Source organism: Panthera pardus, unplaced genomic scaffold, assembly GCF_024362965.1.
Source record: "Panthera pardus isolate Hobbes unplaced genomic scaffold, ASM2436296v1 HiC_scaffold_16, whole genome shotgun sequence".
Lineage (NCBI taxonomy): Eukaryota > Metazoa > Chordata > Mammalia > Carnivora > Felidae > Panthera > Panthera pardus.
Window position 1 is genome coordinate 55212429 of NW_026526721.1, and position 144179 is coordinate 55356607.

The following is a 144179-nucleotide window of genomic DNA, read 5'->3' on the forward strand; positions in this document are numbered from 1 at the left end:
CAAAATATCTCAAAATTTTAAAATATATATTTCTTTTGACATAGCAATTCTACTTTATGGACTTAACCTTAAAGAAATAAATAGAGGCACCTGGGTGGCTCAGTCGGTTAAGGGTCCGACTTTGGCTCAGGTCATGAACTCGCGGTTTGTGAGTTTGAGCCCCACATCAGGCTCTGTGCTGACAGCTCAGAGCCTGGAATCTGCTTTGGATTCTGTGTCTCCCTCTCTCTCTGCCCCTTCCCTGCTCATGCTCTGTCTTTGTCTCTCAAAAGTAAATAAATGTTAAAAAAAAAAAAAGAAATAATCAGAGATGTGCACAAAGATTTATATGAAAAAGTTCACTACATGATTATTTATAGTAGTAAAAATATATATAATACATAAATAAATTATGGCCCATTAAATATGATATATTAGGCACATTATGAGGAAATGCTTAGGACATACTGTTTGGTTATAAAAATCAGGGAACAAAACAGTATGTATTTTTTGACCTAATGTAAAGATGTATACAAAAATGTTAGGCATACATGCACTTATATTAATAGTCATTCTCCTGGGATGGAGGGATTAAGAGTGATTTTATTTCTTTACTTGTAATTATTGATACATTCTGCTTTTTCCATGATTGTACTGTTTTACTATTTAAAATCACTTTATTTTTTATGATTTTATTATTATTCTTTTAATGTTTTATTCTCACATTAGATAACATACAGTGTAGTCTTGTTTTCAGGAGTAGAATCCAGTGATTCACAACTTACATAAAACACCCAGCGCTCATCCCAGCAAGTGCCCTCCTCAATTCCCATCACCCATTTTCCCCACCTCCATCAACCCTCAGTTCTCTGTATTTAAGAGTCTCTTATGGTTTGCCTCATTTTAAAAGTTGTCTGTGGCAGATGGAGGTGAAAAAAGCAGCAATTCCTACATACATGTCTCTTTGACTTCGCTGTGCCTCCTAGCAAGAGATGGTTTATTTCCCCACCTCCTAACTCTGATCTGGACTTGTGACTTGCTTTGACCAATGGATGCACCAGAAATAATGTACAACTTCTGAGGTTAGGCCATAAGAAGCCTGTGGCTTCCACTTTGTTCCCTTGAAGTGCTGCCCCCAAACCACCATGTAAGGAAACCAGTCTAGCCTACTAGAAGATAAGAAACCTCACCGAGGAGAACCAAGGTCCCCCAGTCAATAGCCAGGACCAACTGCCAGACATCAGTGAAGAAGTCAGAGACTCTCTCCAGCTGAATGCAGCAAAATAGGTGGGCCCAGGTGAGTCTAGCAGAAAAACCTCAGCCCACAGAAGCATGAGAAATAATAAATTGTTGCTTCAAGCACTGAGTTTTGGGGTGAATTGCTATTCAGAAATAGATGTGAAACAGCATTATAACCTTTAATTTTAAAAAATGAAGTCATAGGCTGGCTATGGTTGTCAATCTAGCTTTCAAGGATCTTAAAAATATTGCCTCAGAAATGTAAATAGAAGCATTATGGCTGTCACAGTATAGTTTATGTTTTGGAAGAAAGACTGATGAGAAGAGACTGTGGTGGTTTGCAATGGGTCAGGAAATAGGTAGTGAGTATGGCTTTTTATATGTGTGGCTTTTCCTCATTGAAAGAGCACAATGTCTCTAGAGTATCTGTAGATGGCTCCAAATGGACCCCTAGCTGGATGTCAGCAAATCCTTGGATCCTCCTTCCTGTGAGTGCTGCAGAAGGGAGTGCTTGGCCAAATTCCCACGTGTCTTTCAGAACTTTCTTACCCAGTGGAACCTCCAGGGGTAGAGGAGAAGGACAGTGCCATAATATTTTTGAAGATATTCTCAAAACCTTTATTTCTTATCCAGAGAAATAAGGATTTTAAACAGAAATGGTACAAAAATCTGTTGACCATTTTTTCTGATGTCTATATGAGAAAGTTTCCATGATATCTTCCCAATATTTCAGCCCCTAGTCATCCACATATCATTATAGGAATGAAAACTTGAAGATAAGTCTCATGAGTCTGTCTCGGATGTCAGCCTGAGTTCAGCAGTAGAGTGTTAGAGCTACCAGGGCCCTTGGAGATGATCTAATTCTATGGCATCATTCAAAGAACAACACAGTCTAAGACTAAGACAACTATTGTGGCTTAATTCAGGTCACCAATGAGTGACTTTGCGGCACAGAGCTGGGAGCAAACCTAGGTCTCTCTGCTCCCGTGCTTTGTACTCTGTGTGATGTTGGACTACTTCTTCAAGCCTAAATGAAATCAGAGATGTGGGATGAGACACTATCTTTGTTAATTTTAGGTACATTTCACATTTCAGCGGGATTATTGGTTGTAAAACAGGGAAGTCCAGAAAGTTATACAGCCAAAATGTTTTATGCAATAATAAAATTAAACCATAAAAAATAGCAAAGTGATTCCTTTCTCTGGATGCAAGGATGCTCGCGACCACCAAGAATGAATGCTGTTTGGATTCAGTGGCACAGGTTGTATTCTCTTCAGCAAAACTGCTTCCAAAGCCAGATGTCTGGTGATGGCTGCTGACTCTCTCCTCTTCCTCCTGGGTAATGGATATTTATTATAATACTAAGCAGGAGCATGTGGGGATTGGTGAAAAGAAACCTGACAACATCTAATTTCAATATTCGATATTTTGCAGTTTGTCTCCCCCAAGCATAACCCTCATGAATGTCATACTCACTGACATATTCCTCTACAATCAGTCCCCAGTATTATTTTGTGTCTTCCATACTGAGCTCTGGCCAAGAGCCCTGAACTGGGAATGAGGCTTCAAAGCTGCATCAGCAAATACAAGAATGATGATCTATTGTCACATGCCCAAACCTGGCAGTTATGCCCATAAATCAGAGTCCAGGAGTTAGTTCTGCTCTGAGGTCTCCTCCTTCTTTCTGCTATACTTCCACCTTGGAATTAAGAATTTCTGGCTCAGAATTAAGGGAAGAATTTAAACCACTGGATCTTTCTGGAGTTTTCTGATGCCAACAGAGGCATCTGGGGTGTAACCCCAGCACTCCCTTTTGGCATCAAGTTTGGGCCAAGGCTCCATGATGTCTGAGCTTGCTTCAGTCCTGACAGGCTTTAGTGTTTTTGGTCCTCTGAGTTCTCATTTATCTCACTCTTCCGCCAGCAAGATGATAAGTTATGCTTACACAAATCTGGCAGGGGCCCAGCGTATTTGGGGGCTGTTATTTTTTGTTGGTGTGGAGCCCTGTCTACTTGCTCTTTGTGGGGTCTGGCCTGGAGGTCTGGTGCTAGGATTAGAGGTCTGGGCAATATGTGGATCAAGAGCTGGAAAACCTGATAAGTGAATGCAACCTTTGTTTTTGGAGAAAATTTTCATTAAGGTCAAAGGCATGCATGGCATTTAGAGCAGGAGTCAGAACCCAGGAAGTCAGGAGTTGAGTAGACCCTGAGACAAAGTGAGGGGTAGAAGCATAATTGGGAGCAAAGGAAGAAGGTCTAATAATGCAAAGGATGCAAATTTTGGCTAAAGGGCTCTGTCTGCCTGATACTTTGTAAAAATGAAGTTAGTCATCCACATTTAACTGTAGGATATTTCACATTCACATCCAGATTTCCATCTCCTCTTGAAGCACCACGTAAGCTCAGGTAAAATAAGACTATCCCATCTAGAGTTTTCCCTCCGACCACTTAATTTACCCCAGAGGAAAATACTCATTTCAGGTTTGCATTTCTTGGTCCTCAACTTCCATTTTCTTCACAAAGCATTTGCTAGAGTACAAAAGACACACTATTCTTTTCTCTGAGTTTTCTTCTTGAGGAATGGTTATTGTTTAAATCAAGGACACTACTTGAGAAAACAGAATTCTATCCAACATTCCTGATGCTGTCTCTTTCTATTTCATATTATGATTTTCTAGTTGCCAAAGTCTTTCACATGAATCCTACACTCGAGCCTGTTTTGGGGGGAGAAATAATATATAAAAGCCCATGCTTGGTCTTGGTGTCATCATTTTAAGGAGCTAACACAGGTTTTCCAAGAAATTTCTTTTTCTTTTTTTTTCTTTTTCTTTTTCTTTCTTTTTCTTTTTCTTTCTTTTTCTTTTCCTTCCTTCCTTCCTTCCTTCCTTCCTTCCTTCCTTCCTTCCTTCCTTCCTTCCTTCTTTCCTTTGTTTCTTTCTTTCTAAGGACTCCTTTTGTGTTCTGGTCCAAGATAGAGGTATAGGAAGTCCCTAAACTCACCTCCTCCACAGACATGCAAAATCTACACCTATTTATAGAGAAATTGCTCCTAAAGAACTGAGGGCTGATTGAACATCTTCTGCACAACAAAAGATAGAGAGACCACACAGAGAAGAGCAAGAGAGATGAAGACAAGGTAATGAAGGGAACCCCCATACTCAATGTTGCCAGCTGCAATGGGGAGAAATAGTACTGAGAGAAAATGAACAAATTTGTCTGCCCAGAGGCACAGAAGAAAAGCTGCAGTTTAAAAGAGCAAATGCTATATACAGTAACCAGCACTCGAGTCCTGCTAAATGGTGGGGGAGCCGCTGGAACTCTCCCCTCACCGCCAGGGTGGGACTTGCACTGCAGGTCACAACTCCCCCAAGTGCCTGGCCCTCCCTATTTCCTTTCCTTGAGGCTTCCCCCTAATAACAATCCCAGGGTTTTGAATCCCACCTTGGCAGCTGCAGCTCAGAGGACTCAAAATAGCACAAAAAGCTTTATTATTTTTCCAGTGTGGAAGGATGCTGGCATAATAAACACAAACCCTTGAGAGTGTTACTGAATTAATAAGCAGTTTTTGGTTTTTATGTATTTATATTTACATCTCACATGTTTGCACTTCTCTTCAACCCTCCTGCTGTCAACCCTCCTCCAGACTTCTGTCATCTTTCTCCAGGGTCCTTGATCCCCCAAGGGTCTCCCTGAAAGTGTCCTTGCTCCCTCTACTTCATTCCCCAGATGGTACCCAGGGAATGCTTCCTAAATGCAAATCTGTAACCAACAAATCCTTTCCTAATTCTTTTAGTGAATGAGCAGGCCTTGGTAGGATAAAATTATTATGAATTTCTGTTCTTTTTCCCCTGGACCTTCAAACCTGCATTTCTGTACCTACTTGTTCTCCATTCCTGGATGAAATCTCGGGCAGATTCTGCAGCTCTTTTGACTACTCTAGGAATAACCAAATAGGCCTTTTGCTTTTGCAGGTAAAAGCTAGTTCCATCAAATTATTTCCCAACCCCGCCCCCCCAACTAGGCCCGCATAAGTTTGGAAGCCTCCCTGTGGGAGGGGCCTTTGCACTTACCTTCCCAGTCAGATTCTGTTCTACTCACCTTCAAGTCACATAAATGTCACTTCCACAGGGGAGATTTTTCTGTTTTCATCTTAACCTTCAACAAATGGTAAATATACAGTTATTTCTATGAATCGTTGTTTAATGTTTTCCTCCTCCACTAGACTATAATCCCCATGAGAGCAGAGAATATGTTTATTTTATTGGTGGCCCAGATCCTGGGCCCTTAATAATATTCACTCAATAAATATTTATTTTGATAAATAAATATGAAAAGTGTTTCTTAATGGGTACTGGAAAATATGACAACTATCTTGGAAGTGTAAAGGATGTTTAAAAGGGGCCCTTTGGGGTGCCTGGGTGGCTCAGTCGGTTAAGCGTCCGACTTCAGCTCAGGTCACGATCTCACAGTCCGTGAGTTCGAGCCCCGCGTCGGCTCTGGGCTGATGGCTCAGAGCTTGGAACCTGCTTCTGATTCTGTGTCTCCCTCTCTCTCTGCCCCTCCCCCGTTCATGCTCTGTCTCTCTCTGTCTCAAAAATAAATGAACGTTACAAAAAAAATTTAAAAAAAAAAGGGGGGGGCCCTTTTTGGGACACCTGGGTGGCTCAGTTAAACATCCAACTTTGGCTCATGTCATGATCTCAGTCTGAGTTTAAGCCCCGGGTCCGGCTCTGTGCTGACAGCTCAGAGCCTGGGGCCTGCTTTGGATTCTGCGTCTCCCTCTCTCTCTGCCTCTTCACAGCTTGCTCTCTGTCTCTCTCTCAAAGATAAACATAAATTTTTTTAAAAAAGGGGTCCTTTTTTTACTGAAGTAGAGTTGACACACAATGTTACATTAGTTTCAAGTGTATAACATAGTGATTCAACAGCTCTATATGTTATGTTCACCACAAGTGTAGTTACAACCTGTCACCATATAACACTATTACTATATCATTGACTATATTCCCTGTGCTGTACCTTTCATCCTGTGACTTATTCATTTCATCACTGGAAGTCTGTACCTTCCACGCCCCTTAACCCATATGCCCATCCCCAACCCCCTCCCCCATAACAACAACCAGTTTGTTCTCTGTATCTGTGGGTCTGATTCTGCTTTTTTGGCTTATTCATTTGTTTTGTTTCTTAGATTCCATATATAAGTGAAATCCTATGGTATTTGTCTTTCTCTTATTTCACTTAGCATAATACCCTCCAGACCCATCCACGTTCTGACAAGTGGTAATATCTCATCCTTTTTATGACTAATATTCCATTACACACACACACACACACACACACACACACACCCCACACACACACACACACAGCTGTGTCTTCTTTATCCATTCTTCTAACCATGGACTCCATTATCTTAGCTATTATACATGATAATGCAATAAACATAGGGGTACATATATCTTTTCAAATTAGCGTTTTTGTTTTCTTGGGTAAATACCCAGAATTCAATTTTTAAACAAACTACATACTGCTTTTCACAGTGGCCGCACCATTTTACATTCCCACCAACAGTACACAGTTTGCTTTTTTCTATATATCTTTGCCAATACCTGTTATTTCTTATGATTTTTTAAAGTTTATTTATTTTGAGAGAGAAAGAGAGAGTAAGTGGGGAGGGACAGAGACAGAGGAGGAGAGAGAATCCCAAGCAGGCTCCACACTGTCAGTGCAGAGTCCAATGTGGGGCTTGAACTCATGACAGTGAGATCATGACCTGAGCTGAAATCAAGAGCTGGACGCTTGATTGAGCCACTCAGGCACCCCTCTTTCTTACCTTTTTGATACTATCCATTCTCACCAGTGTGAGGAAGTATGTCATTGTGGTTTTGATTTGTATTTCCTTGATGATGAGTGATGTTAAACATCTTTGCTTGTGTCTTTTGGCCACTTGTATGTCTTCTTTGGAAAAATGTCTGTTTAGGTTCTTATATGACTGTTTCTTTTGGTATTGAGTTGTATAAGTTCTTTATTTTGGATAAGAATTCCAATATCAATATATTGATATATATTTGATCTATTTCTATCTTTATGTCTGTTAATATTTGCTGCATATATTTAGGTGCTGTTATGTTGCATAGGTATTTACAATTGTTATATCCTCTTTTTGGATTGATCTCTTTATCATTATATAGTGCCCTTTGTCTCTTGTTATAGTCTTTGTTTTAAAATCTATTTTGTCTGATATAATTATTGCTACTGTAGCTTTTTTTTTTTTTGCTTCCATTTGCATGGAATATCTTTTTCCATTATTTTACTTTTTGTCTGTGTGTGTATTTAGGTCTGAAGCAAGTCTCTTGTAGGCAGTGTATAGATAACTCTTCTTTTTTTAACCAGTCATCCTATTTCTTTTGACTAGAACATGTAGTCCATTTACATTTAAAATCATCATTGATAGGTATATACTTATTGCCATTTTATTTATTGTTTTCTGGTTGTTTTTTCTAGGGCTTCTCTCTTCCTTTCTTCTTCACTTGCTCTCTTCACTTGTGGTTTGATGGCTTTCTTTAGTGTTATACTTGAATTTCTTTCTCTATTTTTGTGTATCTATTACAGGTTTTTGATTTGTGCTCACCACTGGTTTCATACATAATATCCTATGTGTATAGCAGTCTATATTAAGCTCATGGTCACTTAAATTTGAATACATACTAAAAGCACTAAATTTTTACTCCCTTCTCCATGTTTTATGTATATGATGTAATATTTTACATATTTTCATTTTGTGTATCTCTTGACTAATTTTGTAGATATAATTGATTTTATTACTTTTACATTCTAAATACACTGGCTTTATCAGTGATTAATCTACTACCTTTACTACATGTTTAATTTGATTTGTGAATTTTTTCCTTTTATAATTTTCTTACTTTTAGTTTGGCCCTTTCTTTGCACTTAAATAATTCACTTTAACTTTTTTTTTTTTGTAAGGCTCGTTTCATGGTAATAAAATCCTTTAACTTCTGTTTGTTTGGAAAACTCTTTATCTCTCCTTCAGTTTTGAATGACAACCTTGCTGGATAGAATATCCTGGACTGTAGGGTTTTTTTTTTCTTTTCAGTACTTTGAATATACCCTGCCACTCTCTTCTGGCCTGTGAAGTTTTTCCTGAAAAATTAGCTGACAACCTTATGGGATTCCCCTTGCATTTAACTGTTTCCTTTTGATGATTTTAAAACTCTATTATTATTTTTTGCCATTTTGATTATTATGTGTGTTGGTACTGACCTCCTTGGGTTAATCTTGTTAGGAGCTCTCTGTGATTCCTGGGATCTGTGTGTCTGTTTCCTTCTTCAGATTAGGGAAATTTTCAGTATTATTTCTTCAAGTAAGTTTCTTCCCCCTTCTCTCTTTTCTCCTTCTGGGATCCCTATAATGTGAATGTTTTGTGCTTGATGATGTTACAGAGTTCCCTTAACCTATTCTCATTTTTTATTATTCTTTTTTTTTCTTTTTGCTGTTCAGCTTGGTTGCTTTCGATTACCCTGTCTTCCAATTGCTGATCCATTCTTTCACATTTTCTAATCTGTTGATTTGCTCTCAGTATAGTTTTTTCATTTCAGCTATTGAATTCTTCAGCTCTGGCTGCTCTTTTTTATGTTTTCTATGTCTTTGCTGAGGTACTCATTGAGTCTATCTATTCTTTCCTCAAGTTTAGTGAGTATTTTTATGACCGTTACTTTGAACCCTTTATCAGGAATATTGCTTATCTCTGTTTCATTTAGCTTTTTTACTGTGATTTTGTTTTATTCTTTCATTTGGAACATATTCCTCTGTCTCCTCATTTTTTCTAACTCTCTGTGTTTGTTTCTATGTATTAGGCAAGTCAGCTATGTCTCCTGATCTTGAAAATAAATAATGGTCTTATGTAGAAGAAGTCATGTGGTACCCTGTAGTGCAATCCCCCTGGTCACCAGGACCAGGTACTACAGGGTGTTCCCTCTGTGAACTGTGTGTGTCTTCCTGTTGTGGCTGAGCTGTGACTGCTTTGCCTGCTGTGGGCACACTGGGCAGGGTTTTCTCTCTGCATTGTTGAGAAGAGTGGCTGCAGCTGGTTGCAGGTTGGTGGGCAGGGCTAGCAGTCAGCCTTGCTGTCTGAATTAGCCTCTGTGCTACAGTTTTATGTGCATTGAAGGGCAGGCCTTGCTCCCTGCACAGCCAGTTAAGAGGCCCAGCTGTGGGAACTATAGATGCATTGGTGTGTGTGTTATCTCCCTTTCACTTGGGGCAGGAGTTACTTTGGAGTGGTGCTGGTCCCAGTCAGGGATGTCTGCCAGGTGTGGTGGAACAGGAGCTGCTTTGGTGGGATGCTTGAAGAGGTGGGTGGGTTGGGTGGTGTGGGTACATCATGTGGGGGCAGGGCACATGATGCTAGCAAGATAGGTGGAGATTGTTAGTGCTGGCTCCTGCTAGTGTTTGGCTATCTGGGCTGGGGGAGGGGGAAATGGCACCTGCCAGCACTTTTGCTCCTGGAGAAATCTCCTGCAGATCCCTGTCCCTCCAGCACACGTTCTAAGATTACTCAATAGCTCACTATATACATATATGCCAGGTGCTTTTCAAACTGCTACTTATGTGCTGTGTCGTGGGCTTAGCTATTTGGTATGCTGGCTCTTTAAAGGGCGGGAACTGGGTTTTCTTATCATCCTCCTGCTCTCCCAGAGTTAAGTCCTGCTGAAAGCTCCTGGAGTTAAGCTCTACTGGTTTTCAGAGCCAGGTTTATGGGGACTTGTCTTCCCAGTGCAGGTCCCTAGGTTGGGTGGTATCCAGTGTGGGGTATGATCCCCTCACTCCTCTATGCTTTCAATGTCCCTTCTGTTTGTGATTAGTCACACCCAGGGTTTGGTTCCCAACAACATCTCCACACCTCCTACCCTTTTCGATGTGGCATTCTCTCTATGACTAGCTGTAGAAGGTGTTTTCTGCTAGTCTTCAGGTCATTTTCAGAGTAAGTTGTACAGGTGTAGCTGTTGCCTTGGTGTGTGCATGGGATGAGGTGAACTCAGGATCCTCCTACTCCACAATGTTTCTGGTTCCCTCCTTTAATGAAATTATATAAAAGTTTATTTTGAATGCAGAAGTAGAACAGTGAAAATAGCAGACAAACTGCATATCAAAAGGGGAACAACATTGCTTGAGGTGGGAACTAATTAGAAGAATGTTTTATTTGCTGATATACATATTCTTTCTTTGCTATTTCAAGTCTTAGAAAATAATGAACTATTTATGCTCAATAACTATTGTCTTCCAAATTTCAACCAGGGCAGGTCTTGTGTTGAGATATAGGTACTGAAAAAGAGATGGGGGTTAGAGAATCTACTCTGGAAGCAATAGCCTCAGAAACTACAAGAGATTCCAGATTAGTTTCAAGTGATCTCATATGCTTTCATCTGTGTGAAAGCCTTTTCTGATTGCTTCAAAGGAATTACCATTAGCACAACATTTGAATATAAAGTTCAGTGTCGTCTCTTCCCCCCCCCCAAAAAATATTTTGGAATCTCTTTCCATAACTGGGACATCACCATTTCTGCATCTCTCACTTAGCTGAATATCACACAGTCCCCTTGAGGATTGTTATTAAAACAATTAACAATTTACGAAATCACAGAATTTTGAAAAAAAAGGATATAGGCCAATTTTCCTCTTGATTTAAAATTATTCACAAATAGAGTTTTTGGATCAGCTGGAGCTTCCTCAGCACTTGGTCACATTTACCACTATGTTTGTACCACAAGTCAACTTATTCTAGAAGATCTTGGTTTGGTCACATCACTCTTTATAAACATAGAAAGCCTCTCTAACTCTCACCACAAAGATGATTTACTATTACTTATGATAAACACGTAATATTTGCATACTGTGAAGTATTTAAGTAAATCACATTAAGATAGGTGGACAGCATTCTCAGATGATAATTGTAACATATTTAAACAAATAGAACATGTAATTCTTGCACTGTTCCTGTAAAAAAAATCATTTCTTCATCCAAAACTAGGTTTGGTTACTAACTGTCTGTGATGATGGAAATATTCTGTAATACCTGTACTGTTTAATACACAATACATAAATTCAGAGAAAAGTGAGCCAGCCTTGAATGCTTCATTCATTCATTCATTCATTCATTAGCTGAGAGTCTTGTTTGGCTCAGGCACTGGACACACAATGTCAGGCAAGACACTGCCCCTACCCATAAGTTACATGAGTTGATAACTCATCAGACAAGTGGGATACTATACAATGAGTTGGTTGCAGGGTACTGAAAAAGGGCACAGAGAGACAGACATCTAACCCAGATGAGTAAAGGGGGTTGGTGATTTACAACTTGGAGCATGTTATGCACTTCAATTAATTTTTCATAGTAGATAGGCCTCATTCTCATTTTTTAAATGAGGGAACTTAGTTTCAAAAAGCTCTGTGATTTACACCCCCCCATGAAATCTATCCAACCAGATTTTGTTGCAAAATTCATATGCTTTCTATTATCCAAAAATGCTAATCAGCAGCTCTTCAAAGAAGATTTTCAAAACCACCTAATTTCTATACTTTTTACTACAAAAATAAAGAAGGGATTTTTGAGTAAGATTAAGGGTGAGGCAACTACTACAGTATTCTATATTAAATTAAATCCACAAATGATTAATGGTATATGCAGAAGTATATCATTTATAATTGATTAAATTTTATGTTTGTGGTTATTCTATCAAAAAATAGTGGACATTATACATTATGAATGTGGTTAGGAGGCAGTAATTCAACTTAAGTAATTTCTACTCATAGAATATTTCTTGGGAACTTTAAGGAACCAAGTTTTTTCATATGTCTTCATGAGAACACTTCAGTATAGTCTTTTTGTATTTCCTCATGAAAGCACTTGCTTTGACGTTACACCTTAGTCTCTGGTGTCATTCCCTAAATCAGTTGTTCCTTTTTTTTTTTTTTTTTTTTTCAATTTTTCCATCTGCTGTTTAAACCTCACCCTACATTTGGGAAACTGCACATAACTTGTTCATCACATAACTCACTAAATGAGACTGAACACTTTGCCCAGACGATTTTTGTAAGAAGTGGGTGAAATGTTCAATTTATCAATATATTTCATTTTTGTCAGGGAAGCATCCTTCTCATCAAATTAGGCTTGTGTGTTGCTCATTATAAAATGTCACCAGAAATTGTGTGAATGGACTGAATCTTTACCAAGGATTCAGCCATGATTGATTGTGGATTGACCGGGAGTCTAAGGCAAAATGGAAAATACCCTTTACAATATTTGCTGAATGAAAAATTTTAATCTCCATCCCAATTTTCTCAGTTGTTTTTTTTTTTTTCAGTAAAACCAATGCTGACATGCAACAATTGCTTATATATATTGAAAATTTTGAATTTTACAATTTCTCAATTGTAAGGCTTCTCTAAATTCTTGATATTCAGGACATAAAATATGAGGACAGATTCACTCAGATTTTAGCTAAGTATTCTCCCTTTATACCTATACTACTGAAAAGTGAGTTTGTGGGGCTCAATTCTTGAGTTTTGCAAAGCTACATGATGGAAGAGTTTATTAAAACAAACATCTTTCTTCAATGAATTCTTAGAAACAGGGAAATTAAGCAAGAATCTAAAGGTAAGTAGAAACCACAGATAGTTAAAACAATCTTTGAATGGCAGAAATCAAGTTTCTAAGAAAGGAAGGTGGGAGGAAAGGGATAGATAAAGAACAAACATTTTTATTTTTGGCACCTGTATGCTCAGAAAAGGAAGAAAAAAGCAGATTAAATTTGTGACAGTTTCATTGTCTGTTGGGCCACAAAGTCAGTACTAGGCCTACCAGAGAATACAAGCTACCTTTATTATCATCTTTCATGGCTCAATATGCTGTATGGGTTCAGCTACATGGCTCTCATTTGGGGTTGCTCATGCAATTGCAGCCAGATGTTGGCATCAAAGATTGAACTGGGCTAGGTTCTCAATAGGGCTTGCTTGCATTGCTGGCCATTGACTGGGAGCTTAGATGGAGCTGTTAACTGCAACACTGCATGTTCTTCTTCATGAGCTTGCCCTTTTCTCAGCATGGTAGCTGGATTTAGAAATCGAGTTTTACAGGAGAAAGTATTCTAAGAGGCTCAGGAGGAAGCTGCAAGGCTTCCTATGACTAGTCTTGAACATGCATAAGATCACTTCCACCACTTCCTATTATAATCAAATAAGTCACTGAGGTCAAACCAGATTCAAGAAGGTGGAAACTTATGGTAAATGGCAAGGTCACAACACAGAAGAACATGCTGATTAAACAGAGCAAAGAAGAAGTGGATAGTAGGAAGACAGATTTTATTATATCCATCTTTGGAAAATACAATTTGTCACAGTCTTCTATCTCGACACAATTCACGTCATTCTCACAAGCAAAATATAATTACTCCCATGTCCCATCAGCTCCCAATCCAGATCTTGTCATGATATCAAATTCAAGGGAGGATAAGACTCCTCAGCTCTGGATACAGCTCTTAAGCACAGTTCTTTGGGAATAGTTCTTTTCTAGCTTCTGTATCTTCTCCTCTACTTTGCTTCTGCCTGCTAGCAGCTATATACCTAACCACCCCCCCAGAGTAGTAGTGCAGGTAGAGAGAAAGGAGAAGGGGTACAGAATGTTGACATCTAGAACTGCCCTAAGAAAGCTTTGTCCTCCTTGGGCCTGGCAGATGTTTAACACTGCCTCTTTCTCTGTGTGCGCTTTGTGGAGTCTCCAGTCTCTTATTTTGGGCCCCTTCAAGTACCACTCTTGTGTCTGGGCTGTCCACTCCTCATATACTCAGTCTGTCAGTATCTTATTGTCTTCCTCACCAGTCCTTTTGGGCAGGAGTGAAAATGAGTGGCTTCTGATGTAGTTGAATTAAATAATACTTCTTCTTAGCCCATGTGATTTAACCAAAAATGATAAGGAGGCATATGTATTTAAGAACAAAGATAAAGTGTAACCAACCACCTTCTCTTCCATTTTCCCACCTCTGGTCTCATGGTAGAATGGTTTCACTGAAGGAACATTATTTCCTTTGGGAGAACATGCGGCTCACTGGGCATTCAGGAAGTGTTAATGGTTTATCCTTGCCCACAGCTCAACTCTACAGGGCCTGATATCTCCTAACTTCTGGAGAGGTAGAGAAGTGGGTTTGGGTTTCAAAGAAGCATGAAAGAGAAGTGAATGTCATTAATTGTATTGGCTCTGGTATATATCCAGGACTCAGGACTTTTACAGGTTTCCCCATCTTCTATTTCCCTAGTTCCTAATCAACAAAACCACGTCTTCACTGAACAACACTCTCAAGGATCAGAGCAAAGATTGGGTTCACTTCTCATCACATTATTCCTCAAGGCCCAGGCAGAAGACTAGGATCCAATTATTAAATATTCAGTTACTTCATTTAATGGAAGTAATTTAATAAATTAGACAAAGTGGAATTTTAAGCCGAAAATACTAAACCAAACAAAGATGGCTAATTTAAGTTATATTCATAAAAATGCAATCCATCAAGAAGATAAAATAGTGATGAAAGTTTTACATAGTGATTAACCTAGCATAAAAATATACCATGTTTTTTAAATGTTTATTTGTTTTTGAGAGACAGACAGATTGTGAGCAGGGGGAGGGCCAGAGAGAGAGGGAGACGCAGAATTTGAGGTAGGCTCCAGGCTCTGAGCTTTTAGCACAGAGCCCAATGTGGGGTTCCAACTCATGAACTGTGAGATCATGACCTGAGCCGAAGTTGGAGGCTTAACTGACTGAGCCACCCAGGTGCCCCTCATTTTTTGATTTTTTAGAAGTTTCTTAATTTTTCTTTATTCTGAGAAAGAGAGAGTGCACACAAGTGGGGGAGGGGCAGAGAGAGAGGGAGAGAGACAGAATTCCAAGCAGACACTGCACTCAGACAGTGCAGAGCCCAATAAAGCAGAGCCTCATGTGAGGCTTGAACTCATGAACCATGAGATTGTGCCCAGAGCAAAAATCAAGGGTTGGATGCTTAACCAACTGAGCTACCCAGGTGCCCCTCCATCAACTCATTTTTAAGTCCTTCCTCAAATACTAGTTTCTCAGTGGGATCTTCTTGTCACAAGGATTAAGCACAACATCTTACATATACCTTTGTCCTGGGCTTATTTCATTGTGCTTTCGGGTATAACTGATTATTTCCACATCTGCTTTCTGATAGATTATAAAGGCAGCAGCAATCTCATCTTTGTATTCCCAGTATTTGCCCCAATTCAGGGTGGCTATGGGTGCTCAGAGAACAACTGTTGAAGAATAGTATGGCAATGAAGGTAGAACCCCCTTTATCAGTGTAGAGCAGGGACAGCAATAAGAACATTCTCTCATCTGTGAAGATTCATTAACACAGCTGAGGCACAACTGGGGAGAAGACGGTCTTCTCAGTGGCTAGCCCTTTGATCCCACAGCAGAACCATTTTATGGAGATGATTTAATTGCTCTTAAAATATACTTGGGAGTGCCTGGCTGGCTCAGTCAGTAGAGCATGCAACTCTTGCTCGGGGTTGTAAGTTCAAGCCCCATGTTGGGTATAAAGATTACTTAAAAAAAAAAAGTACACTTACCTGAAGTGCTCTATCACTTCCCATCTGTGAAGGAAATGGTATCAGAGAGCAAAGTTAAAAGCAACTGAGTGGAGAACGTAGGGGGTTCAAGACATTTCAAGAGTGAGGTTGACAAGGAGAGGGTAAATACAGGCCCAGCCACAAAACATAGTGTTATTCCCCTACTGACTAAAATACAGCTTCCAGACAACCACTCAGGTGCGTGGGCGCAGACAGCCTCCACCTCATGTGCCTGTGTGGTTTGAGGTGCTCCCACCCACACTCGCTTTCTGGGAGCTGTCCTGTGCAGCTGAGAGTCAGCTGACCCAACAGCATTGCTGCCCCCTGAGACAATGGAGCAGAGAGTGGTCTGTCTGTCTAGGTGCTAGGCTTAGATCCTTCCTGTCACCCGGTCACTATGAAACTGGAATAGGGTTGGGGGAATGTCTCCAGAAGACTTACTAGCCACATTCAGCACACTGGTTTTGGAAAGGCCTCTGAGAAGCAACTTGTCACTGTGAGCAGGCAATATACTTGTTTACATAATCTGTTCCATGTCTCACTCAGCCCCCAGGTATGAGCACCCCCTTTACCTACACACCTCCCGATTCTATAATGGTGGTGACAGATGGGAATTCTTATGAAAAATTCTACCAAGAAACTCGTATAAAACAAAAAGAAAATGAACAGGGGAGCGTGAGAGCAAAAGGCAAATGTGTATAAATTTAAATTAATTGATTCATCTAAGAAGTATTTGGAGGGCCTACAGGTGATGAATTCTTCCTAACTTGCTCTGGGAAGGCTTTTCAGAAACAAAGTCTAATGGAACCACCTCATGCAATGGTAAGGAGTTGGTAGTTTGATGTAGTCAAAGGGAAACAAGCTGGTGAAGAACCAGCCATAGCCAAATCATATCCTTGGGAGGAGTTTGTTCCTTGTCATTTTCCATTCTCGTATGGAAAAAGCCCTAAGAAATAATAGCATGAAGTGGTCCCTTCTGAGGTGATATTTAAAAATCAATCCAGTATAAATCGATCCAATCCTGAAGCCCACATTGTCTGTCTTTGACAGCTAAAAGGTAATTTAAAAGATTTAATAATTTAATCAGTCTCTCAGTGGACCATGTAAGAGGGAAAGACTATTTTACTTTATTTTTTTAAAGGCCATTTTTTAACTTTATTTATTTATTTTGAGAGACAGAGACAGTGTGAGTTGGTGAGGGGCAGAGAGCATCCCAAGCAGGCTCCACACTTGTCAGTGCAGAGCCCACCTCGGGGTTTGATCTCACAAACCTCAAGATCATAACCAGAGCCAAAATCAAGAGTCAGTCACTCAACTGACTGAACCACCGAGGCACCCTTTAGAAAAGTCTATTTGAAAGCAAAGCAAGCATCTTTAAAAATCTTTCACTGTCACTCTCTCCTCTACATCTTTCACCCAAAGTATCTTCTCCCTTCGGGTCTCTCTCTTTCTGCATTCAATCCTCCCAAACTCCTCCCTTCCCCAACTCTTGATACTTCCCCTAAATGAACACAACTGTAGTCCCATTGTCCCTCTATCAATACCATTAATATAATATCATCCATTTATTTAGAGCCAAGGAGTACTTAGGAGGTAATTCAAAACACAAAATCCTTAGAATCCTTAAGAAAGGATTAATATGTGAAAGCTCATGAATTAATCATTTGTTCATTACTAAAATACCTACATTTTGAAACTAAAAAGAAAACAAGAAACCTTGATGAGGAGTCATACCGTAAAATGCACAAACAAGAGAATAAAATTGCCCGACATTTTCCCTTAACATTAGTTTTGGGATTACTTTGCAAGGTGGACCTTGTATAAGAGTATAAATCTGATAAGGCACTGTGCTATAGATAAGGCTGGATTCGAACAAGTAGCTGAGAGATAAAGTTTAACTTGAGCCTTCACCATTCGGCTGGATGACAATACAGACAGTGATGATATGGTCACTCTATTGTTTTTGTTCACTACATTTATACCAGTACCATCTGAAGTCAGGTTAATTTATAACGTACTTGATAAAATAATGGATGAAAATTTCAGCAGGAGATTCATTGAGCTTGCTGTTGGGTGGAACATACTTGCAGATGTGAGGAAAGTTGGAGTTAAATATATAAGGGGCAAAACTCCCCAAGTGGATGTTCACATGGCTACTGAGAATCCCGAATGTGGAAGCAACATACTTTGCCTCAAAGTCTGCCTTTCTATGTTCTACAGAGGTATAAAAATCATAAATTTAAAAGACTTACATGTGAATTTTTTAAAGTATTTTTTCACAAAGATATATGTTTTCTTGGCCAGGAAAAGTTAATGATTGGAGTTTTTAAACTGAAGGATGAATTGGTATTTTTTTCTTCATTAGTGAACTAAAAAGTCATCATGGCAAAGGGTAAAAGTAGGAAAGGTACATGAATTTATTTCTCACCTTAGGGATAAGTAGTCATTTACAAATTTAGCTTATTCAGCAGATGATTTTTCAAAGCCGAACCTTCAATACATAACTTCAGTGCACTGCAAAGGTATAGGGGCATAAGACAAAACAAATTCAAACCGGAAAACATTGAACAGTTACATAAGAATTTTGACAATAGAGAAAATGGATTATTTGGAACTCTTACTTCATTTACAGGGTTGGATTTAAAAATGGTACTATCATTAGTCATCCTTCTTGGCTGAAAAGTACTTCTTTGAAGGATTAAAAGAGAATGATTGATGGATAAAAAATGAGCAACTCCGTTAGCCCATCATATGACACAGGAAATTGACTTCTCCATAAAAATGTACACATCCAAATTTCTGTTACCAGTTGCCTGAAATCCTTGTTCTTCAGAATCCTGGTCATCACCCCACAGTGATTTTCCTGACCTTGTTTACAAGCACTGAAGTGAACACTGTCATGTACCAGTGTCTAGGGCTTCTGAAACAACGTGTCAGTCTGGGGGGCTTAAACAACAGAAATTTATTTCATCACATTTTTGGAGCTAAAGGTCAAGGTGTTGGCACAGCTGATTTCTTCTGAGCCCCCCCCACCCCTTAGTTTGCAAACGGCTGTCCTCTTCTTGTCTTTACATAGTGTCCCTTCAGTGTATGTCTCTGTCCTAATCTCTTCTCATAAAGACACCAGTCATATTGGATTAGGGGCCATTCATATGACCTCATTTTCCTCAATTCCTCATTTTACTTAATTACCTCTCTAAAAGGCCAATTCATTCTATTTATCAGCATATTAAAAGAAAAAGGCATCATGACCAAGTATGACTTATCTCCAGAATATAAGCATCACTCAATATTAAGGAATTTGTTAATTTACCATATTAATAGATCAGAGGGAAAAATCATTTCACTATCTCCAAACATATTGAAAGATCTTTGGAAAAAAAAAAAGATGGACATCCACTGCTGATAAAAACTCTCAACAAAATAGTAAAAATGATGAAAAGCATATACTTTGGTACTTATAGTAATAATTTTATTTAATGGAGAAACTCTAGAGGCTTTCCCAGTAAAGTCAGGAACAAGGCAACTTATGAACAAGTAATAGAACATTATTTCTATTGCTATTTAGCAATATATTGGAAGCTTTAAACTAGCAATATTATATTTCTTAATGTGGGTCACTACAAGGGTAATGATTTTATAATCATTCTCTAAATTGTACATGTGTGCTTTGTACACTCTTTTGAATATGCATTATACAATAAAAGGTAAAGAATATAACATTAGAAAACCATATATACATACATTTAAAAAAGCTATCTGATATAATTTATGTCCATTTGTACATTTAAGATTTGTGGCTGAAGGACATAAAACCAGGCATTTTCAGCAAATGAAAGGAAGCCCTGTAGATGTAAAACATACAGCATGAGATGTAAAATGGTTCTGTGGCCTTTTTATTGCTGGTGATAAAAATCTAAATCAATGGCTGTTGATGTATTGTCAAGAAAAACAGCACAAATATTTTAAGATTTAAGTATGAAACTTTCATCTGCCAAAGACAGGCAGTGAAAGTTAAATTCAGGTTTCAGCTTCAACATTTAAAGAGCTTGGAGGTCACATTACTCCAAGCTGCCAAGAAAATCAACACCTTTTCTTGGAGCCATCGGTGAACTGAGTTTACAGTACAAAACACTGCCCTGAAATCTGGAGAGGGGTAAATCCAGCGTCACGGTAAAATTTGCTTACCTAGAGTAGAGGCCACTAATGGCATAAAGTGATAGAAATATTTAAATGGTAGTTTTAATGGATTGCTAGAAGTTGACTATGGATTAATATGAGAGCGAGTAACTCCTGATGGTCTAAGTTTTAGTGGGTACTCCTAAACACACTTTTGTGTACTTTACATCCAGGGACCCCAACATGTTCTCATAGTAAAGATCGGAGAAAGATAACCCTTTTGGCTTTGGCAAGGAGAGTAGAAGAATAATTTGCGTGAAATACACCTGTCTAGAATCTTCCTCCTAACAAAAGTCTACTTTTCATGGGGACAAAACCAAAAAACAAAACAAAACAAAAACCTTTAGCAAAACCGGTTCCAGAACTCTGGCAGAAAGACATTCCTCTCACTCCAGTCCCATCTAGCCCGCCTGCCTCACCTAAGGAAGGTGGCAGGGGCTTGGGTGGGGAGAGCTATACAAGAAGAATCACTTGTGAAAGTCACAAGCCAGAGATGCAGCTCACTGAAAGGCTGAGACTTAATTGGAGGGTTATAGAATGCCCCTCACCAACACCTTACCACCACACCAACAGGGCTCCAAAAGAACGGCAGTAGATTACAGCTGAAAGACCTAGGAGACGCAGATTCCATTGGAAGTGGAGTACTTAGGGAAGCTGGAGTCAACATGGGAGACAGAAGTGGGGACACTAAAGAAATCGGATGCTCTGTCAGCTACAGAAAACATTAAATAACGCCCAACTCCTAGTCGAGTTCACATAAATCCTCACATTGAAGGCTTATTTAGCTGAGTTTCTATTTCCCAATACAATACATTTGGCTTTCAAAAAGACATGACAAAAGCCAAGGGAAAAAAAAAACAGCCTAAAAAGACAAATCATCAGAACCAGATTCAAATATGACAAAGATGTTGGAATTATTAGAAAATTATAAAATAATTATGGTGAATACGTTAAAGGTTTTAATGGAAAATGTAGACAACATGCAAGAACAGATGGATGGATAATTTAAGCAGAGGATGAAAATTCTAAGAATCAACAGAAAATGCTAGAAAAACTTGACATAGCTGAATAAACAATCGGTGTGCCTGAAGACAGGTTACTAGAAAATTCCCAAGAGGAAATGTATGTAAAGAGAATATGGAAGAAAATGAAACAGAATGTTAAAGAACTGTAAGACAAGAAGAAAGAGAAGAAGGAATCGAATATTTGAAATAATGTCATGGAGAAGTTTCCAAAATTAATGACAGACACCAAGTCACAAATTCAGGACGCCCAGAGAACACAAAGCATGATAAATATCAAGAACTACACCTAGCTATATGGTAGTCAGACTGCAGAGAACCAAAGACAACTTGAAAATCTTTTTTTTTTTAATTTTTTTTTAATGTTTATTTGAGACAGAGAGAGACAGAGCATGAGTGGAGGAGGGGCAGAGAGAGAGGGAGACACAGAATCCAAAGCAGGCTCCAGGCTCTGAGCTGTCAGCACAGAGCCGGACGTGGGGCTCGAACTCACAAACCGTGAGATCATGACCTGAGCTGAAGTCGGTCACTCAACCGACTGAGCACCCAGGCACCCTCAACTTGAAAATCTTAAAAGGAGTCGGGAGGAAGAAAGCAAACAAAAACCCACCTTACCTATGGAAGAACAAAGATGAGAATGACAGTAGACTTGTCAGAAAACAGGCAAGCCAGAGGAAAATATAATGAAATACTGAAAGTGTTGAAAAAAAAGCCTTCAACCTGGAATTCTATACGTGGTGAAATTATACTTTAAAAGCGAAGGAGAAATGAAGACTTTCTCAGACAAATAAATATGTGGTAAATTCATCACCAGCAGACCTACTGTGCAAGGAATGTGAAGAGACTTTTTTCCAGGCAGAAGGAAAACCATATGGGTCAGAAACTTGGATTTACATAAAGAAAGGAAGACTTTTAGAGAAGGAATAAAAAACATTTCCTGGATGCCCAGTGAGTTGTATGTTCTCCTAAAGGAAACAATGAAACCATTCTACCATGAGAGGAGAGGTGGGAAAATGGGAGGGAAGGTAGTTGGTTATACTTTATCTTTACTCTTAAATAAATATGTCTCCTTATCATTTTTGGTTGAATCATGTGGGCTGAGAAAAAGTGTTATTTAATTCACCTACATCAGAAGCCACTCATTTTCACTCCTGCTCAAAAAGACTGGTGAGGAGGGCAGTAAGTGTATGTGAGTGTGTGAAGAGTGGACAGCCCAGACACAAGAGTGGTAGTCCAAGGTAAAATACAGTATATTTTTATTCTTCTTTTAAATGTTTATTTATTTTGAGAGAGAGAGGGGCAAAGAGAGAAAGAGAGAGAATCCCAAGTAGGCTCCATGTTGCTGTCAGTGCAGAGCCTGATATGGGGCTCTATTCTACAAACTGTGAGACCATGACTTGAGCTGTTAAATCAAGAGTTGGATGCTTGACTTACTGAGCCACCCAGTGCCCAAAATATTTTTTTATTCTTAATTGATCTAAAACATAAGTATTTAGAACAATGATAGTAATAATGTATTGGGTATTTATAACACTATGGGGAAATAAATGGATGACAGTAATGTCACAAGGGGTGAGAAAGGGGAACTGGGAACATTCTTGTTCTAAGTTTCCTGCACTACACATGAAGTGGAATAGTTCTTTTAAAGGCAGATTTAAACTGAGAACAAACTGAGGGTTGATGGGGGGTGGGAGGGAGGAGAGGGTGGCTGATGGTTATTGAGGAGGGCACCTTTTGGGATGAGCACTGGGTGTTGTATGGAAACCAATTTGACAATAAATTTCATATATTGAAAAAAAATAAAGGCAGATTTAGTTAAAAATGTATATTACAAACTCCAGGGTAAACAATACATTTATTTTTAAAAAGTATAACTGGCATGCTAAGAGAGGAGTGAAATTGAAAATACTTACAAAACACTCAATTTGAAGCACTGAAGGCAGAAATAGAAATCTCTGGCAATTAATAGGAAACAGCTCCAAAATTGGCTGATATTAATCCGTGTATCTCAATAATCACTTTAAAAGTGATTGGTTTAAAGGCACTCACAAAAAGACAGAGACTGTCAGGGTAGACTAAGAAGCAATACCCAACTATATGTGGTCTAGGAGAAATCATTTTAAATATAAAGACACCAATAGATCAGGGTAAGAGTTGGAGAAAGATACACCATGAAGGCACTTATAATTGTGACAAAGGTACCAGTGTAATGTAGGACTATAGGGGAATCTGGGTGTGAGGCATGTGAAAAGTCTCTGTGCTATTTTTGTCCTACTTCTATAAATCTAAAAGTCTTCAAAAATTAAGTTTACAAAAAATAGGCATATAATAAATTATTTGAGTGAGAAACAAAGCAAAAGCGTTAAATGTAAAATTAAAGTTAAAAATAAAATACTCTTGAATTTAAAAAAAAAAAGGAGTTGCTCTAAAATGTGCATCTTAAAGATCACAGCATCTCAGGGCACCTAGGTGGCTAAGTTGGTTGACTTCGGCTCAGGTCATGATCTTACAGCTCCGACCATGTCAGGCTCTGTGCTGACAGCTCAGAGCCTGGAGTCAGCTTCCTCTGTCTCTCTCTGCCCCTCTCCCGCTCATGCTCACTCGCTCGTGCTCTCTCTCTCTCTCTCTCTAAAAAATAAATAAACATTAGAGAAAATATTTTTTAAAAAAGATCACAGCATCTCTTTAGCTTGTTGGGCTAAATATATATATAATTCAAAAACCAGTCTTCCATAAAATCTGCTTATTGTTCACCAAGAACTGATACTAATTTACCCATTTCTATACATCTGAATTTCAGGAAAGATAAAATTCAAAAGTATGTAACAAAATGAAGTCCATTATAACATTTAAATGTAAGACAATAAGTCACTGTATAATTTAGGACTGTCTAGGTTTAGTACTTTGATTTAGCACTAAATCCATTCTGTTAGCAAATGAACACTGGGCAGCTCCCATGTTAATGGAACTGTTTCAGGCATTATGGAGAACCACAAAAATTTACAAGAGAAATAGTCTGTGCCCTAAGAAGTTTACACAATACAATTTAAAGGCCTTTATATACAACTTCTATAATATTTATCCTTTCCTACAAATCCAGGTTCTTTTTATACTAATAGAGTCACTAAATAAGTTGGAGACTTTGCCTCACAAGGTTTTGTTAGACAATGAGTTTGTGCGTTCACCTGTAAGGGAGAAACAGTATTGATTTCCTCTAACCACGTGATAGCTCAGCTGACATTGAGCTATTAATACAGCTGTTTAATTTTAAAAAGTTTATCTACATTTGCTTACCTAAAACTATTTTCTCATTTTTCTTTTGGACATAATTAATTCAGTGTTGTTCAAATACGTGGAAAATACGTTCTAAAACAGCTGTGAAATGCCAATATTTACCCTTAGCCACAATTCTCCAAATGATTTGTTAGCCTTTTATATTGTCTGGATGGTTCTAAGTGCTTCAGTCTGGCAACTTTTTGATATCAAATGAGGACATGGATTATGAGCAAAGTGATATCCCTATGCTGTGATCTCTTTCACGCAAATAGTTTTGCTTTTATTAATAATGGGGCAATATTGAGCTTATTGTAGAATTATTGATTGCTAGCAATTTGTTTTGATATTTCTAATAAAAGTCTTCACTGATAGAAGAATGATGACAAACAGGAACAACGTGTGTGAATATTTACTAGAACACTTAGCAAGGGGTGGCTCTCAAGTATTTAAATGAAAATAGGCAAAAGAGCCTTTTTAAAAATTTAAGTCTTTCTATAGTGAGAACAGGCTAAAGTGGAAAGAGTTTGTACCAATGTATGCAAAGCACTTCAATAAGACTAAATGAATAGTAACTGTACACATAACACTTATATGCTCCTTCCTTCTCTCCTCTTTTTGTCTAGAAATGTAGATGCTTAAAAATCATCATCATTAGTGTTGTTGTTTGCTAACTTTGTAGAGCTTTCTTGGAAATGATGCCAGTTAAGACTCAGTGGTGGCAAGAGGAGGGTGAGGGGCAGAGTGGTGGTTTCCCACAGGAAATCCATCTTGCAGCTTGTAGTAAAACTGATTTCAAGGGCAGGTTAATGAGATTACAGCTTGCTAATCATCCTGAAACCCATCCTTTGCCATTTCCAAACAAGATGGCAATTATCAGGCAGCTTTATCTCATAACACCAAAAGATCTGAGGCCTATCTTTCAATACTGCTGTTGCAAATGTACTTACACATACAGTTCACAGAGTTTCAGAAACTGAATGGGTCTGGTAGGATGGAACACCAACCCCACTCGAGTGAAAACCATGCAAGCTCTTTTGGAGTATTCACTGTAGATGAAATCATAGGGAAAATCCCTTCTCTCAAAGTATACTTGCTATTCAATGTAGCAAATACGTAAGAGAATAGTGTGAAATCTTTGAGCTGGGCACTTTGAGGAATACAAAGATAAATAAGTAAGACCTGCAAGCTGTTGGCCATAGCTAAAGAGAAGAGATTAAATGATTGGCAGTGGGAGATGGAACAATTGTTATAATGTAGAAAAATGAAGCTTTTGCTTCCCCCCCCCCCCCCATCCTTAGCTATCAGATGACATTTTGTCTAGCTCCACAAATACCCAGGTGACTACACTGCCCACAGCTCTCTACTACAGAGCCACATCCAAACCCAATATCACCTGTCTCCAGAAAAGCCTTCCATCTCAAACTGCTCCTCCCTCTCCATAGCTAACCAGGCACAAAATCACTAAAGGAAACACCAGTTACTTTATCCCAGCTTACAGAATTATTCAGCCACATCTATGCATCCATGCTGAGTTCTACAGAGCAGTTTCCACTGGGACTTGTAAGACCAAAACTGACGACTCTCATCCTGGGGTTAACAGCAAAATTCTTGCTGAGTCTTTGAGGCAGTGGTTCTGGATGCGCAGGGTAGTGGGTTGGGGAAATCTCCGAATGGTGTTCCTTTGACTTTTGAAATCTCTTAGTCAAATTAAGACAATGAAAATCATACTTGTGCTTAATAGGCAAGCCTGTTAAATCATGTCTTGCCCCACACTTCCCACAGATGGCAATCTATATTTGTTGAATGAATAAATGCATGAATGAATGAATACAAAGAGCAACTGAGCTACCTCTAGGAACAGCAATCATAATATTTGTTGTTATCCTCTCCTGCATTCTAGGCTGTTTTGAAGTAAAAGGAAAAGCATGTATTTCCTGTGGGAAATTTATACCGGATATCCAACTAAATGACGGAATGTCATTCAGGACTGCTGGTTATAATGGTTACTTTTTAAAATCAACAGGTATTTGCAGAGCACTTCCTATGTGCAATCACTCTCTAGATACTGGGGAAGCAGCGCTGAAGAAGACGGACATGGGGCCTGACTTCCTGGAGCCTAGAGACTTGTGGAGGAAAGTAGACCATAAACAAAAACATAAGCAAAATAATTTCCATTCTAATGTGTTGCACAGGAAATAGGATATAATAGAGTAGAGTGTACCTGGGGAGATGAGTGTCCTACTTCAGCTAGAGTTCTAAAGGAAGGCTGTTCTGAATATTTAAATTTGAGCTGAGCCACTGAGGAGGAGATAAAAGAAGCTTTATAAGGAAACATTTTACCCTCTCCAAGCAGTGCAAAGGCTGGAGGTAATAAGGAGCTTATCTTGATCAAGGGGGTAAAAAAAAAAAAAAAAAAGGCTAGTGAGGCTCTAGAGGAGGGTTGGCACATTTTTTTCTCTCATGGGTCTAACAGTGACTATTTTAGGCTTTTCAGACCATATGTTCTCTGTGGAAAGTACTTGACTCTGCTTTGCAACACAAAAGCAGCCATAGATGTCTATAAACAAGGGAGTATGGCTGTGTGCTAACAAAACTTTATTTGGAAAAACAAGTGATGGGGAGATTGCCCTGTGGGTTGTAATTTGCTCTGCTCTATAGAGCAAGAGGCAAAATGTTACGTTGAACTTGGAACTCTGTGCACAGTCCAGACAGTGTGGGGCTTGAGGGCATAGTAAGGATTTGCAATTTTATTCAGAGGGCAATATAAAGCCATTGAGAGCTCCCATGAAGCAGGGAGTGACTTGGTCTAATTCAATTTTTTAAATGTTATTCTGGATGATGTATGGGCAATAGATCATAAGAGTCATCAGTGTAGAAGTGGAGAGGCAGCGGTCTAGGCAAGAGATCATGATGCTCCGTCTATAGGGGGCAGCAGAAAGATGAATTAATAATTAATTAATGAATTAATAATTCTTCTCAAGTCAGGATATGAAAATAGATTGGATGTGAGGGTAAGAGACATGCCAAGGTCTGTCAAGGATGAGTTCTAGGTTTCCGGGTGATGATAGCGCTGTTATCAAAATGTGGCAGATGGAGAAGGAATCAAAAGTTCAGTTTCAGGAACATGTAGTTTGACGTGTCTGTGAGACAGAAGAAGGATTCTTCTGAAGGATGACTGAATCACTACAAGAAAAGATGTACCATTTAGGTCAAAGAGAAGCAAGGCCAGTTCCCAGTCATTCCCACTAGAGTGACTCTAGAGGGAGTGTCCCACAGCCCCTTCTAGAGGGGCCGGGGTGAGAAGCTGCATGAGCAAATGTAACTCAGGACATTTGTTGAAGTGGCCACAACCATTACTTCCTGTGCCAAAATAGACGACGACCTCCTTCTTCAGTAAGTTGAGTGTCTCCGCATCATGTCTGTTTCTGCAATAAGCAAGCCTACTGGGGAGTGAAAGGGGACTGATTGCAGGCAGATAAAAATAGTGTACAGAGACACAGGATGTTAATTGTGACCAGCAAACAAAGTTTGCAGGCTAGTTGTGACCTACAAATGTGCTGCTACACGTGTTTCTCTGCTAAGCTTTGACCACATCCTAAAACACAGTTCAACGTGTCAATATTTCAGAGCTAGTCTGTTTGCTCGATTAATCCAGTCATAGGCATAAGGGGAAAAAAAAAGTAACCATGTTTTACCACTTTTGCTCAGTTCAATTTGAACTGGGTGCTCCTAGGAATACTACTGCAGAAAATAAGCACAGAAATAGGGAACAGGGTAATGAACCATGGGGTCAGAACACATGCTACTTGTCTCCTAATCCAATCCACAGTAGTAGGTGATGTTTTAATGGGTGTTTTTTGGTCAAATATGTCTAAGAAGCATAAACTTTGAAATACACTTATGGCAGAATAACTTTTTTAAAATTAATGTTTTATTTATTTATTTTTGAGAGAAGAGAGTGAGCACAAGCAGGGGAGGGGCAGAGAGAGAGGCACATAGAATCGGAAGCAGGCTCCGGGCCCTGAGCTGTCAGCACAGAGCCCAACACGGGGCTGGAGCTCACGAACCGTGAGATCATGACCTGAGCTGAAGTCTGACGCTGAAGCGACTGAGCCACCCTGGCACCCCTGTGGCAGAACATCTGAAGGCTAATAATTAATATCTTTCATGGTAATATTCAGTATGAAATCCCAGAAGGAAAATACTGTATTTGGTGTCTTCAAACTTGTTGAAAACATACCATGATGTGGTAAACACACACACATACATACTTTAGATATATCAATTATATATTTTCAATAGAGTCATCATCCTATCTTATAACTCAGTTTAGATTACGCTGTGTTACCAATGACAGAATACCATTGTAGCTACTTAAACAATGAGGGGTTATTTTCCTTAAAGAGCAAGAAAGAGCAGAAGTAGGTTTGTGGCTTTATTCAGGGGCTCACAAACGTCAGAACAAACTCATAAAAATTCTCTTGACCTTTTTCTCTCAGGTGCAAGCTAACTTCTGCCGCTACAAGTACCACAGCTGCGTACAAGAAAAGAAAGAGGGAATCGGGAGGTAGTAAGGGGATATCAGCTTCATCCTTGCCTTTTAACAAGGAAAAAAACCAGATTTTTCAGAATTCTTGTAGCAGACCCTGCCTTGAGTCTCATTATCTTATTAACATCAAGCTATTTGACCACACGTAACTGTTGCAGAGCGTGGGAGAGCAGGTGGAAGCTCTACGAAAGCAGCGAACAGGATTCTTAGAATTGGTTTAGACATGCGTGTTATTTCACCTGGCCTTGGCACATCATTGCTTCAAACAAATGAGACCGCAAGGGGGAAGTTGGATCTTGGCTAGGCAACTAATAAGGTCTGCTATATAGACTGTGTTAGAAAACACACTTGGTGTAACTCATTCATCATTTACAAATTGTAATGCACACTCTAATATACTGCCCACATTCCCCTTCAGGAATAAAGCACTGCTCACCCGCTGCTAGGAAGACTGCTAGAAGACAGGCCTCAAGCTATCAACTCCCTTTAGGTATCGCTCCGACTGAAGACAGTCACCTCACCACGGACTCACCCCCTTCCCTGGGGCCATCATCATGAGACTATAGAGGCCCTACTGACTCCTCTGCCCCTTCATGCCCCCCCTACCCCATTCTCTTACCTCTTTCCCTCTCTCCCCTCGGTTCTTCCCAGACTCAGAACACCACTGGAAGGTCTTCTGTTCTTCAGAGCTAGAGGCCAGCTAAAGCTTCAGTGGAGATCACATTGCAACTTGACCTTTCCCTCTTCCCGAGCCAGCTTTCCCCTCTTATCTTCTGCTAGTAAACCTCCTCCATGCTAATGTCCGTCTCAGAGCCTCCTTCCTGGAGAACCCAACGTGCTTCAAAAACAAAAGAGGAAATTAAATGTACTCAAAACATGTACTCTATTTTAGTTTTAAAGTTTATTTGGAATTTTTTAAAGACATAATTTTTTTTAAAAATCAGAGTTACTAAAGTGAAAATGCAATTTTTAAGACTGCCACATGTCAATGAAATTCTTCGTCATTTCAACAATGGCAAATATGAAAATATTTACCATTTGCACCAACTGTTCATGTCCCTAATTGAAAGACATATGGTTTTGTTTATACAAATGTATTTTTTGGAAACAGCTTTACTTTTCTGAATATAAAATGAATTACTCCTCATTGTAAAATCACAAAAACAAAAATACATTAAAAAAGAAAATAATTCACTTATAATCTTATCACGTATCTGTTATTTATCTCTGAGTGATATCCGTCCAGACTTTTCAAAGGAGTAAACAGCTGTTTCTTTGACATTCGTTTCCTTTAGTCTCAAGGAAAGTCTGAAGATCTGACCCATGTGCCATCCTCCTTGCAATATTAACTGAAACAATTTTAAGAATTTAACTAGAGCATATCTGTATTAAAAAATAATCTGGCCAAGGAATAGGTACAGGACCAAATCATACCGCACTGTTTTGACCAAGTAATCAGCAATTGGTATTTATGAGACAGAGCTGACGCAGAGAAATGGAGCTGGTGGTACACACCTGAGAGAGCAGGCTGCCTTACCAGGAATAAAAGCTTAAAGGATCCAGAGCGAATGCTTCCCTGAGCTGTGGTAGTGTGCACACTTTGAGCTGCATTTCTTATGACCATGCGTTTTCTCTAAGCATCATGTGAGGAACGTTGCAAGCCATGCCTGGGAGGTACAAGACCACGGCTTGCTGTTCTGTGTGCTGCACTGCATCCTGTTTGTTTAAAAACTAAATACATTTGGTGCTGGGTCAATGTCCTATGAGTTTGCTTAGGCTGAAATGTACAACGACCTCAGCTAGCAGAAACAGACCTTTTTATTATCACACAAACAATTCAGGACTACCTTCTCACTGTAAAAGATTCAAATAATAGAGAACTTTGTAAACTCTCCACTTCAATTTCCCTCCTCTCTTGTTTTCAGTCACTAATTTCCTTATTTTGCATAGGTCTCTTCAGGTTTTCCACTACTTTTCAAGTCAGTTTTGGTAATTTGTGTCGTTCTAGGAATTTATCCATTTCTTCTAAGTGTTAAATTTGTAGGCATATAAAGTTGTTTATGTTTCCTTATAATCCTTTTAATTCCTGTAAGGTGTGTACTTACACGTACCAATTTTATGGGTCTTAACCAAGAACCAGTTTTGGGTTCCACTGATATTTTCTAATGTTTTTCTGTTTCTGTTCCATTGGTTTCTGCTCTGATCTTTATTATTTCCTTCTATCTACTCTAAGTTTGATTTCTGCCTTCTTGCTTGTCAAGGTAGAAGGTACGTTTTGATTTAGATTTTTCATCTTTAACTATGTAAGCATTTTATGACCTATATTTCCTTCTAAGCATTGCTTTAGCTACAACTCCTTCTTTTTGATATATTGTATTGTTATTTTTACTCAGTTTAAAGTATTGTACAATTTCCCTTGGGAGTTCTTCTTTGACCCTCAGTTATTTGGAAGTCTGTGGTTTATTTTCCAAATCTTTGGGGATTTTCAAATACCTTTCTACTTTATATTTCTAATTTATTTCTGTTATGATAAAAAGCACTTTGTGTTATTTCAAACCTTTTAATGTTTTGAAGACTTGCTTTAGGGAATACCGTATAGTCTATCCTGAATATTGTTTCATGGTGCTTGGAAATAAAGTATTTTGCTGCTGCCATGTGGAGAGTATTCTTTAAATGTCAGATCCCTTCTCTTTTGTACTGCTGGTGGGAATGCAAACTGGTGCAGCCACTCTGGAAAACAGTATGGAGGTTCCTCAAAAAATTAAAAATAGAACTACCCTATGATCCAGCAATTGCACTACTAGGTATTTATCCAAGGGATACAGGTGTGCTGTTTTGAAGGGACACATGCACCCCCATGTTTATAGCAGCACTATCAACAATAGCCAAAGTGTGGAAAGAGCCCAAATGTCCATCAATGGATGAATGGATAAAGAAGATGTGGTATGTATATACAATGGAGTATTACTCGGCAATCAGAAAGAATGAAATCTTGCCATTTGCAACTCCGTGGATGGAACTAGAGGGTATTATGCTAAGTGAAATTAGTCAGTCAGAGAAAGACAAATACCATGTGACTTCACTCAAATGAGGACTTTAAGAGGATGTAAATTAAAAAAAAAATAAATGTCAGATCCTTTTGGTCAATGGTGTTCTTCAAGGTCTATATCCTTATTCATTTTCTCTCTGCTTTTATCAATTGCTGAGACAGGAGTAACTAAATCTCCAACTATGGCTGTTGTATTTTCTATTTCTCCTTAAATTCTGTCAGTTTTTGCTTCATTTTTGGGCTCTGTTGTTATTAGTATGTATTTATAATGATTATATCTTTCAGATGTATTGACCTTTTATCACTATGAAATGTTATGAACAAAACCATCCCTTGTAATAATCTTTGTATTGAGGCCTATTTCATCTCATGTAAGGCTAGCCACTCCAACTCTATTATGATTACCATAGGCAGGCATTTTTTTCCATCCTTTTATATTCACGTAATTCTATCTTTGATTTTTAAGTATTTCTTTTGTAGACAGAAAGATCTTGTTTTTAGGGTTTGTTTGTTTGTTTGTTTGTTTTTATCCATTCCACCTCTGCCTTTTGAGTGGAGTGTTCAGCTCATTCCTGTTTAATGTAATTATTGATACAGTTGATTTATACCTACTATTGTGCTATTTGTTTTCTACCTAGCTCATTTCTTTTTTGTTCCTCTGTTCTTCCACTATCTTTTGTGTTAAACAAAACTTTTTGGATGCTATTTTAATTCCCAAATATTTTAGATGTATTGAGATTTTTTGTTATTGTTAGTTGCTCTAGGGGTTAAAATATTCATCTTTAACTTTCACAATTCACTTAAAGCTAACACAGACTTAATTTCAATGAAATATAGCCTACTGGCACAACTCCATTTCATCTCTCCCCACTCCTTTGTGTTGTTGTCACATACATAAAACCTTCATGCATATTATAAACCTAATAATACTGTGTTAGAATTATGAGCTTAAATAATGTTCTGATGTTAAAGAAATTGAGGAAGGAAAAGAAAAAATTTTACATGCCCATGCAGTCTTCACTTGCTCACATATTTCTGGTGACCTCCATTCCTTCCTGCAGATCAGAGTTACCATCTGGTGTCATTTCCCCTTGGCTTGAAGGACTTCCCTAGTTTTTCCCTCTAAGTCAGGTCTGCTAACAGTTGATTCTATCCATTTTTGTTCATCTGAGGCTGTCTTTATTTTGCTTTTGTTCTTTTAATGATAATTTCACTAGGTTATAGAATTCTTGGTTGACTTTTCTTCTCAGCACATTAAAAATGTCACTCCTTCTTCTTGTGGCCTCCACTTTTTTTTTTTTTATAAGAAGTTAACTATTAATCACATTGTTGTCCCCTTCTATACAATGAGTTGTTTTTCTCTTGCTACTTTCAGGATTTCTCTTTTCTTTGGTTTTCAGGAATTTGAATGTAATGTGTATAGTTGCACTTTCTTTTATGTGTGTATCTACTTGGTGTTCACTGAGCTTCTTGAGTCTGGAAATAAATGTTTTTCATCAAAATGGGAAGTTTTCAGCCATTGTATTTTAAAATAATTTTCTCCTTTCTCTCCTCTCTTTGAATGGGTCCTAATAAATATATGCTGGAATTCTTGAAATTGTCCTACAGATCTCTGAGACTATTCCTTTTTTTTTCAATCTCTTCTATTTTTCTTTGGATTAGATAATTTCTATTGTGATATATCTTTTAATTAAGGCCTCTACTGTTTCAAATCTGCTGTTGAACTCACCTAGTGAAGTTTTAAATTTCAGTTATTATACTTTCCAACTTTAGAATTTCCATTTGGTTCTTTCATCTTGGTTTCCAAAAGCCCATTTCTACTGACTGCTTTTTTTCCCCCTTGAGTATGGCTTGCACTCTTCTGTTTCTTGTAAATCTTGTAATGGTTATGTGAAAATAAAGATTTTAGATAATATATTATAGCCCTTATGCATTCTGTTTCATTTTTCTAAGGCTCACTGCATTGTGGGGTTTTGTTGTTTCCTTCTTTGTTTGTTTTAGTAAATTGCCTGAACTTAAATTGCAGATTCTCTCTTCCTCTGAAGCTGACAATGTGTCTGCTCAGGTTTTTTGTTTTGCTTTGTTTTTATTTCTTAGCATTCCTTCCTTGTACTCCCTCATTCCCCTGTCTGCATAGTTTAGTGGCCCACCATGATTTGAGCAGACATGTTAATTTTCTAAGGCTTCCTTGTTTGAAGTATGTGTGTGTTGAAGAGCACCTTCAAAGTTGTAGGTACCTCTCATATCTACCTTGGCTTTCATTTTTCTCTGGTCCTTCTTAGGTCTCCCCAACACCATGCATCCATGGTTAAGTGACAGGCAGGGATGAGTGGAGAGTTTCTCTCAGCACTATTATGGCTTTCACTGTTAAATTTTGTCTGGAAGATCATTGTCCTAAACCAGGGCTGCAATCTTGGACTTGCAAAGTTGTGGGCTTTCCCCATTCATTCTGAAATGAGGCTCCACTTTTAGACAGCAACGTTGGGGCTTTCACACCCATCCTTCCCCTTCCCCTTGCTCTTCTCTTCCCCTCCCCCTCACCCTAAATCATTCTGCCACCCTGGTTTTAAAGCTGTTGGTTTTTAGGCCAATAAGCTACAAAGCAACAAAAGATGAAGAAGACAGGGAAAGAGAGCAGCTGAGGCCAGAAGACCATGGACTGCTACCATTCTTACCTGAAACTGTAGTAATTTTCTAGGAACAAGCATTTCTTAATTTTCAGATGGTGGTTTTAGGCATTTTCCCCCTTTATACTTGCTTTTATCCTTAGTTTTGTTTTACTTTGGAAGAACCAACTTAATATTATTTAGGATATCTCAAGTATTATTTTAGGGTCAATAAAATTGTCCTAAAGAATATAGTTAAAAATCTTGAAATTAATTGCTCTTATTTACACTTCTGTACTGTGGAGAATAAACCTACTTATAAAATTATAAAGTCCATGTCTGACAGGACAGATAATACCTATCTAAAATTAAGTTCATTCTCAGCACCCCTTATTCACATATTTATCCCTCCAGATCCATGCTCTTGTTCTCCACTCCTCTTTGACCCATGGGAGGTTGACTTCTATGGACTACTTCATGAGGGCTGCTTTTCTCTCTGACATCATTGGGTTTGACTAATGAGGAAAATGGGTGGGAGATTGGAGGTCAGAGAAGAAAAAAATGAGCATGTTTTTCCACAACTCCCTTCTTGCTTGGTCATAACCAGCAATGGATGTGTGTTTTGTTTTGTTTTTAATTTTTAACGTTTATTTTTGAGACAGAGAGAGACAGAACATGAATTGGGGAGGAGCAGAGAGAGAGGGAGACACAGAATCGGAAGCAGGCTCCAGGCTCCGAGCTGTCAGCCCAGAGCCCAATGCGGGGCTCGAACTCACGGACCGCGAGATCATGGCCTGAGCCGAAGTCCGATGCTTAACCGACTGAGCCACCCAGGCGCCCCTGTTTTGTTTTGTTTTGTTTTGTTTTAACCGAAAGCCATACTTTTGTCAGGCAACCCTTTCTTACAGCTATTTACTTCACTAGGTTGCAGTAGTGGGTATTTCTCTAATACCTTCAAGCCTAGGAGTTGTCATGGCTTTCTCTGTTGTTAACCTGGATGTGTTTCACCATCCCTTGTTCTTCTCATTAGGCCAGGTTGCACCTCTGCAAACAATTCCTTCATTAAACTCATTCAATTAACCCTTTTGGTGATTGCATCTGTTTCCAGCCAGGACACGGACCGGTGCACCACTTCTTGGTGTTCTTGCTCCCATTCTGTGTTTCTAGCTCTTAGGGTCCTCCCACTAGAGCTTACCTTCTAGAAGTGTCTTCATCTCAAATCTCTTCTTTTGATCGAAATTTAGTCTACCATATGTCTTATTTGGTAGAAGATCCACTAGAACTAGTCCTACCGGGAAGGTTATTCCGAGGATGCTAACTGTGTTATCTGTCCTGGGACATCTGAATTTTAAAGGCTTAGCCCTTTATAATTTCAGGCAAAACATTTCTAGACATGTAAATTCATATATAGGTGGTAAAGTTGATATTATCTGTGGTGTCCCTCAAGTAAGCCAGGCTCTGAATGTGGGAGGAGGTCAGAAGAGCCAGTTAAACAAGAAGAAAAGTTGCTTGATCCAGTGTTTCCTAAAATACATACCTCAGAGCAATCGTCTTGCAAAAGGCTTTGAAAAAATAATAAAATAAAAGGATGTTTCTCTCATGAAATAATTTTTTGAAATACTGAGTATATCCTCCTCTTGAGAAGAGAAATTGTATATTAGCTCACTAAAGCTATAAAAGTTGTATTGGGTAAATAAACTGGATTTACTTTGAGCCGGTTGTGTTTCAAGTAAGAACAAAATTTTTCAGAATGCTCTGACTTTACTAATAGCCCTCTCTCCAGGGCATTACATAGAAATTTTTGTAATGGGGCACATTGTTTTCTTCTAGAAAATTTGAATACTTAAGCCTTTCACATGTAGGAAGATGGACTGTATCTCCTATTAGCCATTACTGGTTATTCCTGAATTTTATTTACTCTTTTATTTTAGCCTTTGATTTTCCAAGAATTCTGGTCCTATGGGGTTATGATAAGTATAATAAAAAGAGCTGAGAATCTTATGCCAAATCCACACATTGTTCTATTGTTTTTTAACTTGTTTTAACTTTTCACTGGAATAATTGTTTTCTGGAGGATCTTATAGTGTAAAGTCAATGAAAATATGAATCATCAGTATAGTCTAATCAGATGCAATTGTAACACCCTAATTAATTTGGAATAATTTCATAATTTACAACAGCATAATTGGAAGGACAAGGGTCCCTCCCCTTTTTTCATAAAGTGGTTTGCATACCAGCTTCAGTCGTACTAAAGAATGATTTACCAGAATAAGGAAAAATCACACAGAGAGATAAGTTCTATTTGCATAAAACAAAGTTATTCCAAAGAGCCTTCAAAATAAGGAGGCACCTTTTATTCCAACTATTTTATTTAGTGCATGTTACTGTAAACAATTTCAACAGTAGACAAATTTATAAAGTGTAAAGTGTAAGTCCCAGGTAATCCCCTGCTAGTAGCTACTGTTAATGGTTTGAAACCCCTTGAACTTTAAAATACATATTCATGTATGTGTGTGTATATAATATATATTTGTGTGTATATATACAGATATAAATAAATATACTGAAGTGATAAAGATTAAAATAAAATATAGATGATCATCCAAAAAGAGATTTGAAAACTGGGCTTCTTTCTATACTCTATGACCCATTTTTCTGAGTGTGTAAGCTCTGAATGGCAGCTGTCATTCTGACGTACTTTTCATTTTCTTTTGGCAACAAGACCTCAATTTTGTTGGCCTTAAAATTCTCACTTCTTGACAGGTGCCCGTCAGAACTACATACCTTCCCCTCACATTTCCTACATTTTTAACTGCTTCAAGCTTGTCAGGACAGATCTGCTTAGTCCAGCTATCTGCTAAACTTCATTTTGATAGCCCAACTCATTAAAAAGTACTACTGAAGCCTCATATTTATTTATTATTTGAACATGACTCATGAAGGCATCATTCGAATATCTGATTGTACTCACTAATGTATTTCATAACACACATAAATCCATACCTAGGCTTTTTTATGTTCTCATAATGTCTCCATGTGCTCAGCCACCTATATTTAATGAAAACCTATCTTCCCACCCCCCTGGCAAATTTCAAACATATGTGGAGCTATGTAATGCACAGGCACAGACTTTCTGTGTGACCTTGGACAATCTTGCTCTATCTCCTGATTGTATAAATCCATAGAATGGAGAACCTTGTCATGCAGATTGCTTTTCAAAAATATTAGAATAATTAGAAATAGTGCAGTGATTTGGATTTATCAACCTAAGTTGTACTATTTTAGAGATGCCAATCATGCATCATGTTCATGAACTCTGTTAAGCCATTAAGGAATCACTCAGCATGTATCACAGGCTGCCTTATTGACCTGAAGGAGTAGGATATACTCTTTCCTGGTCTCTGCCTGTCTCCTCTGCTCTTGACTTCCCCAGATCTCTGCAGACTGGTATGTGGAAGGTCACAGACTTGGGGCAGGGAAGCCCTTAGCCAGCTTTGGGTACTGTCACAACTGATTCACTTGGTTTGAATCTATCTCCCTGTTGGACTATCCTGAGACATACACCTCCTGGGCTAACCATAGGATTCCTGCATTTGTACCTGAATTATTCTTACTAAAGCTGACCTTCTTCATATCCAAAGCCAATTACTGAATGCCCTTGTTTCTGGATTTGTGCTTTGTGGTCAATCAGGGCATCCTTGCTGCTTTTCTCTCCATCCTCCGCACTGTTTTTGCTCTAACAGGGGGTGCCTGCACATAAATCTCCAGTACTGAGATCCCTTCTCTCTCTCTTTCTCTGGAGGCCCCAGCTAATACAAATGGGCATCTACTTTGCCCATGGTTCCATGTTCCTGCTTAGGTGATCTACACAGTTCCCTTTTGAGCCTGGGGCTTCTATCCTCCTGACCAGTTATCCCATCTTAGGTCCAAAGCTCAACCCCTCAAAACTGCCACACAGCTGGGCTCTCTTCTTTTGAATGAATTTCCAGTCCTGTGTCCCACCTAATTCTTGAATGAATCCTTCTAACTCTTTGTTGTCCTCTCTTCCCTACATGAACCTGAGACTTCTACTCCCTTGAGCTCTCAGTCTGTGGGTATCCACGCCTGCTTCCTACAACCTGTTACCCTGCTAATGGGTAGTGCTGAACAAAAAGTTCTCTGGCCAAATAGCGTTAGAAAAAGCTCTGTTAAAATGGTTACTCAGGCTCACTTTTTGTAGGACTTACCTAAGCCTTTAATATACTAATATGAATCCATGAAGGTGAAAATAATAGTTCTTCTAAATATATCTGTTGAAGGAGCATTTTTTCTACAAATTTTCTTAAAGGCCTGGTGTTTTATGAAACACATTTTGAAATGCTTTTTTAGATTAGACTATGGTCTCTTTCAGTTTTACAGATTCTGATTCAATAATTGTTCACAAGAAATATTTGGGGGGAAAGTGATTGAAGTGGAAAAATCTGTGTTTAGTCAACCCCATTCAAAGAATAAAGAAGCACTGTATTTTGATTACTTGGAGGTTGTTTTCTATAATAGAGCAAGGAGAAAGCAGAAGATTAACATTATTTTATTTATTCCATCCTTGTGAGAATATTTATTGAGACTTAACAGCATGCCAGACATTACTGTCGATGCTGGGGTTTTCATGATGGATTAGATCAGTACTCTCCCTGCCCCCAAGAATCTTAGAGAAATCAGCAAGAGTAAGATATCCTGCATGTCATTTAATATTTTGTGCTGAGTCTGTGTGTCAGAGGTCTCATTTTTAAGTTTTCCTTCAAGTTCTTAAAGTTTGTGTACATCCCCTTTTGTAGTAAACTGGATTCAGGCTCGTCATCCTTCTATAATTAAAGAAAACTGGGGGGATCCATGAGCAAATATGCATAGGCACACAACATGCAGCAAATATATGTACACCAAAACACATACAAACCGTACTCACAGATCCTGCCGAGATCATCTTTATCTGAGTAAAGGTAAAAATAAAACACACCATTGACATATACATGCTATTTTTAGAGCACTGTCCAGAACACCTATATTTTAAAATAACCAGGGGAACTTGTGAAAATTCAGATTCCTGGGCTCTGCTCCAAATATTCCGATTCAGTAGGGCTCAGGAATATGCATGCTAAAGTAGTGCCACTTAACATACTTATACACGCCAACATTTAGGAACTTCAGATTACTGGTTGTGCACTGAGAGCGGGAGCTTGTTGCCAAGCGGCCCTAGATTGGACAGAGGGACTTACCTCACCCTGGTTGCAGTGAGGGTTTGTCAGGATAGAAGGCAGGCACCAGGTCTCCCAGTGCGACCAGGTAAAGAAGGCGCCTGCAACATAGCAATGTTCAAAAAGCACCAATCCCTTTTCCTCCATGGTGCCTCAAAGAAAACACAGCTAACAGCTGTGCACACCTGGGCTTCTCACTGTTTCCTCCCTACTGTCAGATGTTTTACTTTGTTTCCATGTGAACTCACTTATGAGGAGATCCCTGGATTCTCTCCAAAGAGTGGGAGATCCACCCCCAGGCTTTGCTTTCACTATTATTTTTAAATTAGATTCAGGTATTGATAGAAATCCAAATACCAGAATGCAGAGGCTTGTGAGATTGGTCTTGTCACGTAACACAAAAATTCAAGAGCGTACTGGTTTCAGATCAAAACTCTAGAAGCCTCCATCACCACATTTCCTGTTTGTAACTGAACAAAGTACACACGAAAGATTTCAAGACACAGAAGAGAGAGAAAACTGAGGTACAGCTAAAGACAAGTTTTACTGGCACACTACTTCTAAAGCGACAGAGCAACATTACTGAGGAAAAAAAGTTTGTGGGAGCATTTTTAATCCATATATTTGCCTTATGGTTACATAAGGATTTCTCTGAGAAAAGAAGCATGCCAGGTAAGCAGTATTTTTAATTCTTTTGTTCTATTCCTATGCCTATAAATTCACTAAATAATTTCCATGTCCCCATCCAAAAAACACCTAACATTTGGGAAGTAAATCAGTTTACATGTTATTTTTAAAGTGTGAGATAGCCTTTAGTATAATTAGAAAATACTTTGAAATATTTTACTGAATATAAGTTGATTATTTTCTCTTAAAAGAAAAAAATGGGAGGTTTTATAATATAAAGCTAGTTGTAGCTTTCACTGGTGTTCACTGATAACTATGCCATTTAAAGTATCTGTTATTTTTAAAGAAACTTGTTGATCATGCGTATTCCTCTTTAGTTTAGTTATAAAGCTGGTTAGTACTAACCACATTCTAATTCCTTTGAGTTTAGGGATTTTATTACCTTCCCAGACATTAATCCAATTGTCAATATCAGAGAGCTGACCATTCTGCAAAGGCCAGTGAAAATTCGATTGCTTGCAGCATGGATTACAAGGGTTGAATCCCCATCGATTAGCTGGATGTCTGTTCCATGTTGATAGTTCATTCCTCTTTCATTGTTTTACATACTTTTTATTTCTTTAATAAAAATCTTTTTGTTGTAAAAGAAACCACACATATAAAGTGGGAGAACTATGAAGTATACATGAAAAAGAAAAAAATTTCCACAGCTCCCATCACCTTAAAAATCATAAGATATTATGTTGTATTCCCTTCCTACTTTTATTTCTATACATTCTATATGGTTTGCTTTTCCTACATGAAATAATAATGAACATAAAATCATATGTCTAGATTTTTTGCTAACATTAGAATGTAATGATTTCCCTTTTTATGAAAACTTCTGCCTAATCATTTTAGATGAATGTAGACTATGACATTCATTGGGTTAATAACAGCTTCCTTAGTTGTTTTTTTATTGTTTGACATCTGTGTTGTATCCAGTTGTATTATATTTAAAATGACAGAAAGTTGAAAATCTCTATAGCTTTTTCTATATTAAAGGTTATTTTCTTGGAAATTCTAGAGTTGGAATTACTGAGCAAGAGGTTATGAACACTTTAAGTCTCATTATTACCAAAATACTTTTCTAAGACTGCTACCAAGTAACTTTGATCCTAGCGTGTGTCTCCTGAACAGTTTGGTATCATCTAAAAAAAAAAAAAATCTTTACTGAAAAAGTGTAATATGCTAGCCTATTGATAATACTTACTTTGATTATAATAAGGCTGAACACTTTCACATGGGTTTTTAAACTATAATCATACAATTTGTGCATTGTCTGATTACATCTTTTGCTTAATTATTGTGCTTTATCATACTTTTAAGATCAATTTGTATGAGCCACTTATAGGGTAAAGATATTATATATAATCCGTGAATTTGCTTTCCAATGTTTGGTTTGCCAAATTTTAAAAACAATTAATTGGATTAATCACACAGCTGATTAATCGCATGATACCTACGTAGGATACATACGATTTTCGCACCTGTCTTCACTTTTTTCCAGGTTCATAGATTAGCAAAGAACAAAATCAATTGTTGCAGTTTTGCTATGCCCTGGAAAAAATAGACATGGCAGTACTATTTACAGTGGCCATGAGCTGATGGTATTGGGGAACTCAGGAAGTGTGGGCAGGTCAAAGGCAGTGAATATGGCATTCAACTATTTCCAGGATTACTTAATTCTAATTTTACAATAGATGTGATAAAATTTCTTTCATACCATTTCCAAGTTTAGATTTTCCCTTTCGAGGTAACATAGGAGTTCCTCCATTGTTGGTTGAGAGCTTCTGCAATTCCACAGAAGAGATAAAAATACCAAATGTTTGCTGTTAAAGACTCAGATCTTAAAAGGAGAGGGGGAGAACAATGTGAAAGAAGAGAGTCAGATGACAATATGTTTTACATTTAGACAGGCGAGGTTAAACAAGAAAATAAGTGTGAAAGAGTGAAATTATTCCTGGTTAAGTAAAAGGAGGTATGAAAAGAAAAAATGCAAATCTTTCCTTTTCTTCTACCTACATGCTTTATATTCGCTGCATCAATCAATGGGCCAGTATCATAATTCCTACTGTGTTTCTGCATGCTCATAAAATCAATATTAGCTGAATCAAATGGCAAAAACAATTCTTGTGGGCTACCCTTAGTGTAAAGAGTGTGCCACGATTTAGTTACACATTGCTGTTTTTCAAAAAAAGAATTTTCATTGTTTTTATTCGGTTTTCTTTTCCCTTGAGCCTCAATCTCCTTTTTTGAGGACAGTAAGCCTTTCCTTTAGAGACTAGGTAGGACTAAATTATGAATCATCTTTTAAACTGAGATGTTCTTTAAATTAAAGATGGGTCAAAGACAATGTGTTTCATCATTTAATTTAGTTAATGTTTGCAGTGATTTTAAGGAAAGTCAATTCGGGAAAGATTGTCACTTACTAATCATAACTCTGAGAAATAAATGTGCACAAATTGCTAGTTAATAATAAATATCATTACCCTCAACCCAAGGGTTTGTAAAGTTAAAAAACAAAATAATCATCATTGTCATTATCATCAGCATCATTACTGGTCACATTTCTGGGCATTTTAAATTTCATTTAATTTTCTCAGTGTTCCCAAACTAGAAAGAAGATATAAAAAATTAACAGGCCTTCTTAAAACATTAAAGTAACATAGTAGTTAAAATTTTGTTGGATGAAAATTCCCAACAACCAGAGCATCTTCTGAGGATTTCACCAAGGTGCTTCTCCAACAGAAAACAGTAAGTACAGAAATAAAATGAAGGAGTAAATATAGGAAAAGAAAGACTCATCAACAGCAGGGATTTTGGCAACACTTCAATCTTAATAGGATTTTTCAAGTTGACCAATCCTAATTAGAGTTTAATTATAAAAGTGCCAAGTAGCCCAGTATTGGAGGAATTATACGGTCTTAAAATCTGCCCCCACCTCACTCCACATGTATGCTCTCTAACAAATTCAGTAAGTGTTGCTGAAGAGCAACTATGATGTACTAGAAAGAGGGACCTTGATGTCACACAGATGGGGATCGGACCTCCAACTTTACAATTGGTTTAGTGAGGTTCAGTGATATGTAAGAAGTCACACAGCTCATAAATGACTACACTCTTTCTTTCTCTACACTTCAAAGCAGACATTCCAATGCCCTGTATTGCTGTCGTCTGTCTCTCCATCATAGTCCTTCCTCAACATACACCACCCACTTTTCAAATAACCGCCTGGTCACAAAAGACACGTATTTAAGGTCAACAGATTTCAAATTTGGCATTAAAAACAATATTTTATTTACTCAAAAACCTGGGAGTAGATTTGAGAATCCCTTCCAGTGCTTCTATCTATGACTCTAATGCCTTTTATTGATGGGGTGATTGTGATGTAAGTGGTGGGGGAGGGGGGTGGGATTTGTGGATACTGACAACGTGTCACAAAGAGTCATCAAGAATGCATCTAGTTCCACACCAAACTATCATCACGGTAAGAAAGTTGCTGTATAGGTAGAATCCATGGGGATTGTTGTATCAGAACTTTTTCTTTGAACTTTCTGGGGTGTCTAAAGTAGATATACACATTCATGGGATGCAAAAAGGAGAAGGTCACTGCTCTGACAGAGTTTGCAAGCAAGAAAGAGAAACTGTCATGAAAAGCCGTATCTTATATACTATAAACGTATGCACTGGTCTCAGTTACAGACTCCCTGAAGGAGAAACAATTAAGGCATTATATGTATTGCTTTTCTGTTGTTAATTGTTTAAATAAAGGCTTCTGTAGGAGTCATATCTGTCAGCAGAAAGACAATACATTTGCTTTAGCTAGGCTTCCCTCCAGAGTACATGCAAGTGTGAATTCTAAATACAGTGGCTGCCAAGTACTCTTGGCTTTAAGGGAGTCAGAGGTCTTATACTATTAACCCTTGGCAGTTGAATGCTATATAGAAACTTAAATTATGGTTTTCCTAGCTGTCATTGCCTCACTAATAACTTCTTGAGGCCTTTGGCTTTTTAACAGTGTAATAGCTAAATTCAAATTGTGTGGGAGTTCTTTTTAAATTGATAAAAGCTTTTTAAGTGAAAGTAACTATAATTATGGAATAATAATAGTAAAGATTGCGTTTGTTGGGCAAGAATTTTTGAGCACTTTGTGAATCCAGCATTGTAAGAAGCATTATCTGTACCGAATAGATATCCACATGCATATGGAGATATACTGAATATGGATAAAGGGAGGTATGAAAGTGCGTGTGCATGTGTATTCGCATCTATATGGATCTGCCATTCAAGTTGAAAATCTCCACCATGTAGCTACTCAATACCTTCTCATCTGTGTATGTTTTTTTGTTTTTCAAAATGGGGGCATTTGTTGACAATCAAAAAATTATGAAAGCTGGGGTGCCTGGCTGGCTCAGTCATTATAGCATGTGACTCTTGATCTCAGGGTTGTAAGTTTGAGCCCCACATTGGGTATAGAGATTACTTAAAATTAAAATATAAAAAAAACTATTAAAGCTATCAAGAATGTCATGAAATAACAAAGCTTCTAAATGAAAAGCTTCCTGTTTAAAACTCAGATCACATTACACAAGGAAAAAAATCTTGGAAAACAGAAGTCTGGATAGGGAATTGCAGACCCCCAAAATCAATAGGAAAACCAGAAACTATGCTAAGTATACCCTACCCTTCAGAATTTGGCCTGTGTTTTGGCCTTACTGTTCCTGACACATTTTATGAAAATTACCAGGACTTTCCTTAAACCCTTTATGTAAAATGTAGGCACATGACATTGATTTGGTTGTTTCTTTGTAGTTGAAAACAAATTATCTTCTTGTCCCAATTAATGGACTGATAGAACTTTTTCAGTGCTCCTTTTAATTACAAAGAATAAAGGGAAACTTCTAATTGAAATACAATTTTGTGCAAATGATAGGATATTTTATAGCTAGAATCAGTGTAATTATAAAAATAAGATTAAGGGTTTTGCCTTGAAGTATACCTTTTTACACTGTGCTCTACTTTATTTACCCAAACCATAACCATTTATTGAATCTATACTAAATACTAGACGCTATGAGAACTAGAAAGAAAAAAAAACACTAAAGAGAAGGTAAATTGTTAGTTCTCTCAAGGATAAGTTCTAGAAATCTATTATTCTTTTTATTTATTTATTTGCTTTCTCGCCTCTCCCCTAGAAAGAGAGGTAATAGACGTATATAGCACAGTATAAAGGGTAACCAAATAGATCAAGACAAAGGAAAACAAGGAGCAAGGGATACGATTAAGTCATAAAAAATAAGTATATCATATTATCCAAGAGATTTTCTTAAGATAGATTGTGTATCAAACGATACATATAGACAGATGGCCAATAGCAATTTTCACATGAACTAGAAGAGCAAAAATGTGACAGTCCTTGAGGAGATCCTCAGCTTCTTCTACCTGAGATACTGAATGACATATTAAATAATATCTTCCAGTCCATAAAATTGTTATAATTAATTAATTCAGTAGCAAGTTTTATACAGCTGGTTCTTTTTCTTAAAACAAGATTTATTTTGCCCTGATAACATAGACAGAAAATGTACAAAATATAAGAGAACAAACAGAGTGACAGTGTTTAAATTTTTATTTTCTGACTATAACCTGAAGTTCAGTATTCTGTTGCCATTTTAGGGCAGATTGTCAGCTGAGAGGGAAACCACTTTGATATTCTCTTAAAACATTTTGGGAACATAACTGGGACATGTTCCCAGAATAGAAAGCCATCAAAGCCCATTCTGCTTTCATTCAGAGGTAGATCCAGGGACAACCTATAGGCAGGGTCAAAATTTCCTTCCAAAATCAGTTTTGCATCCTTTCAGCATGTGCATGATTGAATGATCAAGGTTCCAAAGTGTATGTCATAGGATTTGATGCAATAATTCTAGACTGGACAATTTCTTCTTCTTCTTCTTTTTTTAATTACAAATTTTCTAAAGTAAATGTTCTTTAAAGTTTTTACTTAAATTCAAGTTAGTTAACATACACTGTAATATTAATCTCAGGTATAGAATTTAGTGAGTCATCACTTACATACAACACCCAGTGCTCATCACAAGTGCTCTGCTTTATACTCATCACCCATTTTGCCCATCCCCCCACCCATCTCCCCTCCAGCAACCCCCAGTTTGTTCTCTGTAGTTAAGAGTCTTTTATGGCTTGCCTCCCTCTTCCCCCCGCCCCATCTTCATCTGTTTATTTCTTAAATTGCACATATACATGAAATAATATGGTATTTGTCTTTCTCTGACTTATTTCGTTTAGCATAATACTTTCTAGCTACATCCACATCACTGCAAATGGCAAGATTTCATTCTTTTTTTGATGGCTGAGTACACGCACACACACACATACACACACCAAATCTTTATATCCATTCATCAGTTGATGGACATTTGGGCTCTTTCCATAATTTGGCTATTGATGCTGCTATAAACATTGGGGTGCATGTGTCCCTTCCAATTAGTATTTTTGTGTCCTTTGGGTAAATACCTCTAAATACCTAGTAGTGCAATTGCTGGGTCATAGGGTAGTTCTATTTTTAACTTTTTGAGGAACCTCCATACTGTTTTCCAGAGTGGCTGCACCAGCTTGCATTCCTACCAACAGTGTAAGAGGGATCCCCTGTCTCTGTATCCTCACCAACATCTGTTGTTTCCTGTGTTGTTCATTTTAGCCACTCTGACAGGTGTGAGGTGGTATCTCATTATGGTTTTGATTTGTATTTCCCTGATGATGAGTGATGTTGAGCATCTTTTCATGTGTCTGCTGGCCATCTGTATTTCTTTTCTGGAAAAATTAGACTGGATGATTTCTTTTTTTTTTTAAGTTTATTTATTTATTTTGAGAGAGAGAGCACACACATGTGAGCAGGGGAGGAGCAGAAAGAGAGGGAGAGAGAGAATCCCAAGTAGGCTCCATGCTGTCAGCACAGAGCCCGATGCATGGCTTGATCTCAAACTGTGAGATCATGACCTGAGCTGAAATCAAGAGTCAGCCACTTACCCAACTCAGCCACTCAGGACCCCCTGGACTATTTCTAACACAAGACTACAAGTCACCCAATTTAGCCAAAGGTAAATTGTTAATACATCTATCAAATGCTTCATTTAAAACAATGCAACTTTCAGGTCAACTCTAAAATAAACTAGCTGTGATATGTGTTCTTAGGTAAACTGTGCTATATTGTGGTATATAACTAGTAGGCTGAAAAAAATAATAACAAATATTTGCCTAAAACAATAATTATAAATAGTTATACTTTGCCCATTCTTTTGCTAACAATAACCAGACAAAACAACTATTTCATGAGGCCATTCTTGATTTATGAAGGTAGAACCATGTTTTCAGCATAAAGAAAACCCTTATTTTTCTCTTCTCATAGTAGGACAGTGTGCATTTTTAATAAGTAAAAGTAAAGATATTGATGGGTCTTCAAGGCAAAAGTTGAGGAATGAAGGCATATCCCACTTCATGCTTCTGAAAGTTATTGTGTGTTCTGTGAGGAGATTATTTCTATTCATCCTGACTCTTAAGTCATTAACATCCCAGTTTTATGCAGGCATATATTTCCTAGGGTTGTAGCTGGCTCATACAGCTTACCTCAACTAGTGGTATTGTTTAAATTCCTTTCCCAGAGAATTCGCTGACACTAACCAAACTCCCCAAAGACTGATTTTTAAACAAGAAAATAAAATTTTATGTTTATAGTGGTGTACACCCCATAAATTTAATTAGATACCTAGCTGTTAGCACCAACTTCCTTGTATCAAGTTCTTAGAAAAAATATAATAATCTGTAGGTTTTTTGGTAAATGTAGGTTCAGGGCAGAGAGAATTAGGATGTTGTTCATGAGTACTTTCACCAAGATTACAGCGGCCTAATGTGTTACTCTTCTTTTCACAAGGATCTATCTCATAGCTGCTGGGAGGTAGGTCTTTTCTCAACAGCACTAGAGACAAATGTACTATGATCTTCAACTTGTCTTTCCTAGATTGTGAGTGTGCCTAGACCTCATATTTGATCAGAACTTTTCTGTTGGCCCTAGTCATTACATTGTCTGTCTTTATTCCACTTGTCTTTTATTTAGTCAGTTGACACGTGTTCAGTGAGAACCTACTTTGTGCTGAATAGGTTACAGAAATAATAACAGGAGTCTCACTAGTAGGGAGATGAGAATAAGAATAACGATAGTTTCCAGTTACGAGTTGACTAAGTCATGGGAATAAAAGGTACAACATAGATAATACGGTCAATGGTATTGCAATAGTGTTGTGTGGGGACAGAAGGTAGATACACTTGTGGTGACCGTATAATGAATAGAAACGTACATCTGAAACTAATGTAACCTTGTGTGTCAACTACACTAAAAATTTTTGAAAACGATGCAATAGCTAACATTTATGGGGCATCTTACTGGCGAGGAACACTCTTCTACAAATCTCCTTACATGTCTTAACTCACTTAATCCCCACAAAAATAGGTAAAATGAGGAAATTGAGGCATGAAGACCAGGATGAATATGGCATTCTTTCTGTCCTTTGGGAAGTTCACAGTCAAGTAGGAAGAGATTTTTACACATAGATGGTCATCTCAATATTTGTTGAAACGTAGGGGGGTGTAAAAGATGTCACTTGGTGGGGGACAGGCAGCATAGAGCAAATGCTTCAAAGAAAAGGTAGTCTTGAAGGATGACTATGAATCTGTCAAACAGCTGAGGAGAAAGGCATTTCAGGCAAAGGAGCAAATATACAGAGACATAAGGACATGAAATGTAAGTATGGTATCTATTGAGCATCATAAGTGCTTCAGAACGATTGGAGCAGGGTATATTATTGGGTAAGTATAGCAGATAAGTCCTAAAATTAGAAAACTTAAAGCAACATTTTGTGGAAACAGTTCATGGTAAGGAAAGAAAAGTGTTGTGATGTTCTCTATGCTTAGGGCAGAGATAAGAGCAGGTGCCTTCTCATGAAGTACCCATGTCACAGGCTCCAGAGAAAAGACAAAGGGACAACTTCCTCCACAAACCACGAAGGAGGAGACTACATGAGACAGTGTGTGGGAAGATAGTAGCTATCAGGATGGGGGTTGATGTAGTGTGGCTGAACCAAAAGAGCCATAAACATAAAGTCAGGGCCAATTAACTAATAGGATCACAGGCCAGACCAGCCTGAGAAGGGTCTTCTTAATATTGTGTTTAAAAAATTTTTTTAATTTTTTTAATGTTTATTTCTTTTTGAGAGAGAGAGAGAGAGAGAGAGAGAGAGAGAGAGGGAGCCCTGCAGGGGAGGGGCAGAGAGAGAGGGAGACAGAGAATCTGAAGCAGGCTTCAGGCTCTGAGCTGTCAGCACAGAGCCCGATGTGGGGCTTGAACTGACAAACCGTGAAATCATGACCTGAGCCCAAGTCTGCTGGTTAACTGAATGAGCCACGCAGATGCCCCTTAAAAATTTTGTTTTAATGTTTATTTTTGAGAGAGAGACACAGAGCAAAAGCAGGGGAGGGGCAAAGAAAGAGGGAGACATAGAATCCGAAGCAGGCTCCAGGCTCTGAGCTGCCAGCACAGAGTCCGACAGGGGCTCAAACCCACTAACAGCAAGATCATGACCTGAGCCCAGCTCAGATGCTTAACTGATTGAGCCACCCAGGCACCCCTTAATATTGTGTTTTAAAACCTGGGCCATCAACGGGGCATCTGGGTGGCTTAGTTGGTTGAATGTCTGACTTCAGCTCAGGTCATGATCTCAGGGTTCATGAGTTTGGGCCCCTTGCTGGGCTCTGTGCTGACAGCTCAGAGCCTGGAGCCTGCTTCAGATTCGGTGTCTCCTTCTCTCTGCTCCTCTCCCACTCACACTCTGTCTCTCTTTCAAAAAATAAGTAATAAAATAAACATTAAAAAAATTAAAACCTGGGCCATCAAGATATCAAAATCCTTTCAGATGTGTATATATTTTGACCTCACAAATCAAGAATTTTTACCTGAGGGGTGCCTGGGTGGCTCAGTTGGTTGAATGTCTGACTCTTAGTTTTGACTCAGGTCATGATCTCATGGTTTGAGAGTTTGAGCCCCACATTGGGCTCCATGCTGACAGCATGGAGCCTGCTTGATATTCTCTCTCTCCCTCTCTATCTGACCCTCCCCCGCTCACCCTCTCTGTCTCTCAAAAATAAACTTTAAAAAAAGAATTTTTACCTGAAATAAAAAATTAAGGTTGGATATATAGTTTTAGCTACAGATATTCATCACAATACTGCTTATATAACTAAAAATCACAAGCAACTTACATGTCTAATGATAAGGGATTGTTTAAATAAATTATAGAAAATTCATTCAGTGGAATATAAGGCCGCTAAAAGAAATGAAAGCATATTTTATTTATAGGAAAGGAAGCACACTATAAATTGTTGGGGTGAAAGGAGATAACAGTATATTCAGTATAATTGAATCTTATGTCTCTGTCCATAATCATTTCTATACAGAGAAAAATAATTCGAAGTATATGAACCAAGGTTTTCACAGTGATTGTCTCTTGATAATAGGATTATGGTTGATTCTTAGCTTTCTTTTTTTGCTTGTCTAAGTTCACTAATAGTTTTTAATATTGAACACGGATGATATATATAAGTCTGGCCTCTGGGTAGCAACTAAAGTTCATTTGTTTGTCACCAAATACAGTGACTGCAAAGGGTGAGTGATTAGAATGTACTAGACTGAATAACCTGAAATGATAATTGTGAGCTATCTTGATAGAAAACATAGTGTGTGCCCTCAAATTACCTTAAAATGTGAAAGAATCTAGAACTAGGACTTTTTCTTTACTAGAAGAAAAGAAGTCTTTAATAACAGAATTCATGTATATAACCATTAATTTGATAACAAAGCAGAAATTAATACCTCTGTGTTGTGATATAGCAAAGAAGGAAACTGAGACCCATCTGGGAACTAAGATGGCTTGTTGGCCTCATTCTTCACAATTCTGGTTACATTAACCACCTGAAAAGGACTATTATCAATGGGAGGTAGAGAACAATCTTTCTTTGAAAGCATGCCTTAAAAATTCCCTTTAACCCAGCAATTGTATTCCCAGGAGCCTCTTTCTACAGATAAGCTCACATATGTGTTAAATGCCTGTCCAATGAAGTTTGTTGCATTATTGTTTGTAAGAGAAAAACGTTTTAAAAAATCAGAATATCCATCTTAGAAAAATGGGTAGATGAATTATATTACAACAGCACTGTGTTATTCCATGCCACCACTACAGATAACATAACATGGTAAAAATCCTCCAGACGCACTGGTAAGTTTTTTTAAAAGGCTAATTAGTATAATATTAGTGACCCATTTATGCTCTAGTGGAGAACCTTATATGTTATTCTATATTTTGCTATTGCTAGAATTTTTAAAATTTAGACTTAGTATGAACTTGTGTTTTTTTCATAAACAGTTAAACATAAAAACCAAATAAACAATTCTAGGAATGTAGGCAGTATCGTGCGATACCTAGAATTAGTAGTACATTTTAAATAGTTAATGATTACTGTGTTGTAGAATTCTCATAAATATTTATGGGATTATATTCATAATGAATAAATAAGGCCTTTCCAAACCTTAGTGTTTTTAACCAAATTAATTTGTAGGTTTATTGGAGGATAAAAGACTATTCAAGTCTTCTCAATTTTCTAAGACTCTATGAAACATAAAAATTCCCTTAAAGAAAATAAACCACCCATTTCACCACCACCATCAGTTAACTTGTCCCATTTACTAATTAATTATTTTAAAATGTTTGTAAATTATGTACATTATATATGATACTACAGAGCAGAAGACAGAAATGGTCCTATTCTCTGTGGAGTTTATGGTATTCTGAACATTTAAATAACATGGTGCAAAAATAGAGACGAGGTAGCAGACATTAGTGAATAGATTTGCTGGTGTTTAAAGAGCCACAGACGGGGCACCTGGGTGGCTCAGTCGGTTAAGCGTCCGACTTCAGCTCAGGTCAGGATCTCGCGGTCCGCGAGTTCCAGCCCCGCATCGGGCTCTGGGCTGATGGCTCAGAGCCTGGAGCCTGCTTCCGATTCTGTGCCTCCCACTCTCTGTGCCCCTCCCCTGTTCATGCTCTGTCTCTGTCTCAAAAATAAATAAACGTTAAAAAAAAAAATTAAAAAAAAAAAGAGCCACAGACTAGTTCAAACAAAAGCAAAGTATATATAAATAAACAATATGCAAATTATATGTATATGTACATCTATATCATAAATGTATATATATTTTATATATTTAATTATATATATGCCTATATTCATTTAAAAATAAATATGGAAAGAAAGAAAGAAAGAAAGAAAGAAAGAAAGAAAGAAAGAAAGAAAGAAAAAGAAAGAGGGGCGCCTGGGTGGCTCAGTCGGTTGGGCGGCGACTTCGGCTCGGGTCATGATCTCGCGGTCCGTGAGTTCGAGCCCCACGTCAGGCTCTGTGCTGACAGCTCAGAGCCTGGAGCCTGTTTGGGATTCTGTGTCTCCCTCTCTCTGACCCTCCCCCATTCATGCTCTGTCTCTCTCTGTCTCAAAAATAAATAAACGTTAAAAAAAATATTTAAAAAAAAAGAGAAAGAAAGAAAGAAAAAAGGAAAGAAAAAAAGAAAAGGAAAGAAAAAAGAAAGCAAGCAAGAAAGGAAGAAAGAAAATGAAAGATCTATTCAAAAACACAGGACCACTGAGGGCAGTTCAACAACCACTACAATGCCAACAAGTACTCAAAGAAAACAATTATAATTCCATTTGGATTGAATCTGGATGTTCTTGATTTTGAACCAAAGTTTTTATAATCAGTCACCAGTTGTCAAATTTTAGCAGCAACACTAAAAATGTCTTTCATCAACACTAAGAATGTGGGAAACTTGCTTCCTTTTGTTCATGCTGAATGCAGGGACTTACCACCAATACCCATTTGAAATCTATAAGAAACCTTTGTCTGTCAATGGTAATTAATTTTGTGGCAGAGGATTTGTTCTTCATTATGAATAAATACTATGGTTTCAATTGTGGGAATACCCAATTCAAAACAAATTGGTAAGCAGCTAATATATTATAGCTATGTTTGTTTGTTTTCCAGAAAACCCTGGATGCCACTATTATGTCTGGGTAATTCTAGCCTTTTTGGGATTAGCTCTGATTGTATCACTGATCTTCAATATTTCCCACTATGTGGAAAAGCAGCGACAAGGTAAGACATTTTGAGAAATAGCCACACATCTACTCCCGCATGAATGGAGACTGAGTCACTGGAAAATCTACAGAAGAAGACAATTTTATGAAATGAGATGCAATAGGATATTTTTATCTGTAGAAAATCTATTTGATACTTTTTTTCCACTCTAAAGTTTTCTTTTTATTTTAAAAATACAATCATATTAGAATATGAACAGACTCCCAATCTTTGCTTTATCTCCGCCCTGAGATACAGAGTAAGAAAGAATTGTCCTGGTAAAATGTAGTTTTTCTTCTCCAATTCAACAGTAGTTGAGAAATTGTAATTTATTCTGTAGCAGCCATAAAGATTCTCACTGATGCATGATAGGAAAAGTGAAGACTAAATTTTGAAGCTTCTACTCATGCCTACTCAAACCCCTCAGCATCAAGTCAGAGCCTCTAATGTGCAGTAGGACTGTATTGGGATCAGGAGAGAACTAGAAAAGCAACAGGCTGACCCACAGGCATTATCTAACACTCCCAGGGTCAGCTTTTCCTTTCAACAGCTGGTGAGCAGTTTTAACCATGTGGTTTTCATCCTCATGGGCATGACTGAAATAGTGTAGTGTGCAGCAATTGGCACAGTATTTGCACACTATTGGCATTCAGCACAAGCATGTCGGGTGGATGGATGGATGGATGGATGGATGGATGGATGGTTATGCAAGTTCACCTATTTCTGGGAAAGGTCTTAATATGCTAGAGCCAAAATTCTATTGGGGGCAGGACATTTCTGTGGTAATAATGAATAGAAAACAAAATGTCAATGCTTTTTAACAGATGAAAATAAATAAAATGAAGTTAATAAAATTACATTAGAAACATGTGACCCAGAAAAACTGCAGGGCGCTAATTTAGAACAATAGTCAGATTCTGGGGAGAGTCCTTGATCCTCTTATGAGTGTCTTCTTCAGTGTTGCTAACACAAATATAAAATATAAAGAAGAAGACATTATTGTCATGCCTCTCAAAAAAGATAAGAAGCACTAGAAAGTGAAGTGGCATAGTTGAGGTCACACATCTACTCAATAGCAAAGCCAAGGATATGGGCCCAGTCTGTCTAATTCTCTGTCCAAATTGGTTTCCACGAGCACATTCTGTTTTTACACTGTTGATCAAATGTCCTTGGCCAGAAAGCCAACACTCTTTTAGGATCTCTATTTATCATTTCTATGCCTGAAACTCCAGGCAGGCAATGCTTTTTCATTAGCAATGATTTCAGCAATTAATTTTTTTTATCAAATATTTTTTCAAATACCTTTTATAAGTCAGATACATCAATGACCCACCATCCAACATCTTCGAAAAAAGTTTTCTTCATAAAAAAATGAGCTAACATTAGAATTCTTCTTTTTATAATAGCTTAACATGACTATACTTTAATTTCTTCACTAAAATGTTTTACGAATGCAGATAATATTGTCATTTGAGTTGGAAAAAGGTGAACGTAGAGCCATAGAGGTGAAATGTTTGCAGGTGGAAGCCAGGGCAAGAATAACCATCATGAACTGGTATTTCACTCTCCCACTGATTTCAGTGACAATCATCCAGAGATCTGTGTGGAACCAGGGAAGAAGTGGGCTTTTTAGTTCTCAGTTTTGATGGTTTGTCCATTGGAATTTATTTATCCATGTTCATACCATTTGCCATCATATGAACTCCTTTTGAGAGTTGTTTTCTTATAATGATTAGTTGACCACTACTAAAAGACTGTAGACTAATTTTTTAGAAAGAAAAGAAAGAAAGAAAGAAAGAAAGAAAGAAAGAAAGAAAGAAAGAAAGAAAGACTTTTTCCTTAAAAAAAAAAACAGACTTATTTTATTTTTTTTTTCTTTTCAATTGTACAAACCCTTACTGCCTCAGGCATGCCATAAATTACTTTGTCTAAAAGCAGTATGGTAGGAAATAACAGTTTTTTAAAAGCAGGAAATAGTAAATTACACTTATTGTTGTATTTTTAAAATCAATTTCAGTTCTCTCAATTTGTTTTTAGCATCATGGCTTTTGAAGTCAATCTGTCATGAATTAGAACCCTGCTTTCAATATTTACCTGGGAGATCTCTTATACAAGAAGCATAACTTCTCATAGTCTCAGTTCCCTTGTCTACAAAATGTGGAGAATATCATCTATACCATAGGGCTCTTGCCAGAATTATACAGATACCTCGGCACAGTGCTGGGGACTGAGGAGGTCATTCCTGCATGGCGTGTAGCCCACATCACCACTATTGGTTGCCCTGGTGCTTCCTTCCCTCCTTCCACAAACATTTGTTAAAGGCCCGCTATGACTATGTATTATCCCATTTAACTTTAGTGTTGGTTATTTCAGGGAATGTTAGTTCCTCTGGCTTCTCACCACTCCCACCAACTCTATATTCTCTAGGTCCTCTCCAGCTCCTGTGTCACTTCCTGCCCCACCTCTATATTATCTAACACGATTATGCAATAACCTCTATTGCTGTGTTCTTTTAAGTAACATACAGGCTCATTTTAGAGAGTTTTCCACAGGCTCTCATGGAATCAGTTCTAACCATTAGCCTACTGCAAATTACTTTATTTGAGCAAAACCTGCCCTTTGTAGGTAAGCACACAACCCTGGGTCATGCATTTTATTAGCGTACAAACCTCAAATTAGCTTTGCACAGTGCTCACTGATGCCAAAATGCCTTTCATTCTCATCCCACCTCCCTTTTTCTGTTTGCAGCCCTCTCCCGAACATCTCCGCTTCTCCTGACGGTTTCCCCCAAGCATCAGTAGTAACTGCCACCCTTGCTAGTCCACGTGAGCAAATAGCGCTTTCTCACACAGGGGTTCCAGCGGGCTCTGGGATTAGTTCTGCCAACTGACTTCCTCCCAGTCCTGCTAAAGACTCCTCCGGCTTTGTTTCTCCTAGCCAGACAGACCAGAGGAGATTCAATTATGTTTGCCAGCTTTTCTGCCACGTGGTCTGGGAATACAGTGCCTCTGTATCCGTGTCCCCATGGAACTTTTTATTTTTGCATCTTTGTGCTACTCTTTGTGGCTAAGAAACTTGCAAGATATGACTCCACCTAAGGCGAAGAGTCAGTGAATGAGTTTTGCTGGTGTATTAAACAGCTTACAAAAGAAAATCTCCACCCCGGCAACAATACAGTATCTACACATTCAATCAGGAGGACATGATAAGCCTCTCCTTGATGTTTTCTGTAGCAGTGCTAGGTAGAGGCTTTGTAATGGAGTTATCCCTTCCTCCCAAAATAAACCCTACATTTTATGTGATTCTTTGTCTGTTCTTTGGGAGGATTATATTTATTTCTTTTTCTGCTAGGAATGTATTAGCTTTGTCTTCCTTTAAAACCAAAAAATATCCTTTATCCAACCTTTCTTCTCTGTTCTGAGAAGAAGGATAAATAAGTTCATAGTTTGCTCATACATCAAAGTCCTATCAGTATATTTCCTATACGCTTGAAAATTATGGCACATTTTTCACATTTTCACATGAAGAATGTATCAAAAAATGCTATTATGGAGTTTAAGTCATGTGCTGTTTTTTCTTGTTATGTATTGCATATGGAAGAGTAAACACTATAAAGGGGAAAACATAAAAGCAAATGTTTGCTTACATCCTCTCAGCCATGAACCTGACCGCAAGTTGTCTATATCTGAATCATAGAAAGGATTATGAAAACTCACCCAGTTCTTCTCACACAGAATCTTGCAAATGCAACTGCTTCATAGCAACATAAAAACTGCTTTTTATTTGACTAAATATCACTGAGATAATTGGGTAGCTTTTAAATCATGTCATTTATTTTTATTAAAAACATTTTTTTAAGTTTATTTTGAGAGAGAGAGAGGCAGAGGGGACAGAAAGAGAGGGAGGGGAGAGAGAGAGGAGAGAGAGAGGAGAGAGAGAGGAGAGAGAGAGGGAGAGGGAGAGAGAGAGAGAGAGAGAGAGAGAGAGAGAGAGAATCCCAAGCAGGCTCCACACTGTCAGCACAGAGCCAGATGTGGGGCTCAGACTCATGAACTGTGAGACCATGACCTGAGCCAAAATCAAGAGTTGGTCACTTAACTGACTGAACCACCCAGGCACCCCTATTTTTAACTAAACTTATAAGCCTTCATGACGGAGCAAACTCTATTCAGGAGCCTGAGCTTGCTGACCTTTCTCCTTAGCTCCAACCTCTAAACTTTTGATTACCACTCCCCTATTTATTTTTTTTAATGTTTATTCATTTTTGAGAGAGAGAGAGAAAGAGAGAGAGAGAGAGAGAGAGAGAGTGAGGAGGGGAGGAGCAGAGAGAGAGGGAGACACAGGATCTGAGGCAGGCCCCAGGTTCTGAGCTGTCAGCACAGACCCCGACTTGGGGCTTGAACTCACACAACGTGAGATCATGACCTGAGCCGAAGTCGGATGCTTAACCAACTGAGCCACCCAGGCACCCCTACCACTCCCCTATTTAAAGAAATCATATACTACCATACTTCTTATATTAAGGATGTAAAACTAAAACCACACAAGTACAGATCTCCAGCTCCGGAATACACATTTAAATTCTAAGAGGAGTGGAGAAGGTGGTGTCCTTGACCTTTTGAAGGACCATTTCTGGGTGCTTCTTCAATATGATTGGTCTTGATGTATCATGTCCTTTACCCAGTACTTACTTTTTTCCCCACATTGTTTTAATTTCCTTTCCTTCCATGTAAGCATCACATTGTTATACTGTATCCTTCATATAGTGGCTTCTGTTTTCTTTTTCCCACAAATCTTTTTGGTCCAAACCTAGTTTTCCTTTTCTCTACTGATAATCCACCCAACATTTTCTTTCCATAGAGCTATCCTTTCACACATCACGTTGGTATAGTTTCCAGGTACCAACATTCATACTCCAAGCACCTCCAACTGGAAAATCCACATTATCTTTTAAAAATATTAGTCTGGGAGCTCCTGGGTGGCTCAGTCAGTTAAGCATCTGACTTCAGCTGGGTCATGACCTCAGGAGTTGTGAGTTTGAGCCCTGCGTTGGGCTCTCTGCTGTCAGCTTGGATCTTCTGTCTCCCTCTCTCTGTCCCTCCTCTCCTCTCTCTCTCTCTCAAAAATAAAAATAAAAAAATAAAAATAAAAAACATTTAAAACTATTAGTCTGTGTGGGGTAACCTTTGACCCCATGCCTATGTTTTCTTATTCTATTTAAGTAATGTCACTATTTTTGCCTTCAAATTCTTTGTTTATTTTTAATCTTTTCTTTCAATTTAACACTTACTTGATGACAATCCTCTTGCCAGAAGTGAGATTCGGTCATTTCACTACAAATCAAGCTTTACTTGCAATTAAAATTGCATTTTAATTATACCAACTTGTTTTCAGCTAATCCATTTAATGAAGAGATTGAATTCAAATCAGCACAGTCAAGTTGTGGCTTATTATATGATTGGATTTAGAATGTACAATATTGAAAATCAACTGTCATTTTCTAAAATGTTTTTAACAAAAATTATTTCATTTATCTTCTACATCTACTCACATGCTGTTGGCATTATTATCTCTATGGATAAAGAGAATCACAGGTATTTTGTTGTTTTTTTTTAATGAAGAGTGGTTTGTTTTTTTTTTTTTTAAGTTTATTTATTTTGAGAGAGAGAATGACAGAGCATGAGTGGGGTAGGGGCAGAGAGACAGGGAGAGAGAATTCCAAACAGGATCTGTGATGACACAACACAAAGCCCGACATGGAGCTTGAACTCATGAACTGTGAGATGATGACCTGAGATGAGATCAAGAGTCGGATGTTCAACCGACTGAGCCACGCAGGTGCCCCGAGAATCAGAGTTTTAAAAGTGATTTGCATGTTGGCACATGGCAAATGCACTGAAGAACTGCTACCCATATCCACTCTTCTGATTTCTCACCTTGAATTTTTCTGTGTTACATCAGGCTACCGTTTGACTAAATTCTTGTATATGCATTTTAATTCCAGGCAAATATGAACAATAATTAACAACCTGAGTATAAACATTTCTGTCATTTAAAAAGAACTCAACACATACTTTGTATTTTCCAGTTTTCAATATTCTCGTCTATACTAGCTAATTTTTCTTATGTTTATTGATATTTTTTATGTTTCTGAAGCTTTCCGATCTTGTGTTTCCATTAACTTGTGGCTCTGTGCAACAGTAGACTTCTCTAGCCTCCCTCAACATCCATCTGTGTTCATGTTCACAAGACTAATCTGAAGGTAGTCGAAATGACTGCATCTTTTATATGCAGGTCATGTTAGGGCATTGCCTGTGGGCTAGAAGAGGAGCCTTTCAGATATATCCTAAGTGGATCACACTAATCATTTTTGGCCCCATAGATGCTACGTATACATGCTCTGCAAAACTTCCTACATTTGGTCCTTCACAGAATTCTTCCAAACACACTGACATGTGACAGGTCCATTTCATCCCCCAACGTGATGATTTTAATAATTTGTCCCAATAATGTTTCTCTAACAGTTAATGACCTCTCTGAAGAATAACTTAGCTTTGTCACACATAAATCTAACTAAAAATAATCTACCTAGTTGTTTGGTGACTTACTCAGTCATTTGAAAATATTTTTGCCAGTTCCCTACCAATATGGTGTTTTTTTTGTGTGTGTTGAAACTGAAAGATCACCCTTTGGTCACTATTTTCTCTGTGATATTGCCAGACACTCAGATAATGATGGGCTTCATTTTTATAGAAATAGCTTTCACAAGATTTTGCTATTTAATGCCAGGTTGAATAACATACAGTCAAAATATACCACATATCACAGTATTTGCTATATCCATTCAATTAAACATCTAAGAAAATTTACTGATGAACAGATAATACAGACTTGTTCATAATATTAATCTTAATTATTAAAACTGTGTCCTAATTTTCCCTTAATTTCTCTCAATAATTCTTTATGAGTCTATTGCTTTTCACCAAAAAAATTCTTAAAACTATTTTTTTTTCCAGTTTAAACATACATATTTAATTTGAAGTAAGAATACTTCCTTTTGTTTGCATTTGAGCCACCATCTTCAAGGTTTTAACAGTGGGTTCCTTTTGGAAACTTGGCACATAATTTTTTCATGGTTTTTATAAGCCTACATCAGATCTCTGGTCAGTATTGTCACTGCAGACCAGTATACTGTTTTTCTTTCTTTCTTTTTTTTTTTTTTAACGTTTATTTATTTTTGAGACAGAGAGAGACAGAGCATGAACAGGGGAGGGGCAGAGAGAGAGGGAGACACAGAATCGGAAGCAGGCTCCAGGCTCTGAACCATCAGCCCAGAGCCCGACGCGGGGCTCGAACTCACGGACCGTGAGATCGTGACCTGAGCTGAAGTCGGACGCTTAACCGACTGCGCCACCCAGGCGCCCCTATACTGTTTTCCCTAAAAACCCACTCTACTGTTTTGGTTACTTTTAGACTGTGTTCCCAACTTTTTACAGTTTTCTTCTCCTTAGAATCTTCATCTGCCCTTACTTGCATTTGCCCATGTGGATGAGATAGAATCACATCCAGAGCAACTTCCTGAACATAATTTTTATGTTCCTGTTCATGTGACAAGAAGTGTTAACAGACACTTCAGAAATAAATACATAAGTCTTCTAGGATTTGTTTTGTTTCATATTTTTTTGTTTGTTTTTGGTAGGGAAGAAAAGCTTATTCAAATCACCAAGGGCAAAGAGGGAAATATGACAGAAGGAGGCAGAGCTGTTTCATGGAATGTGAAGACAGAAGGGACAGTGTGCCCCACCTACCTTGGATTGCCCACCGGAAAGGCAGGGGTAGAGGTCCCCATGTTCATCACTTGATGTTCCCCTGCATAAAATGGCCACACATGAAGGCTCTATATCACTTCCAGACTGTGTTGTGTTTCCACCTCAAATTTCCAAGAGAGAAGAATGGCCCAAATGAGATAAGATCATTATATCTGGTAGTGGTGGCCAACTGTCTTGATTTAAGATATTAACTGATACTGAGGACAATGAGGCTAAGCTCCCCTTACAATATTCTCAAGAAGCTTTAACAAATGTAATGTCAACTTCTTTAATTTATCTATTTTTAATATCTTTCAGGTAAAATGTACAAATGCACTGAAGACTACATTCCCAGGTATGTAGAAAATAAGTTCCATATTATGATTCCCAACTAATAAGGGGAAGTAATAAATGCTATATTGCTTTTAGGTTTGGCTTGGGGTTGTCACATTTGGGTAAAAATAAAATGAAAAGTGAGTTTTAATTATTTTTACTCCTATCTGAAGATCAAGAACTATACTGTTATTATTTTCCCTAGTTACTCATCCTGAGTCAATAACAGAGCTGGTTAAGGGACGAAGTGAGACTCTAACCTGGTATCTACAGAATTCTTGTCAATTTCAAAAGGCTATATCCTAGATTATGATTCAAATCAGATTGTAAGAATTCAGTTTGATTATATATAGAATTGTGTGGCCCTTAAGAAACCAGGGTGGAAAAAGAATCTAGCAATAACTAATAAAATTTAAGATATACAGGGGTGCCTGGGTGGTTCAGTTTAAGCATCCCACTTTGGCTCAGGTCATGATCTCATGGTCTATGAGTTTGAGCCCTGCATCAGACTCTGGGTTGACAGCTCAGATTCTTTGCCTCCCTCTCTCTGCCCCTCACCCGCTCACACTCTGTCTCTCTTTCTCAAAAATGAATAAATGTTTTAAAAAATTAAAAAAAGATATACATACATACACAAATACATGAAGATGCTTCGTGGTGTGCTCCTTTGAAAAGTAATGTCAATCAATAGGGAACTGTGATAAATCAACCCTAAAATTATATATGGTTATAGATATAACTTATTCTCTTTAACACCTGTTGAATTAGTTGCAGGGAAATTTGTATGATTTTTCCTTATAAAAAAAGGTTTATGGTATAAACAATAGTAAAGAATTTTCATTTTCTTGCACAGTATATTCTGGCCCAACTGTGTTATTAGATTGGAAATTTCTCCTTTAGGTTAAAAAAAAACATCTAAATATAGAGAATTTCCTAGAGGACTCTTCAAGACCTTTCTGAAATAGGAGACTGAAAGGCAGAAAGGTCTTTCACAAACACAGAGCTTTCTCACTGGGTAGGATAAGATTATAAGCTTTTTGTTAGCCTTTAAAAAGACCTTTTTAAAATTTTTCTCCATGTGGAAATATCTCTGGCAGATTCAGGATCTAAGCTGCAGGCAGATTCACACAAAGAAGAAAATCTTTATTTTTACAGTTTAACATTGGTCTATAACATGAGATAATTTTCAATTCATTATCTCATATCAAGATTGATTTGCTGATTTGGTTACAGCAAACAACATGACAAAGAAAATCCTATATAACCATGTAGAAGTTAATCTCTTAGACGATTTATATGATAATTATCATTTGAGAGGTAATTAAGATGCAATGTGATAGAACATCTAGTGATTTGATCATTCTGCTAAAGACTGGGTAGGTACTCTTGGATCAGGATGCTAAGAGTCAGAAGGGAAAATTGGTAAAATACCCATCTCAAAGTAAGTAGGCCCTTACCTATAGGGCAAATGCGAAAAAGAGGCTGGTTCTTTTATAACACTTACTCATTCATACATTGAACAAATATTGGTTCAACAAATAGGAATTGTGGTAGACAAGAGATGCAAAGATGGAAAGATGTAGATCCTTCCCTCACAGATTTAATCTGTTATCTATTGTAACACGTCTCAATTTAAGCATAATTTGAATATGTGATGCAGACTTTATCTATGAAAAGTGGGTGGCATGTTAATTCACAAGTTTATGTCTGTACTTCACAGCTTGTCTATTTCTGATTATGTAGTCTGGGAGCCAAAATCACCACTGTAGGAAGGGCATGGAGGCTCCAGGAAAAACAAAATATGTGAAATTATCTCTAGCCATTAAAACTTCAGCATGAAAACAGCAAGTGGAAATAAAAGCTATCTTTCTTAGGTAGAAGTAAAATTAGTGATGCCTCCTCAGTTCTTAGATGGTTTGAGGCTAGGGCTCCCCCACTGCACCCTCTTTCCACCAACAGTGGTTTGGGTTGGAAGCCATGCTTGAAGGGAAAGAACTTTGCTTCTCTGATCTTGTCTTCCTGCTTCCCCAAATCCCTGCCCTTCCTGCACTAGTAGGTCAAAAATGTGATCACTTTAAAGACAGTGTAGCATCTATATTTAACAGAAAGTCATATACACACATCCTGGCATTTACCTCTGGGCCACTTTATTTTTCCTTTAAAATAGAATTCTACACAATTCTGGTCTTTTGATCTGTGTTAGAAGTATTATACAGTGGGTATATCATGGATTTGAGATCTAGACAATTCTGGATTTTAATCAAACTCTTGTAATTACTAGGCTTGTAGTCTTAGGAAAATGAGCATTGGTGAACTTCAGCTGTATCATCTGAAAAATACAGATTATAATATAATGCTTTCCATACAAAGCAGAGTTGATTTAAAAACAAAGGTACTGCTTTATCAGATGAAAATTAAGGTCTAAGAAAATTCCTGCCCGTTTACGGTATATTTACCCTCTAATTTCAGAAATCAGTTCAGGTTTATGACTACTTTAAACACATCATGACTCCTTAGTTTCAGAGTCTGTTGCAAAAAACTTAGGACAGATTCTCAGCAGCTTTTTGCACGGTCTGCTTCTGGGTGACACTGAAACATGATTTTATGACAAAACAGGTCTCATCTCAGCCATTCTTCCATCTTAAGATGACTTCTTGGATTTCTGGGGCTCTGTAGGCTCCATTCACTTCCCCTCTTTACTAAATACACTAACCTAGTGCCCGGGACCAGACTTCTGGTTCTAGCTGTCCTCATCCATTCTCAAGAGGGAGGATCCTTGTGACAAGAGAACTTCTGAGTAGCCTTCCCAGACATCAAAGTGGATAGGGAGTTGAGGCCCTCACCGTGATCACTGCCACACTTGTAACCAAAATAGCTCCACATTTTCCAGCCTTCTGTTTATTAGTTTTAATGTACAAATAACTGTAAGCCATGCTTTAACCCTTCTTAAGAATTTCTTCCTAAGAATTCTTGAGGGGCGCCTGGGTGGCTCAGTCCATTAAGCACCCAACTCTTGGTTTCAGCTCAGTTCCTGATCTCACAATTTCGTGAGTTTGAGCCCCACGTTGGGCTCTGCACTGACAGCAGGAAGCCTGCTTGGGATTCTTTCTCTCCCTCTCTCTTTGCCCCTCCCCTACTCATGCTGTCTCTATCTCTCTTTCCAAAGAAATAAAAAAACTTAATAAAAAAAATCCTTGAGAAGTATAGATAGGTTTCAAAAGTCTTATTCTTTTTTTTATTAATTTTTAAAATATTTTTATTTACTTTTGAGAGAGAGAGACAGAGTGTGACCAGGGGAGGGGCAGAGAGAGAGAGGGAGAGAGGGAGACACAGAATCTGATGCAGGCTCCAGGCTCTGAACTGTCAGCACAGAGCCTGACGTGGGGCTCGAACTCACAAGCCGTGAGATCATGACCTGAGCTGAAGTCGGACGCTCAACCAACTGAGCCACCCAGCTCCCCCCCCCCCCAAAATCAAATCTTATTCTTGATTGTCCTTTTGTCACACTTAGCTCTGTGTCACTGCTCTAGGTGTCTTTCCCCATATCTTTAGAATTCTTCATGCTGGCAGATCTTTCTATTGTCCATTCCCCAAAAACGTGGTGAAAGATCCTTCTTTTCAAGTGCTCCAAAGCACTGGCAATACAAGTGCCTTATCTTTAATAGGCTACAAAGAATGGATATTTTAGAAGAAAATTGGAACACTGAGCAAGAGAATAAAAATTTAGTATTAGATATCACTGCTCTGAGAATCCATTGACCATCCCCTTCACAGGGAATACCACTGGATTCACTTCTTAGTCTCTAACTGTACAAAGCCACTGCTAAGGTTTATACTCTTCCCCAGGACCAGGGGTCTATGCTTGGTCCTCTCACCCCAAGTTCAAGACAGCTACAGCCATGGCACAGTCCCTGGCAAAGAAAGTAAAAATTCAGTAAGCATGTACTCAGGACCCATCCCTTCAGCAACTTTCCCTTTTTCCTCCTGTATCATTGCTTCTTCTTTTTGTATTATTCCTTTCAATATATAAAGAGTATTGTCTCATTCAAAAAAAACAAAAGGAAAGAAAAGAAAACAAGAAAAGCTTCCTTGATACTAGATACTAGATACTTGATACTAGATTGCTACAGCCCCATTGCTCTGCACCTTTTACGGCAAAACATGAAAGTTCCATCTATGTTCTGTCTGCATTTTCTGGCTTCTCCTCCTCTTCTCTTCTTTCCTGAACCTACTCTATTCAATTTTCTGCCCTCATGAGAAAAAATGAAATATGGCCTTTTGTAGCAACGTGGATGGAACTGGAGAGTGTGATGCTAAGTGAAATAAGCCATACAGAGAAAGACAGATACCATATGGTTTCACTCTTATGTGGATCCTGAGAAACGTAACAGAAACCCACGGGGGAGGGGAAGGAAAAAAAAAAAAAAAAAAGAGGTTAGAGTGGGAGAGAGCCAAAGCATAAGAGACTGTTAAAAACTGAGAACAAACTGAGGGTTGATGGGGGGTGGGAGGGAGGGCAGGGTGGGTGATGGGTATTGAGGAGGGCACCTTTTGGGATGAGCACTGAGTGTTGTATGGAAACCAATTTGACAGTAAATTTCATATATTAAAAAATAAAAAAAATAATAAAAAAATAAAATTAAAAAAAAAAATGTTCTACCCTCAGTAATCTACCAACTCAGCTCTTGTCAAGGTCACCATTGAAATCCACATGGCCAAATGTTAGTGTCATTGTATACAGTCCATCTGTAGCATTTGATACATCGATGCTCTCTACTTCTTGAGACACTTACTTCTCTAGGCTCTGGGTGCCCCCCCACCTCCATCTTTGATTTTCCTTCTTACCAGCGGCTCCTTCTCCTCTGCTGATTCGTGAACCTTTGACATCAGAGTGTTCAGGGCTAATCTCATGAAACTCTTCTCTATCTATACTCATTCCATAAAGTAGTTTTATCTCCTCTTATGGCTTTAAAAAACGTTACACACTAATGGAGCCTAACATATATATCTGACAATTTGAAGAAATGCCTACTAAGCAAATCAAGGTAACACTTACCAGAATTCCTGATAGACCCCTAAGCTTGCTCTTTTTGCAACCTCACAACTTTCTGGCCCCTTAAAATAGCTTTATTTAGTTTTATAGAAATATCTTCCATTTTTATTTGGATGTTGGAATCCTACATTCATATCCTAGAATTTCAGAGCTGAAAAGAAAAATAGTGATTAAATAGTTTAATAAACTTGTTTTATAAATAAGGAAATTGAAACTTAGAGAATTTATGTCCAAAGTCACTCGGATGGAAGTACTGATTTTTTTAAAAACTGAATTTACTTATTTAATCTACTTAGATAATAAAGTATTCAACCACTTTTCTAAAAGGACTTCTTCACAATAAAATAATGATGAAATTAAAACTTTAAAAATAGGGAATACAGAAAATATATGCTAAAGTAGAAAACTTGGCCCCCAGTAAAAGATATAATTAACATTATTTTAGATGTTGGAGTGTCAGTAAATGTGCTTTTTGGTCAGAGGACCATTTCAGACATGTTCAGAACAATGGACTAGCCTCTAGGATATGACTTTATTTATTAATCTATTTTTAATAGTAGTTGATCTTCTACATAAAACACTGCCAAATATTTGTGCTTAGAGTTTATTAGATATTTGCAATAGGCTGGAGCTATTTGGCATTGCCAAGTAAAAATATATTTTTTAATTTGTTGGTTAGGCAACTGTTCCTTTGTAATAGTTTATTTCGGATGATTAATCATTTGAGACCTGCCTGTAGACATAGGGCACTGCATTATAAATCACATCTTATTTTCATTCATAGGGAATGAAATGATATTCATTTTTTGGACATGATTTATCATTTGCAGGTTGTATCTGCTATCTATGTAAGCTAGGAAAATGGATGGATTGTCTTATTAAAAATTCTTCACCTTTTGCTATTATATTCTCTGCATAGCCAGAGAAAAACCATGAACAGGGACTACTCCATATCCCAATATTAAGCTGTATTGAATTACTGATGGAAAGAAAGGTTACAGATGAGTTCCTTTGTTATCAGATAAGAGAAAAACATGCCAACATCTGGACTTTTCAAACCATTTCATACAGGTATCATTTGATTTTTTTTTTTTTAGGACACCTACTTACTAATTTACATATACTGTGCCTTCTTTCAGAAGCATAGGGAGTAACACAGGTGTTATGCCTTGAGATCAGTTAAGTGTTCTTTTTTCTTTTCATGCAGTTCCCTCCAGCTCATGATGATATGTAATCTCAAAGTTAAAGCAGTTGCTACTATTTTATGAAATGCCACTCTCACTGCCTGATATGTTCCTCTGTTCCCAGCCTGCCATTGTGAAAGCTGGTCACCAGGACCATTGTCACTGTCTGGTGACAATGGTAAGATGTCTACTCTAATCCTAAAAGGATTACTCAGATGAAGCTGTAAGGAAATTTAATCAAACATCAAGAACAAATAATATTTAGGGCTTTTGGACCAGACTTGCATTACAATCCTAGCACTGCGAGTTACTATCCTTGTCTTTGGCCACTTTAACTCTAGGAGTTGCAAATTCCTTGTATGCACAGTGGGGATTTAAAAAGAAAAAGCATCTCAGAATTGTTCTGAGGGTTGAATGAGCACTGGCATAAAGAAAAGCTTTCCGAACTGGTACTTATTGCTGGCATTACACATAAGGCTAAGGAAAATAATGTTAATCTAGCTGATTCTCAGACTTCCCGTCTGTAAAGTGGGAAATAATATTTCTGCAGAATTTCCCTAGAACTTTGGTATAATGTATATAAAACATTTAGCACAACATCTGGATAGAATAGGTGATCAGTCATTTTGCTACACCTTCCAACCTGACTCTACAATATTTCTTTGGCCTTTTATTTCCTAAGCATCACTGTCAATTAGTATTTAGTAAACACAGTTTCAGCAGATGATTCAGAGTAATAGTCTGGGGATGTAAACAGGCAGTATAATGTATAATTAAGACCATAGATAACCTAGGTTCTAGTCACAGCTCTGACACTGACTAGTCTTCTCACCTTCACATTATAGGACTTCTTTGTGCCTCAAGTTCCTTATCTATTAAATGGGAATGCTATAGTGCCTATCTGGTCAGATTGTTTTGAGAATGGAATAAATGAATAAATGAACTTGCAGTTCCAATAACATCTGACAACCATTAAGTGCTAAATAAGTATTTGCTGTTATTATCTGAACAGTCCAAACAAACCCTATTCAAATGAACACACACACAGGCACGCAGGCACACATGTGCTCTTGCATCATAAATATATCTACCTTGGTTGGCTGCGGTTAAACAAGAACATATAATCGTATATTGAATTTAGCTGAGAAACCAGGTAAGAACTGTGTATAAAGTGGATTCTAATAAGATAAATTATTTTTCATTATTATAGGGAGGATGAGTATTATATTGAAGACACACCAATTTATGGTAACTTAGATGATGTGGTCCCAGGTAAGTTTTATGTTTCCAGAAATTATATTTATCTACAAATTAATATCCCTCCCCTTACTCCCACAGCATTTTGAGGTGGCTTATTTTTGGTTGCAATCACATTTAAACTTCCCAAATGGTAACCATAAATTCAACAATATTTAGCATTTTATTTAGTATATATTTCCAAAGCTACATATTGTAAATTGTGTTGAAATACTCAGTGTAAGTCAACATCCTGTTTTTCTATATTCTCTTTGTTTTACTCTAGAAGAAATGTGAATACAGGAAGACCCTGTTACTATGAATTTTGACACACACAATTCTATGAAATAAAGATATTTCTAGAACAGAAAATAGCTCAGGGAAACAGTGTTTGGCACTGTCTACAAAAGCAAATCTACGCTGAATAATCTGGAACAATGAACACGTACTCTGGTTTCCTGTATTTTATCTGCTCAGGTTAAGTAGAGAATCTAGGGCTACGTTAAGGGCAAATGGGGAAAGAAAAGAGCTACATCGCCACTGAGTGGGTTATATTTTTTTGTTCTTAGGTAACAAGTACTTTTCAATTCCCAGCTTCCCGTATTCCTTGAAACATCCCAACCACTCCAAAACAAAATGCCACTAAACTCCTTAAAACAGATAACAATGATCTGATCCCAGAGCTCTGATTAGAGAAGCCATAAGGGTAAATGCTAGTATTTAACGCCATCCTGGCCCTACAAGTCCTTCACTTAATTCCTGATAGGAAAGTTAGGGGTTAACAGAGATTTCCAGGAATGGACTAAACTCTCTGAATCTCTGTGTATCAAAACACCATGCAATTCTCCTAAAGTTAGGAATGTGAGACCATTAAAGGCTTCAAAATATTATTTAATCTTTGTCTTTCCCTTCTTTGTAAAGTGTCTTCTAGTCTCTATACTCTGAGAAATCAAAACTACTTTTTAGGACTATCCTATAATTTGCCCTCCTGTTTCACCTTGCAGAATCGTGGTACCCACCTATAATATCTGAGGTTTCAATTCTTACGTACTCTGGTGGTGCAAAACCCACCATATCTGCAATTTCTGTATCTAAGGGAACACAGGTGCCACCCCACAGGCTCTGATTTAGTAGGGCCAGAATATGGTTTAGGAATTTGCTAGTTGACAAATCTCCAGGTGATTGTCATGCATGTTTTCCATGGACCATTCTTTGAGAAACATCACTCCTCTGTGTTACTTTTCAGAAATGGTTGAATGATTATAAGATAACTTGCATTATATTAGTAAATGTATGTTTCTTTATGTGGGATCAAAGTGGTGCAATCCACATTTCTGTCAGGTGACAGGCCATCCTACAAGTCACTCTTTCTCTCTTTCTTTTCCCTTTCATATAGGCCTGTCTGGGGGGAAAGAAAGGGATGGATAATTTATTATGCATGTCCCTACAGGATGAAATGAGCACAGGTCTGCTGGCTGTTGCACAAAAGCTCTAAGTACTTAGGACCAGCATTTCATAGTTCCATACCCTCAAAACAGCCTGGCTGAACTGTCACTGATATATGGGACAAAAGTCATAATCTAAACATTCTTTTTCAAAAATAGGACATAGATTTCGAAGGGGCACATGCACCCCAACGTTTATAGCAGCACTATCAACAATAGCCAAAGTAAGGAAAGAGCCCAAATGTCCATCAATGGATGAATGGATAAAGACGTGGTGTATGTATATATACAGTGGAGTATTACTCAGCAATCAAAAAGAATGAAATCTTGCCGTTTGCAACTACGTGGATGGAACTGGAGGGTATTATGCTAAGTGAAACTAGAGAAAGACAAATATCATATGACTGCACTCGTATGAAGACTTTAAGATACAAAACAGATGAGCATAAGGGAAGCAAGAATAATATAAAAACATGGAGAGGGACAAAAACATAAGAGACTCTTAAATATGGAGAACAAACGGGGTTACTAGAGGGGTTGTGGGAGGGGGGATGGGCTAAGGGGCATTAAGGAATCTACTCCTGAAATCATTGTTGCACTAGATGCTAACTAACTTGGATATAAATTAAAAAAATAAATTAAAGGGGTGCCTGGGTGGCTCAGTTGGTTAAGCGTCCAACTCTTGGTTTCGGCTCAGGTCATGATCTCATGGTTCATGGGTTCAAGCCCCACGTCAGGCTCTGTGCTGACAGCATGGAGCCTGCCTGGGATTCTGTCTCCCTCTCTCTCTGCCCCTCCCCTGCTCTCTCTCTCTCTCTCTCACTCTCTTTCTCCCTCTCTCAAAAAATAAATAAATAAACATTTTTTAAAAAGTTGAAAAAATAAATTAAATAAGAATTAAAAAAAAACATAAAAAAATAGGACATAGGTTTTAAAATGATTCTGAGTATGGGGTGCCTGGGTGGCTCAGTCCATTAAGCATCCGACTTTGACTCAGGTCATAATTTCACAGCTCCTGAGTTTGAGCCTCGCGTCATGCTCTGCACTGACAGTGTAGTGCCTGCTTGAGATTCTCTCTCTCTCTCTTCCTCTCTGCCCCACCACTCCAAAATAAATAAACTTAAAAAAATAAAAAATAAATAAAATGTCTTGAAGTGAAACTTCTCACTTATGGAAAGAATTGCCAAATTTCAGTCATCAGTGCATGTGCACTATACTGTGCCACCACCGTGCACCATTTGCAATCATGGCTAAATAGAACACATGGGATCTCTAACATCTAAATGGTAGTTTAAGTTGAGCCTGTCATGTCCTGAAATGGCATAAATTAATATGATCTAGTCCTTATCCTAAGTGACCTTCTTTTGTCTTATTGGTAATGCTGCAGGGCAAAAGACTTCTCCACATTCTGAAGCATAAAATGGTTTGTGCTTCCTTATTTGCATCTCCAAAAAATGACAAATCAAATGACTCTTGGGGGTTTCACATTTACAGCTATATGATGTTTGGGTTGTGTATTTTTATTGGCACCAGCATTTATCATTTTTCCACTGTAAATCATGATCTTTTCAATTCATCAGAACCAGTGGATGAAAATTGTTATGAACAAATGAAAGCACGACCTGAGAGATCTGCAAATGAACTGCAAAAAGCCACTGCACCTGCACAGGTGAGCTTTGTTTTCTGTATTACGGATCAAGCTCAGCCTAGATCACAGCACAGCTACATGTTTCAAGAACACAAAAGCAGCACATGCTGATTCACACCTGAAGCAGCCCGAGATTTTACAGGCTGAATCAACGTCAAATTCTGGGACCTGAGCTCTAAAGGGAACCTCAAAGGCAAAGCAAACAGTGCTCGGAAACACACTTGAAAAGTCAGAACTGTGTACCATTACAAAGGCAATAGATTGAAAGGAAAAGTGGTTCTCGGTCAATGAAGCTTTTTCTTTCAGATTGAAAAAAAATTATGTGCATCACAAAGATAAATACAAAAGTTGGCACATATATAATGCTCAAAAGACCTAGATGTCAGGAATTTATGGGGGCAAGGGGAGAAGAGGAGGGGATAGGGAGAGAGAGGCGGGAGGACGGAGGGAGAGAGAAAGAGAGAGGGCTTTACTTAAAAGATAAATGAGCTGGATATAAAAGACCATACTTCTATTTTATAAGGCAAATGAGTATAAATTTTAGTATATTTTCTATGGGCGTGGGCTGATGGCAAGAGATTTTCACATAGCTTGTATAGGGTTAGGCAGGACAAAGTGTAAGCAGGAACATATGAAAACCCAAGAAGAAATGGATAGTTTTTCCCTTTTGTACCACAATCAGTTCAACCTCCTCAGACATAGCACTGACTTCATCAAAAGCCATTCACAATTCTTAGTCTACATGCTGTTGACATGTCATAAATTTCAGTTAAAAGAGTTCTTTTTCCTCCCAGATTTTCTCTCTTCAATTTTGTGCTCTCTTGCTACTCTCTAGAAATTGTCATAGGCCCAGCACTTCCAATGCAGCTATTATGTGTCAGACCTTATCATATGTGCTTTACATGCATTATCTTCTTGGTCTTATGAGGGAAGCAGCATTATTTCTCCCATTTGACAGAGGCATGAGAAGGATGAAAAACATGTTCTAAAGTGCTCAGATACTACATACAAAGAGGATCTAAACATAGTCCTGTATAACAGAATGTATTCTCCTCCCTAAGATGGGTCATATCTTGTAAACCTCCCATTAATACAGAGTTTTTCTCTTTTTCCTTTTATGAATTAGTTAAGAAATCAGAATTCTTGGAGTTTTTAAGAAACCAAGATGTGGTAAGGTTTAAGCAAAATGTGAAATCATCTTCTGATGCAAAACCTGTTATCTGATGCTAAATTAAGGGTAAATTTTTTTTTAATAAAAGGTAGGAAGAAGTGCATATTGGGGTACCTGGGTGGCTCAATTGGTTAAGCACCTGACTCTTGATTTTGGCTCAGGTCACGATCTCACAGTTGTGAGTTCGAGCCTCAAGTCAGGCGCTACACTGACGGTGCAGAGCCTGCTTGGGATTCTCTCTCTCTCCCTTTCTCTCTGCCCCTCCCCAACTCATGCTTTCTGTCTCACTCAAAATAAATAAACTTAAAAAAAAACTTCATGTTATAATAGGATCTGCTAAATCCGTAATAAAAAGAAAATCTCTCAAAGGTTAAAATATAACCACACCATCATAAATATAGAGATTCAAAGCACCATAACTATAAAAGAACTAAAAATTCTTTTTTAAGTGTATTTATTTTGGGAGAGGGAGAATGTGTGTGTGCATGAGCAGGGGAGGGGCAGAGAGAGGGATAGGGAGAATCCCAAACAGGCTCCCCTCTGTCAGCATGGAGCCTGATGTGAAGCCTGATCCCATTAAATGGGAGATCATGACCTGAGGCAAGATCAAGAGTCAGCTGCTCAACTGACAGAGCCACCCAGGTGCCCCCAAAGAACAGAAAATTCTTAATAAAAGTTGCTATTTAGTACATATGAATTGTGCCACATCTGGCTTTTACTCAAGTGGAAATTGTGGCAAGTTTAAAATGCCTTTAACAGTCTGCTATTTTGTAAATGATATATTTAAAGACAGTTCTAAAGAGGTTAGCCTTTATTATGCCCTTCTCATAAATTTGGTTTCACAAATTAAATATAATTTCTTTATATTTGCTCAATTCTGTTTTATTAGAATGATCATTATCATCAAAACCATTACCCAATTTGCTACTACAATACTTACTTTGTTAACTTTGGTCAATTACAAAAGCATAAGGAGCCTACAACATTATGCAGAAAGCGTTACGGATAAAGTGTCTGTTGGAAAAAGAAACAAGCTCCTCGCCCTTTAAAATGATGGATACAGTTCAGAAGTTGTAATTTTAATACCCAAGTCTACCATTAACTAGGAAGAGATCATCAGGAAACCTAATAGTAAAAAGAGTCCACACAGTTCCCATATCCTAAAACACATTGAGGACCACAGTGTGAGCTTGCTCCTCTTCTCTTCATGTCACAGTTTCCCACTGATGTTGCCTTTCCCTCCCAGAAGTATCTACTTTCCTTTCCAAAGCCAATACCTTATTTATGCTCATGATCATTTCTCCTTTCAAGAGCTTGCATCTTCAATTATTTAATTTGTCTCCATTTTCCATTTTTTCTTTAAAGGATCATTACTATTTACCTACTTATATGCACAAATCACCCCAATATTTAAAAACAAAACAAACAAACCAACAAAATTTGCTATCAACCTGTGTTTCTCTATAATCCCTAAACTGATTCTTACTCTCCTCTGCTGTGTCTATAGATACATATTCTTTTACTCCTGGCTATATAATTCCCACCCATCCGCTCACCTGAAACCACACTCTGGAAGTCAAGTGAATCATTTTTAATTTTTTTAAAGTTTATTTATTTACTTAGAGACAGAGAGAGAGCACAAGTGGGGGAGGAACAGAGAAAGAGGGAGACAGAATCCCAAGAAGGCTCCACCTTGTCAACACAGAGCCCAATGTGGGGCTCAAACTCACAAACTCATGAACCGCGATATTATGACCTGAACCGAAATCAAGAGTCAGACGCTTAACCAACTGAGCCAACCAGGCACCCCCAGAAGTGACTCTTCATGTACAATCTGTGATCCTTTCTTGGGACTCCCATTTTCTGAATTCTGTAGCGCTTGATAAAGTTGACCAACTGTTGACCGGACATACATTATTTGGAATGCTTTCAGTTAAAAGTACAGAAACCAGATTCAAATGACTTTAGCGTAAAAGGGAAATAACTGCCTCATGTAACTGGGACATGTAGGGTGTATTTTGTTTTTGAGATGACTGAATATGAGGACTCTCTCCATTTCTCTTCCCTGCTTCTCTTGGTTAATGACTTCCTTCTCTTCTATTACCAGTGGACTCTTCCATGGACTGGGCAAGCCATGGGGAGATCCAGATTTTCTTCCTCCCAGTCTCAAGGAAAAAAACACATTTTCTGTTCCTACATCTGTACATAAATCCCAAAGATGCCATATAATTAGCTCTGCTTAAATCACATGTCCATTCTTGGACCAACTTCTGTTGCCAACTTCTGTTCCGTGGTATGATTGGTTCCAGCCTGGGTCACATGCTTAGTCTTGCACTAGGAGTGGGGTACAGCACTGTAATTGACAGCCTCTCTCAGACCAGACAGAGGAAAAGAGTTTCCCAAAGGACAATGGGGAATTTATCAAAGAAAAATGATAGAACAAAGGGCTGGACAGACAAAAAAGATATCCATCCCTTTGTATCACTGAGTGCCTTCTAGTTATTTTTGAACATCACTGATGTCTCCTTCTCTGTTTGGGCAAAGGCAAAGGAAGTAGAAGTACAGGGTGTGTGCAGAAAGCAGTAAATTGTTCGCTTTCCCTGGAATACACTTTTGGGGAGGGGGCAGGTAGTGAGAATCAAAATAAAAAGGTGAAGTACAAACATGGAAGACCTTGAATGTCAGAATATGAAATTCAGATTTTATAGGCTAAAATTTTGGAGACAGAATGGGAAAAATACGAAAGTTGCACCTGAAGAAGACAATCTGAAGATAGCACACAGGCTAACTGGCAAAGGGAAGAGACTAGAACCAGGATACCAGTGAGGCAGTCATTTCAATTTCCCAGGTATTACTATTTTAGGAATAAAAAGTCAAAGATACTAGAGAGGTTGCAAAGAGAACCATCTCTTCCGCCTGGTAACAAAGATAAAACATGTAATTCTTAGCATGAAAATGGGTGCAACAGGGACATGCTTACCGATACATTCAAAGGTCTGTTAATCTGAGTGTCGCTTCCTTACTCCATGCCCCACAAATTGATATAATTTTGGCCTACTCTTAAAGGTGAATCCTTAATACAGAAATTTGTGGTTTATTCAATGGCTGTCCTACAGTTTTAGCCTACAACTTCGAATAACTATAATCCCCCAACTTATCTTTGGACAGTGATTATAGCTTCCATATATATTATCTCTATTCCTAACCCTGTGAGATAGGTACTCTCAATTTATAAGCAAGAAAATTGAGGCTCAAATAGTTTTTTAAAATTGCCCAAAGTCTCATGATCAGTATGTTATAGAGCAGGGATTCAAGCCTAGGCTTTCCAACACCAAATTCAAGGTTTCGCCTTCAGCCTGTTTGTTCCCCCAAGTTTCTGCAGTCTTCTGTCCTTCTTATTCTAGTATTGACCCAGGTCTAGGCCAGAGAGGACCTCTTGGATGCAAATGAATACTCCAAGGACAACTTAAAATGAGCTCAAAGGGAATCTGGGGAAAGGCAGGCAAAGAGGAAATAAAAGGGGGAAGTTGGAAAATGTAATTCTTGCCAGATGCCACTCACATAAATGGATACTCTTATCTTTATACTTCTGAATCTTTATACTCCTGAATCTCAAAAGTAGAAAAATTGGGGACTTTTATGGGTACCGTCAAATGACCAGTTATTAAACATGGGTAAAGTACATTTTGAGATTCATTAAATTCCTTCCTATCATGCTTATTCCCGGTTTAATAAATTAGAGTATTGTCACTTGGTAAAAGCAACACAGGGCAAGAGCTACATAAGGTAAAGGCAGGGGGAGATGCACATAAAGGTCCATCTAAAATGTTCATGTCTATTTTGTGTATAAGAAAGAAATAAAAATATACATACAAAAATCTCATCTCAAAAGTCTTGAGGCTTGAGTTGACTATTGTTTTTTGTTTTCATCCTAACTGCCAAATTTGGCAAAACAAGGTAGCCAGAGCCCAGAAAACAAGCTACTTGTTTTTCATAGACCTTAGAAATCCCCAGAAGTCATCAAAGTTAAAGAATGAGCTAACAATAAAAAATTAACATGCCTTTCTTTTTAGACAACCGAAGAGGCACAGGTATTCTATTCCTTCGTGGATCACAACTCTGAGGGGAAGCGCAGAAAGCCCAAGAAACAGAAGACTGATCTGTCACACAAGGACGAAGAAACCCAGTTATGTGCTGCAGATGCCGTCCTTTCTAACACCACTTCAGTAGACAACTTCCCATTTGAGAGCCAGGAAGTAGAGGAAAATGTTCATGATGACCCCATCAGACTATTTGGATTGATTCGTGCAAAGAGAGAACCTATAAACTCGCTGGACTATGATATAGCTCAGTAATCTGGCTCTTACTGGAAATGTTAAAGAAAATAACATGATTTGGGAGGGTGACAATCTAAATCATTTGCTAGTCGGATGGTGGCTTACCTCTTATCCACAGCTTATGTTCATGCCCACCAAATGTAGTGCCATGAAAATTAGTTATTTGAATTGGCTTAACAAATGCCTAAGTAGTAAAATGTAAAACAAAATCAAGTTCGCCAACTGAGCCTAATAACAAAGTCACAATTTCACCAACAATGCTTAATACTCAGTGAAACAAAATTAAAAAAAAAAATTTTAAGCGTAAGTATATTCTAGAACATGTTGAAAGAAAAGTAAAAGTCACTTTTTAAAAGGCATTTTTACTGTCTCATCAATATGAAATACCCCTTAACTGAAAGAAATTTCTGATTGAAAGCCATGGGACATCAAATATATTCCTAATAGAAGTAGAAGAATCTTCTTAAAAAGTATTTTCCCCAGAGGAACTACCTTTATTACTTTTAAAAATTATTATAAATTTAATGCATGTCCCTTATAACAATAAACAACTATAACAAAGAATTTAGATATTTCACTAGCCAGAGATGATCACTATGAGCAACTTTCTATATCCCCTTCTAGAAATTTTTCTGGACATGCCTATGTGCATACATCCATTGTTTTGTTCTTTCTTTTATACCAAAAAAGGGAGTGATTATTTTATACATATTATTTAAACTTTTTTCACTTAATATATTGGGGGTTTATTTTTCTTGTTTTTTTTAAACTATAACTAAATGCAGTTACATATTATAATTTTAATGCCTGCATAGCAATTCACTGATGACATTAGAATTTATTTAAATAATTTGAAAGTGTATTCAGCTATTTTCCGAGTTCTGTTTTTCATTTTTACATATAATTATTGTAATGAGAATGCATCTCCACACGTGTTTAAGTACTTATCTGACTTCGTCTTGAGGCTACATGCCTAGAAAAGGAATTGCTGCTCTAAAAGGTATGCATAGTGAGTCTCCATAGAACATACTTCTAAAAGGTCAAGAGTTTGTTCAAAGTATGTGTCCAATTTAAATTCCTGTAAGGCCCTCCAAAAAGTTATTTAAAAAACTTTCTGTTATCTTTCTCCATTTGGAATAGGAGTTTAACTGGGTTTCAAATCATCACTGACCAAGAAAAGTGTACATATGAGCTGTCAGGCCTGCCCTCTGACCAGAGCTTCATGGATTTTATTCATTCTTTCTTCAATTCTATTGGGCTCCTACTGGTGTATAGGTACCAAGTTAGACATTGGTGTACAATGAGAGAAACAGAGACCCTGCCTCCATGGAACTTACAGATGAGTAGGAAAGATGAGTATCAGCTTAACAAAGTATAGCTACTAGTAAAAAACAAATATTATTAAGAAAATAAAAGAATGAGAAATAATATTAGAGAGAGAGCATCTCTGAAGAGAACATTTTAATTCTGAGAACTGAACAATGAGGAGCCGCCAATGTAAAGAGAGAGGAAGGAAGAGCATGTTGTATGAGAATTCTATCCATATTTGGAAGTAACAGCTTCTGTCAATAACTATTCCTATTATGAACTGGTAAGAAACTAAATGCCAATGCCAAAGTAAAATATTTGAAGTTGTCCATAATGCCATAAAAAATCCAAAAAATATTAGTGTCTAAGGACAAAAGAAAAAAGAATCAGGTTTCTGACTTCAGAGAACCACAGAAACATAGGAAATAATAATTAACAATGATATATTGACTTTAAATTTAATTTTCAAATTAAAATAAAATCTTTGTTATTGTATATGTTTATGTTACATTTCTGTACATAGCATGGTTCAGTAAAAATAAAGTTTGATTGTATTTTGGCAGTTAGTTTTTCCTACATCATTCACCTACATTATTCACTTAACCCCTAAACATATTTGAAATTTTTGCCTCTAGTTTATATCATTTGAATTCCACTCTATTTTGAGTTTTATGCATCAAATATACTTGATGACTGATAATTTGGAAGGTTTTTAGCTATGAATTCAAATTCCCTAATAGATAAAAGATTATTCAAGTTTATCTATTTCCTGTTGAGTGAATGTGGTAATTTGTGTCTTTTGAGGAATGTGTCCCTCTCATCTAAGTTGTTAAATTTACGGCATAAAGTTGATCAAAATATTCCCATATTATCCTTTTAATATCTTAAATCTAGTGATTTAACCTCTCTTTGATACTAGGAATTTGCTTCTTTTTTTTCCTCTTATCTCTCCAGTTAGAGATTTATCAATTTTATTGATTTCCTCAAAGAACCAGTTACTGTTGACATAATTTTTCCATTGTTTTTATATTTTGTGTTTCATTGGTTGGTCCTCTGATCTGTATTATATTATTTCTTCTGTTTATTGGGTTTCATTTGTTCTTTTTTTAGCTTTTCAAGGTGGAAGCTGAGCTCAGTAATGAGACTTTCTTCTTGTCTAGAATAGGCATTTAGTTTCATAAATTTCCCATAAATTTTGATATATTGTGTTTTTATTTTTATTTATTTCAAATATTTCTACTTTCCCTTTGATTTCTTCTGTGATCCATAGGTTATTTAGAAGTGTGTTATTTAGTTTCCAAGTATTTGAAGAGTTTCCAGATCTCTTTCTTATTGATTTCTAATTTAACTCCATCGTAGTAAGAAAACATATGACTTGAATCCTTTTAAGTTTATTGAGCTTTTCTTTAATGCTCAGAATATAGTCTATCTTGGTAAATGATGATATGCACTTGAAAAGAGTGCATAGTCTATTTTTGTTGGATAGAATGTTCTCTAATGCCAATTAGATTAATTTGGTTGGTAGAGCTTTTCAAGCTTTCTATGTCCTCTATATTTAAAATTCATTTTTATAGGCAGCATGTAGTTTGTTTGCTGTTTTAATCCAATCTGAAAATCTCTGCCATTTAATTGGGGTATTTAGACCATTCTCATTTAATGCAGTTATTGGTATGGTTAGGTTCAAAGCAACAGTCTTGATTATCTGTTTTCTATTTGTCTCATCTATTCTTCATTCATCTTTTTCCTCTTTTTGTGACTTCTTCTATATTACAGTTGACATTTAAACAATACAGGGGTTAGGAATACCACCTCCTCAATAGTAAAAAAACCCCACATATAACTTTTGACCCCCTTCCAAAAACTTAACTACTAATAGCCTCCCGTTGACCAAAAGCCTTACCAATAAACATAAACAGTTGATTAACACATTAGTTTGTATGTTATATGTATTATATACTGTATTCTTATGACAAAGTATGTATGAAAAAGAAAATATTATTAAGAAAATCACAAGTAAAAGAAAATACATTTACAGGACTATACTGTATTTATATTTTTTAAAAAATCTGCATATAAACAAACCATGTAGTTCAAACCCATGTTGTTCAAGAGCCAACTATGCATTTGTATATTTTATGACTTTTTTATCTTTATTGTTGGATTAGTAGTTATAAGTGTGCTGTGTTATTTTAGCGGTTGCTTAGAGTTTATAATAAACATCTTTAACCTATCACAGTCTACACTTAAATGATATACTACTACTTTGGTATAGTATAAGAACCTTAAAACAGTGTACTTCCATTTCTGCCCTTCTGGCTTTTGTGCTCTGGGTTTTATTTATTTTACACATTGTTATTAATTTTTCCTTTAATAAGGAATTCTCCTTGCTATGTCCTTTAATAAAGTCAATTCTTATTTTCAGAGATTTAAGTAGCAATAATAAGCATCTTCATGTTTATCTCGGTAGTTAATATTTCCAGAACACTTCAATACTTTTGTAGAGCCAGGCTTCTATCTAATACCATCATTCTTGAGCTAAAAGGACTTTCTTAAACTTTTTTTTTTTTTTTTTTTTTTTTTTTTAGAACAGGTCTGCTGGTGATGAATTCCTCCAGCTTTTATGTATCATAAAAAGTCTCTTTTTGCCTTCATTTTTGAGAGCTATTTTCTCTGGGTAAAAAATTTTAAGGTTTAGTTTGGCTATATATTTCTCTCAGTAATTTAAAGATACTGCTTTACTATTTTCTCAGTTACATTGTTTCCAAAGAAATAATCTAGTGTCATATTTGTCTTGGTCCCTGTGTTATTTGTTAATTTTCTCTGATTGTTTTAAGATTTTCTTTATCACTAGTTTTAAACAATATTCCTTTGAGTAGTTTTTGTTTGTTTTTATGTGTCTTGTAGTAGGAGACTGCTTAGCATCTTGAATCTGTGTAATTATAGTTTTTACCAATGTGGACAAAAATGACTAATATTTCTTTAAATGCTTTTTCTGTGCCCTCTCACCCACCCATTTTCAAGTTCTTCAATCACTTGCAAATTATCCCACATTTCACTGATATGTTTATTTCAGTCTTTTCTCTGAGTTTCATTTTGGATAGTTTCTTTTGCTATGTCTTCAAAGTCATTAATCTTTGCTTCTAAAATGTTTATCTGCCAGTAATCTAAGATAGATATTTTTTAATCTCAGACAATTTAGTTTTTATCTCTGTAAATTCAGTTTGAGTTTTTTTTTTTCTCATTTTTCACATCTCTATCAAACATGATTAACCTTTCTTCTCACTTCTTGGATGTATTGAATGCAGCTATAACAACTGTTTTAATGTTTTTATCTACTAATTCTATCATCTCTGTCATTCTGAGTTTCAACTGACTGATTTTCCTCATTATGGATTGTATTTTCCTACTTTTAAAAATTCCTAGTGATTTTTTACTGGGAGAAGATATTCTGAATTTTATTCTGTTTGGAGATTCATATTTTATAATCCCATATATACTCTTGAGCTTTGTTCTGGAAAGTGGTCATGTTACTTGGATACAATCTGATCCTTTAGAGTCTTGCTTTTGAACTTTGTTAGGCAGGGGGCATCTGGGTGGCTCAGTTGGTTAAGCATCTGACTATTGATTTCTGCTAAGGTCGTGATCTCACAGTTCGTGAGGTAGAGTTCCACGTTGGGCTCTGTGCTGACAGTGGAAAGCCTGCTTGAGATTCTCTCTCCTTCTCGCTCTACCTTTCCCCTGCTTTCTTTCTCTAACTCAAAATAAATAAACAAACTTTAAACTAACTAACTAACTTTGTTAGATAGGACCAGAGCAGGGTCTTGCCTCAGTAGTAGACTAACTTTAACTTAGATTAAAAGCTACTCTGGCCCTCAGGAATTTTGAGGTGTTCAACTCTGGCTATTGGAAATAGGTACTCTGCCCAGTCTCTTGTGAGCCCTGGGCACTGTTTTTTCTAATCTTTTTTAGGTGGGTCTTTCCCCCAGGCTTTTGGTAGCTTCCTTACATGCATGCACTAATCCATATTTAGCTGAATACTCAAAGGGGACTCTGCATATTTTCAGAACCCTGTGTACAGTTCTCTCACCTCCAGTATTGCCACTTCTTGGCTTCTCTTGACATGAAGCTTCATCTTCTAAGTTCTGGCGATCAATGGAATATCTACATGGAATATCTACATGGAATATCAAGATGTAATTTCATCTTGACCAGAAGCAAAACTCCAAGTACCTCATATCACTTTAGTGTAATTCTACAATATATTTTTAGTGGGATTTAGTGTATTCTATAACCTAACCTGTAGTCTTTTAAATGTTAATTAGTAAGTTATGAATTACTGATCATTATGCAATTATTAAGGGAACATATATGTTTTACCTGTGGCAGTTCTCAGGGCTTATATCCCAGGGGAGTCTCATTATAAGCTTCCACATTTCAACTAAAAAAAAAAAAAAGATGTACAGATGGAAATAAAGAGAAAATTTGTGACTAGAAAACAGATGAATTCCAAACTCTTGAGATTTTCACTGAGAATGTTAAAGCTTTTACAAGTTTAATTCGAATCTCAAGAAAAAGAGCAATAACTCATTTCCCTTTGGTATTAAAGGGCTTATTTCTGACAAAGTAAAGGTAAGGTGAATAGTTTTAAAATATGCTCTAAATCTCCTTTGAGGTTTTGTCTTCACTTGATTAACAGAACAGACAATTTATATTAAGACACTAAAACCAGGAAAAATCAAAATTTAGAGAAGGGAACAAGAAAGAATACAAAGCCAAGAGAGGTACTCTCTTCATGCTGCTTGTTGTTCCTTTAACCTGTTCTGTGGGAAAACACCCTAAACTACCTTCCACTACCTACGAAATCATGGCTGCCTGGATCAAAGGCAGATAACTGAATTAAGACAGCTAACTCATCTTCTGAAACAATCAGTATGCAACAGATTGAACAGTGATCACAGAAGGCAGAGCCATAAGGGTGCCATAAGGTAGAAATGGGACATAATTACAGAGGACAGAAACCAAGAGTAAGCACAAGATGATAATTGCTAAAGAGTGAAGTTTAAGACGTCATAACTAATCAGACTAACCAGATAACCTTCATAACAGCAACTAATATTTATTAAAAATTTGCTAAGTGAAATACACTGGGCTAATAAGTGCACTTAATTTAATCACATACAACCCTAAAAGATTGATGTTATTAAAATCTCAATGCTACATATGGGAAAACCGAGATTGATGAAGATTAACTTACTAATACTACACAAATAAATTGTAGATTCAAGATTTGAACAGATAGTCTAAGTCCAAAGCTGGCTCTGTAGAGTAGTGATCTCTTAGTGATCTCTTCAGTTGGTTCTAAGTATTTTGAGCCCTATTTTGGGGTTGGCCTTATGCTCTACCTATTTGGTCATAATAATCTCTACTTCAAATAGACTAGGTGTCCATTATTTAAAATAAAAAGACCGTGAATGGGTTTCTATAACTTAAGATCAAAACTATTACTAAGACAAATTAAAAAAAAATATTTCTTTAAAATGTTGAAAAATAATGACAATTTACAGTAGCTTTCACACACAACAAGCCTCTCTAGTTCAGGATGAATCCAAATATAAGTCAACTTAAATGACAGTCTGTTGCTCTCAATAAACACTAAGACATCTACCACAAAATGTTCATATTAAAGTGTTTTTCCAGGAAAGTATTTTTATTAATGTCACTTGCTTTTAAATGACTTGAAAGATAGAAGTCATTGCTTCGATGATATTGGATACAAAGGTCACGCTCATATCTCATAAAAGACTAAACTTAGAACTTAAAAAAAAATCAGCATTAAGGCTAAAACCTAATTTTGTGCTCAATTTTGTCTAATTTTATCTGTGGGGGGTTAAAGTTATCTCATTTAAAATTAGAGAATTCTTTGTTGTTGAATCCAAAATGAAAAGCAAATGCAGTGTTTCTTATTTATTTATTTAATCTATTATTTTTTTTTTAATTTTATTTAAATCCAAGTTAGTTAACATATAGTATAATAATGATTCAGGAGTAAAATTTAGTGATTCATTACTTACATATAACACCCAGTGGGAGTAAGTGTTTCAATCAGTAATATCCTTGGCCACCTCTCACGCAATGGACAACTTCTCTTAACATGTCAGTATCCATCATAAAACATGACAGTTAGTAGGGCTTTTATTTCGTTCTGTTTTCATACCAATTGATTGAAACAGTAATTAGTAGATTAATTTTTAAAATTGATCCAAGTACTGAATAATGAAAATGTACCATAAACATTTTAACTTCAAATGTAATAAGCTTTTCTTGGTTAGCCTTTTGACATAGGGCCAAAGCTTTTGCTTGAGTATGTCTGTGATGGGAATTTCATGCCATCTTTTTTTGTATAAATCTCACTGACTGTTAAACACTCTCTATAACCCCAGTTTAAGTTTCCTTAAAGCAGAATAAAACTTTAAAACATTTGTGATGAAATCTAGGTGCAGAATGTCTCCAGATTTTTGGTCTTTCTTCCAAGACTTTTATAAGTATTGCTACCATCTAAATTGACTGTGATTTTTAAGCCATCATGTTTACTGATTCTTTACAAAGCCTGACCTTAATTATCATAGAAAATGCTCTATCCACCTCCATATTTCATTAGGATACGTAACAATTAATTATCTCATGTAATTACAATAACAAGCATAGCTAGGACAATCAACTTTAGAGAGGAACACCACTGACTCCTGGAAAGCATACCATGCTGAGGCTGGAAGAAATTCAGCAGGTTATAAGAGAGTGTCTACTGGTCTGAGCATTTTTCATGCTGTGGTCAAAAGTCAGTCTGTCGATAGAAGGAAGAGAGAGTGGCTCATGTAAGAGGAGGTCACTTAACAAATGTTTTACTACAAATCCAAGTCAACTTTACAGAAAGAATTTTTAGAACACTGAAAGGGTCTCCCACACCCACAAAATCTTTGCCATACAAATCATAATAGCACATGAAATTCCACAAATAAGATTAATTTTGAATTAAATATGATTGTGTTTTTGTAGTCTTTCTTCAAATAACTGAAAGAGAAAAAATTATGAAGCCAACTGGTGCAGATTGCGAGTTGTCCTCCAATGTCCATTCTCCCATTCATCCTTAGTACAGAATCTTGAGTTTACTGGGTCACCAGGGCACCTTAAATGTGCTTGGCTTGACAAACTTTAGCCAGATTTCTTCCTCACTATAGGCTCCTGAACCCCCTTTTCTTAGAGTATTTCCTTTAAAACACTTGTAATTGCAGATTATTCCTCTGCCTCCTTTGAAATGTATGCAAGTTCTTTAAAAGCCTCTTGGGCGTTTGATGACCCAATGTCTTTCTTTCTCAAGGACCTGGGAACCATCTCTTTGCAATGTGAACATTAAAGGAAGATAGGGCCACAAATTCCCAGTATCCATGGGAGAGTAGAGGCTTGATTTCAGTGGTTACCTTGCTCCGATTTGTAAAACTACCTCCTGTCATAAAGACAGGAGGTCTACTTTTACCTCTGGGTAAGGTCAATTAGTAAACATAAGTGGCCTAAGATTACCTCCACCCAGCTTTTCAAATCTCTCCACATTTTTAGTTCAGTAAAGTTCAGTTTCCCTTCTCTACTCTTATAGTCTCGAATAAAGTCTTCCTTACCTGTTTAACTTTGTCTAATGCAATTGACACTGAATATATAGCTGCAGGAACAATGTTCCCCCGTAGCTCCATGTGGCCTTCTTTGGCCCTCATTTCCTCTAGCTGGAAGAAAGATATGGAGGCTGAATTTATGCAGCCATATTAGATCACAGGAAAGAAGCCATGGGCTGAGGATGGCAGAGAAACAAGATAAGAAGAACCTAACTCCCTCACACGTGAAACACACTCCAACCCTGGACCAAGGATCTCCTGCTTCTACCACATGAGAGAGAAGTTTCTGTTTGATTTAAGCCATTGTTATTTGTGTTTTCTGTTACTTGTGCATGGACCTAATTTAACTAATTTTCTTACAAATACCTTGGTTTCATTTTTTTAGTTAACCTTTTTCCAAAGGGTAATAAGGAATGTTAAGATGGTGCCATTTGGGGTGAGGTGGGGTTGGCAGAATGAGATCCACAGTATTTTCTTACAGACTAAATCTACTGCCCACCACTCAGAATATTCTTAGAGGTTTTGTAAAAGCTAGTTTTCAAGAAGGTGAATAATGAAATTCCTTATGAATGCATAAACTTATTCCCCTCCATTAAAATTTATAATACTTTATATATGACTTTGGAAACTAAGTTTGCATAGTTATAATTATTATATTCACAAATTCAGAGGAAACACAACCAAAAGAATAAAATGGTGCCTTTAGGAGATCACTTAAAAGAAAATATTCAGCAAGACTTAGAGATATCTTAAGTGAATATTAAACAACCTATTTTTAAGAAACTAACAATGAATCCCTTGGTTATTTATACTTCATTCACTCTCTAAATCTCACTATCAAATTGTTAAGGACAACATCTCTTGCCGTATTTTCAATTAGGCAGTTGATTTTAGTCTGACCTAATTCATTCAACCTAGCAGGCCCTGGAAGATAAGGTTCCAACCGAGATATAAATTAAGTAGCCTGCCAAGTTCACCTCAGCTACAGGTTGGAGGAAAGGAATGGGACAGTTAGATCCTAACCAAGAGACCCGTCTGCAGTCTCTTGTTGTAGGGGACTTTGGTGGGCAGTGAAACTTGCCTTTCTCACCAAGAGTGCTGCAGTGCCCACTGCTCTCTACGTTTTAAACTTTGATTACCTTAAGAAGAAAAAACCATTGTTTGTCCATTCTGCCATTCTTGCATTCACTGCATTCAGTGAAGAATAACACATTCCTCATTTGCAAAATCAGAATGTGGGGGGATAATGCTATATGCACCTTCTTTCACTGTTAATAAATAAAATCCTATTCATCCTTTATTCCACTTCTACAAATAAAAATGAGATCTTGGGCCTGGTTTTTTCTTTCTATGCTGAGTAAGTAATGAAGTTAACAGAGCCTCACCTTAAAAAGAGTAGAAGTCTTTACAATTAACAAAAAAAAGTCTAAAAGAGACAAAGAGATATCCCCTCTCCTGAAGCTACAGAGAGAAAGAGCTTTCTGCATCATAAAACATGTTCAAATAGTCTGATTTGATAAGGTATTAAATTGAGAACATTCACAAGAATATCAATCTTGTTTCCTTTGTAATAAGGAGACTTGTGTGAATATTCATAACTGTTACCAACTTGTACTGTTCTTTCTATTAATATAAATTTGTCCTTGGAAGTATCAGAAAAGGTTCTGTAACACTCTGAAGACTCTAGAGATTGTTGCCAGGCCCCGTAACAATACCAAAAGAAACTTGCAGTTCTGATTGGTTATCTTGCTTGACCTGGTAATATTATTACAACTGATAACTCAGTGTTTCTAAACAACATAAATACTTGGAAGATCATCATGTCATATCAGAAAAGAATCACTGGTATGTTAGAAGTTACAGCACATGACTGCAATTTTTCTTGTTTTAACAAGATACTGAGTCTACTAACTTATCAGGAACAACATTTCACAAATATTATGAAAATGGAGGAATAATCCACCTCCATGCTGCCTACCAGCAATATATCTAAAACATAAGGATACAAAAATTGAAAATAAGAAGATGAAAAAATACAATAAGCAAATAACGTACAAGAAAGTTGGCACAGTTATATCAATGTTAGTCAAATGGACATGAAAACAGAAAGCAATACTAGATTAAAAGGGTCACTGTAATTAATGAAGCTGACATTTACTAGAAATATGTAAGAATTCTGATTTGTATGTACCTAATACCATATATAAAGCAAAAATTTATAGAACTATGAGGAGAAAGTATAAAAATAATAGACTTACACAAAACTTTCTCTGTAATTATAGATTAATAGACAAAAGAATCAGTAAGGATTTGGAAGATTTGGAAAACATAGTTGACATTGACCTAATGCAAAACTTATAAGCTGCTGTGCTGTGGCAAACTGTTATAGTGTGAAAGGGTTGCAAGTCAGACCAAACCTTAATTGCCTCTATTCTTGGGATAGCTGGCAGTGACCTTCACCCTCGCAGATCTGTCTCATCTGTCCTCAACAAATCTCATTCATTTGTCCCAATAAGACATGATCAGAAAAGTTTGAGAAGAACGGGGATAAAGGACTTGTGCAGAAGACTATATTCAGCAACTGGATGTCATTTTCAACAACACTTGGAACATTTATGGAAATTATTGACCACATTCTAAGCCATAAGTAAATCTCAATATACTCCAAAGCATCAGAATTACACAGACATATTCCTTGACAATTAAACAGAGTTAGAAATTAATTGTTAAAAAATAAGTTTAAAAATCCACAAATTTGGAAATTATAAAAACATATTTTTAAATAACCCATGGATACAAGAGGAAATCATTAAAGTCAAAACTGAAAGCTAAAACCATACTATAATTCCGCTTACTCGTGGGTTGTAGGTAAATGAAGAGTCTAGAATGCTTATGTTAGGGGAAAGATAGGATGAAAACTAAAGGGTTCAATACTAATCATAAAAAGTTGGAAAGTAAACATCAATAAGTCTAAACAGAATGAAAACACACAAAGGTAAGTAGAGCAGCCAAAAGGAAAAATAGAATTAACAAAACCAAAGTTCATTCTTCAAAAAGGCTCAATACTGCAAAACTTCTAGATCAGTGGTTTGCATCTAAGAGTTCTGCTCCCCTCTCCCCAATCTTTCTTTCCCAGGGGACATTTGACAAAGTGTGCAGACTTACTGCGATTGGAAATACAACCAGGGGTGGGCAGTGTCACTGGCACATAGTGGGTGGAGGCCAGAGATGTTACCAACCGTCCTACAGTGCACAGGACAAGCCCCAAAGCAAAGAGTCATCTGACCCAAAATGTCAAGGTTGAGAAGCCCTGTCTAGCTGGATAGATTAAGAATAGAGAGAAGCCTTTGATTTCCTTTTGTTGTCTGATTGCTGATGCTAGAACTTCCAACACTATGTTAAACAACAGTGATGAGACTGGACATCCCTGTCGTGCTCCTGATCTCAGGGGGAAAGCTCTCAGTTTTTCCCCATTGAGGATGATATTAGCTGTGGGCTTTTCACAAATGGCTTTTATGATGTTTAAGTATGTTCCTTCTATCCCGACTTTCTCGAGGGTTTTTATTAAGAAAGGATGCTGAATTTTGTCAAATGCTTTTTCTGCATCGATTGACAGGATCATATGGTTTTTATCTTTTCTTTTATTAATGTGATGTATCACATTGATTGATTTGCGAGTGTTGAACCAGCCCTGCAACCCAGGAATGAATCCCACTTGATCGTGGTGAATAATTCTTTTTATAGGCTGTTGAATTCGACTTGAGAATTTTTGCATCCATATTCATCAGGGATATTGGCCTGTAGTCTCTGTCTGGTTTGGGAATCAAAGTAATGCTGGCTTCATAGAATGAGTCTGGAAGATGAAGTCAAGCTTTCACTTTTTGCAGATGACATGATATTACACGTGGAAAACCCGATAGACTCCACCAAAAGTCTGCTAGAACTGATACATGAATTCAGCAAAGTCGCAAGATACAAAATCAATGTACAGAAATCAGTTGCATTCTTATACTCCAATAATGAAGCAACAGAAAGACAAATAAGAAACTGATCCCATTCACAATTGCACCAAGAAGCATAAAATACCTAGGAATAAACCTAACCAAAGATGTGAAAGATCTGTATACTGAAAACTATAGAAAGCTTATGAAGGAAATTGAAAAACATAAAGAAATGGAAAAACATTCCGTGCTCATGGATTGGAAGAATAAATATTGTTAAAATGTCAATACTACCCAAAGCAATCTACACATTCAATGCAATCCCAATCAAAATTGCCCCAGTATTCTTCTCGAAGCTAGAACAAGCAATCCTAAAATTCGTATGGAACCACAAAAGACCCCAAATAGCCAAAGTAATATTGAAGAAGAAGACCAAAGTAGAAGGCACCACAATCACAGACTTTAGCCTCTACTATAAAGATGTAATCATCAAGACAGCATGGTATTGGCACAAAAACAGACACATAGACCAATGGAATAGAATAGACTCCAGAATTGGATCCACAAAAGTAGGGCCAACTAATCTTTGACAAAGCAGGAAAGAATATCCAATGGAAAAAAGACAGCCTCTTTAGCAAATGGTGCTGGGAGAACTAGACAGCAACATGCAGAAGAATGAAACTAGACCACTTTCTTACACCATTCACAAAAATAAACTCAAAATGGATAAAGGACCTGAATGTGAGACAGGAAACCATCAAAACCCTAGAGGAGAAAGCAGGAAAAAAACCTCTCTTAGCCGCAGCAATTTACCTGCCCCTCCCCCACTTGTGCTCTGTCTCTCTCTCTCAAAAATAAATAAACATTTAAAAAAAATTTTTAAAAAAGAAAAAACAGAAAAGTAAAATATTTCATGTAACTGTTAAAGAAATTGACTCAATAGTTTACAATCTTCCTGTTGAAAGCAGGCATTCTTCCACGCTGCTGCTAAAGAGTGTGATTTGGTACACACCAGAGGGAATTTGGCAATGCTTTCAAAAATTACAAAGTCCTTTGCTCTTTGACACAGTACTCTGATATTTTAGGGTTTATTCTGTGGATATGTTGGTACATACAAAATGATATTTCCACACAGCATATATTGATTGCAGCATTATTTGTAATAGCGAAAGTTTGAAAACAATAGGAATCTTGTTAAATGAACTCAGGTACTACCACTAAATGGAACACCATGAAGGTTCCGGAGAGACACAAGGACATGTTCTGTACGTGGAAACATCTCAGGACATATGTTAGAAATATTTAAAAAGCACTGTGTATAAGAATGCATAACGTACACCCCTTTTTGTGTAAGAAAGTCAGGGCGAAGAAATACGAACATACATACATTTGCATTCACTTATATTTGCAGGAATATGAATATGAAAGACTCCCTCTAGGGAGGCGGAGGATCCTCCAAAAACAGAGTCAGAATTCAATTTCACACAGCCTTGACAAGCAAAGGCATAGAGCCAGGATTAATTTGATTTACACGAATAAAGCAATACACCTTTTCTTGTCCCAGAGTGTTGTAGAACACATCCATACCTTCCATACTACAACGGCACATTAACGTCTTCAATAATTGATTGATTTTTACATTATTTTATTTCAAAACCAGCCCTCCTATGGACTATGCCAATAAAAAACTTAAGAGTGAAAGAGGTTCATATTTTATCCAAGATCATGTAGTTATTACCACTGCCTGCAAAGACCCATATTAAGACCATCTGATCTACTCAAAAATATTAACCCAAATGAATAGGGCTTCTCGTAGAAATAAATCACACCATGCACTTTCTTACAACTATTAGCCAGCAGTTCCCTATTTTCCAGCAGTGCGATTTTATACTAGAGAGTTGACATTAAGTAAGCCTTTCTTGATGGAGGAAAGCTGTCAAAAGAGAGAGCTGTGTATTATAATATGGAATGAGAAAGAGAATTTGTTCCTATGTATTCGCTTTAGCCCAAACTGAAGCACTTGCCTACAATGTGACAGGCACAGTTCTAGACACTAGGGTTACTAAGAGTGAATCTCACATTTTCTGCCCTCAAGAAGCTCCAGTTCAATGCAGTACCGTCCATGGGGCGTGGCAGATGCTCTAAGCCTCAGATGCTTCATTAGCAGAAGTGGGAAGAGTTCCATTCTTCTGTCTGTCTTCTGGGCAACTTGGTGTTTCATTTCTCAGGAATTTATAGCCTTGAAGTATTATCAGAGCCAGAAGGAAGGAGGAGAGGCAAAAGTATGGAGCACGAACTCTGTCAAGGCTTTTGTTTAACGATTGCCCCAGATTCACCATCCCTCAGATGGCTCTGACAGCATGCTAAATAGTAACAAAGCAATATAATAAACCTGACTTTCTCAGTGTTGACATTGTTGTGGCCTGATTATTTTATTTGGCTGCTGTTTATCAGTATAAGCTATACTAAAATGATACAAATTTCTGTCTTGAAAATTTTATTGGCCTCATTTTCTATCCAGGATAATTAAAGAAATAAAGATAATTGGGCAAATAAAGATAAAAAAAAGAATGGTAATCACTTGTCATTCTATTCTCATCTGCAGATAATTCATCTAGCTCAGGCATGCTACTATTTAATCTCCCTCCTTTCAATTTGGGTAATGTTGCACTCTAATCAGGGGAATTAAAAGCATACTCAATTATAAAGGAATGTTCCATAAGGTAGAGCAGAAAAGGCTGAGCTATCTGTATGTGCATTTTGCATAACAGCATCTGCTTTCGTGTCACCAACAAAAGGCAAACTCTTCGGCTCTGCTTTTGGTGGTGTTCAGTGAAAAGTGAATAAACGTTTGTTTAATAATCGATACCTTGTGTTCAATAAGGAAAAGGACAAGATTCTGATGAAAAGTGAAAACAAAGGCTTCTGCTGAAATTTGAAATTGGTCCCATTTCTCCAAAAGTAAATGTACTTATACAAAGGCATTCCACTGGTTCTTTGGGTTTTAGTAATTTTATCACAGTTTATCCATAATAGCTTTTTCCTTTCATCTCTAGATATGGGGGGAGAAAAACCCACCAAACAACATAATAACAAATGGCTGTTAGGTGTGATAGGAATTTTCTAGGGAAGAAAATCTGCTTAATATTATTTTTTTCATCTTTTTGTTGTTGTGTTTTGAAAGCTGCTTGTCACGGAACAGTTTCTTTATAACGTATTTATCATGTCATATAAAAAGTGAGAGATTATACAGTAAGCCTAATTATGCCCTGTATGTTAGAAACAGATTTTTCCCGAGTAGGGCCAGAAAAGAATTCTCACAAAAAATCTAAATCCACACCGATTCCAAACTGCTGTTCCTTACCTGTCATGCTGGGCAGGAGTTGGTTCTGATGTTTCTCTTTGTTTTTGTACTTTTCAAAGGGCCATAATATGTGAGCCATAGCACCCATGAACTTGCAAGGATTTCGTGGGTCCTCTCCAGGATATGCTGCAAAGCAAAGGTGTATTTTTTTTGTCTTTTTTTCTGACAATGTATAAACCTAAAAGGAAAGCATCTCAGTCTGTCTGTGTTGAAATTCAATTTCAATTCAAAAATAAAAGTTGACTTAAATCAAACTATTTGATATTTATTGCATAGATTCTTAAGTTCTTCAAGGAGATCAGTCCTCTACTGGACAGAAAGTCAAAAAGGCCAGGGATACCTTTGATAAATGGTGAGTCATGATTTTGTTTCCATTTTTCTAAGGTGTAGGCTGAGTAGCTTGTATACGGATATAACAGTCAAAAAAACAATGGGAGGATTTTATTTTTAAATCTATAAAAATTTTGCAAATCTACAGAGTTGCCTAGCATATTAGAGAAGAATCTACTCTCTGGATCTCTACCTGATCCATTTGCTGCTTTTTTGCTTGTGTTTGTTGTTTTTATTTTTATTGGTTTGAAGAGTAGAACTTAGTGATTCATCACTTACATGTAACACCCAGTGCTGATCACAAGTGCCCTCCTTTAATTCCCATCACCCATTTAGCCCATCCCCCGGCCCACCTCCCCTCCAGCAACCCTCAGATTGTTCTCCATAGTTAAGAGTCTCTTATGGTTAGCCTCCTTCTCTGTTTTTATCTTATTTTATTTTTCCTTCCCTTCCCCTATGTTCACCTGTTTTGTTTCTTAAATTCCACATATGAGTGAAATCATATGGTATTTGTCTTTCTTGAACTGACTTATTTCACTTAGCATAATACACTCTAATTCATCCATGTTGCTGCAAATGGCAAGATTTCATTCTTAATGTCTGGGTAATATTCCATTGTGTGTGTGTGTGTGTGTGTGTGTGTGTGTGTGTGTATATATATATATACACTTCTTCTTTATTCATTCATCAGTCTCTGGACAGTTGGGCTCTTTCCATAATTTGATTATTGTTTATAGTGCCACTATAAACATTAAGATGCATTTGCTCCTTTGAATCAGCACTCCTGTATCCTTTGGATAAATACCTAGAAGTGCAATTGCTGGGTTGTAGGGTAGTTCTGTTTTTAACCTTTTGAGGAAACTCCATACTGTTTTCCAGAGTGGCTGCACCGGTTTGCAGTCCCACCAACAGTGTAAGACGGTTCCCCTTTCTCTGCATCCTCACCAACATCTGTTGTTTCCTGAGTTGTTAATTTTAGCCACTCTGACAGGTGTGAGGTGGTATCTCATTTCCACTTGTTGCTTTTGAGAAAGCTGCCCTGGGTGATTTATCCAGCAGAGGTAATCATACACTGTTCCCTGTGACCCATGGCTGACCTAAATGTACTCCACAACTGTTGGCCTATAATGTGATCCATTATAATGTGATTTTGCCAAGACAGGATAACAATTCAATGGAGCAATCAGATTCGATCTTGTTATTTTTAAAGAAATGTTGAGAAAACCATGTAATTGGTAGTGAGTCTAGAATGAGAAAGGCAGAAAGAAGCAGAAGGGCAAAGAATATTAAAGAAATACAGTGACACGACAGAACAGAGATGGGTGTATAAATGCACCTGAAGGAACATGGGCTAGAATTTATCTTGTATCACCAGAGCTGCTGACAATCAGACCATCCAAGCTATTGCTGTGTCATGAAGCTGTTTCTGTCTCAATAAAGGCCAGATATATATGTCATTTATTCATTCAACAAATATTTATTGAGTACTTAGTGTATGCCAGGCACTGTTCATGATATAGAAAAGAAATAGCAAACAAGACGCCATGTCCCACATGGGGCTTATATTTTAATAAAGACAGGCAAAAAATAAACAAAATAAATGAGTAAATTGTAATGGTATAACAGAAAGAAAATCGCTATAGAGAAAATAAAGCAGGAGACGATGGTATGTGGGGTGAAGGAAGTGACGGATAGTTGCACTTTTATCTTTTTTTGAGTATAGTTGACATGCAATGTTACATTAATTTCAGGTGTAAAACTAAGTGATTCAACAAATTTAAACATTATGCTATGTTCACAAGTATAGCTACTACCTATCCCATTATATCACTATTATAATATCATTGACTGTATTCCTTATGCTGTGCTTTTAATTCCTATGACTTATTCATCTCATAATTGAAAGCCTGTATCCCCCACTCCCCTTCACCTACTTTGCCCAACCCCTCCTCCCCTCTGGCAACCATCAGTTTGTTCTCTGTATTTATAGGTCTGATTCTGCTTTTTGTTTGTTTCTCCATTTGGTGTGGTGTTGTTGTTATTAAGATTCCATTTATGAAAAATCATATGATATTTGCCTTTCTCAGCCTTACTTATTTCACGTAGCATAATACCCTCTAGTTCCATCCATGTTGGAATGATCTCACCCCTTTTATGGCTATATTATATTCCATCATTTATATGCCACATTTCCTTATCTGTTCATCTACTGATGAACACTTAGGTTACTTCCATAACTTGACCATTATAAATAATGCTGCAATATATAGAGAGGTTCTATATCTATTAGAATTAATGTTTTCACTCTCTTTGGGTAAAGACCCAGTAGTGGAATTATTGGATCATGTGGCATTTCTATTTTTAATTTTTTGAGAAACCTCAATACGGTTTTCCACAGTAGCTGTACCAATTTATATTCCCACCAGCAGTGCATGAGGATTCCTTTTCTCCATATCCTCACCAACATGTTATTTCTTGTAATTTTGATTTTAGCTACTCTAACTTGTGTAAGGTGATATCTCATTGTGGTTTTTATTTGCATTTCTCTGTTGATTAGTGATGTTGAGAATCTTGCCATGTGTCCGTTGACCACCTGTATACCTTCATTGGAAAAATGTCTATTCGCGTCCTCTGACCATTTTTTAATTGGATTGGTTTTTGGTATTGAGTTGTGTAGGTTATTTATATATTTTGGATATTAACTATTCATTGGATATGTCATTTTCAAATATCTTCTCCCATTCAGTAGGCTTCTTGTTCTGTTGGTGGTTTCCTTTGCTATGCAAAGCTTTTTATCTTGATGTAGTCCCAACAGTTTACTTTTGCTTTTGTTTCCTTTGCCTCAGGAGACACATCTAAAAAAAAAAAAAGTGTTGCTATGGCTGATGTCCAAGAAATTACTGCCTCTGCTCTCCTCAAGGGTTTTTATGGTTTCAGTCTCACATTTAGGTCTTTTTTTTTTTTTTTTAATTTTTTTTTTAACATTTATTTATTTTTGAGACAGAGAGAGACAGAGCATGAACGGGGAGGGGCAGAGAGAGAGGGAGACACAGAACCGGAAGCAGGCTCCAGGCTCTGAGCCATCAGCCCAGAGCCCGATGCGGGGCTCGAACTCACAGACCGCAAGATCGTGACCTGAGCTGAAGTCGGCGCTTAACCGACTGAGCCACCCAGGCGCCCCTCACATTTAGGTCTTTAATCCATGTTCAGTTTATCTTTGCATATGATGTTACAAAGTGGTCCAATTTCATTCTTTGACATGGAGCTGACCATTTATCAAAGAAACTGTCTTTTCCCCACAGTTGCAGTTTTAAATATGGTAATAAGGGAAGACCTGAGAAGGTAACATTTGAGAAAAGATTTACAGGAGGTGTAAAAGCTATCCATGAGGTTATCTTGGGCAAAAATGTTCCAGATGAAAGAAACAGCAACTGCAATAGTCCCAAGATGGGAATAGTCCTGAGATGAGAATATGCCTAGGTGAGACTAGGTGAGACTAGGTGAGAACAGCACAGAGGCCACCATGGCTCCACCAGAGTGAGTGAGGGGAGAATAGGAGAAAATGAGTCAAAGAGGTAAAGGGGATGTAGAATGTATAAGGTTTCGTAGGCCACTGTATGGATTTTGGTTCTAGTGATACAGAGCCCTTGAAAGATTTTGAGCACAGTAATTAACCTATAGCTTTAATAGAGCTTCTCTGGATACTGTAATTAATATAAATCGTGGGAGACCAAGGGGAGAAGCAATTATAATATTATTGCAATAATTCATATGGGAGATGGTGATAGTTTGAGCCATAATGGTAGCAGTGATGAAGATGAGAAGTGTTTGGATTCTGGGTATATATTTTGAGTGTGCCCATGTTCCTTTCTGAGTTAGACTCTTATTTATGGAAATCAATAAGAGAGAATTTGTTAAATAAAAATGTACTAATCAAAACAATTTATTGACTTATGCTTCCAGGAAGATGGAATAGACATACTTTTCCCTATTCCTCCACTAAGTACAGTTAACCTCTGGGCCTTATACATAAAACAAACATAAGAATATTTGAAAGGTGAAGAGAAGAAGCAGGCCTGCTAGGGACTGAGAGTCCCAAGAAACAACCAAGTAGTGAGTCTTCTGGGTTTTCTTTTTACCTCATATATCCCATACTGGGAACTGAAGAAGCCAGCAGCCTGTAAATATCAGCAAACACACACACACACACACACACACACACACACACACACACACACACACATCTGCTTTCTTTAGCCAAAAGAGCAGGAAAGGGGCACCCTTGGGGCAGAGAAAATTTTTAGACACTAACTGCTCAACTCCAGTGTAACCATAGAGAAAACTGTGGCCCATCTCCACTCATGCAATCAAACGCTGAGTGAGAGGTCTATAGTTGTATACTCATGAGGCTATAAGAGATATCCTCAAATCCCCATCAAAGTGGTATCCAAAAAAAGCCAAGTAGGGTGCTTTTGTCTCCCTACCATCCCAGATGATAATGATGTACACCCCCCCAACCCATTGTGTCAGTGAAGATTACATGGGGAACCTGGACTTCCATTTCTCACCCAGCCATCATGGGGCATTACTTCCCCTCACCACCTGGAGGTGGCTGGGTTTCTGAAGAGGCCTGTCAGAGACTCAAGACATTCAACATCACCCTGCAATAATGAGACTAATCTCACCCTACTTTCAGTGGAGACCCCAAGGGGAGCCAAAATCTCACCTAACCCAGCAGCAAGAAGGGCTCTTCACCCACTCTCAGGTGTTAATGAAGGCCAAGTTAGAACCTAGACTTCTACCTCCAGCTAGTGGTAACCAGACAATGCCCCCAATCCACCAGCGCATGGAGAGAGAAAAACAGCTAATCTTCAGAAGGTTGAAATGAGATCCAGAGTCTCACAACATAATACAAAAATATCCAGGTTTCATTAAAAAATCACCATCACACCAAGAGCCAGGATGATTTCAACTGAATAAAGTAAGACAAACAATAGATGCCAACACTGAGAAGACAGAGATGTTACAATGATCTGAAAAAGATTTTAAAGCAATCATGATTAAAAAAAGCTTCAGTGAGCAATTATGAACATGCTTAAGGCAAATGAAAAAACAGAAAGCCTCAGCAAAGAAATAAAAGATATGAAGAATCAAAGGGAAATTTTATGACTGAAAAAATACAAACCTCAAAATGAAATCCCAGTGGGTGGGCTCAACAGCAGAATAGAGAGGACAGGAAAAATAATCAACAAATTGGAAGGCTGAACAATAGAAATTACCCAGATTGAAAATAAGAGAAGAATAGACTGAAAAAAAAAATACTGAACAGATCCTCAGAGATCTATGGTATCATAACAGAAGATACAACATTAATGTCATTGGCGTCTCCAAAGGAGAGGAAAAGGCTGGGAATGAAAAAATACTCGGAAAAAATAATGCCCAGAAACTTCCCAAATTTGGTAAAAGACAGAAACCTACACATTTAAGGAGCTGGTTGAACTCCCAAACAGGATAAACCCAAAGACATACGTACCATGAATGTATACTGAATTTTGTCAAATGCCTTCTCTGAATTGATTGATATGATCATATGACTTTTCTTTTGTCTGTTAATATGGTGGATTACATTGGACATTAATTTTTTTTAATATTGGACGAACTTTGTATATCCTTGGAATAAACCACACTTGGTCATGACTTCTAATTCCTTTAATATATTGCTGAATTCTATTTGCTAATTTTTTACTGAGGTTTTGCATGCATAGTCATGAGGGAAATCCAGATCCCTGAAACATCTTTTTTAGATATAAACACAATTATTCTAAAATTTATGTGGAAACACATAACTAAAATAATTTTGAAAAGAGATGAATAAAATGTAATCAGGCTGCCAACTTTGTAACTTACATAGCTAAAGTAATTAAAGTTTTGTGGTTATTGTTGTGTGATGGGCACATAGCAGTGGAGCAGAATGGGGCGCCTGGAAATAGATTCACGCAAATATGCCTGGCTGATTTTTGACAAAGTTGTAAAAGCAACTAAAAGGAAAGTTAGTCTTTTCAACTAAAGGTGCTGGAGGAAATAAACATGCATAGGCAAATAAACAAACAAACCTTGACCTAAGTCTTATATCCACTATAAAAAACTAACTCCAAATAGATCACAGACTTAAATGTAACATATAAAATTATAAAACATTTAGGAAAGCAGAAAATCTTTGGGATCTAAGGTTAGTCAAAGAGTTCTTAGATGACACCAAAAGCACCATTAATAAAAGAAAAATTGATAACTTAGATTTCAGCAAATTAAAAATGTAGGTTTTTGAAAGCTCCTGATAAGATGGTGAAAAATAAACTACAGGCAGGGAGAAAATATTTACAAAACACACACCTGACAAAAAAAAAGAATTCTCAGAAGTCAACTGTTAAAATTCAGTTGGAAAATGGACTAAAGACATTTCACAAACAAGATCTACAACTAGCAAGTAAACACATGAAAAGATATCCAATCATTAGTCATTAGGGAAATGCAAATTAAAACCATAATGAGATATCGCTACATACCTATCAGAATGGCTAAAATTAAAAAAAAAAAAATAGCATCAACACCAAATGCTGATGAGGATGTGGAAAAACTGGATTGCTTACACATGGCTGTTGGCAATGTAAACTGGTACAGCTACTCTGGAAAATAGTTTTTTAAGTTCTTTAAAAACTAAACGTGTAGTTACCATATAACCCATCAATCGCTCCTGGGCATTTATCCCAGACTTATACAGGAATGTTTATAGCTAGCATCTTTATTAATAAACACCCCAGACTGGGAATAACCCAGATGCCCTTCAATGAGTGAATAAGCAAACAAACCGGGGTGTATCCATACTACTATGGAATACTACTCTGCAATAAAAAGGAACCAACTACTGATACACACAGCAACCTAAATGAATCTCCAGAGAATTCTGCTGAGTTTAAAAAGCCAGTTCCCAAAGGTTACATATTGAATGATTCCATTTACATAACATTCTTGCAATGGCAAAATTATAGGAATGAAAAACAGGTTAGTGGTTGCCAAGGGTTAAGGAATAGGTAGAAACAGGTGAAAAGTGGGTGGGTCTTAAATGCGCATGATGAGAGAGCCTATGGTGGCATAAATATGCTGTAGCATAACTGTATCAATGTCAGTGTCCTGGCTATAACATTGTATTATAGGTTTGTAAGATGTTACCATTAGGGAAACTGGCTAAAGGGTACCCAAGACCTCTATTTTTCGTCCAGTTGCATGTGAATCTATCATGATCTTAAAATAAAACTGTTTAATAAAAAAAGCAAATACTATGTGAATATCAATATGGAAAGAGAAATGAAGTGGTGGTGGGTGGTATTCAATTTGATTGCAAGGTTTGAAAAGTTGTACTGTGGCCAACATAAGTACTCGTAATCAAGTAAAAATAAAATGTAAATATTTTCTAAAACATTTTATTTTGTTCCAGTGTCAAACTTACAGAATTCCACTTCCTTTTGCACCAATCCAACCACACGGCCTTTAGATAAACAAGAAAGACAATGACATATTCCTTTTCCAAGGTCTCAAAATTATATTCTGAAAATGGCCAATGTTCTTCATGTCCACCAAACAAGTAACTAAATTACCATTGTTAATAAAACCCTGAGCTGAACTGGCCTTCCTCTCTTTCATATTCTTTGTTAAGAGTTATAGTTATATACTTGTAATTTGTTTGCTTAATAACTCCCACTGGCTTGTAAACCCCAAGAGGGCATGGTCCCTGTCTGTCTTACTAACTTTGACACCTTACTGTATGTCTCTGAGTCTGACAGATAATAGGTCAACAATAGATACTTAATGAATTAAAAAACAAATTAATGGGTGACTCTTTCTGTCTCTGCCCACTTTATTAGTTCCACTTTTCCAACGACACAGAGCCTCATCGACTCATCTTTCTGTCTAGAGAATTCTCTGGACAGTAGGGAATGGGTATGGGGGGACTGTGGTTAGAGAAAGGTGGATTCATCTTTCTCATTTTGTTTCATTTCATAAGTGTAAAGGGTATCCAGCTCTCCGTGGGGTAATGGCTGATGCCCATTCCTGCTAGAACTGGTTTTAAAAAAATGAAACGAAGGAAAAAAAATCGTATCTACTCAGTTGGAAATAATGCAACCGTGCAAAATAATTTTGTGCCCATGTAATTTAGATTTGGTTAGAGATTTCCTTTTCTTTGAGGCTACGAGGCCATTAGTCTGGTTTTCCTTAGGACTTCTTCAGTCAAAAGGTCAGCCTAACCAATCACAGAGAAAATAATTGATCTTCTACAATAGTACTTGCATTTTAATGTTTCATGATCCCAAATAAGTCACACATTCTGTTTTTCTCACTTGATATGACCTTAGCATTTTAAATTGCTATTCATTCAGTCAGTTTATAAGATACTCTAGCTGTGACCAGGCCAGCTTTGTGGAAATGTATTTCTTCCTTAAAAATTATAGTCGAAAATACTAAATAATTTTCAAAAATAGAAATCAAGCAGAGAGTACGTGTTTTAATGGGCAGTCTTGACCTATACAGAAAAATTGATACATTTCCTAACTTTATTCAGGACAGAGGGCAGTGCAGAGAGTTACTTATTTTCATTTGTGTGAACACCAATTATTTTACAAAGAGGTCATTGAACTGTGATATGTTAATTATGTTAGATATTCACTGCTAATGTAAAACTTCACTTTTTTTTTTTTCAAAACAGGAAAGGTGGGAGCAAACAACAGGAAGAAACAATAGCAATTTAGTTTTTAATGTAGGAATTGCATTTCTTTTATTACTTTTTTAATGTTTTTTTTTTAATTTTGAGAGAGAGAAACAGAGCAGGGGTGTGGAAGTGGCAGGAGACACAGAGGGAGACACAGAATCTGAAGCAGGCTCCAGGCTCTGAGCTGTCAGCACAGACCCCAATGCGGGGCTCGAACCCATGAACTGCAAGATCATGACCTGAGCCAAAGTCAGCTGCTTAACCAATTGAGCCACTCAGGAGCTCCCAGGAATTGTATTTCTTATGCAACTGTCTTGATTATCAGTGTTTCCTCCGATCTTTCCACTGTCCTTGCCTCTAAAAGCCCACTCTCCTACTTCTGGTCTTAACCTTGATCACCTGTCCTAACTCACCTCATAATGAACTAGAGGGTAGATTTTTTTTTTTTTTTTTTTTTTTAAGAGGAACAGTGCATTTAGGTCCTTAGAATTCATGATTGGATCACAAACTGTCTTTACAGATTACTTCAGGAAAAAACCCACATAATGGAAACAATATTTCAAAATCAAAGTGTTTTGCTTTCAACAGTGTCCTTCTCAAATTATCACTGAACAAAATGCCATTGCTTCTTTGTTTCATTTTTTTTTTTTTTTGCTTAACAAAAATAGAAACCCATCAAAACAGACTTTCCTCCAAATAAACAGTACCAGAAAAAGATTAAAGTGCCCAAATTCTTCAGATGGTGATTTTATGCCTTTTCAATTTGCTTTGTGTAATTGAATTATTTGCAGACAGTTTTCCATATCCATACTTGTATGTGGGTTCTTGGTAATACAGATTGGGCTGTCATAAACAACATGTCTGCATCGTAAGTCTCTGCCTCATTTTTGTTTTTAAATAAACCTGTGTTTTAAACTTAAAGTCATCTTCCTATAAACGTTTCTTACTTCTTACCTTTATCACCTTTAATTATAGCAAACAGTTCATATTCAAATTGCCATCATTTTTCAAGCTTAAATTTGTTTTCTTTTGTTTCATTTTTGTGACCAATATAACAAGATTAGTATTTAAAATTGTGCCAGGTGAGTATCGAATCATACGTTTCTAAAGAGGCAACTGATCAGAATAAATATTTCCTGGATATTAGTTCTTAGTAGGGTTTCTAAGTGTGTGGTAAAAACAAAATTATACTGAGAAAATATCACCACTTATAAAAATACAATCAAGAATCAGTTTAAGCCTACCTTCGATATTCAAATTACCGTATCTGATTTCCATGAAAAACGAAGATGTATTTCAGCAAGGTTTTATGTAATCTAGTGGGCTGTATCTGAAGGGAAGTTGTAAATTAAGGGATTTGAAATGACATCTAATCTGAAGTATGAACAAGAGCAGAGTTTGTTATTATAAACTTTTTGAGAACATCCTGCCATTTCCTCCCTTAATTGGTGGAATTAATGACAAGATATGTTGTAAATATTGCAAAGCAATATAAATGACATTTGGAGAAAAATTGTCACTGGATTTCTTTCTTTTCCACCCCACCCCATCTTTTTTTCTGTAATGCCTCTGCTCCAACCATTGATTCAAACCCTGGGAAACAGCATTTCTCCATAGATTCCTGTTGCTCATTAGACAAGGTCTGGGTGATGTCACAGAATCATCATCACCACAGCCTGTAACTGGCCTTAAGGAAAAAATACACACATTTAACCATTTATTTGATTCCAGTGCTTGCTAGAAGCAGGAGCTGCAATTAAAGAGGAAAAGGAAACATGGAGATGAAAAGAGGCAGGAGAGAGTAGAGAAAGACATACCCAGCACATGGGCCCAGGTCTAACTTTACATACAGGTATGGAGTTTTCATTTATTCATTCATTCATTCATTCAAAAACTATCTGTGCAGTGACTACCATGTTCCAGCTGGATGATAGACCATAAGGAGAGAGTAGGGGTGCTTGGGTGGCTCAAGTGATTAAGCGTCCAACTCTTGATTTTGGCTCAGGTCATGATCTCATAGTTTGTGAGTTCAAGCCTGGCATCAGGCTCTGTGCTGACAGTGTAGAGCCTGCTTGGGACTCTCCCTCTCCCTCTCTTGCTCTGCCCCACCCTCTTCCCTCCCTCTCCCACTCTCAAAATACATAAATAAACTTTAAAAAAAATAGGGAGAGAATAAAGGAAGTAAATAATCATACAAAGAAGTGTAAGTCAGTGACTCTAAAAAGAAAACAAACAAACAAACAAAGGATTTCATTAAAGAACTTGGGGAAGTTTCCCAAGGACATATCATAAGGACATATCATTTGAGCTAAAATCTGAAGGAGGGTAATACTGGGTATATAGGAGAAGAAAAGTCTTTTCTAGGAGTGCATTCAGCAGAGCAAAGGCCTATGTCCCAAGGAAGCATGGTGGGTGAAGAGAAATTGAAAAGACAAAGTGTCCAATATGGTGAAAGCACAGGGGAAGTACAGTGTGAAAGAGACTTGAGCCTTGGACAACATACAGCTCACAGAGCCTTATGTTAATGACCTGGGGAGGGTCTCCAATCCCAATGACCAATGTATTACCTCTCTCCAACATGTGCCACTGGGCTTGAAATCCTTTCCCTGGAAGATAAAGCATACTGATCAAAAGCTAGTTGCCCAGACTGCTAATCAGGAATTTTAGCAGGAATTTGGATGGCAGAATAGCTACACAAAACACTGTGTTTCCAAAAAACCAACTTTCCATTCTACATACTGGTGTGTGCTCTTGCCTTTGGGATATAAGGTGGTGAACAAAACACAATATCTGAAGCAAGGCCTGGAGAGAAGTGATAATACAGAAGTGACTGGTTGTTTTCCATTCTCTTTAATATTCTTAGGTAAGTTACATAGAGACAAATTTCAGACCATTATAACAAATAATTTCCTAATACTGTGATCCAAAGACTGGGTGGGCTTTCAAGAAGAAAGACTGTTCTTGTGCTTGAGATGTCCATGTATAGACTTGACAGACAGATCAGATGTCTGAAGCATATATGGTGGATAGTAAATACACAGTAGCCAGTATGTTTGCCATTCTCGATATATAGAGATAGATATATACATCTATCGATCTTAACCAGAACATTTATTGTGTGACTAATCGCTGAAATCCTTAAGATGAACTCGATGCCTCAACTGCTGCCATCTTGGGTTGATGTGTTGTTCCTTCATGGAGTCCAGGCCTGAATCTGCAGTGTACAACTTTTAGATGCCTCATTCAACCAGTCCCAGTGCTATTTCGTCTTTTAGCCTTGGTGCTCTGGTTACACTTTCTCTTCCACTTGATAGGACAGCCACATTTTCCACAGGCCTGCTTCTGAAGGTGGTGGGCCTTAGAGTCACAGCAGAAGCACAATGTGTGTTTCTTACTGTGACACTTTCCAAATGATGATGTCCCCTTTGTCATCTTGTTTCTGTGGCTGAGACCAAAGAGGCGAGAAGACAAGGCACCTATTCCTGATACTCTTCATTATGCTGTGAACATTCTCCTTTTTAATGGGCAACATGTGTTGTCTCAGTGGGTACAAAATGACAAAACAGTAGTAGAAAAATGACCCCTGATTGTCAAAAACCAAGACAAAGATGCTTGAAGGACTCAGACCATAAAAATTTTGTCCTAAACAAAATTCGGGGAATATTTGGGAATGCATACAAAAAGCCAGGCTACAGTGCCCCCTATTAAATATTCTTTAGATCTTTGGTGAGGAGAAAATTTAATTTAATATAAAATAATAAAGCTGAAAGCTAAAATTTCTGAAAATTATCTATTTTTCTGACCATTTCAGGTACCTGATCCCTACTCTAACCTGGTCCAAACACAGCTTAAACCTTTATAATAAGTGGAAATCAAGAGGAGTGCACCTTCTGACATCAATCCCCACCCCACATCCAGCTCTGGAGTAGAATCCAGGAAGATACAAAGTTCATACTTTCCCCCATGTCCTAAGGAGCAGTAGAGAGAACATAGTTTCCGTGGGCAAAAGTGGGATGAAAATAGTATAATATATTTAATGCTCCTAGGAAGCACTTGGATGTGGCACAGAAACTTGAAGATGCCTTTCTATAGGGATAAAAAGACATAGCTGTGACTTGAGTGAACCAACAGTTGAAGACCAGAAGGACAAGGTCAACAGCATGGACTGTTCACTTGTACTAATTACCGTAGATATCCATTTTGATTGTGCCTATGCCATTTTGATTTTTAGATATTTTTAATGTATTTTGGTGATTATCCCTGATCACTACAAAAGTAAAGTTGATATATGACAATACACACCGGATTCCATCCTCTTCTACATTGGCACCCATTGAGTTTCTAGACAGGTGAAAAAGAGGATGGAAAAGAGCTCATAAATTGAGATTACATTTCTATGACCAGAAGAATGGCAATCTCAAATGGAATTCAAGTTCAGTTACAGAAAAATGATGTTACACTCCCTACACACCTGACAGTGTGGACCAAGAGTCATATATATGTACACACATTTTATATACATGGGTACGCACTCCCTAGAGTTTGCAGCAACATGTAGTAGTGGCCCTCTATGTAGATTCACTTTTTGTGATACCAGTCAATATGAGACAGGAAGTACTAACTCAGAACTTTCACATCTAAAACAAGAATCTCTTGGGGCAACTGGGTGGCTCAGTCGGTTGAGTGTCCATCTTCGCTTCAGGTCACGATCTCAAGGTTCATGAGGTCAAGCCCCACATTGGGCTCACTGCTGTCAGCGTGGAGCCTGCTTCAGATCCTCTGTCCCCCTCTCTCTGCCCCTCCCCTGCTTGTGCTCTCCCAAAAATAAATATTAAAAAAAACTCTTCCCCTTGGAAGAGGAAAAATTACTTAAGTCACTTAACTGGAAGCAAAAGAAATTCAAAATATAAACCTGTAGAAATTCAAAATATAAACAACAAAAACATACAGCCCAATCAACTTAAGAATTCTCCTGGTAAACATCATCTAGGTGTCAGGATTCAGCAAGGATGTTGTTGATTTTATACAAAGTTTCCACCAAGTCATAGCCCAATTCTCACCGGCAGCTCAAGTTTGATGAACTGCTCACTGGAGCAGAACAGCCTAAATGCACTCCTTGTAAAAATCACCTGTAGTCACTTGAAGTCACTGCCCATTGGCAAGTTGTGTCCTGCCTCAGAGCCTGGCTGTTTCAACTAAAACACATCACCAAAACGGGTATACACACGTCTTTGTCCACACCTGGTCGGTCCCTGATGCATACTTCTACTGTACTTAATATTTATTCTCTTACAGTTAAGGGCTAGGGAAAGAAGTATGGGAATAAGATGCAAAAGCTAAAATAGGAGGATATTTGGTGAGGTTGGTATTTCGGGAGTACAGGCATGTCCAGGGGGCCACAGAAAGTTGCATTCATCGGTTTTGCTAATCTCATATTTGTTATTTACTTTGCCCTTTTGAGGCCACGTGGTAGGGGGCAGGGCTAGGAATAAAACTGAAGTCTTTTGACTTCAAATCAAGGTAATTTCTACTACACCATATTGCCTTTAATCATGTTGTGGAATGTGGGATGCTGGAGCTATTTGGGGAAGCCAAATAAAATGGAACCCTCACTCTACCTGGTACTAAGTTTTTCACCAAATGGACTGAGAATACAAGAACAGTAGGTAAGACTAACTTAGAAGATGGCAGAACCATAAACCTACAAATAACTAAATGGACAGAGAGAACAATTTTAATTACAGGGATTAGTGTCCAAAGAAGGGCAGGAACTTGAAAAAAAAATTGTGTTATAACTATTATTCCAAGTTTATACCAAAGTATCGTTCTTATGCTTAGTTTCCCTTTTCTCAGCATTCCTCCTTCATATAGATGCATTTTATAATTCAACTCAAATTAATGCAACTCAAATAGATGCAAAATTCAACTCAATTCTGATGCTATCTAGCTAAAGATAGCATCAGATTCCACAGGTTTCCTCCTACAAGGCCACCCCGCCCCCATTTAGATCCCAGTTGCAAGCCACCCCAGCTTTTTACTTGACTGACAACAGGTGGGAGATTTCAACAATCACTCCAGAACTCAGGGAAAAACTTACATTTACCAGTTTCAACTGCCAGATGAAGAGATACACAGGGTAAGCATTCAAACAAAGGAAGCTCTGTCCTCGTGGAACTTAGGGCCCGGCTTGGTGGCACGTGGGAGAATTATGGTTCCTCAAGCACGAAGGTCTCCTTAAAAGGGCCTAAACGTTGCCTTCTGGTTTTTTTACGGAGGCTTCCTTAAATAGTCATGATTGACTAAGTCACTGACTATTGGCTGATTCAATCTCCAGCCCCTCCCCTCCCAGATGTGTGTGGGGGGAGGGACTAAAATCATATGGTTTAATCATACGGTTAATGCCCCTGGCAATGAGCTCCCCACCGCCTTGTGTGGGATCTAAAAGTTGCCTTTATTAATAGAAAGACCTCCATTTCACCTTTGTGGCTCTGAAGCATTTTCAGGAACTGTGAATGAAGACCAAATATATCTGAGAAATATATTTGGGTCATCTGAATGGCTAAATATTTATTTTTTATAAGTCATTCTATCACAAGTCATAATAAAGTCTTCTTCACATAGCTTCTATGATAATCAAATAGATGATAAGTGTAGAGGTTCTTTTGTAATTGGAATGTCCTATACAAGTGCCATTACTTGTTGTTGCAGAATTACAGTGAATTGAATCAATTCGCCTTCAAGGTATTAATTTTTCCTTGGTGGAGAAGAGAAACCCTGAAATCTGTGTGTGCCCCTTTTATGGCCCTTTGATAGTCATGGGAAGACTTCTTAAAGGGGCAATGTATCTGTATCTACATCTACAAGTATATATGCATCAACATATTTCTGTATCTATATGGAACCTAGCATTTCTCTGACCTATTCTGACAGTCACTTGAAAGATTTCCGTGCAGGGGAAAAGGTCAGGATAGTAAACACCTTGTCAATTTGTTAATGAGTTGTTAATACTTTTTTTTTTTTTTTTTTTTTTTTTTTTTTACTGCAAAAGCCTTTATCCCAATGGAGACCCAATTTAATGAATTAGGCTATATTCGAAAGAGACTTATTTTTGCCCAGGTTGCAGGGATGTTTAGCACCTAGAAGCGGCTGTAAACTCAAATGCCCAGAAAGGCTAGGCAGATTGTTTCGATTAGTGGAACTCTGCACATATTAACCGAGTGGTGAAAACCAGGACAAACCAAAAAGTGCATTTCTTGCCTAGAGGGGGCAGCTGCTATTCAACAGCAGCTGACCGAATGTTGTCCAATATTTCCCCAATGTTCCAACCTTTCAAGAGAAGATAAAAACCTAGATTTTTATAATTTTTTTATATTTTTAAAATATACCATGAATAACATAAATAATTCAATCTAGTACATGAACTTCTTTGGAATTCATGGCCTACAACCAACACAGGCAGAGCTACCTTCTTGTCCGTTTTCTGTAAGGTCATGATTAAATCTTAGTTCTTTCTGTTTCAAGACCCCAGTGGTGAAGCAAGGCCTGTGTAGGAGTCAGCATGCAGCCCGTTCATCCCCTGAATCAGCTAACCTTGGCTGCACATTGGAATCACCTGGAGAGCTTTAAAAATACTGAAGCCTGTGTCCCAGTCCCAGAGATTTTAATTCACCTGGCCTTGGTTGCAGCCTGGGCGTGGGAATTTTAAACAGCTTCCCAGGAGATTCTAATTTGCAGCCTGGTTGTGGTTACCAAAGTGACGAAAGGAAATTGAGGGTCTGCCCAGTGCCTAGAGCAGTGGTTATTGGTAACCCACTAGGAGTACATTCTTCAGCCAGCAATGGGAAAGTGCGTGCTGAAGTCTTATGGGGATCACATCTGCAATGGAAGTGGTCCTAAACACTTACAGATTAAAATCCTAAATAGCAAAGAATTTCTACAGTGTTTTTAGACTATATTTAAACTTTTCTTATTTTTCAGACAGTGCTTAAAGTTTGCATAAATCCCGCAATTTTTTGTTTCTGTAATACTAAATAAAAGGTGTTTTATCTTTTTTTAAATTTTTTTAATGTTTATTTATTTCTATGAGAGAGACAGAGACAGAGCATGAGCAGGGAAGGGGAAGAGACAGATGGAGACACAGAATCCGAAACAGGCTCCAGACTCAGCTGTCAGCACAAAGCCTGATGCGGGGCTCGAACCCACAAGCCATGAGCTCATGACCTGAGCCGAAGTCAGATGCTTAACCGACTGAGCCACCCCGGTGCCCCAAAAGGTGCTTTATCTTACTTTGTCACTTAGGTGTCTAAAGGACAAACAGTTGGATGCTGCTACAGGTGGATGAAATAAGGCCCAGTACTTTTGTAACTTCAGTGACATGTTATTCTTGTCTATCCAGCTTTTCTTCCCTTCTGGAAACAGAACTCCTCTCTGCTAAATGGAACCCATTCTTTTTTTTTTTTTTTTCAGTGTAGTTAACATACAGTGTTATATTAGTTTTAGATGTACAATATAGTGATTCAACAACTCCATATATTATTCAGTGTTCACAATAAGTGTACTCTTAATTCCCTTCACCTATTCATCCATCCCCCACCCACCTCACCTCTGGTAACCATCTGTTTTTTCTCTATAGGGAAGGATCTGTTTCTAGGTTTGTCTCTCTCTCTCTCTCTCTCTCTTTTTTACTTTGTTCATTTCTTTTGTTTCTTAAAGTCCACATATGAGTTAAATGACATGGTAACTGTCTTTCTCCAAGTGGCATAATTTTGCTTAACATTATACTTTCTAGATCCATCCATGTTATTACAAATGGCAAGTTTTCATTCTTTCTTATGGCTGAAATATATATATATATATATATATATACATATATATATGCGCATGCACACACACACCTATACCACATCTTCTTTATCCATTCATCTATCGATAGACACTTGGGCTACTTCCATAATTTGACCATTGTAAACAACGATGCAATAAACATAGGGGTGAGTGTATCCCTTCAAATTAGTGTTTTCATATTCTCTGGGTAAATATCTAGCCAACAGACACATGAAAAGATGTTCAACATCACCCATAATTCAGGAAATGCAAATCACAACCACAGTGAGATACCACCTTATACCTGTCAGAATGGCTAAAATCAAAAACTCAAGAAACAACGTGTTGGCTAGGATGTAGAGAAAAAGGAATACTTGTGTACTATTGGTAGGAATGCAAACTGGTGCAGCCACTGTGGAAGACCATATGACGGTTCCTCAAAAAATTAAAAATAGAACTACCCTATGATCCAGTAATCACACTGTAGGGAACCCATTCTCAAGACTCAGATGACACTGACGATGGTCCCCCCACCAACCCCACACTGCCTGTCCCTTAATATACACCAATTGAAAAAGGGTTAGCCAAGCCCTGCCATCCACCTGGCCACAGTGACTGATTCAGGAAATGACCCAAGGAAGAAAGTCAATCTTCCCTTAGATTTGATATATGGGTGCTAGGGGGAGAAGGGGTGGGGGGAGAGAAAGACCCTCTTTCTTTGGAATGGAGAATCAGAAGAATAATTTAGCAGAGATTAATTTGTGGCCATCTATCCCAGCCTCAGGGAATGTATGGGGGATGTACAGAGACAAGCAGAGATAAGAGATCCAGAGAGCTGATAACATCCTTTGAGCCCTGTATTTAGCTGCCTGCATGTTTATGTGAAGAGTAGATTGCCTTTTCAGCTTAAGCTATTTTGAGCTAGGTTTCTGCTATTTACTACATTGGTATTAACCCACATCCTCTACTCCTAAACTGGTATAAGCAGAGTCATCAATTTACTCTAAACCATGATACACACACCTGCTAAAATGGGACTTGGTTTAGAAGACAGGAAGATAAGCTTTATTTTCCACACCAGATTAAAATTTTATCAGAAGGGAATACTCCAAGTGGGAAAATAGTGTGCATGCCCATCAGACAAGACAGTAAATCTGGAGGGATCCAAGCTCTGATCAGGCCCAGCTTTGCCTGATATACGGCACCTGGGAGAGTTGCTGGGGGAGCATTAACGGAGGAAGATATATACACAATATGTTATTGGTACAGACCCTATTTTTCATGGTTAATTCTCCCCCAAACTGGCCTATAAATTCATTGTAATTCTAGTGGAAAATCCAAGCAGTGATTTTGCAGAAATTAACAAGCTGTTTTTACATTTCGTATGGGAATGTCGAGGGTCAGGAATAGCTGAGACAATTGCAAAGAAGGCAGATACCAATTATCAAGACTATTGTAATGCTGTAATAATGATGGGAATATGGAATCCATGCAGAAACAAACAGAGCAATTAAACACAACAAAGCATCTATTCTTTTTTTTTAATCTTTTAAACTAATTTTAAATGTGCAGAAAAGTTACAAAAATAAAAGAATTGTCTTGTATCTGTTATTCCACTTCCCCTAATATTACCATCTTATGACTGAGTTTTGAAAGAAAATTTAAATTTGATATATGGAATTGTTTCTCGGTTTTGTTTTAATTTGTGGGGGTTTTTTTTCTTTTTTTTTTTTCCTGTTAGCTGTGACTGAAAATTCTTTCTGGTGTTTGTTAATCAGTAATCAGTTGTACTTGAACCTTTGCAAATTTTCTATCCTGATCACTTCCCCATCTTTGGAGTCTTAGTGTTTTTCTTGTAAATTCATCCGAACTTTTATATTTTAGAGTGATAGTCCTTTGGCACACTTGTACAAATAAATTCAACTTATTGTTTGCCTTTAAGTTTTGATACAATAGTTTAGGGGTTTTTTTTGTTAGTTCGTTTTTATTATTTGTTTTTAGATTTTTAAGTATTTATTAGTATGTTGAGAACCATTTTGCTCTCAGTGATGGCATATCATCCTACTCTTTGAGAATATATTTTGAATTCTGAAAAGAACCAGAAACCATTTGTAGTCAAGTCAAGTAACCACGGTATAGATAAACAAATATCATTTAGGTTAAAAAAATATGGACAAACCAAAAAACAAAACCATCAGCCAGCTGTGATGATAATATGATGATAACATTATGATTTTCTCGTGTGATCAAGAAACTGCTTAAAAGCCAATTTCAAAAGCATTTTTTAAATGGCAGCATCAGTTGGATTATATGAGTTCCTGTGGAAACTAATTTGAAGGATAATAAAAAAAAAGATTTTCCCATTATGACTTTTATGACATGATGAAGGGATACATGGACTGGAAGAAAGACTTGCAAAAGAGTAAGAAGAGCTCTGTTGGCTCCATTACTATTGAGATGTATAATCATTGGCAAGTTTTGTAATTCTGTTCATTCAGCAAATATTTGTTGAGTTCTTGCTGTGTGCCAAGCTCTGTCTTACGTGCTGGAGATATGTTAATAAACCAAGCAGCCAAAAATCTTTGCCCTGTGGAATTTGTGTTCTAATGGAGAGAGGCAAAGCATACACAAATAAGCAATAACATAGCAGGTTAGAAGATGATAGCATGATGGGATAAATTTAAGCAGAAAAGGAGCCTAGGGAGTGTGGGGGTGGAGGGAAGGGACATTTGCAATGTTAAATAGGTGGTGGGGAAGACCTCACTGAGAAGGTGACAATTGAGCAACAGATCCCAGGCAGACAGAACAGCAAGAAAGTGGCAGCAGATGAAGTGAGAAAGATAAAGGGAGAGGAGAGGGACAGATTATGTAAGAATCTGAAGACCATTCCACATGGGGTTTGGAATGACATGATGCCCTCATGCGTTAGTTGGATCCCCCTGGCTGCTCTACAGAGAACAGATTGCAGAGGGACAAGTGTGGAGGCAGGGAGACTAGTGAGGAGGTTGTTGTAATCATCCAGGTGAGAGACAATGGAACCTAGAGCAGCCTGGTGGTGTGGGGGTGGTAATTTGGTAGAGAAGGAAGTCAAGTTCTGGATATATGTGTGTGTGTGTATAAAATATATATATATATATATATATATATATATATGTATATAAATATATTTATATTTTATATATATTTTTTTGAGTATATATATATACACACAATTTTGAGTATATATATATATATATATATATACACACAATTTAAGGTTTACTTATTTTTGAGAGAGCACATGCACAAGCGGAGGAAGGGCAGAGAGAGGGGGGACAGAAAATCCAAAGCCGGCTCCCAGCTGACAGTAGTAAGCCCAATGTGGGGCCCAAATCCATGAACCGGGAAATCATGACTTGAGCCAAAGTTGGGTGTTCAACCAACTGAGCCACCCAGGTGCCCTTGGATATATTTTTACTTGATATTCTCATATATATTGATCTAAATACTATATATTAAATGATGATCATAATCTCTAGATTACATTAATGACATATTATCTATATTATATTATAGTTTTTACATTGTATTTCTTAAAATGCTCATTAAAAGTGTAAACGTTATAGAAATGTAAAGATTCTGAGCAGAAAGAATGAACATATGTGCTGGAGCAGAGACCAAGGGTACAGTCTAATTATAGGATTTTTGCCTGAAAATGGATAAGGGCTCATTGTCATGTTAAGAGCATGGGGAAAATCTTAAAGGTCTGTATAACTGACAGTTTGAGAGTCCATTCCCTGTGGGCACTTTAACGATTTCACCCATTCAGAGATAATAGTTTAGATGATTGTTTTCTCAGACCTCATTAGAAGGGCCAACTAAACGTGACTTGAGCACCGAGAGAGTGAAGTGTCTGGGATAAGAATGTAGCCTTCCTCTATGTCAGAATGGAAACTAGGCCCTAAGGAGTAACCTTAGCTCCATGTACCTAAACCTTTAAGAATTTTAAAGGTTAGAGGAACAAACATGTACTAAGTATGTAACATGCCAGGCACTGTGCTGGGTGCTCACGTGTGTTATCTCATGTCATGTCGTGTGGAAACTCAGACTTACTCGAGTAAATGATTTATCAAGGGTAGCACCGTGAGTGAGTGTTGGAGGCAGGATTTAAATTAGTGTGCAGGCATGCAAGTCTGTGACCTTTTTGCTATATCTTACAAATGAATCATGCCTGACTGTGTAACTGTAAGGAACTCAAAATGTCAATGCTAGGAGAAAGGATATAGATGGATACTGGCCTTTCAGAGTGATCATAGAGAGGGGTCTCTCATAGCGGAGATGACAACAGCTATGGTTTTCATACTGGGTCATGCATTAGAATCACCAGGGGCATCAGGAATATACATTTTTTTTATTTTGAAAAAGACTTTCAGGTGACTTCTACGTAGGCAGCCTATCACTAGCCTACCTAGAATAAGGTAGAACCACTCAGAATAAGGGGTAGGGACAACAAGTAACAACAGGAGACAACATAGAGCCTATAGGTAGCAACCTGAAACTCACTGGCCATGAGTAGAAAAAAAAAAATCTGAGCTTCATTCAATTTGTATCAAATACAAGCAATACAAACAATTCTTTCCTTTGTTTCTAACTAACTAATAATCTTGTTTGAGGTACTGAGGTGTTATTCCCCACATTGTGAAGGTTTTGTGGAATCATTAAAAAAACAGAGGTGGAAGGGACCTCAGAGATTGGTCCCCTCCTTGGATAGCTGTGGAGGCCAAGACCTAGAGAGGTACATGGCTTGTTGGAGGTCCCAGGAATCCACATGTGGTCTCAGTTCATGGTCTCTCCATCAAGCAATTCTGCCTCCCTGAATATTTTTCTCAATGTCAGTCATCCTGCCGATAAAACTTGGTATTCCCAGGTTTAATTTGAATGTCCAATTTTGCTTACCTACAGCTGTCCCCAGAAACAAACTCTAAGTATTAAAAAAGCTATTCCCTGTCCACACAGTTCTAATGATTTTACATTTCTTCAGCCAGAATAAGGCCCTAGCTTGGTTTTAAATGTCAGGACTCTTCTGTATTTCATTTTCATGTTTAAAGATTATTCTAATATAAATGGGGGTGGGGGGTAGGCAGAGCGGGCTGGCTATCTCCAGCACTCCTGTTGTTTCTTTAATGCACGAACCCTTCCTTTAGGCCTCTTCATTTGCCTCTCAGTCATATATTTAATTTTAAACAAAACATTTTTCTCATTTATTTCCCCATTACCTTTGGGCCAACCCATTTTGGAAAGAAAAATGAAAGAAGTATTTGCCCCACTTAAACCATTCTCCTGCCCCCACTACCTACCCTTGTGATCTACATGCAGTTCTGTGTCAGCAGACATTTCTCTAGGTGGAATATTCTGTGTCCCTGCCAGAAAGAGCCAAGGCTTAATTGAAGCAGCAGCTGGTCACCAGCCACTGACATGAGGAGAAGGGAGAGAAATCACACTAGAGCTTGTTCTTATCTTGGACCAGCTGCCATTCATCTCTTTTGGACTTTCTCTTCCTTTTTTGTCTCAAGATTTTGGACCAAAGAAGCAGGCCATCTTCCTGATGTATCTTCAAATCTACAGAGAGATGTAATATGATTTTAGTCTCTTTTTAAGGGGGGGGGGGGGGGAATCTTTTTCATAAGGTTAAGATTATCAAATATTTTAATACCTTCCATCTTTGTCTCTTTTTAAAATAGTGCCTTTCCTTCAAAGCATCAAGACATTGTAGGAGCAGTAGATGGTTATAATTCTGATTGGACCACTGCCCTTTGGTAAATGGGAGTGAGAGTCTCAGACATTAACTAAAGTTGTTGAGGTTCTTCACACACTAGGCCCTACTTGTCATAAAATCCCTTACTTGAAATTTTACTGTAAAATCACTGGGGAGAAACACATGGAATTCTAATTAAATACAAAAAAAAAAAAGTATCTGCACAATTAAAAAAAAATCATGGGGCAGTAGGCTCTGCTTAAAGCTTATCATCTGAAGGAAGAAGAAATTTAGTTTAAAATATTCAGTTCGTTAAAATAACATGACTTCGTATGTAGATTAGGACTATTTCCTGGACAAGGCTCATGACGATAAGCTGCAGAGGAAAGCATGGAGAAGGAACATGACTTTGGGGAGACTGACCTTGAGAGATGGAGACTTGAAGGAAAGGAAGTGGTTCTGTTTTTCTGAGCTCTTTTCTTTTTTCCTATCGCACCTAACCTTGAATTAACCTAAATACCTTTGTACCTGAATTTCAGGCTTTCCCCCTTCTTAGCACAGCCCTCAGCAAAACTATAAGGTAGATACTATTTTATCATCTGTTTTCTTATGACAAGCAACTATTATCTTCACATTCTCTGTACCCACTAACCCTTTTTCCTAAGAAGCTGACAAAGGTGTGCTATGTGGGGCAGCCTGCCCTTCTTACAGATAAAGCTATGCCTTGGAAAGGGAAGGGGGTACCACTGTCATCTCTCCACCTAAGCCCTGGGGTCCACTTGGGAGGACATAGCATGAGCATCGGGTAAAGTGCATGGAACAGAGATTCAAAATCTGAGAGGCAGCATCCAGGGAAACACTGAAAGCTAACCTGGGTAAACTAGACAGACCAGTCATGATTCCAAAGGGGGTGACAGGTGGAGGAGGATCCAGGTAAGAGGCAACAGGGTGACTGGAGTCTGGGGAAGCCAGATGAGGATCACAGGGTTCAAAGCATAAAGTGCAAGGTGGGACCTGTGATGGAGCAGAGCTTGGATGCCCTGAGTATGGGACCTGTGGCTGATGAGGAGTTCTTAAAGTGTCTACTTGGCTCTCACACCACCTGTCACAAATGTACTGACAAGCTATACACGCTTGGCTCCAACCTATTCTTCCATATTTCACTCTGTATGCTAGGCTGGTGTCCTACTCACTACATTGCTGGCCGTTTCCCTGTTAAGTTCAGCCCATTGGTGGCGCTAGAGGGACACTACCAGGCAGTAACTCTGGGCAAGCTAAACCCCTTGAGTCTCAGCTGCCAGACATGAAGTGGGGATAACAGCCCCAATCGCTGCCTTTTAGGATTAAATAAGCCCACGCAGCACAGTTCTAGAGCAAGTATCAGTGCCTGCAAAGAAAGGAGGGGGTGGGTTGTCCACCTGAATGAACACTGACCCTTCAGTCAGTCAGGGTGCAGAACCAGGCAAGCTCCAGTCAGGGAAACAGAAATCACACTGATTATTTTAACAGCACGAATATAAGGGATTAGTGGAAAAGACACTGGAGGACTGAAAAAGTGAAGTAGTAACACAGAAATGACAGGAAGCAGCCACCCTTCTAGGTTGGAAGAATAAAGGGAAGAGGCTGGAGTCATTAGAACATAGAAGGTTGGAAGGGAAAGCTGGGGCCCAGCTTTCTGTGGAAAGGACACTAGGTAGGGGGAAGGAAGATAAGGGGAAATGCAATCAATTGCCACTGTTAGGGTAGGACTGTTGCTGGGGCAAGACTGTAATGATGCTTCCCTTTTCACTTCTATTGCCAGGAAGCTCAGAGTCCAACGGCTAGCCCACTTTTGGCACATGAGTAGAACTTTGTGTCATTACGGCTAATTCTTCTTACTTTATCGACAATAATTTTATCTCAACATATTTTATATTATAGTGTGCACTTCTTTGTGAATCTCTTCAAAATCTTTTCGAAAACCATAGACTTATTTCTATGTCCATCTATACTATCTTCATCTACCTGTTTGTCTATACATTCATCTATAAATTCTCTACCTCCATTTCTTTTTCATCTCTACTGTCTCATCTATACCTCTATTGATACTTTTATCCACATCTGTAACATTGAGACAGGGACATCCAAGTCTGTCCTTGTTTTAGATGTGTGTTTTTAACTCAAATCTGAATACGAAAGCATCATTAAGAAGGTCTTGAAAAAAAGACAGCTCACATCTGGTCTTCAGCCTCCACTGTGGTTCCATGAGAAAGTCTTGCACTGACAGATGTACCAATGGGCCTGTGATATAGAACCCAAAACTTAAAAAGTTCTAATCCATCAAGAAATCTCATTCATCATTTCATTTTTTGGAAAGGATATAAAAAATGAAATGTCAGAGCTATAATGTCAGGACCGTTTAAAATGTCAAGTGCTTGTTGTTGCATAGCCTGGCTGTCTGCTGTTCTGATCAAACCCCCAACTGGCATAATAATTACAGATGATGCATTGCATTTTCATGCACAACTGGACCCAGATTTATAGCAAATCAGTGGAAACGTTCTCATTGCCCAGTCTGAAATTTTCTCCTTTTGCTACATAGCTTAAGACTTTTCTTTTGGAACAGAGCATTATTACTGATTCAAGATAGGATTCAGGGTAAGGAATAAGAAAAAAGGGCAGAATAAAAGTTTCTCCATAGACCAGAACTTGGTCATTTATAATACACAAATCCAACAGGAGCCAAGAGGCAGCAAACACATTTGCCAAAAGTCTGTTTAAGAAGAATGTTAAACTATAGAGACACTGCCCAAATAATCCAGTTCTATTTCAAGAGGCGGATTAATTTAGGTGTGGAAGGATATGTACACAAGTTCTATTTTGAACTGATATGGAGACCATCCTTCAGTCTAATCATCATGTTCTAACCTTCAGAGAGAGTACTAATGTATAAACAGAAAAGCAACAATTCTTCCGTCTACAATCTTTATGGACATCTCCAAGGGACTTAAGTGATATATTCACAGGCTGATACCAATTATAATATATAATTGAATATATATTCAAATATAATGAAATCAATAGCATGTACATGGGAGAATTTCATTTCTTCTCCACTGGAAGTTTTGCCTCCACTGAAAGTCAGAAAAGGCATTCTCCCAGCCACTTTATTCCCACCTTCCCTAGATCAGCCTTGTCACAAGGTTTGAAGGAAACCTCCCTTCTGTGTCTGGCTGATTCCCATCATAGATTATTTTCTGAACACTGGAAAAATCAAAGCTTTTGGAAACAATCTCCAGAAGATCCTGATCTTCTTCCGTGCCATTGATAAATTCTTCTAAAGTCAGTTCTCCTAGAAAATAATAAATGAACAATTAACAAGAGGCTTTGTCCATACCAATCACTGGTATATACAATATATTCCCTGATATTTTTATTGATATTCTTCTGATATCCTTTCACCTTGACCAGACTCTAAAGTCTTCGAATATCCTTATATAGCAAAGCATTCAATGGTAGGATTGCCATTGAAAATCAAGATGACAAATACAATCTATTTTTAAGTTGAGAATCATCAGCGATGCACCTATGTTCACATACATGGGTATGTCTCTACACGGTATTGATTATTTGACCTTTAATCATGAAGATATGACCAAGTGATAGGAGTATGGATACTGCAGATTTCTAAGATCAGGAGGAAATGACTGTGTGCAAGGCTGTTTTCAACATTCTTCTCTCTGAGGAAATAATTGCAGGGACCATCCACAGCTGTGAGGAAGGGTAAACATTTATTCATTCCACATACAATTATTGGTCAGCAGGTTTCTTTTCAGATTTTTGGTTCCTAATTTCATCACTTCGGCATAAGCCAAAGTCTCGTGCTGGTCAGTCCAGTGTTATCAAACCATCACCATAGAACTGTGTGCCCTGGCCACCCTGTTTTGCCCCTACCCTCACCCTAAGAGACAACTTTTCAACATTTTGGGGGAGATGGGAGGGGTTCTCTGTTGACTCATTTGGACTATAATTATAAATTTAGTGTTACACGCTGGATACCTAATTTATGCAAGCATAACCCTCATGCCCCTGTTAATCGCTATCTTGAAATATAGAGATCCTGTCCTCCCTCTGCATTCCCATCAAGCAGAACGTGCAGTGAAAAGTGTTGTTTGCTGTTCAAGGTCAGGGGCTCTGAGGCTGGCCAACCTGGAGTGTCTCCCTTATAACAAAGAGTGTCTGGGTGGCAGACCTTGATTTCCTTGGAAGTGCTGTCCATGAAAGGAGAAGGGCCTCTGATAGTTCCTGGGTTGAGTTGCTAGGATATAAAACTTGCTGCACATAGATGCCAGCAGCAGCTTCTCTGTCCAATTGGCCGCTCCTGGCCTCCCTGTATGTCAGCTCCCCCAATAAAGCAATATAGGTTACTGGTGTGGAAAAGAGAGAAAAGATGGAATTTCTTTAAAAAAATTTTTTTCATAGAGATATAATTGACATATAATATTGTGTCTTTGGGTCTTTCCTTTGGCCTCAGCAGACCACCAGCCACCCTAGGCTTCAAGTCTGCTGGGATTTGACTACACATGAGTGCATTAAAGTTGAGGGGTAGAGATGTAGTTCTTGATCTCAAAGATATTGTATCAAATCGGGTTTGTGGCTAGGTAGAAGGCCAGTCAAAGACAAATCAAGAACATTTGGTAAATAGAGAATGGGTACCTGAGGCAGAAAGGCAGCAGGAACTGAAGTTAGATGTTACACTGTACCTGTACTTTATAGTGGACAAAGTCAAATATCCAAAATACCACAATAGTGAATCAAATATAAGTAAGGATGAATTATCACATTCTCATAAGATACCTTTTGGTCTTAATGGCAAAATTCTAAAACACGTCTTCTACAGGGAAATTGAATCTTTGTTCCTTATGTTTTCCTCATGCCAAAGAAATTTCTGCAAAACCCACAGGGTAGGAAGGGAGTCATCTATGTCTCACAGGTAAAGTATAGCCATGGAATAAACCAAAGTTAAGTAGAGAAAACTGAAAATAAGGAGTCATAGTGTGTGGCTGGGGAGGGTCACATGGGTGCAGAGCGGTGAGTCATGGGAACCATAAATAACAACAACAAAACAACCCCGTTTTTGGCAAAGGGAAATCACAGCTGCTAAATTACCAGTGCAATTTTTTTTTTTTTCAATTTCTAGGGGCTTAGCAGAAGCAAGAGAAGTGAGAGTGGGGATGGGGTAGTGAAGTGTTTTTGTTTTTGTTTTTTTAATGTTCATTTATTTTGAGAGGTGGGGAGGGGGCAGAGAGAGAGGAAAGACAGAATCTCAAGCAAGCTCCATGCTGTCAGAGCTCCATGCAGAGCCCAAAGCAGGACTTGATCCCAGGAACCAGGAGATCACGACCTGAGCCAAAATCAAGAGGCAGACACTTAACCCACTGAGCCACCCAGGCGCCCCAAGTGAAGTGGGTTTTGATCGCTCAGTTATAACACTTGTCCATTGTCACCACTGCTGGTGGAAAGAGCCATGTCTGAGGGTGTGGAGGGTATAGACATCATGTCAGGTGAAAAGCAACTCAGATTACTTACTGGTGTGGAAAAGAAATAAAAGATGGAGTTTCTTAAAAAAAAAAACTCTTTTAATTGAGATATAATTGATATATAACATTGTGTCAGTTTAGAGCATACAACATAATGACTTGATACATATAATATTATGAAATCCTCACCTCACCTTAAGTTTAAACATCCATCACCTCACACAGTTGCACTTTGTACTTTTTTTCCTGTGATGAGAACTTTTAAGTTCTACTCTCTTAGCAACTTAGAAGATGGAACTCTTCCGTGATGCTTTTTTTACTTTTTTCAAAACATGTGTGACCTCTGCATATTCATTTTTTTTCACATTACCTAACCACTTACCATAAAAAAATTTCTTTTGGAAATGAAGCCAACTTCTACCTATAGCAACTTATGTTTACTATTTCTATCTAAAGTACTTTGAAATTTTCCTCACCCTTTCCCCCCAGTAATTAACATTCATTCATTTTTCATCAGATATTTATTAAGCCCCAGCTACAATTGCCATTTCCTCCACCACACCGCTGGTGACTGAGCTGCTGGAATGTGGGAGGGGCTCAGAAAACATGCTAACAAACTGCTTTTCTTTATCTGATGTTCTTAAACATTGCTTCCCAATCCTCTTTAATTTGTCTGAGGATTTATGCCCAAAGAAAATAAAAGGATGGTTTCTGAATCTCTCTAGAAAGGATTGCCTATGTGGGTCCAGAAGCTTCCCCTCAAAAAATCTACCAGCAAAGAGGCAAAGCCAGTAAGAGGTGACTGAGCAGGAGATCACAGGACTCAGAAGGATCTAAAACAATTTTTTGAGTTTTTATTATTTTGTTTTATATTTAAAAATACATTTCAATATTTATAGGGCATAATTCAGCAAGTACACAATTTTATTTTTGCATGTTGAAGTATACATATACTTATAATATATGTCTACATTACATTATTTAGTAGTTTGTTGAGTTGGGGGACACATTTTCTCCTCCTGGGGACCCTGAAGGTCAATGCTTTTCCATCACTCACTACCAATTTCAGCAGCTTCATTGATGATGAATATTTTCCTTAGTCTTGTTTTTGCAGAGTGGTTATCTTATTGATATTCCTGGGTCCTGTATTTATTTGCATTAATGTCTTACATTATCTTTCATAACAAAACAAAAAATGACCTCCTATCCCCACCCCCAAAGAAAGCCAAAATTTACAGTGCATGCACACGTTAGCATTTTTGCTCTAAAGAAGTCAGCTGATATTGAAAGAAACCAGCCCATGTAAAACCCTTTTTTTTTTTTTCAATTCTTTTAAATTAGAACTTGACGAAAAATCGTGGTGGGGCTGGGAAATTAGCCAAGATGGGAATGAGAGTCTCAGGAGATGAGAATAGCCAGATTTTCAAGGGCGGATGCCAGTGAAGACGTTCAACGACACAGTTTTGTATTCATTAGCAAGGTGGCACTAGAGGCATTTAGCAGCATTTTATAGCAGAGTTAAGTGCAGCAGTTTCTTCTTTTCTATGAGAAAACCTGATTCCCTCTTATCTTCCGGTAGTTCCGTTTCCAGTTTGAGTCGCTGTGTCTCTCATGGCTTTCCACAATGTGCCAGTCGAAAACATTGGTCCTTCTGGTTAATTGCTCAATAAGATGTCTTCCTGTTTTCTGTTACCTCAAGTATCAACCCAATACTCACCTCTTTCGTTTCCTCTTTGGCCTTGTTCTGTCTCTTTTCACTTTCATGGTTGATTATTACGAACGCCTTAAAGTCTCCCCTGCCCCTGTGCTACTTGGCGCTATGTTAAACTTGCCTGGTACACTTTCTGCACTTGATGTTGTGAACAGCATCTATAAATCTTCCTAAATCATGTCAAGAACGACTCCTAAGCAGCACATGGTAGAATGCGGATTGCCATTCTTCCTGCAGGAAAGGGTGCAGAATTCCATGCTTAATCATTTATTCTGACTTAGTCTTACTGTCCTGCCTGTTCATTCTTCAATAATATTGAATGTTGAGCTTCAATTTTCTGTCTTTGTGATTCTTTTCAAGTTTTCCTTCCTGATGCTTTTATTTGTAATATAAAAATAAAAACAGCTTGTTGAATTATTATAATAATACATGCTCATGATATAAATTTAAACAATACAAAAAGTTCAATGAAATGAAAGAATCCCCTGTAACCTCTTTCTGGCCCCCAGTTTCACTTTCCATTGGTAATTAACTTCTCTTAGTCAGTTGCATTTATATTTTTTGAAGTAGCAACGCATATGCACATATATGTTAATTTCCAAAATAGTCTAGACAACTCTCTTCCTATAGGAAGATAGCAATGCATGCTGTGTTTGTTTCTTCTTTATTTCTTCCTGTGCTTTTTGCATGACATCTTCTTACCAGACATTCATTCATTTCACAACTATTCATAGAGCACCTATTGTGTGCCAGGAAGTATGAGCACGCAAGACCTACCAAAGTACATAAAACAGAGATAGTTCTTGCCCTCATGGAGTTTGTAGATTCTCATCTTTTTATTTTCTTGGTATTTATCCTATGCCTCTATTTTGATTAATCTTCTGCCTCCGATTTGCTAACTACCATGATGATAATGATGTATAGAGTACTTCATGGCTGTTGTGTGTTTTTCTGTCCCAATAGATTTGATGTCAGTTATTCTTCTGTAATCAATTTGCAGTCAAACTGGGATTTTCATACATGTTCTTGAAGGTTTTTTTGCTTGTATCTTGGTGTGTTGTGATCTTCAGTTTCAACATTCACTGGATTATCAGATAACAATAGCGTACCTGCTTTTCCTTTTGAAAAATTAAAGAAAATATATGTCGGCACATAGTCAACATTATTCTGATATACTTGATTGACCCTCTTCTACCAACAATAATGTTTTGATAACGATGACAATAAACAATTTTAAAAACTCTTATTTGAGGTATATATACTTAGGTTTGTACAAACAAGAATAGATAATCTCCCCCGTGGTGCTTACTCTCCTTTTATGTGTGAATAAAACACTTTATTTTCCTCTGTCAAATACTGGCAAAATCCTTTTACGCTTCTGCAAATATCAACCTTCTATGTCTTCATTACATTCTCTTCCTTGCCTTCTGGTGCTCTGGGCTGTCTTTCTCCAACAGTACAATTTTAGCCTCCTTTTCTTGACATAGGGAATGACCCAGCTGTCTCTTGATGAGATGATGCAACAACCTCCAATAATTTGCATATGAAAGAAAATTTTATCAGTTTCAGTCCTGTATATGCATTTGCCAAGAAACAGTGGTTCATTGTTCTTCCAAAATGTAGCCTGTTTATTTAATATCTTCATTGTAAAAGGCAATAATATATGTTTTTTTCCCCTTAAATACAAGTTGTTATCAGAGGAAATGATTTGTGTGATTAGTTTTATAAGCTATTCCAGAAACCATAATGTATTATCTCTCTTTTGACATATTCTTCTAGGTCAAAGAGTCCATTTCCCCGACTGCAGATAACCTCAGTTATTGCCCAAGAAAACACCTCTACTTTTCCAGATTTGCATCCTTCACCTCCATCTTTCTTTTTCTAGGCTCTTGCCATAACATCCCCCATTTTACTGATAACTTATACTTTGTTTTTTAAGAAACTGCTTAGGTAATAAATAAAGAGTCCTGAATCATTTTCTTGTTTTCTGGAACACATTATTTGTTCCCTCAAACTAATAAGAAACCAAGACCCTTCTTAAGGATACCACAACCCTCATACTTCTCCAGGAGAGGTCACCTTTCCTATTCCCTGGCTTCCACCACTAGAAGCAGGATTCAGACATATTTTCAACATTCATGACCTGCCCTTTTGAAATTCATTGTATTACTAAGTCTTAAACATTCACAGTGTCCTATCTCCTTCCAGGACCCTCGTCCTTCGGTCAACAATTTCGGCCCCAGGCTGAAATGGTTTATCATCTCTATGCCAACCCCTACTATACCCCCTCACCTCTGAGATTAAAAATTAAAACAGAACAAACCTACAGCATTTTACCTGTTTGGTGATCAGGATGTTCAGTTGCATATTCCATATAAGGTTTTCACTGGCCTCTTAAGATCTTCCACTCTCTATTTCTCTGGTCCTTTTCTACCTTCACTTAGTTTCCTTGTCAACTCTGGTTAGTCTGAATCTGTTTTTTACAAGCTTTCACATGAACTGACTTATTTTATCCTTCATCTATATAGACCCAAATATGAGTAGTTACAACCAAATGGCTCTGATCTTGGTAAACTAGAAAATGAGCATACTGACTTGAAATTGAGGTGAGGCAGACTAGGACTGGGTCCTTATGAGGGACATTGATGCTACTGATACATTTCCAAAGTATCTTTCTGAGAATTATACTCTCGTCCAGTTGTTGGGCTCATTCATAATGGCGATTTCATTTAAACTCCCTTCCACCCTACTCGCCATCGCATCCTGCCAGACACAGTAGACCAGTGCAAACTGCCACACACAACATGGGTGTCTACTGCCCTCTAGTGTCCATTATAGGAAGTGACCCATGGCGGGCATGTTGGTCCTGTGGAAAAAAATTACTTTGGATTGATGACAACCATGGCTAGAGTCCCAGTGCCTCATATCTATCCTCCTTTTCCCCCTTAAATCACTTAGTAACATCATATTTTCCACCATGTCAAACTCTCTGTTTTCAAGGAACATCCTTAGCTATGCCGCCTCAATCTCCAATCAATATGCTCCCCTACCAGTTTACTGAGATCAATGTCATTTGGTGTAAGCACTCCCCCTCCTCCTGGAATGCCTGTGTCTTCCATTTCACTCAGCCTCTGAAGAAGAAGTGCACCTTCTCAGAGCTGAAGAGGAACCCAGATTTTAGGGTAGCGATAGCAGATGGAGAAATGAGCAGAAACAGTGGAAATGTAGAAAAGGTACAAAGAACAGAAATGAAGGCATGTACACACAACTCTTCCCAGAAATGTGTCATCACAGGAAAGGAAAAAATCTGATAGAAGAAAATCACACAATTGAAGAAATGATTTTTGTAGTATGGGAAATGAGTTTGTTTGCAAGTTGATGAAACACCTCCAGTAGAAAGGAATAATTACTAGAACATATCCCAGAGTAAACAGCAGAGTCCTTCATATCATATTCTCCCACTTTTCTTTCCTTGTATCTCCCTTTACTCTTGTTCATATATCCCAAAATGTCAAGCACCATGAACTGATTATACGTAGTCAATAGACATTTAATCAATGAATTGTACTGACTGGAGAACACTGGACTGGGCAAATTATGAAGCCCAGCTAGGGTTTTCTTGAAAGGTTCATGCTTTTGCCTAAATGGCATTCCAACTCACCCCACCATCTCCTACTTTGTAAAAAAAAAAAAAAAAAGTGAGCCCGAGGAGAGTAAAATTGCCTTACCATCATTGTTTTTATCGATCTTATGAAACACCAGGTTGGTAAATTCTTCAGGACTCAGAGTTTGTTGGCCATTGAGGGCTTGCACAGCCTGCAAAAAGAAATCAAATCACTGAGTTCAACTTTGCTGGAAGCAAATACATTTTGTGACATTTCTACCCCAATTTGACACAATTTTGGGATATGTTCATGTCATATTTGTTGTCCAACCTGTTCTAGTTTGCAAAAATAAATAAAAATATTATATGTCAGTTCTGGGTAATGAGGCTTAGAAATTTAATTAACTGAATACAAACTGAAGTTTGATATTATACAGCACAAAGGGATCTATTCAACATATTAGGTAGCAAAGGATACAAAAAGCTTATAGGGAAAAACATTGAAGTGGCCACTGTCATAAGAATTCTGGACGCAGAAAACAATGTTCTCAACTTCAGACCAATCATCATTAATCTTATAGAAGAACATAAAAAGATATTCTGTAAGCATCTAAGGCTTCTCCTCCAGCTTCTGACACTGGCACCTCTGGTCCTTTTTGCCCTTTTCTAGAATGATTGACTGGGAAGACAGATCTGTATGCCTTGGAAGGACACTGAATTTCTCTCACACCCTGCCAGCACCTTTTCATCATAAAGGCTGTCAGGGAACCCAGGGAAAATGACATTTCCAGCTTCCCTAGAGGGAAAATTTAGCCACTCTTTCCCTCTCCCCCACTGCCAAGTGATTAAATTAAGCGACCAATATTTGATGTGGAAATTCATAATAAAATGGAAGAGAGAGAGAGAGAGAGAGAGAGAGAGAGAGAGAAAAAGTTAGTTATCTGGGAATTTGAACATAACTACCTTGATTGAACATAAAGGGATCTTTAGAAGAACCACTGGCATCATATTTTAATTGAGGGCCTGGTCTGAAATAGGACTATCTCTTCCGCTGCTTTGCAAGCATTATCAATGCTTAATTTGGGATTAGTCCCAGCAAACAGCAGTACAGCACCACTCCTGGCCTCGGATAGTGAGGTCTCACAGTTAGATAGAGGGTAATGCTTAGAATAATGGTTACATACATATAGCATCCAATTAGATAAATATTTTTAGGGTTTCTCAGTGTCTTGGCAGAGGTCCCAAAAGCCTAAAAGTTTGTCTAGGCATCCAGTACTCCCACAGCGGAAGGGATACGAGACCACATGTAGAAGTCATAATAAAAGATTATGAAATATCTAGGATTTGTCTGTGACCCATCTCTGGGAAATAGAAGTGAGACTGAAGGATTGATTGGAAGGGTGATGAGGCCTGAAGGGATACTTTTGGAGGGAGTCCTCAATGTGCCCTGTGTTTTCCCTCTTGGTACAGGAGAAGCATGGTGGGGGGATGGGCAGGGAGGCATGGTTTGTTTCCTTCTTTCTTCCCTCATTTAGCATATCTGCACTTTCTCCTCCATTTTGCTCAGCCCATTTCTGACCACTCTCTGAGTGGGAGGGGAGGAGGTAGGAGAGAAGGGGGAACAGGACAGTCTGACTTGGCAGGCACCCTCACTCCCGGTTATCTAGTGTCAGAGCTCTCTGGATGACAGATGTTTAAAGTCCCCTCTTTGAGACCATGCCTCCCTTTTATTACTGACACTCTCGTACACATCCCTAGACGTGGATCGTGCATTTTGATTCCAGCTGACCCCTCAAGGCTCCTTCTACAAGCTCTAGTCTGCCCAACTGCTATTTCAGAGTAGACAATTCTTTCCTGTTCAGGATTGTGCTGTGCATTGTAGAATGTTTCACAGCAGTCCTGGTCACTAAACAATAGATAGCAATAGCACCACACACGCACTCCTCCACTCCCCAGCTGACGACCAAAATGTCTCCAAACATAGCCAGATGTCCCCTGGGGGAGGGGTGCAACGTGCTCCTGGTTGTCACTCACTCTCTGCTTCTACCTCCAGCTCCTTCCTCTTCTGAGATGCCCTCACTTCTCCTAGTGGCTCAGCTGGACAAGATCCAAGGCAACTCTGTCAGCTTCCTCCCCATGTCTGATCCATGAAAAAACCTTCATCCCCACATATTCTGAGCATAAGATTCTTCCTCAACTTTACCCCTCTACTCTGCTGCCATGGTCTGTTTCATTAGATTTCTCAGACTCAAATATTGGAACACTGTGCTCCCCAAACGTCAGTGGTTTCCTTAAATCCCCATGCTATTGACCTGAGGGCTTTACCCAAGAAAATCCTCTCTAATAGCCCTTCTTAAACATCCTCCTGACCATTTTATGCCTTTGAAGTGAAATTAAGATGTAACTACTTCCTTTGTAAGTTTTGCCTATAATCTAGTACTTCCTTTGGATCTTTTGATGGCTGGGCTGTATTTTATTTTAACATCCTGTTATCATGTGTCAAGAGAATTTACATTAAACAGTATGTATTCTTTACTGGATTGTTTTCACTTGCCACCATATAGGCCACTCATTTTGTATAAGTACATATTCCATTGCATCAATTTATTTAAAATGTTTTCTTTTTTAGGTCATTCATTTTTAGTATTTTACGTGACTCTGTGATGTGAATCATAGAACCTTTATCTTTGATGATGTTAATGATTGTTTTCCTGACCAAAAATGTTGGCTCTAAAATGGAGCTACACGTTTAGCCTCTTGATGCAGATTACCAAATCTCCAGGAATGTTATCTCCATTTATACCCCCTCCACAATGTGTAAGGGCACTCTTCTTAGAGTGCCCTTGCCAGAATTCCACCTTATTGTTGTTAATCTTTATTAATTTAATTGGAGACAAATAGTGTCAATTATTAAATGAATTTCTGCTCTGTGCTTTTATGTTTCCCTCTTTTCTTTTTGTTCTCTTTCTAAACACTTTAAAGAAAACCTCAGTTAGCTGCTTAATATTTCTTTTCTTTACTCACTAACATAAGTTGTACATTTTAACTAATAAAAATCTGTGCAAAAATTTCCATAAGATTTGGACAAAAACATTCATATACTATTGTTCCTCCTAATTCTTTTGAGAATCCAATGACCCTTTCCCTCCCCTCAAAATCAATAACATACAGGGAAAACGTTGCCCTTAATGTCATAGTCTTTAAGGATTTCTGAAGGCCATAGATCCATAGATCCCAGGATATGAACCCTTGCTTTGAATACTGTTTGGATATTCCCCCAATATTCGTATGCTATATTGTATATTTAATGTTTTTAAAATAAATTTGAGTATGTTTAAGAGGATGTTTTAAAATTTACATGGGGTTGGGCATTCTCTAGGGAATATTTTAGATTGCTAATTTTGTGTTGTAACATGTAATATATATGCAGAATTTCTGAATTTTAATGCTTACAAAGTTCAGTTACAAAGTGTATCTTAGTACTTTTTTGTGAATTATCTGTGAGATTAAAGTGAAAGCAATGTTAGTATTATCATACTCTTGAATTCTTTCCATATGTTCGTTAACTCTACATTTGCTAAACAGTTTTAAGTATTAACAGCTTTGTCCATTTATTGAGGTGTTTGATTATAATTGTAGTTCTACCTACTAATTTTTTTTTGCATTTTTGATAATATTTATACTATGTATTATAACACAGTAACTTAACTCCTTCATCTATAAATGAAATAATTTGGACCAGATCATTTCTAAGACCTCTGATTCCAATTCTGACTCTGTGTTACAAATTCCGTATATTGCATTCATAATGTGTATTTTACTTCACATTCTCATTTAGGTACAGTGTCCCACTTAATCATCTTATACTCTAGAATCCATTTCATGTCATCCCATGATAAGTATTTCCACTTCCTTGGTGGAAGGGGGTGAGATTTATAGAGGGACTCATTGAACTTTAGAGCTGGAAAGGGCCTGAGATCCTTGAGGTACTTTTTAGAAATACTTTAGTCCAGCCCCCAGAAAGATTAGTCCTCAGGTACCTTTGTTCTTAGTCCATAGCTCTTGCTATATAACCATCCAGTATTTCAGCTGCTCCTCGCACAACTTTCTGCACCGAGGCAGACAAAAAGACAAGTTGTTTTAGAACATCACGTTTATTCATTTTTCATCTCAATACTCTGCTAAAATTTGTGAGTTTGAACACCGACAAGATAATGCTGGTTTTCAGGTGCACACTCAGTAATTGATAGCATAGTGAAACTTACATGGATGGCTCCAACAGTTCCAAATGTATATCCCAAAATTTACCAACCACATAGATAGTTGTCACCAGCTCCACAGGAAGGAAAATTACATTAACTATACAATGTCCTAAGATTACTTCACCACTTCACTTACCATGAAGATATTCAGTAGTTCCTTTTTGTCAATAGAACCGTTTCCATCAGCATCATACAGCTTAAAATACCATTTTAATTTCTGCTCCATTTTTCCTCGTACAACGAGATTTATAGCAGCAATAAACTCTAGAAAGTCGATAAATCCATCCTATAGAAAGCAAGGACAGAAAGGGACGTAAATATTTAAGAGAAACAATTGTCTTTTATTTGAGAAATCATGGTTCACGAGCAGGACCATTAGCACAAATTAATACAACCCGGAAGATTTCAACATAGAAATTTCCCTGGCATTTCATTACCAAAACAAACAAATAAACAAAGAAAAGCATGGGTAATGTGTATAGAAACAAGTTTAAATATATAGGCAAGTGTGTTTTTAGAGAAAATATCTACTTCTTATGCCAAAAAAGAAACAAGATTCTGGCCTGACCCTGACGGAAGGCTGCGTCCTCACCACTGGACATCCTACAGTAGCTGTCTTCTCCTGAGTATCTTCAGGTTTTGTCCCCCACTTAGAGAGAAGACCAGGTACCAGTTTCTAATATAAGGGGAAAAACCAGCTAGATAAATTCTGTACTCCTTTTTAGAGAGCCCGGTTGATTTTTTTGGAATGCTAAATTCCAGGATTCCTTTTAAGTAAGTCGTTTTCAGTATGAATCAAAATTTATGAGCCTCTTCTCTGTAAAGGTTTTGCCATATTAGTCGATCTTAGAAAAGACTGTTTAAGGCTTTCAAGCTTAGGCAGTTCCCTTCAGCCTGTTTTAAATTGGTAAAACACTCTCAATTGATACAGAAATAGTCCTTGTCATTCTTAAGAATCATACCCTTCAAACCTTGCTCAGCCAAATGCTCAACTATCTTAAGAAAAGTGACCAGCTCTAGGGAGGTGTGTGACCCACTCTCTGCTATCTTCCCCTGGGAATTCAGATGCCAAAAGTAGTATATTCAGCCCAAGGAAACATGCTGTCAGCTGCATTCTCCTTGGAATTTTGGATTGTAGAGTCTTATTTACAAAACAGGATGTGACATAAAGTACTCCTTCCCCTTAGAAGAAAGAGCATGAGACTTAGCAGCCTATAAAATGGTATGTGTTTGCTTCGAGGAGCAAGCTTTTGTATCTAGTCTATAAGAAAAGCAATTGAAAACTCACCCGTAGTTCTGGATCTGAAACAAAATCTTCTTGCCTGATTAAAGGCTTTCTGTTGGTTGGTTGCTTGGTTGGTTGGTTGGTTTGGTTTTTTAAAGACTACTACAGCACCTCAAATACTGAAAGCCAATGTGCTAATGACTATAGCATTGTCTTCAAAATGTATTATTGAAAAATTTTTTTCTACCCTGTTGATTTTTTACCTATATAGTCAGAAAAATACAATAAAAATATTTAAAAATTTTACTACATGTGGGTAATAGATTTTTACGTTTTACAACTTAGGTAACTTCACCCCATCAATAACTTTAATACTTCTTACAAGCAACAAGACTTCTGCTAACAGTCTGGAGTCTGGTTGAATGGATCTCCTCAAGGAAATTTGCTCAAGGATACAAAACATAGGTGGTTTTACCTTTTCTCTATCTGCCTTTCCTACTGCTGTTACCGCTTCACCATATTAACTCCTAACATAGTCATGGCTGAAACAAGGGAATTATGTTATCATAGAGTTGAAATTTATTTAAGAGGACATCAAGATATCTTCAGATTTGGCAGGACATGACCATTATTTTTCAGTGTCAAGACTGGCAGGGATGGAGAATATGAGTTGGGTGGACAGTATTCAACCAGGGGCACATTGGCTCCCAGGTCTTCCTCCTGTGTCTCTAGGACTGACCGATCAATACAACAGTTCCCTGGGTAGTTCTTATGTGTGTTTGCCAAAAAGTTACAGAAACATCATCCCTGAGAAGACTGAGCTGGCTTGCTGTAAATATAAAGTTGATCTTTCAGTGTTTCCATAAAAACCTTATATTCCATGATGGTTTGTTTCACTTTTTGAGTCCTGCTTCAGGATCATAGATTTTGGCATCACTTGCGTGATGAATGGCAACAGATCAGACTGAGCAATGCTGCCTTTAGAACATTTGGCGTTTTCTGATTAGGCACAGTGGGCAGGTGACCCTAACTCCTTCCAATCCTGGTCCTGGAAGCTCTGAACAAACTCTATCAGGAGATGAGCATAAATATTTTCATTGTATGGCTTTAAAATGGACAATCTGCTTAATCGACTGCCAAAGGTGATGATGGGTAAGGAAGCCTTTCTACTTAGACAAGTGCAGCCTTTTCCAAAATCTCCTACAAGCAATACATCTTCTGTTCTCACTTCAGCATTCCGTTATATAGTCAAATTCTTAACGAACCACTCTTTCCGAACCAGCATTCCATCATATAGTCAAATTCTTAACGAACCACAGCCAACTCTTCTTTCCAATTATTTTTCTGGTAAGATTTTGTAGAAATTCGCATTGGTGAGACAACTCTGGTGAATGTGATTTAATGGCTTGTGTTAGTGTTGGAGAGGGTTTTAGGTAATGCTTATTCTGTAAATTGGTAGATAAAGTAATTATTGCCTTCAGTTAACCTATAGATTTTAAACATGGGAGAGGGGGATAAGAGCCACAGAGGTGAGATGTTCCTGTAAATGTGACCAGGAAAAATGCAAAAGAGAATGCCCAAAGACTTTTCTTTGACATGATCCAAAGGAACATTGTTAAGTTCATATTTCTGTATTTGAGCTACTGGAGCCCTCGTGGCACACAGAACTGTCTGGAAATGTTTGACACGGATTGACCTTGTGCCTGAGTAGGGTTCATAAACTCCCTGCATCAGAATCACATGAGGACAATGAAATATGCAGATTCCTAGGACCCAACCCCAAACAACAGCATCAAAACTACTTGGGATGGTGTCCAAGAGTCTGCATTTAAAATGCTCCCCAGGTGAGTCTCATGTATCCTAAGATTTGGGAACTATGGATCTAAGCTGTTTTTCTTATAGATGTCTTTCTTCGTAGGCAATGTTTTCAGCTAGGTATGCCCAAGTGGCTGTTTTAATTATGACTTCTTCTCACTTGAGTTTCTGTAACCTTATTAAGACTAATGAGAAAAAATATGACCCACATGGTTCAGTCTCAGAATAATGACACAGTCCTACAAATACAGTCCAGCAATCAAAAATTAATGGAAAATAACAGCAAGTCTTTACTTTGATTTCTGGAAAAAATACAAGTTGCAAGAAATTTATGGATTTCTTCCAACACCCTCTTCCTCTCCCTTGTGCTCCCCGCACATAGCCCCTGATGCTCAACCTTCAGCAATTCCCCACTGCCCCCCTCCTTCACAGCAGCCTGACCACGAGAACGCACCAGCCCTTCACTCCACCACCTTGTCTCCTAATTCTGTATCCCAAATCCTAAAACATTAGTTTGGTGATGGCTGGATCCTCCTTCAAGGTTGAGGGTGGGGAAGAAATTGGGCACACACAAAGCCATTTTCAGGAACCTCAGAAAAGGAGAGTTTGGGAGGATGTCTACAAAAATAATTTTAATTCCAACACATTTATAGATGTATACACTATGTTCTTAGGATGGAGTGGTTTACACGGAAGAATTAAATGGGGCCAAGATACGGAAGCATGACTGTTTCTCAGTCTCCAAAGGGAGTTTGGTCCGTTGATAGGTTACAAATCATTTTGTAGAGGGGGGTTAAAACAAGAAAGAGAAAAAAAAATATATGGAGACTTCAAATTCAAGCTTTCTTATAGTCTCTAAAAATGTAGGAAACTATAAGGCATACTTTTTACATCTACAAATAAAGTATAAAAATATTTAAACATTATATAAGGCTTGTTTTTTTTCTACCACCAAAGAGATGAAACTAGAAGTCTAATATAATAAAAAAAATAAGGAAAACAAAATCTATAGTGTTCCGTCCAACAGAAAATCCACCAGTGGAATACATGGTCTCCAGCAATATTCACAACCTGCCATAAGTCACAGTTGCTTTCAGGATATGATCAATTTGAAATGCAGATAGAAAGTTAAATTATAAAACTTACATGCATATGAAACAATTATTTTCTTATTTATTACTGAGTATAAAAGCTATAAAATCTACTATATGTATATACAATGTTCCAAGCACTGTGCTAGTCACTTTCCAAGCATCCTCTCTAATTCTAATAGCAACCTGACAGGTAGCCCTACTATTCCTACTTTCCAGAGGAGAAAGCGGATTTTCAGACATGCTAAATAAACTACTTAAATAACAAAGTTAGGTTGTAGGTGGATCCAGGATTTAAATTCAGTCAGCCTTCCTCTAAGGCTTTCGTTCTTTGTATCACCCAGTATTTATTGCCCTCAAATGCATTACAACTGAATTCTCCTTCTGGAAGAGGTATCCATACAGATGGTACACATTCAGCGCAGTGTGTTAGTCCTGATTCACAGGTGTGAACTATTCGGTAATACGGTCGTATAACGTAAGGTGACCCGAATGACTGAAAATGCAGCACCTTGGCACCTGTGCTCCCTTCATACATGGTACTGCCCAAGGGGCAGCTGGCCTGTGTGGTCTGAGCTGCTTAGTCTCAGGGAGACTGTGAGCCCAGAGAGCTCCTGGGGCCACCACTTGCAGGCTTCCCTCGCCTCGCTTGCATAGCCATCTGGCTCAGAGGGACAAAAGGTGTTCACTCTCCTGTTGCCTCTCCTGCTCCTTCACATCTTTGATGAACATTTCTTGTATCCATTTTGGAATCCTTAGCCCCTCTCCCCGCGCAAGGGTTTAACCTCCACCACCCCATAGACCATGGCTCTCACTGCCTGTTTCCCCAGGAAATTTCCCCAGCTGCGCTTCCAGGATCTAAAGCCTACATACCGGTCCTGCGTTAGCCAACCTTGTTCTGTCTTCACCTCTGCTCTTGACTAGGACTCTATAGCATTCCTTTGCTGTGCATCTGGTCCATGCTTTGGCTCAGCACTTCCCCCTCTTTGGGGCCTTACACCTGCATTGCGGCCCCGACCAATCCCTCCATTCTCCCCACTTTGTAAAATACCCAGGTAAAAATATCACTGTAGATGTCATCTGCTAGGACAGTGTGGTCCTGCCATCACTCTGTGTGCCTGAGAGACCCCAAGAAACAGATATTGAAATGTCATCTCAATATACTTCAGAGACATCTGCTTTGGAGTTTTGTCCCAGGGATGGAGCCACAAATTTATAAACTGGCTAACATCCTTAGGGGAACTTGGCTTCATTTCGTTGATTCAAATTGTAGAATTTCAGTTCTAAAAACAGTCATTTTGAAAATAAGAAATGGACTGAACTAGTAATAATAATAATTATAATTATAATCAAAATGAAAATGGCAACTATTGATGTTGATGTAATACTTGCTAGACACACAGGGCCAGGCATTGTGCTTCGCACATCTGAGCTCACTTAACCCAAACAAGGTCCCAAACGGCATTAACCAATAAGCACAGCATCCTGGGTTCAAGTAACATCAAGATCGCAGAAATATAAACTGTTATTACAACAACTAGGTATCAGACCCCATTTGTACCCTAGTGCACCCTCTTATTCAGGAAAACAAATGATCCAAATCAAACAAAAATCCTTCAAACCATGGTCCCAAATGAAAACTATTTCCTCTGACAGCATTAACACTCTGCTGCTTTTCACAGAATCATGATCTGTGAAGAACTCCTGAATTGTCACAGCCCCTAACCTGAAGACATTTAGATGTTTTCACTCTTTTACATGTGACACCTTCCAGTGACATTTTGCCAGCTGTGGCAAGTCAGCAGCAACATATGAATTGAAACATCTGCCTGGAAGTGGTTACTCAGATGATCACAGTAAGGAAACCCAGAGAGTTAGTGTCAGCACATCCCGTGATTGATCAATAATTGTCACTGATGTTCAATTTGCATCTTAGAAACTGCCTATATTGCCCTAGGCAATATAAGGGCCACCTCTATTATGTCAAATACATATGAATGCTTTTAAAATACTTTTATGAATTTTTGAAATCTGTAAGAGAAATGTTGTATTCAGCATTTATGACCTAGCCCATTTTTACCTACAAACACTGACATAACAGCAAACATAGTCTCTATCAGCTACGGGATTCCTGGAATGTCCTCAAAAGAGACTCACCTCTTTAAGATGAGAAATACACTGCTGGCTTGTAGGCTGGTTCTATAACATGATCTGTATGCACATCACATGCAGTTGTCCTTGACCATGACTGTGCAAACTTCAAGGGTTCTGGGACAAAGGGCTTCTCACAATACTTACCCAACAAGCTCACAATTATTAATAGGTTTCCTGGATATCAATCAGGAAGCCCCAAGCATCTGCCCCTAGCATGCAGCCAGCTCAGTGATATTTGGACGACTGTGAATTAGAAGCCAGTCTCAGGTGCCTTGGGGGAAGGCAAGACAACTGTCTGAGTTTGATCACTTCTGAATGAGCTAACTATGGAAGACCCAGCAGTGACTATAGCAATGGTAGCCTTTTGCAAGGAACTTCTTCAGGTAGCCAATATGGCTTTCCTCTTAAAAACACCTGTCACCCTAAGCAATAATGCCACAGATAAATCCAATTTTAGTATATGTGCTGCCGAAGCGAGTACAATGCCACAGATAAATCCAGCCTTACCCTAATTCAGTCAGCTTGTGTCCTAAGAGTGTTTCCTTTCTCATGGAAGACGCTGCATCCTTGTTCTTTGCTGAGTAGAAGAGGTAAACAGAGGATATAGAAAGTGGTAGCACAGACAGTAGAATATATATACCTATATTACTTGCATCAAGGCTGTGTTTCTCTATTATGGTTGTAACTAGAAGAACAGTCAGAGGAACTGCTTCTGAATCAATAGTTTTGGACCTAGAGTCCCTTTTTAATAAGTATCCATGTTACAAAGCTCTTTGGTAGCAGAAATGGGCTTAGACCCCAGCTTTCTAACATTTTGACGGTGGTCTTTCTGGTAGAACAGTGGTGCTCATGTCTGGCCGCACATTCAAACCACCTGGCAGTTTAAAACTAACACAACATTGTTTTGATTCAGTGGGACTCGGGTGGAGCCCCAACCACTGGTGATTTTAGTAATACCCCCAGGTGCTTCTAATATGTAGCCAGATTTGAGAACTACAATTCCAACAGATTCTGTTCAAATGCACGAGTTACAACAGCTTAAGTTTAAATGCATGTCAGCAGGTACAACTGGTGTCTTTAACAGGTAAAATTCTGAGAAGCTCAGCCAAAATGCTGATGACTGATGTTATATATGAAAATACTTCATAAATTACAAAGTGCTAAACAAGTATGAGGTTTTTATTATCAGCAACAAATGCTTCCTGAGAGTGTCTATGTTGGTAGTTCTGAAGTAGTAGCCTTGGTCTTTCCCCTTAAGAGATTGCAGCCTCATGATTTACAATCTAATAATAGATGGTCATTTGTTTCTGGTAAATGTGTCTTACGAAGAGCGGCAGTAATAGCGGTCCCCCTGCAGGCCAGACAACCTGATACAGTGTTAGAGGCTGCAGGGCAGCCTGGGGGTTAACAAACAGCAGCAAGTATTACACACGTTAAAAGCCAGGTTGCCTGCTCTAATTTTCAAGGGTTCTCACACAAAGAGAAGCTAAGGAACCAAATAACCAAAGGTCACTTCTGAATTTCCAGTAGAGCTAGGGTTCCCATGCAGGTGTCCTGGATTTAAAAGACAGTTGAAACCCTAAGGTGATTCTCATTTAATTAATTTCATTCTGTGACTGGCAATCATTAGAAGGGGCCAATGTGGCCCCAAACAGCACAAATGATCGTCCACAGCACTTGGATCAATTAAAGAAGAGAAATGGTGAGCAGGCAACCTCTGCACCTTAGGTACCCCCTTTCATTAGGAAATCGAATTTGAGCTTGATGCAAAGTTGAGCTACTCTTCACTGTTATCAGACCTGCAGGGGCTGACATCAGAGATATCTGCATTTAACAGATAAACATACCATTCCTCTGTGGGCTACAGTCTTCATTTCTTCAACGTTTTCTCCGACATTATTTCACATGAGCTCAGTGAGAGTGTAGGCAGGATAGGTCTTGTCTGAGTTTTAGAACTGACGACCCTGACACAAGGAGGTTATGAGCTTGGTCCAAGATGACACACAACAGTAAGGGTCAGAGTTGGGACTGGAGTCCCACAACCCTACCTCTCCTGCAAGGGCTTCCACTGCCTGTGGTGGCCTGTGACTCGTCTTACAGAAATTTGTAGAAAGGCTCATTAAAATTAGCAAGGACGGGCAGCTGGGTGGCTCAGTCGGTTAAGCGTCAGACTCCTGATTTTAGCCCAGGCCATGATCTCATGGTTCATGAGTTCGAGCCCTGAGTCTGGCTCTGCACTGACAGCACAGAGTCTGTTTGGGATTCTCTCTTTCTTTCTCTTTCTGCCCGCCTCCTACTCTCACTCTAGCTCTCTCAAAATTAATAAACATTTATAGCAAGGACTTCTAATACATCGAAGCAAAGATTTGATTTGCGAACATATTTACAGGTAAACCATCACATATATTGTAATAATCATCTATTAGATCCCACAGCTTGCTATTTACCCTCACTTTTCTTTCTGTAACGGTTTAATCACCCTGTTTCTAAGAAATCATTTACATCCCCTTCCTCTTGATTCCCAGGATTTTCTGAGGTCGTGACTTTAAGTAACCTGAAAACTTAATCTGGTATTTTGTTTTATCCTAGTGATTAAATGTGTCCTCGTGCTGACAACAGTTTTTCTGGCTTAAACCATCACTTCATTTATGGTTTGAGTTACAAACCCACGAGTTCAGAGAAATCATTTTATCTCAAAAACTTCGGAGTCTTACAAGGGGCAGAGCATTTTGATGTCAGAGTGGCGCTCTGGATAACATCCGGTATGCCTAGATGTGGCCCAGGGTGCCTATATCTACCTTTACACCTATTTTTTAAAATTATTTTTAATGTTTACTTTTGAGAGAGAGAGAGCGAGTGCACACAAGTGGGGGAGGGGCAGAGAGGGAGGGAGACACAGAATCTAAAGCAGACTCCAGGCTCTGAGCTGTCCACACAGAGCCCAACACAGGGCTCAAACTCACGAACCGCAAGATCATGAGCTGAGCCAAAGTCAGAGGCTTAAGGGACGGAGCCATCCAGGCGCCCCACCTTCACACCTATTACAGAGTAAGAATGTGGAATAGGAGCTAGAGGGGCTGAGGGCTGACTTTCTGCTTGGAGATTCTCCAGGCAAGTCAACCCTGGCATCTCAGTGCTCGGAGTGTCTCATTTCTCAGCTGTGATGCAAGAATACAGAAAGTCACAACAACAGGCTATCTGTGTACAGCAAAGACACGTGAGGCGCCTGTGTGGTCCCCGGTTATGCTCTAGCAGTAGCCCTCTGCCTTAATTAGGTCCTCACATACCCTTCTCTCTCCTCCCTCATACTTTAATTGAGCTGTTCCTTTTATTGAAATTCTCAATTCCTTTGTCAAAGGTGGAATACCATTGAAATTTAGGGTATAGCCCTTGGAATCAGACTGCCAGCATTCCAAGTCTGCTGTGTAGTTTCAGGCAAGTTACTAAACCTCTCTGTGCCTCAGTCTCCTCATCAGTAAACTGGGACTGTTAAAAATAGTACATACTTACATATTATTGTTGTGAGGATTCTAATAAATATGAAGTGCTTTAACCATGACTAGTACAGAAATATTCAGTTAAGTGTTAGCATTTATTAGTAATAATTCAAGTTCTTTACTTCTTTCGAGGTCCCAAAGTGCCTCAACTTCTCCAAAAAGCCTTTCCTAACTCTGTATTTTAGTTTTCGTTTCATCTTCAGATCCCAGTAAATGTACCTTGAACAGCACAGCCCTGCTATAGTTTGTTATACTGCTCTATTTTACTCTTTGGGCATTTAGTCATAATTTTTTTATCCTCAACTAGACTGTAAGCTCTTTAGGGGCACAGAACGTCATGTCTACCACCTACCTACTCACCCCCATCCCCACACCTCTCCAAAATTTGAGTGTGATTTTTCTAGATTTTTCTACCGTTGCCTGTCCTGCCGGGATAGCATTGAAGATTTCCCCAGACCTTCTATCCAGCCTGCCCATCTAGAAAGACGCTGGACCATCCGCAAATCACTGGGCAGGGTTTAGAAGCAGCCTTGTAATCTGGAGAACCATCTAGAACCCTGAAACTAAATAGTATGCTTTCCCGTCTCTCAGTCTTTGATTCTTTATTTACTACCTTTTATTATTTGAGGATACATTTGCCATCCCAGTAGATTATAGACTCCTTTGAGGACGGGACCAATCCCTATTCATATTTGTGCCTACCTTCCTTCCACCATGCCTCCAGGTGCTCAGTAAATATTTGCAAATGCTGTGAGATAATAATATAGCGTATTAAGGATGTGACTCTGCTCCTGCTAATCTCTTCTATCGTCTAGCCCTCCCACATTCAGGGAGATTTCCATTGCCTAAGAGATAAGTCACTGTAGCATAAAAGCAGAAATCCAGAGTTCATTCTTGCTCTTGAGTTTCAATAATTTAAGCTGTTTGGGATTCAGAGCATAAAATTTATGCCATAAACAAAAGATTTGGAAGAATACGTAATTAGAGCCAGTTTCTCTAGTTTCTCCTAAGTCTACCCAAACTAAAGAGGCTCTCTGAGGGCCAAGAATGGCTGCAGGTCTGGGTGACAGATGTAAGAACAGAAGCACCCATGGTTCACTCACTGGACTGGGGAGGAAAGGTTGCAAGGAGCATCTGTTCATACAGTCTAAGAGGCTTCCATGCCTAGGAGTACAAGGAACCTGAGAGAACCTGACCCAGGAGGACCTGCCATGCAGACAGCAGCCTCGCGAGGCGGGCAGGAGATGATGAGAGATGTGGTCTCAGCAAATACCAGTGTGTTTAGCTGCTCCTCTGCCCTATATTAATACCTGGAGATTTAGATGCACCCATGGGCTTTACATGCAACCCCGGAAAGTAGAGAGAGAACACTCCTTGGTAAAATGGAGACGCAAAATATAAATTAACTTCATCATGGAAAACTAAAGTTACATTTCTTGAATGCTTGAGTGTGTGA

General features: G+C 37.9%; 2 protein-coding genes, 2 long non-coding RNA genes and 1 pseudogene across 5 annotated transcripts in view; 1 reads left to right on the forward strand and 4 right to left on the reverse strand.

The window, feature by feature from the left end:
* Positions 1–562: 562 nt before the first annotated feature.
* On the reverse strand, positions 563–5648 carry LOC128777251 (uncharacterized). Its single transcript, XR_008422449.1, has 2 exons — positions 5316–5648; positions 563–2553 (listed from the first exon to the last, which is right to left on the reverse strand). It is a non-coding gene; the product is annotated as an uncharacterized LOC128777251 (long non-coding RNA).
* Positions 5649–8318: 2670 nt separating this feature from the next.
* On the reverse strand, positions 8319–30597 carry LOC109266361 (uncharacterized). Its single transcript, XR_002079685.2, has 3 exons — positions 30417–30597; positions 29521–29739; positions 8319–10313 (listed from the first exon to the last, which is right to left on the reverse strand). It is a non-coding gene; the product is annotated as an uncharacterized LOC109266361 (long non-coding RNA).
* Positions 30598–40131: 9534 nt separating this feature from the next.
* LOC109266360 (T-cell receptor-associated transmembrane adapter 1) lies at positions 40132–79793 on the forward strand. 2 transcript variants are annotated; one of them, XM_019448287.2, is made up of 6 exons: positions 40141–40459; positions 53616–53726; positions 61835–61871; positions 69297–69358; positions 72348–72436; positions 77660–79793. In XM_019448287.2, exons 1-6 carry the CDS (start codon positions 40453–40455, stop codon positions 77939–77941), a joined length of 588 nt encoding a protein of 195 aa, XP_019303832.2. In that variant the 5' UTR covers positions 40141–40452; the 3' UTR covers positions 77942–79793. The 2 variants fall into 2 exon arrangements, with proteins under 2 accessions (XP_019303833.2, XP_019303832.2); XM_019448288.2 differs by lacking the exon at positions 53616–53726 and having other exon boundaries at positions 40132–40459.
* Positions 79794–106381: 26588 nt separating this feature from the next.
* LOC128777409 (60S ribosomal protein L37-like) lies at positions 106382–106940 on the reverse strand (annotated as a pseudogene).
* A 13570-nt stretch (positions 106941–120510) lies between these two features.
* GUCA1C (guanylate cyclase activator 1C) overlaps positions 120511–144179 on the reverse strand; it is a 31936-nt gene continuing 8267 nt past the window's right edge. The window contains exons 2-4 of the mRNA XM_019448290.2: positions 133078–133227; positions 128804–128891; positions 120511–121176 (exon numbers count right to left, since the gene is read on the reverse strand). Of these exons, the coding sequence (XP_019303835.1) occupies positions 121007–121176; positions 128804–128891; positions 133078–133227 (408 nt within the window). The 3' untranslated portion in view covers positions 120511–121006. The remainder of the gene's footprint in view (positions 121177–128803; positions 128892–133077; positions 133228–144179) is intronic.

What these genes read in the sequence shown, in the direction of transcription:
- LOC109266360 (XM_019448287.2), top strand. An exon ending in ACTGAAGACTACATTCCCAG is followed by an intron (nt 61,872 to 69,296) that starts GTATGTAGAAAA and finishes TCATTATTATAG; the next exon opens with GGAGGATGAGTATTATATTG. An exon ending in CTTAGATGATGTGGTCCCAG is followed by an intron (nt 69,359 to 72,347) that starts GTAAGTTTTATG and finishes TCAATTCATCAG; the next exon opens with AACCAGTGGATGAAAATTGT.